The 126,165-nt window shown below is 43.1% G+C and overlaps 3 protein-coding genes and 1 long non-coding RNA gene across 6 annotated transcripts; 2 read left to right on the top strand and 2 right to left on the bottom strand.

The window, feature by feature from the left end:
* Window positions 1–17,780: 17,780 nt before the first annotated feature.
* FERMT1 (FERM domain containing kindlin 1) lies at window positions 17,781–58,253 on the top strand. Of its 2 annotated transcripts, XM_046678730.1 has the most exons (15): window positions 17,781–18,255; window positions 21,183–21,351; window positions 23,561–23,794; window positions 26,660–26,806; window positions 28,266–28,479; window positions 30,203–30,305; window positions 40,710–40,817; window positions 41,240–41,371; window positions 43,208–43,257; window positions 49,666–49,790; window positions 50,570–50,676; window positions 51,865–52,086; window positions 52,954–53,078; window positions 54,360–54,501; window positions 55,933–58,252. In XM_046678730.1, the coding sequence occupies exons 2-15, from the start codon at window positions 21,201–21,203 to the stop codon at window positions 56,104–56,106; spliced, it is 2,034 nt and encodes a 677-aa protein (XP_046534686.1). In that variant the 5' UTR covers window positions 17,781–18,255; window positions 21,183–21,200; the 3' UTR covers window positions 56,107–58,252. The 2 variants fall into 2 exon arrangements, with proteins under 2 accessions (XP_046534686.1, XP_046534685.1); XM_046678729.1 differs by lacking the exon at window positions 17,781–18,255 and having other exon boundaries at window positions 20,706–21,351; window positions 55,933–58,253.
* Window positions 51,238–76,200, bottom strand: LOC124248553 (uncharacterized). 2 transcript variants are annotated; one of them, XR_006891073.1, is made up of 4 exons: window positions 76,122–76,147; window positions 71,421–71,708; window positions 51,550–52,014; window positions 51,238–51,307 (listed from the first exon to the last, which is right to left on the bottom strand). It is a non-coding gene; the product is annotated as an uncharacterized LOC124248553 (long non-coding RNA). The 2 variants fall into 2 exon arrangements; XR_006891072.1 differs by lacking the exon at window positions 71,421–71,708 and having other exon boundaries at window positions 76,122–76,200.
* A 59-nt stretch (window positions 76,201–76,259) lies between these two features.
* LRRN4 (leucine rich repeat neuronal 4) lies at window positions 76,260–91,081 on the top strand. The gene is made up of 5 exons (XM_046678728.1): window positions 76,260–76,514; window positions 77,640–78,300; window positions 79,477–79,681; window positions 86,562–86,699; window positions 88,323–91,081. Exons 2-5 carry the CDS (start codon window positions 77,649–77,651, stop codon window positions 89,563–89,565), a joined length of 2,238 nt encoding a protein of 745 aa, XP_046534684.1. The 5' UTR covers window positions 76,260–76,514; window positions 77,640–77,648; the 3' UTR covers window positions 89,566–91,081.
* Window positions 91,082–93,893: 2,812 nt separating this feature from the next.
* Window positions 93,894–118,634, bottom strand: CRLS1 (cardiolipin synthase 1). Its single transcript, XM_046679993.1, has 7 exons — window positions 118,198–118,634; window positions 115,373–115,510; window positions 110,345–110,474; window positions 98,936–99,021; window positions 97,777–97,845; window positions 96,176–96,267; window positions 93,894–94,214 (listed from the first exon to the last, which is right to left on the bottom strand). Exons 1-7 carry the CDS (start codon window positions 118,492–118,494, stop codon window positions 94,127–94,129), a joined length of 900 nt encoding a protein of 299 aa, XP_046535949.1. The 5' UTR covers window positions 118,495–118,634; the 3' UTR covers window positions 93,894–94,126.
* Window positions 118,635–126,165: the final 7,531 nt, after the last annotated feature.

The raw sequence follows: 126,165 nt of genomic DNA on the forward strand, positions 1-126,165 counted from the left end.
AAATCGAAAGAACGCAAACGAAGATGGGGGAGGGGCAGGAGGAAATGAGGGATAGAAGATTTGCAAACGTGACAATAGTGACATCTAGTGGTCATCATGTGGTAAAGCACCTCACGTACCTACCAAGAAATGCTGGAGATAGAAGCACGTGGGGAGATAGAAGCCCGCGGGGAGAGAGTCACATTCATTGAACATTTATTGAGCACCTATTATAGATTAATATCTCAATGGACATAATTTTTGTCTGCCCAGCACTCCCTTTTTTTGGAGAACCTTTTCACTTCCATTCTGTAGGAATCCTCCTCAGTCCATGTGACTCATTTGAGGCCAGTTCCGCCCTCCCAAGAGTGAGCACGTGCCCCAGGCTAGGCTGGTGGGAAGCCTTGTCAGAACTACTCAGCATGTCCAATCGTGCGGTCATAGTGGGCATGGTGAAGGTCATCCTTCTCACCATGTTGAGTCAGCCTGAGAATGATGCCAACGCAGAGGAAAACAGAGTCAAGAGACGGGAGGAGAGATGCAGGGCTCCGGGGAAACCCTGGGTCCAGCCATGCCTCTAGACTCCTCAGTTACAACTAGAAACTCCTTTTCTCTCTGAGCTAGTCTCCTTGTTACCGAACCAGGTTCATTTTTGCGCGCCACCCAGAAAGCCAAACACAGAGACAAGATTGCAGCAGAGAGAGGGTTTTTTTTTTTTTTTAAAGATTTTATTTTTTCCTTTTCCTCCCCAAAGCCCCCCAGTACATAGTTGTGTATTCTTCGTTGTGGGTTCTTCTACTTGTGGCATGTGGGACGCTGCCTCAGCGTGGTCTGATGAGCAGTGCCATGTCCGCGACCAGGATTCGAACTAACGAAACACTGGGCCGCCTGCAGCGGAGCGCGCGAACTTAACCACTCGGCCACGGGGCCAGCCCCAAGCAGAGAGAGGTTTTAATCACAAGGCAGCCATGCGAGGAAGGGAGAGCATGAGTCTCAAATTCACTTCCCCGAAAATAGGGATTCAGGGATATTTATGGGATGGGGGCAAGGCGGTCTGACATGTGGAGAGAGGTGATTGGAGGCGAGGAGAGGTGAGGTGATTGATGATCTGCGCAAGCATAGTCAGACTCCATGCCTCTTCATAGGACCCACGTTCACAAAATGGTGGAGTTAGCATGATCTGAGGCTGGAGTTTTTAGCTTTTTGACGTCAAGAGGTTGCCTATCGGACATCTCCATGGCATGCCCAGCCGATGAGTCGGTGGTCTCAACTGGCCTGAAGCGGCCAAGGAGTTCTAGTTCCTGAAATACAGCTCTCTCACCCATTACCATGGTGACCCAGCTCCAGGGAGGTGTTATCTAAAGGAGCCTAGTGGGAGTCAGATAGCATGTTGCCTAAGCAGCACAGTTAACAATGGGTGGGTTAAACAGCTAAAAGCTATAATCAGTAATTACAAAAAGGAAAAAACTTTAGTACCTAGATACTTAATCATCAATGGCTAACTCTTTGCCAGTTTCATCCTCTTGCAATGAACGTTCTCCCTGATTTCACTCTTGATGTTAATGAAAGATACAGATAGCAGCTGATTTCCAAATGGAGGCGGTATTGCTTTCATTTGAAGTCCACCTCCCCAGGAGCTCTCCCAACCCCTCCAATCAGCAGGAAGCCTAGGCATTGAAACCCACAGCTTTCCCCACCCGGGGCCTCTCATTTGGAACTTTTCATTTATAGCAGTAACAAATTATTACCCCATTTACAAAGCATTTCCATTTGCAAAGCCTCTTTCAGATACATAGTCAAGACAAGAGGTAAACCACCTGGGTTCAAATCCTACCTTTGCCACTTCTTAGCTGTATGCTGTTGGGCCAGTTACTTAGCTTCTCTGTGCTCCCCTTTCCTCATCTGTAAAATGGGGATAATCACAGTTCCTTACTCAGGAGGCTGCTATGATGTTCTCTTGGTTAATGTATGTCAAATTCTTAGAACAGTGCCCAGCACGTGGTAAGATCCACATAAGTGCTTATTATTACTATTACTATCATTATTGTTAATATTTTATCCCCTAATCAACCTCTCAGAGTAGATATTATCTTTATCCTTATTCCCATCTTGCAGATAAGGAAACTGGAAATGATTGTGCAGCAAACTCATTTAGTGAACAACATTGCTGAGATGAAATGTGGGCTTCTGATCCCATATCCCCATCAACAATCTTCCCCAAACTGTAACATGTGGACTCTTCTAATGCTGTCTTATTTAGCTATTTTATTGCTAGGCCAATTTTAATGTGTATGTCCCTTCATTAGCTAAACTGTAATCTACTTGACGTTAGCAACTCTGATTAATACATCTTTAAAATCCCTCAGCAGGTAGCATGGTAGCTGCAGGTAGTAAACAAATACCCATTGACTAATACTATTTAATGAAATGGAAATATATTTACACTCATCCTTTAAATGGTAGGGGCAGTTTATAGAATACAGTATATACATGAAGCCCTATTCTTGTTAGAAAATATTTCTCTATATATAGACAGGATCAAAATGACTGAAGGAATTTATATCCAAATATTAACAAGATTATCATTTCTGGATAATGGGCTATGGGTAACTTTCTGTGTGTGGGATTTTAATTAAGAGATTTCCAGGGGCTGGCCTGGTAGCACAGCAGTTAAGTTCACACGTTCTGCTTCGGCGTCCCAGGGTTAGCCAGTTCAGATCCTGGGTGCAGACACGGCACCACTTGGCACGCCATGCTATGGTAGGGGTCCCAAGAATAAAGTAGAGGAAGATGGGCATGGATGCTAGCTCAGGGCCAGTCCTTCTCAGCAAAAAGAGGAGGTTTGGCAGCAGTTAGCTCAGGGCTAATCTTCCTCAAAAAAAAAAAAAAAAGAGAGAGAGATTTCCAGAGACTCAGTAGTGGGCAGATGCAAGGTGCTGAGATTCCCTCACTGCCATCCTCCCCAGCGATGCCTGAGAGCTGTCAGGGTGCCAGTAATCACCTCAACTGGAAATGGAATGAGGGCATCTTCCCAAATCCAGAATCTATATTTGTTAACACCCCCTGGTGTGGCCACCCGTCCCAGTGCCTCCCACTGAAGGCCCTAGACTGAAGGTACTAGCTTCCAGTGGTGCCATAAAATTCCCTCTGGTTTCTGCTTGGTGTCTTCTCAATAGAGGATTGTCAGAGGCGCATGGAAACAGGTTGGTATTCACATGAGAGCTCTCCCAAAAAGCGGGTGGAAGAACTCAGGTGGCTTCAAGGAGAAAAGAATGAGGGTCCACACAGGGCTCTCCAGCTGGCCATTCTATATTTTCTACCACCAACAAGCATCTTAGAATAGAGGAAAACATTTTTAAAAGCAAATTACAAGCATTAAAACATATGTTGAACACATACTGCGGGAAGTGTTTTGACTGTCTGAGCCGTGCCAAGCTTCATGGTGTTGAGAATATTCTTTCCCTAGCATTTGTTTTTTCTCTTTGAAGTCCTTAGAATTCAATCAACTCTGAAACATCTATTCTGGATTCTTTAGTCTACACTTCCTCTCAGTTTCCTAGGCTGATTTTCTACCTCTGCTATGGCTGGAATAGAACACCTACAGAAACCTGTAAAAATATTTCTTAAGGTCTTCCCTAATTCCAAAAATATATTTATTTTTTTTCTTTAAACATTTTAATAAGTCAACACTCAGGAAACTACAGAGTAAGTCTGACTTCTCTTTATCATTTAGTACATATTTGTTTCATGCCACTATCTGACAGGCCCTGGTGATAAACTAATGAATTAAAACATACACTCTTGGGCCGGCCCGGTGGCGCAGTGGTTAAGTGCACACATTGCATTTCGGTGGCCCGGGGTTTGCCGGTTCGGATCCCAGGTGCAGACATGGCACCTCTTGGCACACCATGCTGTAGCAGGTGTCCCACGTATAAAGTAGAGGAAGATGGGCACAGACGTTAGCTCAGGGCCAGTCTTCCTCAGCAAAAAGAGGAGAATTGGTGGTAGATGTTAGCTTAGGGCTAATCTTCCCCCACCCAACCCCCCCCAAAAAATACACTCTTCCTGCCCTCCAAGAACTTAGAGTCCAGTGGACTTAAATCCCACTCACCTCTCGAAGTGATGTTCCTTTTGTCCAATCCAGTCACCTTTTATGCTAAATGCTCTTTAAATTTTCCCAAATCAAAGCTTTCCGTGCACATTCAAAAGAGAGAGGTATCAGAGGGAAGGGCCTTAGGACAGGAGAAGTTGCCTCACATTTTGTCTTCCTAAACATTGGTTTAAAATCTGCCTTTATAAATGTATTGCAAACTCCATGAAGGCAGGGACCAGATCTTTTATTCATTGCTTTATCTGCAGTGCCCAGAACAGTGTCTGGCACTTAGGAAGCACTCAACAAACATTGACTGATTAGTTGAATGAATTAATGGGTGAATGAACCTAGAAATGTTGCCTCGCAGATAATAGGTTCTCATTTGTGGCTAGTTAGATGGATGAACAGGTGGTAGAGTAGATGAGTGGATAAGTGTATAGATGAGTTAATGGTGGATGGAGGGGTAGAAAAGTGGATAGGTCAGTGGGTGGATGAATGAGTAGGTGAATGGAGGATGGATAATTGAGCAAGTGAGTGAGTGGATGGATGGTTGGGTTGGTTCATATGTGGGTGGGTGATTAAAAAATGGAAAGTTTCAGTATAGTGACCGGGATCCTTATGATAATGTTCAGTTTGTAAAGAAGTTTGAATTTGCTCCAGTTAGAAAGAAACATCACCAGGGTTTTGAGCAGTCCATGGCCAGGAAATGGGCTGCACATTCCCAAATCATCATCCTAGGTCATGAGGCTCCAGCAGCACACATGGGTCGGTGCCAGGGGCATCTCCTGTTTTTGCTGCCCTCACTCATTCTCCCCACTCCTGCCAATAGCATCTCTTTACCCTTTGAAGAACCACCCACCCCTCCAAATATGATCTCATGGGTGGGCACATGACATAAGCTAGGCTACTCAGATGTTTGTTCCTTGGAATTTGAACCTGGGACAGAGGGACACTATATTAGTTTCCTAGAGCTGCCATAACAAAGTGCCACAAACTGGGTGGTTTAAAACGACAGAAACTATAGTCTCATAGTTGTGGAGGCTAGAATTCCAAAATCAAGGTGTCAGCAGAGCCATCTTCTCTCTGAAGCCTGTACAGAAGAACCCTCCCTTGCTTCTTCTAGCTTCTGGTGTTTGCAGGCAATCCTTGGCATTCCTTGGGTTTCAGGTGTATCACCCCAATCTCTGCCTCCATCGCCACATGACCATCTTCTCCCTGCACGTCTCTGCTTCTTCTCCTCCTATAAAGACACCAGTCATATTGGATTGGTCCACCCTAAGCCAGTATGACTTCATTTTAACTTGAGTGCATCTGCAAAGACCCTACTTTGAAATAAGGTCACATTCACAGGTAGTGGGGGCTAGGACTTCAACATACCCTTTGGAGGGTGGGGGATACAATTCCACCCATAACAGACATGAAGCCTGAAACCACATGGAGCCCATTCACCTGAAGAGAGGAGCCTGAAGCGACTCCCTAGATCCCTGATCTGCCTTGCTTCCTGTACTCTCAAAGTCTAATAGGGAGGTTTTCCTTGATGCTATCAACTATACTTTCATATCCTTACCATAAACTGCTTTTGACTTTGTTTTTTACCCTTTTAAGATAGAGTTGGTTTATGTTTCCTACATGGATCCTAACAGCTGGACCCTGTCCTCCAAGACAAAGGGGTTGAGTGTGGTGTATACACACACACACACACACACAGAGTCATCTCTCCCATCTCCCTTCCCCTTTGACCTTGAAGAGTGAGCTTGGCAAGAAAAGGCTAAGGAGTTCCTTCCCTTTAAATGAAAACAAAAGGCCTTTTCCAGTTACCTTTTATTTAATGAGGGCACCTCTTTCCCTCTGCATTATAGCTAAAGAAGCTTTGATGGTTCACACATTGGATGGTGCTGAATTCTTGCCTAAACTTATCACAGGGGTATCATAAGAATTAAATAGGAGAAAAAGGATTTTAAAGCAAAACATGAGCTGTGAAATGTTATGCAATGGTGAAGGCCATCTCTTTAATTGAGAAGGATCAAGCAGTAAACTTTAGACTCAGAAAACCCCTTCAGTTTATCATCAATCCCTCATCCTGGTTTATTTTTCTTTATAAACATTTTTTGTTGCCTTAAGTTATGTTTTATTTGTATTTATTTATTTACTCTTCTACTGTCAGTCTTCTCGGCTAAAAGACAAGGTCCACAAAAGTAGGGACTTGGTTTCACTCACTGCTGTATCCATGCTCCTGAAGAAATAAATGAGAGAATGCACAAACAAATGAAAGAAATGAGCTCCAGATCAGCTGCATTGTTAGTACTGCAGACAAGTTACTTCACCTGAGTTTTAATTTCCTCATCACTAAAATGGGGATGATAAAACCTGCTGTGTTAGGTTACTACAAGAATTAAGATGAACTAAAGCCTGGCTATTCAGAATGTGGTGAAGTCTAGAAGCATCAGCATCATCTGGGAGTTTGCTAGAATCCACATCCTTGGGCCCCAACCCAGACCCACTGAATGAGAATCTGCATTTTAACAAGATACCCAGATGACTCATATGCACAGTATAGTTTGAGAAGTCTTGAACTAAGGTACACGATAATGTTCGTTTACTAAGGTAAAAGAAACTGTCAAGCAATAAACACATACAGTATCATTATTATATTTTCAGTTGTTTGCCACATGTCCCCTCACTATTTCACTTATGTGACAAAGGCAGGTATCCCTAGGGCCTGGTAGAGCACTTAGCACAGTCCAAAGATTTCAAACAAAAGAGTGCCTAATAATGATGAATAATAATCTTAGAGGAGCTTTGATATGTTACTGGAGAGAATATTAATGGGTACAATCTTTCTAGCAAGAAATTTTATGATCATACCAAAACCCTTTAAATTTTTGTACACGTACACAAAAATTTAAAAAGATGTCCAGCACAGCCTTAAGTTGAGGAAAAATGGAGACAATTCAAAGCAATAGATTTAATGGGTTAAAATAAATTCTGTATATTCAGACAATAGAAAGCTTGCAACCATGTTGAGTATTATGGAAGTCTAAGTATCACCAGTACACTGACCAAGAAAGACTCATGCAGTGTAATTTTTTAAAAAACAACAAAAAAACCTATTTTGTTTCCTCTTCTGCCTGTTGACACAGGAGGAGGGGTACTTATTTTACCCCGCCTTGGATGAAAATCAGGGCAGCTTTCATGAGACATCTGGGCCCTTTTAAATCACGAAAAGTGCTCCAGACACTGCTGGTCATTAAAAAAAGAAAAAAGAAAAATCCAAGTTTGGTAACAGATAGTCCAGTTTGATGTAACAATTTAAATATCAATCTTCATTCAAAGTTACAATTTCTTCTTCCTCCAGCTGTGCTTGCCACAGCCTCGCCATCTGCAACGCTAGTTCTTAAAGAATGGGTAGGAATTTACAGAAGAAAGGATGGGGGGAGGACAGTAGAGAAGAAAGGATCAATCTGAACAAAGGTGGGAGGTAACAAGGAGAATGCCTCCCACAGTGGATGCTGAGTAAACCATCCTGCCTGGAGGAGAGCCCTCATAAATGGCAATAAACTTTCAGAAACTGCGAGAAATTCACCTATCAAAACTAGATAGAATTGGAAATTTGCAAAAAAAAAAATTACATGTGCTTGCCAACAGTATTATGAGCTGTTGAAAGCATTGATTTGAAAGTTAAACAGGTACAAGCTCAAATCCAGAGTTTGCCATTTAGTAGCTATGACCTTGGGCAAATTGCTGAAACTCCCTAAGCTTCAGTTTCCTGACCCGCAAACTCATGTCCCCTTAGGTTGTGAGGATTAAATGAGATAACGCGTACAAAGAACTAGGCACTGTGCCTGGAACACAGACAGTGCTCACCGAAAGGTGTCTGCTCTAAAGGCTACCTGCATGACCCAGGAAACTGCAGCCTTGAGCTCACATCCCCCAGTAGTCAAGGACTGGAAGTAAGTGTGCCATGCTCAATTCCTGCTAAGCAGTTGGGGCTGCCACCCGCCTCCACCCCCTTCCCAGAAACCATCCTCTTCCAAGAAAAATACAAAAGAGGTGCTCATTGTGGCCTTGGGAGCCACAGGGCAAGACCCAGGCCCAAACTGGCCTCAGAAGAAGGAAGACACTTTCTTCAAGTAAGTGCTTGGAGAAGACAGGCTTTCAGACACCAGTGGGACTGGAGTCCGGAGAGCCCTTCCAGAAAGCTCTGCCTTTTCTAAAATAATCTCAGGATCTTCATGAGATGCTAGAGGTCGGGGAAGTGAGACTCAATAATGACAGATTACATTTCCCACCAGCCCAACAGGAGTGGAGGAGGAGGTGTGGAAGAGGAAGTGATTTAAAATATTTTTGAAAAGTTATTCCTTTTAAATTTGTTGACAAATTAAAACTTGTACTTGATTAAAAGCAACAGTTCCATGCCCCTCTCCTTCCCATCCACTTATTCCCCAGAGGTATCCATTTCTAATTCTTTTGGCTCTTTCTTCCAGGTGTTAAACCCATATCTCTATACAGAAAAGCCTCATTACTCACGAATTCTATATTTGCAAATTTACCTGCTAGCTAAAATTTGTTTGTAACTCCAAAATCAATACTCATGGAACTTTTGCATCCGCAGCAAAAAAATTTGAGTCACCTCCAACATGCTCGTGCCCCATCAAGGTGCAACAAGGCAACACTCTGCCGTCTCGTGTCAGCTTTCACACAAAGACAACCAGAGGATGGAGACCCACGGGCAGTGTGCAGTGTGGTGCAACAAGCTCCGGGTCTAGGGCCATTGGGAGGGGTTTGAACCCCAACTCTGGCACCAATTAGTGGGGAGGTCTCAGGTTAGTCACTTAACACTCTGAACCCTGAAAATTTTTAAAAATAGGATCCACTAGGATGAGTTGTTTTTAAGCTTTAAGGATACAATCTAAGTGAGAGGTGTATGTGTGTGTGTACATATTTTTCCTACCAGAAATGGCTCAGTATTGGCTAATTCAGTGTTCATGGCAACTTTATAGAACATAACTCTCATGAATAATGAGAATCGACTGTATATAATATGTTCCTACTGGTAATTCTTAATTTACCAATTTTAGACATCATTTATGGACTCCTACCTATTACAGATGAGTATTCAGTTCTCTTACACGACTCTCACCTCCCGATATAGGTATATCTATATTTATTTTTATTTTAGTCCTTCTCTTGGTTACCTTTGTTACTTCAAGTAATATACTAACACTCTCATTCCTTGTTTATCAGCCTTATCTTTTGGCCTCCCATATTGTAGTATGAAGCTCCTAGCACCTCTAACATCGACCTTCATTTTTCTCCCTTTCTTCCACCCCAAACTTTGATTTTGCATTGTTGAGGTTGACTGAAGAGTTTTTTCCTCCAACTAGTTCTCTGATTCTTTGACACCAATTCTGTGTCCTTCAATTCAATTCAATTCTGGCAGTAACTATCCTGAGTTAGTACTGACCCCACAGGTTTAAAGGCTCAGTCCCACAAGACTGCCCTCACTTCTGACGCTAGTTCTAAGACTTGGGTCCCCAGGTTACCCCCACTTCCATCCAACTTGGCTACAAAGTCAGGGGTTCCCACAACCTCCCCTTTCTCAAGTCTCGATAATTTGCTAGAACAACTCACAGAACTCAGGAAAATGCTACACTTACTACAGCGTCTATCAGTTAGTTATAAAGGATACGAATGAACAGGCAGATGAAGAGGTCCTCAAGGTGAGGTCCAGAGGGGTCCTGAACGCAGGAGCCTCTGTCCCCATGGAGATGGGGTGCACCACCCTCCTGGCATGTGGATATGTTCACCAATTCAGACGTTCTCCAAAACCCATCGTTTAAGGGTTTTTATGGAGTTTTCATTACATAGGCATGACTGTCACCACTAGTGATTAACTCAGTCTCCAGCCTCTCTCCCCTCCCTGGAGAATAGGGAGTGGTGTCAAAAGTTTCAAGATTTTAATCCAGGCCTGGTCTTTCTGGCAGCCAGCCGTCATCCTGAAGCTATCTAGAGGCCTGCCAAGAGGCCACATAAGAAAAAAAGACACTCCTGTCACCCTTATCACTCAGAAAATTCCAAGGGTTTTAGGAGCCCTGTGTCAGGAACTGGATGAAGACCAAACATCTTTTTTATTACACCACATTCACAAAGTTTACATTCTGTTTCATAACCATAATTAAGTCTTATTTGCTTTGTTTACAGATTAATTTTTGAAACTGAAAAAGTCATATTTCCTTTTTTATAGTCATTTGCTTTCCCGAATTTTCTAATTGACTTTATTTTTTCTTGCACCGTTTTCCTTTACCACGTCCCAAATCTTTTTTGATACTTCTCATGACATCAGATGTTCTGTGAGGTTTCCTTCTGTCCCGGAGCCTCCTCCCGAGGGCCCTCAATTCTTCTTCTCGACTTTTTGGATTGGATCTACTGTTTCCTGCACCCTAGGTCTTCTTCTTTCTTGATTCACTCTCTTGCTTTCTAGAGCTCATCTTCAAGAACGTTTCTTTTTTTTTTTTTAAGATTGGCACCTGAGCTAACATCTTCTTTTTTTCCTTCTTCTCCCCAAAGCTGCCCAGTACCTAGTTGTATACTCTAGTTCTAGGTCCTTCTGGTTGTGCTGTGTGGGACACTGCCTCAGCATGGCCTGATGAGCGGTGCTATGTCCACGCCCAGGATCCAAACTGGTGAAACCCTGGGCCGCCAAAGCGGAGCGCATGACTTAACCATTCGGCCATGGGGCCGGCCCCTCAAGAACATTTCTAAGACAGGTTATGTGAGAATTAAATTTCTGAGTTCTAGCATGTCTGAAAAATAGCTTGATTGATAGTCTAGATGGGTATAGAATGTCGATTTTGTTCCTTTGTAAGTAACCTGTTTTTTCTTACTAAAAGCTTTTGGGTTAGTTACATTTCCACAGTGATCTTACATTTCACACTGCTGCACTTTGGTGTGCTATTTCTTATTCATTTTACAGATACCCAGTAGACCTTTAAATAGGAGATTCATGTTCCTCATCTCTGGGTGGTTTCTCATATTATTTCTGTGATAATTTCTTCCACTCTATTTTTGCTCTTCCATTGTATTGATCTTCTAGGTTTCTTATCTTTTCACTCATTTTTTCTTATGTTAAATTTTGTCATGTGAATTATATCTCAATAAAACTGGAAAAAATAAATTAAATTAAATTAAGATTAAGATTAAAAAAAATCTGTCTCTCTCATAGTGGAGGACTTCTTCAAGTGTTTGATAATGTCTGAGAATTAGGAGGGTTTTTTTTGAGGAAGTTTTTTTTTTAAATCTATTTGGGAGCTCAGTGTCCAAAGTTCAACTGATAAGCTTTGCTTTAGGGTAACTGGGGGGGAGTTGGCCTTTATACCAAATAACCTTTCAAAGAAGACATTTAACTTCTACAGAGGAGAACCCTCTGGATTTGGGCCAGCAGAGTGGAGATCTGGCAGCCACACACTCACCCTAATTGTGATAGTGGGGGTTTGACTGTTCTGTGTAAAGACTTTCTAGTCATTCCCTTGTTTTTGGCAACACATCTCACTTACACTGTCTATCTTACCTGGCATTTCCAAGTCCTGAGTTTCTCCGAGAATATTCTGGAAAGTCTCAGTTACAACCCCATTTCCATACACTCCTAGACTATGGATTTCACTGCCCTGTTTCATTACTAACCACTCCTTCTTCAATTTTCTATTGTCTAGAAAATTCTTGAAATTTCGTATTGGCTGATGGCTTTTCTCCTGTTACCTTTGTCACTGTAGGTTTATACCTTTTTATTCTTACACTATTATTTTAGCAGAGACTCAATAGGGAGAAGAGATGAATATGAGTAGCCAGTCAACTATCTTTAACCAAAAATCAATAAATTAAGTAAGATTTAGAAAAAAAGGAATATGACCATTCTCACATTCAGCATTCTGGGTTTTTCAAAATCCTATCTGCTACTATAAGAATAGCTAATGTTTACTGAACATCTATTACTAGGAAGCATCACAGAAATCATTCAATATTTCTCAAGCACCCTACACCTGCATTTGGGTTTAGAAGGAACTCACTGTGACAAGTTCCTTTTTCCTATTAACCTGGGTATAGACCATCACATTTTCCCTGTGATGCAGTCTGAGAAAGTTAATAAATTCCTATGGGTTCGCCTAAGTGATGATTCCTCCACTTCTTTGATCCCTTACCTGTGAGCAAGAAAGGAGGAGAGGTGAGCACAGTCCTACCTCCCTGGGATGAGATGCAACACCCTAGGAGTCTCCGATTCCTCCTCTTTCCCAGAGAACACCACCAATCTTTCCTGCTTTCTTATTACTCTAGCATTTTTTGAACATTTACCATGTTTCAGGCTCTGTGCTCAGCGCTTTATGAACATGCTCTCATTTCACAGCACCTTATGAGGTTGGTATTATTACTTCCATTTTACAGGAGCAGAAACTGAAGCTCACAGAACCAAACTAAAAAATGCCCAAGCCCTCTGATCTATTAAGTGTCACCAGTACCATTGGAGGAACCCAGATTTGTCAGTCTCCAAAACTTGAACCACCACGTTACAAAGTCACTGCCAGTGATAAGAACACTGGACACGGTCCTCAAAACCCTAACGCAGTTTGAAAACTCTGAGTTACAAGAACAAACAATCATCTGTACATGGTCTTCCCTTTCTCTGCTCACTGGAAGGTCATGGCTGCCTCCAGAACCCCCAAGCCCTTACCCTCTAGGTAAGTTGCTTCAGGGTCGGGGCATGCTCCTGTCTTCCTCCTCCTTTTCCTCCTCCTCCTCATTTTAAATAATTCTAGACTTACAGAAAAGTCACAAAAATAGTACACAGAGAAACTTCACCCAGCTTCCTCTTGTTAACATCGTACATAACCACAGTACAATTATGGAAACCGGGAAATTAGTCTTGATACAATACTATTAACTAATCTTCTGCCCTACTCAAATTTCACAGCCTTTCCCACGGATGTCCTTTCTCTGTTCCAGGATTCGATCTGGCATTTAGTTGTCATGCCTCTTTAGTCTCCTCTCATCTGAGACAGTTCCACAATTTTTGTGTCGCTCATGATTTTGACACTTTTGAGGAATATTAGTGATTTGTTTTGTACACTGTTCTCCAGTTTTGGATTGTCTGACATCCTCTCATGATTAAATTGAGGTTAGACATTATGGGCAAGAATACCATGGAAGCGATGCAGTGCCCTTCTCAGTGTATCATATCAGGAGGTGAGTGGGGTCAGTATGCATTGCTACAGAGAATGTTCATTCTGATTACTTGGTTAAAGTGACATCTGCCAATTTTCTCCACTCTAATGTAATTATCTTTCCCGATGCAATTGACAAGTATTTTGCAGGGAGATACTCTGAGACAATAAATATCCTGTTTCTTATCACACTTTTACTCCCTCATTTTAAAATCCATCAATGATTCTTGCCTTAAATGGAAACTCCAAGTACATCCTGTCTCCAAAACCCACTCACTTCCAAATTAAAGTCATGCTCTTATTGACCAAGTGGGGTCATCTCCTTGCGACAAGACATACCAATAATCAGGAGGCAAGGTGGTAGGAGAGAAAGGACTTTATTACAGCTTGCTAGCAGGAAGGAAGACGTCCAAATAATATCCAAAAGAACTATCTTACAGAACAAAGACTACAGGACAGTTATATGTGGGGGTGGTCTCCAGGTGGGGGAGGTTGCTGGTCTCTGGGTGGGGCAGACATCTGGTCCCAGTTCCTGATAGTCCTTTGTTTTACTGGATCTGCATCAGAGAATGGAGCAATGCCCTATACCATGATCTTTCAGTTGTCATTGATGACGGCTGTCAGCATAGGCTGGGGGTCATCACATTCCTAAGGAACTCCAAAGGACAAAGTTACCATCTTAAAGCAGCTGGGAGGGGCTACAAAAATCTACAGAGCATGTCTGCGTTAGTTGATCAGAGGTCATTCAAAGTTACAATGTGCTTTCTGTTCTACAATATGGCTTCCCTTACGTCAACCTAGTGTTTAGCTGATATCAGTGCCTGAGTGTATCCAAGTGACAGAGTCTAGGCTGTAGGCCTGTGTCCTAGCTGCAAGGGAGGCTGGGAATTTGCATTTCTGATTTCTAGACTGGGATAATAACATGAGGATTTCTACAAATATAAAGAGGACTTTCCAAGGATAGTAGGCAGCCATGACTGTGACTAATGGCCCCTACAATCACCAAGATATTTTAAGGTGAGAAAAGCAAAATGCAGTAGAATATGTGTAGAATACTATCACCTGCATAAAAGGCAAAAATAGTTAGTGTACTTGCATAAACTATCTCTGGAAGATTCTAGAGGAAATTGTTAGTTTTCTCCAGGGAAAGTAACTTCATAATCAGGAGAAGAGGAAGAATTAATTATCAGTGTACCCTTTGATTGAGATGGATGCAAAGGAAGGAAAGAGAAAGAGAGAAGGAAGGGGAGGGGAGGGAGGGCAGCCTCACCTTTCTTGCTCCTCTCATTCTCAGTGGGGGGCCCCAGTGCGGCCTCCAGCAAGGCCTTCTTACTTTTCTTTGCTCTTCCTCACCCTTCATCTGGTGCCTGCAGATACATCAGGACACACCCTCTCCACCCTCACAAGGAGAAAAATTACAGAACTTGCCTGGGCATAGAAAGTGCTGGTTATCCATCCAGCTGGAGAGGAAGGTGTAGCAGTAATAGGCACATTCTGCTTCTTTGCACTAAGCAGAACACGGTCTCCACAAACATGAACACAGCTCCTGAGTCCCAGAGAGTGTGTGAAAATGAAAATACACTTTAGGTGTCTGTTGTTGCTTCTTAGTTGCCAGACTTTTAGCATGTTTATAAGCTGAATATTTAAGACAGAAATTTTCATTGGATAGCATCCCATTTGTTTTGTCAAATAAAACCATCAATCAAGACAAAACTCCTCCTCTTTTCTCCTTCCAGGAGCTTTTCCATTCTCTCTAAATTAAGTATATAGCATTTTTAAAACCTTGAGGGCTCATTTAGAGGAAGTGGGAACGTGCTAGAGGAAGAAAGTCGCTTGAGTTTAACAAGTTAAAGTGGCTGGAACTCTCAAAGGGCCTCTCCTCCTTTATTTCCGTTCAGGGAACACGGAACATGGCCACGCCTCTCATCCACCCCAGTCTACTCACATCCCATATGATAAGGCAGATGTGACTAACTCTCCTTTTGAGGGCACTAATTCTCAGGTGAGTTTTTTGGTATATGGGTACCTGATAATGGTTATTGTTTCCATATTTGCACTGTAAACATGGAAGATTTTGAGGTCGGGAGACATAGCGCCTCTTTATCCACCACCCTCTAACTCAAGCACAGTAGCTATCTGCTGACTAAAAGATGCCTTAAGACAGTTTCCTGGAGACTATAGGTTATTATAGACAACTATCAAGCTCTTACCCAGTGCTTCAAATTCCGTCTCAGGGGCCAGCCCCATGGCTGAGCAGCTAAGTTCGCGGGCTCTGCTTCAGCGGTCCAGGGTTTCACCAGTTCGGACCCTGGGTGCAGACATGGCACTGCTCATCAGGCCATGCTGAGGCACGTCCCACATAGCACAACCAGAAGGACCTACAGCTATAATATACAAGTATGTACTGGGGGGCTTTGGGGAGAAGAACAAAAGATTGGCAACAGATGTTAGCTCAGGTGCCAATCTTTAAAAAAAAAATTCCATCTCAAAAATCACCTCCTTTCTGAAACCTTTTCTCATACTCCCCTCCACTCTGCTCACCTGGAAGAACTAGACACCCCTCTTCTTTATCCCTTAGCATCATTGTGAGGATCTGAAGATAAAGTCTGTGCCTAGTTAATCTGCATGTTTTCAGTATGTATTACAGTGTCTAGCTCATAGCAATAGTGGCTGAATGAACAACTAAGCTTCATTAATATATGTGGATTAATTAAATAATTGACTCATAGTGTTGATCCTGCTTGTCTTTTAAGAGGGAGATAGAATGAGTATTGCTTGTTTATATATGTATGAAATTTTGAAGTCCAGAATACACTTTTTTTTTTTTTCTGAGAAAGATTCACCCTGAGCTAATATCTGTGCCAATCTTCCTCTATTTTGTATGTGGGTCACTGCCACGGCATGGCCACGGAGAAGTGGCATAGGTCTGCACCCAGGAACCAAACCTGGGCCACCAAAACAGAGCACACCAAACTTAATCACTAGACCATTGGGCCAGCTACCAGAATACACTTTTTAATCCACTTCTAACCCAGGGCCTTAGGGGATTGGTGAGACCTGTGTCATGAGAATAATAACCAGGTAGGAAAAAAAAAGAAAAAAGGACACAACATGGATGAAACAAAAACATTACGTTGAACAAAAGAAACCAGACACAAAATAGTATATATTGTCCGATTGCATTTACACGTGATACAAAGATCAGCAAAGCCCACCTCAAGAGTTAGGTCAGGAGAGTGGTGACTCTTGGTGGGCATGGTAGTCATTGAAAGGGGGCACTGCGGACTTCTGGGGACTGATATGTCCTGTTTCTTGATCTGGATGCTCATTACACAGGTGTGTTCAGCGCGTGAAACATTCATCAGCTGTGTATTCACGATGTGTGCTCTTGCCTATAAATATAAAGATATAACATTGCAATTAAAAGCTTAAAAAATAACCTGGGCCAAGCAGAAGGCGTGAAATTAGTTAAATTCTTTAGCACAATCCAGATATTTTCAACTAAAATGAGAAACCAATTGGGTGTAAATAAAGCCATTACTACTTCAAGATGACACACGGGATCTTGACAGTCTCTGTTCTCCTCAGCCATGAGCAAGGTCTCAGAAGGTGGGCTTTAGACATCTTCTGCCCAAGATAAGCGCATATTTGCTGGGCTGGTGTTGGGCATGTAGGCAAACGGGCCCAGATGACAGTTGGCTCCATTCCCACAGCTGACAAACTACCAAATCAGGAAATTCAGTTTCAAGTTTTCATTGTTTTAACTATAAAATCCCATATTTGCTGACCGTTGTCCAACTGACCTTTTAAAACTAAATTTAAAATGCTTTCAAAACCATAATAATGGCTGATTGGCAATATTCAAGGAAAAATAAGGATTCCACTTCTAAATTTTATAACATTTTAAATTAATATTTAAGTTATGGCAAGCTTTATGTACTTGATGTAACTCAGAAGCCTGTATTGTACTGCGTTGTAATGGTGCAGTGTAACGGTGACAGATGTTGCATCCCTCTACCCATTTTACGGATGAGGAAACTCTAATTTCCATGTCTGTTTTGTAACCACTGTATCCTCAGAACTCAGCCCCAGGCCTGGAGAATAAACACTCAACCAATGTGTGTCACACGAACAAAGCAGGCTTGGAGAGGTGGAAATTGCCCCAGGTCACCCACCCTTCCGGCGCTCTTTGGAAGTAGATCCGACAGGAAGGTGAGCAGCGCGGCTGGGTGGTGAGTCTGCGGTGAGCCACTCCAGACTTCCGCATGGGGCGTGGCCTGGGGTTGCCCCAGGGTCTTCCATTGTTCGCGTTTCGGGCGCCTCTCCCTTCTCAGGGGTGTACCTCACCTTCTTAGTCAGAGATGCACCGCTTTTGTTTTTTCCAGCAGGCGCTCACAGGTCCTCGGGGCTCTTTAAAGGAGAGAGGTTGTTCTAGCCTGGAGCTTAGAGTCTCGGGCCGGGACGCACCCTGGGCTGTGTGTGAACCTGGAAGGCAGGGGTAGGAGGAGGACTTTAATCACCTGGGCCAGCCCCGGGCGGGCCTCGGGGAGCCGGGAAAACCGGAGGCGGCCTCGGCGGGGGCAGGATGAGAGATCGCAGGAGGGGCAGACGGGGCGAGCGTGCGTCCCAGGCTCTCCCAGCCCTCCCGCTGTGTGGCAGCCTTTGACCCCCCCTTGGCCCTTAAAAAAGGCTGCGGAACGCGCCTCCTCTCGGGGGAGCGAGACCCAGCAGGCCCGGGCTGGACGTGCCCTCGCTTGCCCCGCCGCGCTGGCCTGGGCCTGGCCTGCGGGGACCGTGCACCGGCGCGCAGCCCTCGCCCGCCGCAGCCTAGCCGACCGCCACCGCCACCGGGCGCCCCCGCCGCCAGCGCGCGCCACCAGCTCGGTCTGGGTGGTCCCTGCCCGAGGGTAGGGGCGCAGCCCGCCACGTGCCTGTCTGCGAGGCCGCACGCCACGGGCTCCGGGAACGGAGGTGGGTGCTAAGGGACTAGGGGGCAGGGGGCTGGGAGGGGCACCGCTGACTTCAGAGACCCTTGCCCCGTTCTTTCTTCAGCCCCTTGCGTTTAAATGGCTGTTGAACGGAAAATAATGCCCTCGGCGTGTGACCACCTTCTCTAGCCTTGCGCATCTGGCCGCGGAAAATAAATTCTCCGCCCAGCCGAGGGTGCTGCCTTGATGGGGGTATCCACCCACCATCTATCCAACCCCTTCACCCGCTGCGGGCTCCAGGACCTTGCAGGCCTTTGGACACATTCTCATCTTCCAGGGGGAAGTGTCAGGGGCTATTTCCCCCATCTTTCTGTCTGTCTCTCTCCCTCTTTCTTTCTTTCTTGTATTTTCTATAAAGAACAGGAGGCGGTAGCAGCTGGGCTTCACCCAGGGCAGGCAGGTCTGTCGGAGCGTTTTGCTTCTTGTTCTCGTTTCTAAGATGTGCTTTCCTGGTTAAAGTTTGCTGCTCTCTCAACAAGTAACAGCTTGCTGCGGAGAAATTCACTCCAAAATGAAGGTGCAGAAAGATAAGAGAGGAATGTGGGCAAACCAGTGTGTCAGACTTTAGCCTGAATTTCGTCGTAAGGGGATCTGCATCTATTCCCTAAATGAGAAGTGTTTTGATGGCCCCTGTTAGGAAAAGACTTTATGTCTGATTGCTCATGAAACAAGCAGTAAAAAGTCACCTTAAAACAAAGGTATTTCCTTTATGTACAAAACATTTTTAAATAACTAAGCCTCAAATCAGTATTTTAGAAATTGTACGGATCTTAAAGTCAGACAGTTCAATGCCAGGTTATGAATTTGACTATGAAGGAGACGTCTTTATTATCCCCTCACTGGGAAGGATTATGTTAGTAGAAATGCTTAGTGAAGGCAGCTGAGGGTTTCACCCTGTGGTTTTAAGAGTTTTGTTTCATATTGGCATTGCAACATTGTCCAGGAGGTGTCCCAGCGTGGTGTTTAAGAGTTAGAAGTTAGAAACACTTGGATTTCCATCTAGGCTCAACTATCTAACTTGCTCTGTGACTTCCAACAAGTTGCCTAAGGTCTCTGAGCCTTTTGTCCTCATTTCTAAATGGGGTTGCTGAGAGAATGAAGGAGATAACACAAGAACAGTAATTAAACACAGAGTACATCACCCAGCACGTACTACATAATAAAAGGCCCTGAGGCTGAACACGACGGGGAGATGGGTGGTTAGCCCAATATGATCATGTGTGACACCGCCTATGCATGACATCTCCATGTATGCCTCTGCCTTGGGAGGGACAAGCCTTACATCACTGGGATCCTTCTGGTCATAAAAACATAAGGAGCTATTTCTGAACTCTTGAATTTGATTTGAACAAGTAAAATCTGTCCCGAGCCTGTTCAGATTTGCAGTGTTTACCTATTTTGTGTATTTTGAGGTTCTCATACATTTACAAATGTAAACAGTTTCAAAAGAACACAAAACTAGTATGACACTCGTGGTTTAATTATTGCTTATTATTAAAAATAGTGTTTCTCAGATATCACCATAGTCTTTCCCTTAATGTTGATTTGAGTAGGTTGAAGGGAGGAACTGAGCCCTGGAGCCGATTTTTCACTTGGTCGTTTTACCCTCAAAACTGTGAGCCCCAGACCAGCATCGCATGGAGCTTGTTATGAATGCAGTCTCTCATCTGCCCCACAGACCTGCCTGCCGAATGGAATCTGCGTGTTGGGAAGATCCTCTGGGCATTCATGTGCACTTTCAGCTAGAGAAGACCTTTCTTAGGTGTTTGGGTGCTCTGATGTTTCTCAAAAATAGGCCTAATGAAAACATGGACTTCTCATAAGCTGTCTTTACCTACTAAGGTGAAAAAGATTTGTTATCACTTGAATGACTGATTTTTCTTTTAAATCTTAAAATAGCCAGGAGAGGTAATAGCCTTTGCTTTCTGTTTAAGAGAGATGGCATTTTAGGTTCTGCCAGTTTGGGATTCCAGTGTTCCTATTACCCCCTGAAACATTTCAGTTTTGATCCTTCTTAGCTTCTTTCATTCTGGTCCCTCCAATGAGAGGAACACTGTAGGCTTGAAGTTCTCACCCCTGTCTGTACTTTGAAAAGTGGGCTTTGTATGTCTGTCACTCCTGTTTTAAATCTTTTGCCCAAGGTTTGTCCCAAAACTTAATTGATGCACTTAATTATCACCTTTTATGTGATATAAAACAGTAACTGAAGTAAATCAAACACGTGACAGTAATTATTAGTGACCTATATCTTTATCTGCGTTTAAGGTAAAACTACATATTATGTGACTGAAACAGAAACTATTTTGCTATATTTTTATTTTTTGACTTTTCTGACCAGAAGAGGTCATCAATATTTTAGAAGGAGTGTCATAATACATATGAATGTACATTGGAGGCAGAGAAAGATTTTAATGACATCCTTTTTAAAATCAGCTTTATTGAGATATAATTTGCATACAACAAAACACGTGGAACTGTACATTTAAAATCTGTTTTATTGTATGCAAATTATACGTCAATAAAGTTGATTTTTAAAAAAGCTATCATCGAGGTTTGCCATGATTTGTTTCCTATTGCTGGAATAGTTCAGAGAAGATCAAGAAAAGTCAGTAGAGCGGGAAAATGAAGATGGGTGCGGTGGGCAGGCACAGAAAATAAATAACCATGTGGTCTGGGGGTCATGGAAAGATAAAGAACATAAATTTAGAAGGCTTGAGACCATTTCTATAAGACTTTTTGTCTTTAAAATTAAAATGCTGAATTTAATCTCGGACCCTGGGAACCCTGCACATTTTTTTTAAGAGAACACTAAAATGAAAAAAAAAAACTCCGTTTTGCTCTGCAGGATCTCCTGGCAGGCTCCATTTTCCTTCTCATGTTCTGATCTATGTCTGCCCTTTTATGCTTCAGACACCCGCGTTTGCCACGATGCTCTCGTCCAGTGACTTTGCGTCTGCTTCTTGGGAGCTCGTGGTCCGAGTTGACCATCCTAATGAAGAGGAGCAGAAAGACATCACATTGAGAGTGTCCGGAGATCTGCATGTCGGGGGAGTGATGCTCAAGTTGGTAGAACAGATCAGTAAGTTACTGTCTCTTTATGGTTTCTCTATGTTGATAACCTTGTCTGTTGCCTCACCACTAAATAGCTGATCTAGGTTGTCTGATGGTCTATTTTTCTGATGATCCATCTTGCGATGGCACAGAGAACAGGCCTCTTCCCCCAAGGAAGAAAATAAATAGGGAAGCTGCAAGAGCCACAAACTGAACCCCTGACCACCCTTGTAAGAACTTGAGTCTTTGGTGACAAACAAAAGCTCCCCGTAGGTTTAAAGCCCTATTTCCACAAGGACAGGGCGCATTCCACTGTGACGTCTAGGGTGACTTTAGGTAGCATGGCAATGAACTGCTGCCTCAATGCTCTGTTAGTGCTGGATTGCTCAGTGGTAGAGGCAGCCTGGTGCTAATGTGTCTTTAACACTCATCCATCGTTTGCTCCTCTCCCTATTTATGCAAAGAAAGTGTCCAGGGTCAGAGTCTTCACGACACAAGTCAACAGATTGACCTAGAATTTAAGAAGGTTCTGTTTTCTTTCTAGTTATTTTTATCTCCTATCTAAGGCCATGGATGTTGGCTTTTCATTTACCAAGTGAGATACAGTTTCTTTTTAAAATAAGTCTTTGTTGAAGTATAATGTACATACAGAAAAGTGCACTTATCATAAGTATACAGTTCAATGAATTTTCACAGTCATGTAGAAATACGCCACCCAGATCAAGAAATAGAACATTTCCTGTTCCCCTGCCCAAGTCCTGCACCTGCCCCTCCCAGTCACTGCCCCGACAAGGGTGACCATTATCCTGAATTCTAACGCCATAGGAATAATTTTACTTGTTTTTGAACAATATGTGAGTGGAATTATACAGGATATATGCTTACACATCTGCTTTCTTTCACTCAACTTTATGTCTGTGTAATTTATCCATATTCTTGCATATAGTTTGGGTCCATTTATTCTCATTGCTGTATAATATTCCACTGTATGATGATGCCACATTTATCCATTTACCTTTTGATATGCATTTGGGTTGTTTCCATTTTCGGGTTCTAATGGACAAGGCTACTTTGGTACATGTCTTTTGGTGATGATATATAGGCGTTTTTGTTGGGTATATAGTTCAGAGAGGAATTGCTGAATACTAGGATTTTCTAAAATAATTACCGCAGTTTATACTTCTAGTAACAACATTGAGAGAAAGGTTTGCTAATTTAAAAAGAGAAAGAGAGAAACCTTTCTTTGTGGGGGGTGGGTGGAGATTGGCCTTGAGCTAAAATCTGTTGGCAGTTTTCCTCTTTTTACTTGAAGAAGATTGTTGCTGAGCTACCACCTGTGCCAATCTTCCACCACTTTGTTTGTGGGATGCCACCACAGCATGGCTTGGTGAGCAGTGTGTAGGTCCGCGCCCAGGATCTGAACCCACGAACCCTGGGCCCCCCCAAGCAGAGTGTGTGAACTTAACCACTACGCCACCAGGCCAGCCCCAAGAAACCATTTTTTTAAAATAGAGGAAGATTGGCAACAGATGTTAGTTCAGTGCCAATCTTCCTCACCAAAAAAAAAAAAAAAAAAAAAATAGTGGTGGCTCTTAATTAGCAAAATAAAAGATTGAATATTGACTCCCACATTGACGAAGGGACAAGATCCAACTCTGATGCCCACGCTGAAGGAGGGGAAAGATTCAGTGTTGACGCTGACATTGAGAGAGAGAAAATCTTCACCTCTGATTTCAATGTAGACACTTTGCAAACTGGGATTATGGTGGTACTGATAAAGGAGGTGGACATTACCAAGAGGGAAATACCAGCTTTACAGAACTTCAGTGTGGGCCTAGATTGGGAGCTGTTTATATTCCCATGGAATCCAGTGGTGTAAGGATGCATTTCTATTAGAGAGATAATCTTGATTAAACAAAACCAACAGCTCTGGCCTTCCCAGGCACGGCCACGGCACTAAAGAATTTTAGGAAAGAACTTCAGCATTTCATCATCAACAAAATTTGTACGTTTCTGTTCCTTCCACAGTGTTTAAATGTAGCAGTGGTAAGGTTCAGTGTCTGTTTTCTACCTGCCCCACCTTATGGACTTTGAAGAGAAGCCAAGAATTGTTGGGCCTTGAGTGGTAAAAGGACACGGGAAGCTGAATATCAGTTGTTTGTTTCAGTTTTTACGCATAATGAAATTGACTCTAGAGCACGCACTCATTTTATTTCATTGTATTTTCCATTTTGCAGACATATCCCAAGACTGGTCAGACTTTGCCCTTTGGTGGGAACAGAAACGTTGCTGGCTTCTGAAAACGCACTGGACTCTGGACAAATACGGAGTCCAGGCAGATGCAAAGCTTCTCTTCACCCCTCAGCATAAAATGCTTCGCCTCCGCCTGCCGAATGTGAAGACGGTGAGATTGCGAGTCAGCTTCTCAGCTGTGGTTTTTAAGGCTGTGAGTGACATCTGCAGAGCCCTGAGTGAGTACCCCGGGGGCCCCCGTGCCCTTTGGACCCTTAGCAAAAGAGGGCAGGAGAATTGTGTGTGCTTTCTGTCTACAAGAAGTTGCCTTCCTTATTAGGAAACACACTTTTCAAGCCCAGTTCTGGGGACTTTAGCCATTTAAATGGAGTTAAACCAAATGGAACATTATTGAAATAGACTCATTTCCTCAATGCTTAAAACTGTTTCAGAAGAGATTTGTAAGCAGAAGAGACAAACCCATTAAGATTTCCCCCTGCAAAATTCATTTCTCCAAGCCGGACGAAACTCATCGTTGTATCTAAGACAAACAAAAAGAGTTCCATTAAATCATTATCACCATAGAGCCAAGGTGTCTTTATTGTTTTTGAGATAATGGTGTTGCATTATCTTAATTGCTTCACTGACAGTTGGCTCCAGTAAATAGCTCTGTCCACAAAAATCATTTGTGGAGTTGATTTTAAGCAGAAAGGTATACTTATTTATGGATTGAAATCTAATTTTTAGGGGTTAGTGTCCCATGAGTTTAACAGTCATTAGGGACAGTACTGCCCAAACCATTTCTTTGTGGGACTTTCATAATGAGAGCAAACCCTGCATCATGAAGCTATTGTTATTTTATATTTTTGAAAGTGTGTAGATAGATTCTTCGGTTCCAAGGCTAAGGTCCGGGATTTGAATACAGTGTATACAATATATGAGTGAGTGCTGTATCTTCCCCATGAAACTATAAACGGCTCATTCCTCCTTCAACAAATATGAATGGATTAGGCAGGTATTGTGGTGAACGGTAGGGATATGTTAGCAAAAAAAATAGCCAAAGATCTCTTCCCTCTTTGAGCTTAATTCTAGCATACAGAGACAAAATAAATAATAAATGTGAAAAATAAGATTAAAAGGAGATAGGTAGAGAAAAAAGGAAAAGGTACGGTAATACATATAGGATTGGGGGTGCCAGTGTGGGGCACTGGAGGCTGGGATGGTCTTAAATAGGGTGAAGACAGAAACTGTTTCTTGACACATCTGTGTTCCTAACACATAGCATGATGCCCATCACACTAGCTGCTCAGTAACTGTTGAGTGAACAAATGAGTGAAGCCTTCCATTTAGAACATAAGCTCTGGTAGTGTCCCTGAGGTGTGGTGAGCAAATGGCAAGCACCAGGGCACCTTGTTTTCAGTAAGATTCTGATGAAGATTAGAAAACAAAGTAAATGATTAAATAAAGTCGTACATTCCACCCATCACAGTGGACTGGAAGCACACGTTGTCGCTGGAGCCAAGAACTTGAGGTTTTGAAATAAAGCAGTCATATGTTCTTCTCTTTCCCAGATTGTATCTTCATGGTAGTTTTAGAGCATAGCTTGGCATTCCTAATAATCATGTTTTATATCTGATCCATTGAACCTAAAGCAAATTTAGCAATATAATGGTTTTTCCCTCGAAGAAAAGACACAGATCTTGGGCGTAGAAGCTATAGGGGCTTTTTGTTTTGATTTGTTTCTAATGCTTCCACTGGAAATTTTGCTTCGTCTCCAGGTTTTGTGTGTAAATTATGCATTCAGAATGGTCACAGGTGCATGTTGCAACCTGACAATCAGGCACCCTTGGTTACTAGGGAGAGAATCAAGCTGAACTGCTCACCTCAGTCTCAGCACTAAGCAGTGTGTGAACCCAGAAGTGGGAGGACCTGCAGACTCAGTGCATTTGCCTCCAGGAGAGCTACCCAGAGACTCGGACTGACATCTGCATTCCTTGACTTTTACCTGGGATCATAGCAGCTCCGTGTGATGCATAGTTATCACTTCTGAATGGCAATGACAATTAGAGATATGTTTGATTAATGGAGGAAAATGGGCATGATCTTCTTGGTTTGAGTTATTCAGAAGCAGACCCTGAGATTAGGATTCAAGTACAAATATTTATTTGGGAGGTGATGCAAGGAAACACGGTTTGGGGATGGGGAAGTGGGAGTGGGAAGAGAAGGCCACCAATAGGTGAGTGTCACCAATCATGTCACTGTGGGCAACTGGGGACCTCTGGGAGACAGTGTAGACATGCCTCAGAGCTATCCCATCCAAGGGGTGAGGGAGCTGGAGTGTTAATACACCATTCTCGCCGGTCATTGAGGGCTGCTCTTGGGTGCGTTAATGCTCCAAACTTGTATGGACTGTTGGCATCTGTATCTGGGCAGTGCAGACACTGGCATCCAGAGCAAGCCCTTGGGCAGAGAGATACGTGTCCTAGCCACCACTGGAAGTCAAGTCAGAGTGCACTGAAATGGTGAGGGCCAAGAAGAGATGGGTAGGGCACCAGTGATGCCCACCACATAGATGTAATTAGCTCTTGGGCGTTGTGTAAGAGAAAGGCTCTCAGGATGTTGGTCCATAAAGAAAAAAGGCAGAGTCCTTGGTTGTTGTTTAAAAAACAAAAGAAAGGGAGGGAGGGAGGAGGAAAGAAGGTTGGAGGGAGAGAGTGAGAGAAGAATTGCTAGTAAACAGATGACACAAGAATAGCAAAATGCTGGTAGTGACTGAGCTGGGTGATGAGCACGTGAAGGGGACAATTATACTAGTCCCTTTGTGTTGAGTGTGTTTAAAATATTTTCACAGTAAATGAAAAAATAAACTAGAAATTTTACTAGACTGAATCTCCCTCCACTGTTTGACTCCCACACACACACCCATTTTGGGGCGTCTCTGTTCCCCTTCCGTTTCATCAAAAGGAATTCAGTTTGGGTCCATTTACTTCTCAGGAATTTCCTGAGAAATGGTTTCGGATGCCCACCATGACTGAGTCTTAGAAGGAGTTTTCTCTTTACTTTTTGATTTTCTTCTTTCTTTTTTATGTATATTTATTTATTAGATATTAGAAGATCAGAAGAACTTTCCTTGTTAAAGCCTTCTAGTGACTATTTTAAAAAGAAGAAAAAAAAAGATAAAAATAATAAGGAGCCCATCATTGAAGATATTTTAAACCTGGAGTGTTCACCAACCATTTCAGGTTCACCAGGTAAGATTTGTGACAAGTGTAAAATGTTCACTCTTTTTTTTTTTGCCCAGGAAGATTCGCTCTGAGCTAACATCCATTGCCAATCTTCCTCTTTTTTTCCTTTTTTTCTTCATGTGAGCTGCCACCACAGCATGGCTGCTAACAGATGAGTGTTGTAGGTCCATGCCTGGGAACCAAACCTGGGCTGCTGAAGCGGAGCACATGGAACTTAACCACTAAGGCCACCGGGGCTGGCCATAGTTCATTCTTAAATCCAAGAATTTCTTAAATTCCTAGATCCCAAGAACTCTCCTCCCCTCTGCTCTGCCTTTCCTCTTCCCCCCGCCCCCTCTCCCTCAAACAAAATTGCAGTGATGAGAAAGGATGTCTAATTAATTTTAGAACTGACCATTTTTTTTAACAAGGGATGTGTTACAGCTCATTATTTTAATTGTATGTATTATGTTGCTGATGAATGCAAAACTTTAGTAGAACTGGCCTTGCCTTTAGGGGGAAAGGAGATTGTTTGGGTCACTCAAATATGCTTGTCTTTTCCTGATGCTGTCTTCATGTGACTCTTTCCTGAATTCAATTTAAATTTTGCATTGATCATGTAACAGGAGGGCAGGTAAAATTCTGGAAAAGCATCATCCTTTTCTTTTTACATAAAAATAAATCTCTAATGGCCGGCCCGATGGCGCAGCAGTTAAGTTCGAACGTTCCGCTTCGGCGGCCTGGGGTTCACCGGTTCAGATCCCGGGTGTGGACATGGCACCGCTTGGTGCGCCATGCTGTGGCAGGAGTCCCACATATAAAGTAGAGGAAGATGGGCACGGATGTTAGCTCAGGGCCGGTCTTCCTCAGCAAAAAAGGAGGATTGGCAGCAGATGTTAGCTCAGGGCGGATCTTGCTCAAAAAAAATAAAATAAAATAAATAAAAAATGAATAAATAAAGCTCTAACTTGCTTGCAACATGGAGGATTTTCTTGCATAGTATATCCCAATGCAAAGGATAAGAGGGATTATTTACGCTTTCCTTATGCAAATTAGAGTCAGATGATTTATAAACCATCAATTAGCAGGGTTCTTAAAATTGACAAGTACTGCTATTTTTTAAGGGATTTGCCCCAAAATATAGTATGTACATGCATTCTGTGAGATCTCTGGTTCTCTATTCTTGCCAAAGCTCACTGCTGAAGTAGGAGAATTTTGAATTATTGAGAAAGAAATAGTCCCCAACATTTGTCTGGGTTGATTTTGGAAACTTTGACAGCCTATAAATGCCCAAGCTTTCATGAGCTAAATATTCAGGCAAGAGCTTTACCTGTGTATAACTTCTCTCCCCATCAATCATGTCTCATCTAATTATTTTAAATGGTACAGACATTTAAATTCAAAATCCATTTCAGTATAGGCAATATTAGTACTTATTTTTCCAAAGAATCTCATATCATAGTGCGTGCTCCCCTCTGCCCTGCAGTAAGTCCTGGCTTGTACAGTAAAACCATGACTCCCACGTATGACCCCGTCAACGGAACGCCCGCTTCGTCCACCATGACTTGGTTCAGTGACAGCCCTTTGACCGAACAAAACTGTAGCATCCTCGCCTTCAGCCAACCCCCCCAGTCACCAGAAGCGCTTGCTGATATGTACCAGCCTCGGTCTCTGGTTGATAAAGCGAAGCTTAACGCCGGGTAAGGATGTGGCTCCGTTTTGCTTCTCTGTGAACCGATGTTGATATAGTAAGATGCTATAGAGATAGGGGAGAGGGTTTGTTTAGTTTTGAAGTTAGCACGCCTGGGAGTTATATACTGTGAGCAAAACTCAGTACTGATTTTAACAACAAAAGGGAAAAATGTGGCCTGTGGTCATTTCAGCACTTTTAAAGGGTGATAGCATTTATGTGTTCAGGTAACTCAATGGTTTACCATGTGTAACTGCTAATTCTTTGCCCCTACAGGTGTGCAAAGTGTGTTTTATGGGATGTAGAGCAGTTTATAAGTGAGTTGGCCCCCATGGGTCAGTGGGGGAGACCCCAGGTGGCCCACCTGGCCCACACTGTCTTATAGAACACCACATCTGTCGTCAGGCATTCTAAGGAGTGAGTCCTTCAGCTTTGTCTGAAGTGGTCTCAGAAAATACTCTCGAACTGTTCACTCCCTCTTGTTCACCAAATAAAGTCAAATTTGTTAACAGCATTCTCCTCCCTCTGAGGTCTGGCCCAGCTGATAGCTCCCTATCCTACTGTGCTCTCCTGTACCCCATGCCACCATGGGGCACACTCGCTTTCTGTTGCTACCTCGCCACTATGTTTTGCTCTGCTCCAGGATTCTTCTCCTTTTCTCCTGCTCTGCTGGCCAGTCCTTGCCTCTTTAAGGCCCAGCCACATAGTGTCTCCTTCCCAGATGTCACAACTCAAGATCAGTCACTTCTCTGAGTTCTAACAAACACCTTGCTGCCTCCACTGTCACTTTGTTCTTTTGTTATGAGGCTTGGTCTCCCCCACTGGACTGTCAATTCCTTTAGGATGGGGATCGCATCTCCCTTATCCTTGTTCTCCACAGGGCCTAATGTAATAGACGTTGAAGCCATTTTCAATCAGTGGTGTTGGATGACGCTCATCCCCGCCGCGTTTTGTTGTTACTTTTAATCTCCACCCCTCCCTATCACCCAGTATTTATGTTTCCACTCTAGAAATGTACTTTCCAGTACAGGAGCCACTAGCCACATAAGGATATTTACATTTAAATTTGAATTTAATTAAAATTAAAACATGACCCTAGCCACATTTAAATCTTCGGTAGCCACATGTGGCTAGACGCTACTCTGTTGGACAGGCCAATATAGAATATTTCCATCATTACAGCAAGTTCTAGACAAAAGGATAGAGCTGGCTTTAGGTTGGATCAGCTGGTGTAGAGGAGAGGCCGTGTGGGTAGTCAGCAAGTACAGGTTCTCATTCTGGTTCCACCGCAAGACATGTGACCTTGAACATATCACTTAATGTCACTGAGACTCAGTTTCCTCATCCATAAAATCAAGAAAAATAAGAAAAATAAGAAGTGCCCTGGCTCCTTCACTGAGTTACTTTAAAGTGTCGGTGAGAAAAAATACATATACAAAATGCACTTGGAAAGCTGTAAAAGCTGTGAGGAAAAATGCAGCTATAAGCTTTTGTCAAGTCCTCTTGCTTACTGGTTTTTGGTTATATTACTTACTTGGACTTTGTTCAAGGGGGTATATGTGTCTGTGTGATATATATGTGTATCTGTATATAGACATACATATGTCTATATATACACATATATACACATGTATACATTTACGTGTATATGTATATATAGACATATTGTATAATACTATAATATATATGTGTAAAATTGATTGACTTTTAAAACTTATCCTATTGTTTTCTAGTTGGCTAGACTCCTCGCGTTCTCTTATGGAACAAGGCATCCAGGAGGATGAGCAGCTGCTGTTACGGTTTAAATACTACACTTTCTTTGACTTGAATCCCAAAGTAAGATACTTTTTCTCTATTCTCTTTTTTTTAATGTGAATGCGTGGAAGTGTAAAATTGAATCATTTAGTTATCAAAATTAGAAGTAATTTGTGTAATCTTCTGTTTAGCACTGCAGGGTGAGACCAATAAATGTACACTGGTCTCTGAATTTTCATCTTTTAGTTTCTGGCGAGCGTGGTCAGCTGCCCGTGAGTTAGCGGGAGTCCCTAGGGGTCTTCACACCCAGCATGGTGTGCACTGCCCCTCTCCATTCACAGGAATGAAGGAGCAAGAAGAGAGCGGCTCACAGAGCTGGAGTCCTCAATGCTTAGGACAGAAGGATTTGTCATGGCCCAGGTTAAGAGCAGGTGCTGGTGAGCAGCCAGGACCCCACGATGGCACACACCAGACTCCCCACTGCAGTGCCGAATGAGCCTTTGGTGATGAGAAAGAGGGCTCATCTATATAAATAAAGACACCAGCTGGTCACCAACTCTCATCTTAAGTGCACATCTCCCACCTGAAGGTTCCTAGGATAACTGGTAACATAAGTCCCCTGAACTCCTGCCCCTTCCTTGTGCCTAATTCGCCCTTTAGTGTTGTGAGTCAGCACTTCATTGGCTGGGTGTAGAAAATGTGAACTGCGTCACTGGTCCTCTGAGTGCACAGGGTGATTTCGTCGCATCGTTTCCATCCAGTTTTGTGCTTGTTGCTCTTCTCCATTTCCTGCTGAGCAGTTGTTTGAGGAGCCTGCCTCAGGCCACCTTTCCGTGTAGACCCTTTTGTCATCCACAGCTGTGTCTGCCTCTCGTGGCACTGTCTTCTCCTTGGTCCTGGTTTTAAGTGTGGTCTTCAAAGGCCCATCTCAGCTCCTATTGCTTGCCTAACTGGCATCTTCTTCAGAAGAAGCCCATTCCTGGTCATTTCTGTGGAGTTCCTACTCAGTCCTTGGTTTAGATCCAACTTAATGTCCATGGACCTAGGTTATGTCTGGAGGGTGTAGCTTCCAGTGAATCGTGGCAGAACAGCAAATTTCAGCTCTTCTTTGATAAAATCTTCAGGAGAAATTGCTCCTTCTAAACAATCGTTTTGGCCTTTTTTTTAAGGACACTGAATTATGCAACTGTCCAGGTTTTCTTTTTTGCATTGTCTGTTAGAATCAAATCTATACATTTCTTGCTGTTTTATTTTTAAGCTTCACTCTTGACTCGACTTTACTCTTGCCTTGCTTAATTCCTAGTTAACGTAAGCCATCTTGTTTTATGCTATCTATCCTAATAAACTGCGTTACATTTTTCTGAAACTAGATAATTCATAAATAAAACGTATTCATGCATTTTCTAGTTGCTAAGTCAGTAATTTGGCCCCATCTTATCTATTCAAACTTGTGCCTCTTTTGTTTACTTATACGTTTATTTGTTGGGCAGCAACTGTGTGCCAAGAACTAAGCTAGCAGCTGAGAACCCGAAACTGCTGGACCTGAGAATAAGGTTTTCAAATTACTGAAACAAAATACATAAGATTACAGAATGAAACAATTATATTGAGCTATAGTAACCAAAATGCTTTTCAAAATGGATATGTTAATATATGCTAAGTTTAATTAATTGAGTAAATAATAGGATCTAGTGGCAGGTCTCATAACCAGCATAATTTCAAAGTGGTGATGACGTGTGTGAGCATTACTGGAAAACAGCAACTGTGATACAATAGGAAAAATCTGTGTTTCTGGTGGTTACAAAGTCACAAGTACACTGAAATATACTGGTTTTGTTGCCTGCATTCGTCATGGAAGGAAATGCTAAATTTCCATTAGAAGTTGGTATAAATGGAGATGTAGTTTTTCCTCATTCAACCTCATGGACCACCTGATTCAGACCCCAAAATCTAAGAACCCCTGCCCTGAGACCACATCCAAGTCTTATCCCTTCCAGAAAAGAGTTTTTCTCTACTCTTGGTCACACGGGTCTTTCCCTTCTCTGAGCCACAATTGAGTATAGTTTCAGGACCCACACCTCTAATTGTACCACATTCACGGATTTTTCTCTACGGATAAACTGCAAATTCCTTGGAGATAGGGACCACCTCTGATATTTCCTTTGCCACCCACCCCCATATGCTGCAAGGATGCTGAGAGAGCTAGACTTGCCTAGTCACCTGCTCCATGATGGGATCAGCTGGCCCTTGGGGACCCTCCTGTCACTTTCCTGCCCAAGAGATTCCCCATTAAATCCCTTGCTTTGGCAGTTGAGCCTAATGCTAAGAATAAAGAAACTCAGTCTACCCCTGAAAAAATTGTCAGGAACATGTCAGTGACTTCGCAAAGAATTCACATATGGCAGATCATTGGCATAAATGTCAAACATAGAAGGGCAGTGTTAAATATATGTTTGTCTAAAAAGTGGAAGAAACAGAAGGAATCATCCTCCCAGAAGGGGGCAAGGACACTGAAGGTGGGGGTCACTAGGGCTGTCGTCAGGCTCTTTGGCCTCCAGCTTCTGCTTGCTTAGTTGGTAAGGAGTTCTCTCTACATAGCCCAGGAACAAAACCAACTCAAATCTAACAGCCAAAGAGCTGTCAGCCCAAAGGGGACAGGAAGACTCAGGCTAGCAGGACGTGACTTTGGGGTACAGGCACAGTGATCCCCAGTCACGTTAGGATTGTGGCATTGGCCCCTCTCTCCCCTCCTAAAGTATGGAGTGCTATAAATAAAACCATGTTTTAAGTCTGCTATGATGTGCTGAGTAGACAGAGGGATACAGAAGCTCAAGAGGTAGCTGATGTTTTCACAGAATCTACAATTAAATGAAGAAAAGCAAAGATAGCACCCGTGAAACCATTGCAAACATACAAGGCACCCTACAACTGGGAGCTAAAGTATGATGTTATCTGTCAATTATATCTCAATTCCAAAAAAAATGGAGCTAAGTTGTGTAGTCAGACAAGAAAGCTTCTCTTCTCTGGCTTTCAGAGCGAGATGCAGGCAGGCTGTAGGACCAAGGTAAAGAAGCTGATCAAAACCTCAGATAGGGCCGGCCTCATGGCACAGCGGTTAAGTGCGCATGTTCCACTTTGGCAGCCCGGGGTTCACCGGTTCAGATCCCAGGTGCAGACATGGCACCATTTGGCAAGCCATGCTGGGGTAGGCGTCCCACATATAAAGCAGAGGAAGATGGGCACAGATGTTAGCTCAGGGCCAGTCTTCCTCAGCAAAAAGAGGAGGATTGGCAGCAGATGTTAGCTCAGGGCTAATCTTCCTCAAAAAAAAAAAAAAAAAGAAAAGAAACTACAGTGGCTCTTAGCCTTGTAGTGGCAAAGATCAAAAAGTTTCATATGCTATCTTAGCAAGGATGCGGGGAAACAGGCTTTCTCATGCACTGCTTATAGGTCAAAGTACAAATTAATCTAGCCTCTGTGGAAGGCAATTTGGCAATATCTGTCAGAATTACAATTTTACATAACTTTGACCCAGCAAATCCACCCCTTGGTATTTATACCATAGTTATACTCACATATGTGAATTGATATGTCTGTACACAAGAACAGCTATTATACATTGTTTGTCTTAGGAAAAGTTTGGGAACCACCTAAACATCCATCCACAGAGAACTAGTTAAATACATTATAGTACATCCATATAACATGTTGTTAAGAAGGATGAGTCAGCTTTCTTGTGATGTGGAACATATTCAGGGTCTATTGTTGAATGAAAAGAGCAAGGTACAAAACAGTTCATAGGAAAACTCCCTGAGTGGGGAACAAGGGAGGGAGGCAAAGTTTTTATTGCATAGCCTTTTGTCCCTTCAGAGTTTATTCAAAATGAATTCCTTCATTATATATTCTTTTGCCCCATTTAAATGCATTCAAAATGTGTAAATTTAAAAAAACTTTTCTTTTTTTCTTCTTCCTCCTCTTCTTTTCCCCAAAGCCACCCAGTACATAGTTGTAGATTCTAGTTGTGAGTGCCTCTGGTTGTGCTGTGTGGGACGCTGCCTCAGCATGGCCTGATGCGCGGTGCCATGTCCGCACCCAGGATCCGAACCAATGAAACCCTGGGCTGCCAAAGCAGAGTGTGGGAACTTAAACTCGGCCACGGGGCCGGCCCCCTAAAAAAAACTTTTCTAACTCCAACAGTTCATGGTACTTTTTTAACTGTTCAGTAGAAAAAGGCACATCAGCTTTAATAAGAGGCCGGGAGGATACTGAAAGCTGCTTCCCAGCTAGTAAGGAGTCTTCAGTGATTATGTCCAAATTGTAACCCCTTCTTGAGAGTGTGAAAACTCCAGGAGGTGGGTTTTGTTATTTGTTTGTATTGTTGGTTGGTGGGAGGAGAGAGGCGTTTACGGAATTGTCTGGATGGGGAGAGATGGATTCAAGCAGTGGAGGTGGCCCCGTGTGCTTCCAGCCTAGGGGTTCTATTTTCAATAAACTATGAGACCAAGGAACTCAAGGGCCAAGGGAAAAGTTTGTTTCTAAGTTGCTGACGCCACTGAAAGAGTTCTCAGAGAGAAGACCTATTGGATGCCTGTTGATGAAAGACCTGGGACCTTGTGATGTCCCAGATCGTCAATGGGAGTGTGAAAAGCCTCCAAGAGGAATAGCCAGAGCTCTCCGGGGACAACAGAGAAAGCCTGTGTTCCTCATCCTGTCCTCATGCCATCTTATTCCAGGTCCTGTTCTTCTAATGTCCGTGTGTAAATGCAGGTCACTTCTGTTTACCCAATATTCTTTCAAAGAATTGTTTTATTTGGCTTGGGCGGAGTTAAGTATGTTGAGGTGTGGAAGCTTTTATTACATTTTTTAAATCTTTACTGACTGTATTGGAGAGAAAAGCCTTGCTGGGTGACAACTTACTCTCACTGAAACTCCTACAGCATTAGGATTGTAGACACTGAGTGACTGGCAGACATGTAGACAGACAGCCAAACAGATAGATTGACAGATCAGTCGCTAGATAGATGTGAGAGTTTGTTAGTCTAATTTAAACTTCAGTGGCTGCACATACTATTTAGATTTTGCCTTTCAACCATGAATTCAAGCAGGGTCTTTGGAGGGGGGCGGGTTTCTTGTTTTTCTGATGCGCATGTGGTGGTTTTTTCAGTTGTCTTGTCTTTTGAATGCTGTGTAATCTACATGCCGTGAAATTCACCCACTGCAAGTGTACAATGTGATTTTTAGTAAATTTATATAGTTGTGCAACCATCGCCATGATCCAGTTTTAAAACATTTGCATCACCCAAAAAAGTTTACTCATTTGTGGTCAGTCCCTGCCCCAGCTCCACCACTAATGTGCTTTCTGTCTGGAGTTTTGCCTTTCCTGGAAATTTCATATAGATGGAGTCCTATAGTATGTCCTCTTGTGTGCCTGGACTCTCTCCCTGGGCATGATGAATTTGGGGTTTATCTGTGGTGTTGCACGTGTCAGTCGTGTGTTCATTTTTTTTTTTTTTAAGATTTTATTTTTTCATTTTTCTCCCCAAAGCCCCCCGGTACATAGTTGTGTATTCTTCGTTGTGGGTTCTTCTAGTTGTGGCATGTGGGAGGCTGCCTCAGCGTGGTCTGAGGAGCAGTGCCATGTCCGCGCCCAGGACTCGAACCAACGAAACACTGGGCCGCCTGCAGCGGAGCGCGCAAACTTAACCACTCGGCCACGGGGCCAGCCCCAGTCGTGTGTTCATTTTTACTGCTGAGTAGTGTCCCATTGTGTAGATGGACACATTTTATCCACCCATCACTTGAGGGACATGGGGTTGTTTCCAGTTTGGGGCTCTTGTGAATAATGTTGCTGGGAATATTCTCGTGTGCGTTGCGTTTTGATTTGCTTTTGGAGGATTCTGGGGCTCACTCCTGGAGTTCCATGATACCTGGCAAAGGCTGCAAAACAGACAGACTTTCTGAAGATTCTTATTATTGCAGCCTCCTGAATACCAGGCACTTGGATTTGCACTTGTCTCCCCTTCCCAGCAGCTTTAGAGATGCCGAGGAGCATGCCTGGGCAGCGGGGCACATTTCCCACTTAGCTGATAGCCATGCCGTTTGCTGGGTTTGGCTTCCCTCAGATTTTTACATTCCCTATCACTTTTTTTCTTTGTATGCATAAGGTTAATGCAAAAGGAAAAATAAACTAACACTAATCAGCCATTGATAAGTTTGCTTAGGTACCCTATCTTTCTATTCCTCCTCCGTGTTTTCTTTAATATTTTTATTTTTTTAAGAATAGTGTAAAATGCATACGTACTGTAAAAACAAATCACAAAAGGGGGTATTGTTTAATGGGTACAGAGTTTCAGTTTTGCAAGATGAAGAGTTCTGGAGATGCATGGTGGTGATGGTTGCACAGCAGTATAAATGTTCTTAATGCCACTGAACTATACACTTAAAAATGGTTAAGATGGTAAATTTTGGGGGGCCATCCCAGTGGCATAGTCGTTAAGTTTGTGTGCTCTGCTTCAGCAGCCAGGGGTTAACAGGTTTGGATCCCTGGTGTGGATCTAGCACCACTTGTCAAGCCACACTGTGGCGGCATCCCACATAAAAAAATAGAGGAAGATTGGCACAGACATTAGGTCAGCAACAATCTTCCTCACAAAAAAAAAGTGGTAAATTTTATGTTATGTGTGTTTTACCACAATTAAAAATAATTTTTAAAAATCAGGGGCCCTGTGGCTGAGTGGTTGGGTTGGTGCGCTCCACTTCAGTGGCCCAGAGTTTCGCCGGTTCGGGTCCTGGGCGCAGACGTGGCACCACTCATCAGGCCATGCTGGGGCAGTGTCCCACATGCCACAGCTGGAAGGACCCACAAATAAAAATACACAACTGTGTACTGGGGGGCTTTGGGGAAAAAAAGGAAAAATTTAAAAATCTTGAAAAAAAATCAAACATAAAAAAGAATTATTAAGAGTAAAGATGGAAAATAGTCCTTTGTCATGCCTTTCTCCCAAGAGGCAGCCATAGTTAACACTTTGATGACTAACCATTCTTGTGAATTTTTTCACATACATTTTGTTTTGTCTTGGTTTGGTTTTTTTGTTTGGTTTTTTTTTTTGAGGAATATTAGCCTTGAGCTAACTACTGCCAATCCTCCTCTTTTTGCTGAGGAAGACTGGCCCTGAGCTAACATCCGTGCCCATCCTCCTCTACATTATGTGGGACACCTACCACAGCATGGCTTTTGCCAATCAGTGCCATGTCCGCACCTGGGATCCGAACTGGCGAACCCCAGGCCACCGAGAAGCAGAACATGCGAACTTAACCACTGCACCACCAGGCAGGCCCCTAAACATATTTTTGAACAAACTTTCAGATCTTTTTCCCCAGCATAAATGGAATCATTTATTTGCTCTGTAGCTTACTTCTTTTTACTTCATTATAAATCATGGCCATCTTTTCACATCAGTATATATATGTCTGATTCACTTTTTTTAGCCACTACAAAATTATCAAAGGAAAGGTTAAACCATAGTTTATCGGGACCCATGAGTTGCTTGCAATTTTTGCTCTTTCAAAAAACGTGGTGAGCATTCTTGTACAAGTATCTTTGATGAGTGCTTGTGTTTTTTTTAGAATAGTAACCATAGACGTGCTTATAAAGAGGCAAAAAGATACTAAACCATACCAGCAAATTGCCTTCCTGCAAACTTCATACAAGAAAAGTGCCAGTTTCACCACGTCCTCTCCAACACCAGACATTAGTAATACTTATAATCTGGGCAAGTCTGGTAGGAAAATAGAAATTGCCATCTTGTTTAAATTTGAACTCTGATTATTAGTGAGATTGAGCCTCTTTTCCAATATTTGTATGCCCATTTTGGTTTCCTCTGTGAATTGCCTGTTTATATATTTGTCCCATTTTCTAATGAATTACTTACATTTTTCATATTGATTTATGAGTGCTTTTATAAAACATAATAGATATTATCTTTTATATTTATTGCACGTATTTTCTTTCAGTCTGTATGTTGTCTTATAAATGTATAATCTTCAGGGTATTTTTCACCATTAAGCATGTTTAATTTTAGATTATTAAGTCAGTTTCGTGCGTCGTAACTTTTAGCCTTCCTGTCTTGCTTAGAAAATCCTTCCTCATTCAAAGATTACAAAAAGTTTTCTCTCATTTCCTTCTAATCGTTTTGGTTGTTTAGACTTTTTATAACAGCTTTTTGAGATATAATTCACATACTGTACATTTCGCCCATTTAATATGTACATCTCAATGGCTTTTAGTAGATTCACAGAATTGTACAACCATCACCACTATCTAATTTCACATTTTCATCACCCCAACAAGAAACCCAGTACCCATTTCCTCCAAAACTCCCAGCCTTAGGCAGCCATCAGTCTGCTTTCTGTTTATGGATTAGCCTATTTTGGACATTTCATATAAATGGAGTTATATAACATGTGGTACTTTGTAACTAGTTTCTTTCACTTAGCGTAATGTTTTCAGGGTTCATCCATACTGTAGCGTGTATCAGTACTTCGTCTCTTTTTATTGCCAAATAATATTCCATTATATGTATATACCTCTTTTTTTTAATCTGTTCGTCAGTTGATGGCCATTTGGGTTGTTTCCACTTTTTGGCTATTGTGACTAATGCTGCTGCGAACATTCATGTACAAATTTGGGGGGTTTCTTCCTTTAACTTTTTTATGTGTAGTAAAATATACATAACATTTACCACTTTAACCATTTGTAGGTCTACCATTCAGTGGCATTAAGTACATTCACAGTGTTGTGCAACTGTCACCACTGTCCATTTCGAGAACTTTTTCAGCATCCCATATAGTAACTCCATACCCATTAAACAAAAACCCTCAGCCCACTCCCCCAGTCCTAACCCCTAAGAGCCACCATTCTACTTCCTGTCTCTGTGGTAAATTTGTCTATTCTAGGTGCTTCATATAAGGGGAATCATACAATATTTGTCCTTTTGTGTCTGGCCTATTTCACTTAGCATAATGTCTTCAAGGCTCATATATGTTGTAGCATGTATCAGAATTTCATTCCTTTTTAAGGCTGAATAATATACCATTGTATGTATCTACCACATTTATTTTGTTCATTCATCTGTTGATGGGCATTTGGGTGGTTTCTACCTTTTAGCTATTGTGAATAATGCTGCCGTGAACATCAGTGTACAGATATCTGTTTGAGCCCCTCTTTTCGGTTTAGTGTAGTGCAGACTTACAAGTGGGATTGCTGGATCATAGTCTATGTTTAGCTTTTTGAAGAACTGCTAAACTGTTTCCCACAGTAGCTGTACCATTTTACATTCCCACCAGCAAGGGTTCCAATTTCCCCACATCCTCGTCAACCTTTGTTATCACCTGCCTTTTAGATCAGAGCCATCCTCCTGGGTATGAAGTGGTATCTCCTTGATGGCACTTTATTGTGTATGTTTAGATTCTCTAATCTATCAGTAATTTATATTTTTTGGACGGTATAAGATTGTTTTTTGATTTTAGATTTTTGTTTTCCAAATGGCTAGGCATTTTTAACAGTCTTTATAGTGCTGAATTCTTTCTTCCTCTACTGATATAAAATGCCATTTTTATTTTATATTAAGTTTATATGCATACACACACTTATTTCTAGATATTGCTTTACTGACATTTGTTTATGACTATAACACCACCACACTATTTTAATTACACAGCTTTATAATATATTTTAACGTCTGGAAGAACAAGTGTCTCCCCAACATTGTTCTTCTTTTTTTTTAAAGATTGGCGCCTAAGCTAACAACCATTGACAATCTTTTTTTTTTTTCTGCTTTTGTTTCTCCCCGAATCCCCCCAGTACAGGGTTGTATATTTTAGTTGTGGCATGTGGGACGCCGCCTCAACGTGGCCTGATGAGTGGTGTCATGTCCGCGCCCAGGATCCAAACCAGCGAAACCCAGGGCGGCTGAAGTGGAGTGCGAGAACTTAACCACTCGGCCATGGGGCCGGCCCCCATTGTTCTTTTTCAATTTGAACATCTTCTCTTCCAGCTCAGCTTGAGAATCAGCTTGTATAAAGTCCCGTGAAAAAAATCCCTCTCAAATTCTGGTTAGGATTGCACGGAGTTTGCAGAGCAGGTTAGGGGTCCCCTCTCCTTTATACTTCTTGTCACATAACCCATTTTCCACGACCTGTTTTTCCTGCTAATAGAAGTGTGATAAAAGAAAAGGAAACTAATAGAATCTAAAATGGGCGAGTTTGGCCCATTGAAGCTGCTCTGGAGAATATTTTGAGAAAGAAATTTCTAAATTCAGAAGTAGAATGAGCTGGGGCAGTGGGAAGACAGCTGTGTCTTTCAGTTAGCTGAGCTAAAGTTTATTGCACCTGATTAACAAGGAATGGCCTCAGTTGTCCCAGAACCCCTGTATTGTGGAATGTACCTATGCCCCGTCACACACACACACCTATTTCTTTCTCTAGTATGATGCTGTTCGGATAAACCAACTCTACGAACAAGCCAGGTGGGCCATCCTCTTGGAAGAAATTGACTGCACAGAGGAAGAAATGCTGATCTTTGCAGCACTGCAGGTATGGGAACTTCACGACCTACTCTCTGGAAGGAAACAAAGCAAGTTTGTTTTGTTAAAGGTTCATTTTCTTTCTACTGTTTTTTTCATGGGAAAAAAGAGCTGAAAATGAGGGGAGTAAATTTAAATGTAAAATACTCCTCCTAACCCACACATGTGCAAATCTTAGGTGAGGCGTTAGCCTTGCAGGCCTTCTCTCTTCCCCACTGCACGCTCAACCAGTGATGGAGAAGACCTGAGTTTGAACACAACTAACCATAAATCTCAGAATGATTCAGAGCCATCTCTTGTCTTCCGTTCTTAGGACAGAGTCCTCCTTCCAGGACGTGTTTGGTGTTACAGGGGATTGTCTTCAAAGATGAAGAAATGGCTAATGGATTCGTTTGTGTTTATAACATCTCTAAAACCTCTGTTTCCTTGTAGTATCACATTAGCAAACTGTCATTATCAGCTGAAATACAGGATTTTACAAATGAGTCTGAGGTCGATGAAGTGGAAGCAGCACTTTCTAATTTGGAAGTGACCCTAGAAGGTGGAAAAGTGGACAATGCTTTGGTATGAACTTTTCTGATAACTCAGAATTGTGGTTTTGTTCTGACTGATGGACAAATGTAAATTAACTTTTAAAATTAGAAATAAGAGGATATTCTGTCTGATTTTGAAAAAAGAAAATGTGTTGCCATCTGAGAAGCTTAAACCTATAAGAACTGACTAGCTTTTCTCAGGTCAGCTCTGTAAGGGACTATAGGATATTTTTGTTACTACTAAGGACAATACTTTGTAACATATTTCTTCTTAGGGATAAGTTGGCGTTCTATGAGAGAAAGACTGCTGAGGGCACCATTTCACTAGCGTAGAGCGTGGAATTGGTCCCTTAAGTCTGGAAAGAACCCTCCAGTCTACTGCATGGGGGAGCTGTAAGAACAGAGAAAATGCTTTACAGATCCAAAGCCTTATTATCTATTTACCTAGTCGTACATTTAACTGGGCAAGGTTGACAGAAGTGAGGGCCTTTTGCTGGAACATTGTAGAAAGTTCCTGAACCCTTTTTTTTTTTAAGATTTTATTTTTTCCTTTTTCTCCCCAAAGCCCCCCAGTACATAGTTGTATATTCTTTGTTGTGGGTTCTTCTAGTTGTGGCATGTGGGACGCTGCCTCAGCGTGGTTTGATGAGCAGTGCCATGTCCGCGCCCAGGATTCGAACCAACGAAACACTGGGCCGCCTGCAGCGGAGCGCGCAAACTTAACCACTCGGCCATGGGGCCAGCCCCTTCCTGAACCCTTTTGACTTTAGGAAATTAATCAGCAAAAACCCTCCAGTAAAACATAAAGAAAGAAAACTGTTGTATCATATCTTGCTCCTTATCCATGAAAGGCGGCTGACTGTCAGCTTTATCATTGGAATGCCCTTCCTGTTGAATTCATTCATTGGGTGCCACCTTTTTGTTTAACTCTTCAATCACGGGAGCAGTTATTAGTTTAATCACAGTGAATCAGAGCGGTAGATCCATTGTAACTGGATATAAATAGTAATAGATAAAAATGAGTCACTACATTCTTATGTATTTAATGTATGTTCTCTTATGATTAAATTCCTTAAAGTAGGAAATTGATATCACACAAAAGTAAATACATCATACAAACTAAACGCCAAGACTCTGTAGCAATTCAGGGGCCTGTCTCACATTTACAGGAGATACAAGCCCCATGAAATTGATGTGCCCTTTTGTCTACTTCTTCCACCAAGTAGAAAAGTTATCCTTCTTAGACTAAATGAAAAATTTCCTCCTCCCTCCCTCAGTATTATGTGGTGCCAAGCAATAGGCTTTTCAGTTTGAAAATAGGCACCAACCTACACTGCAGAATGAACCTTGAACCAGATTCCTTTTGAGAGTTTAATCAGTGAACTAGATGTAGCTAGAGTTACTGTGATATAAAAACTGCAAAATATTTTGTTTGTACTTAAAAGTAGTAGTCTCTAACTCAAATTTTGAACTTGAATGGTCATGCTTGGTCAATTTTTTAATCTCTTTTTTCATTCGTGTGATATATGACACATAAAGAAAAGTGAAAGACATGAAAATGTACAGCTTAACAAATTAGTAATAAATTATCACCCAAGTCATGACTGAAATCAAGAAACAGAACTTTGCCAGCCCCCCCAGAAGCTCCTGAATGTGCCCCATCCCACACCCAACCCTCCCCCAACCCTCCCCACAAGGCAACTACTGGACATATGGCTAGTGCGACTGAGGAACTGAGTTTTTCATTTTATTTAATTTTAATTAATTCCAATTTAAATAGCTACATGTGGGACGTGGCCACAGTATTGGACAGTGCTGTGCCTCCTGCCTAATTATTGCTCATGAAATGTTATCTGTTTTTCCTTAGGAGGACATTACTGATATTCCCAAACTTGCAGATAATCTTAAATTATTTAGGTAAGTCACCCTTAAAAAGAAAGGGAATTACTCATAACAAAGCCTTGCAGGTAAAGAGTCTGGGAGTTTAAATTGTACATCCATTGGGCAAGTTCATGGTTCAAAGGTAAGAACATGAGCTTTGGCATCAGACAGACAGTGGGTTGAATCCTAGCTCCGTAGCACGTACTGGCCAGGTGACCTCGGGCATTTTCCTTATGTCTCTGAGCCTCAGTTTCCTGATCTGTAAATTGGGGATATATCTCCTCTTGGGTTTGTTGGGAGGATTAAATAATGCCTATGGAGCATTGAGCATGGTGCCTGACTCATAGTATATCCTCAATAAGTGGTGGGGTCAGCATGGCCGATGTCAACAGGAATGAACATACACGCCAGACTGGAGTTTCTGTTCGGGTCCATCTGGGAGGCTGAGGACTCTAACATCACTTTCACAGCTGAAACATTAATTGTCTCTAGAACTTTGATTCTGGGCTTATATAGTGTAGTCACCTTAGTTATCTTCCTTTGCCTGTTCGAGTATTTCTGATAAACTCCCCAGTCACCTCAGGTCAATCTGAAACGGTTAAAAAGGCAGAGTTTTTTTATTTCATGGAAAGAAAGGACTGCTACGTTTGTGATGGTGCCAAGGTGTGTTAGGATGAAAGCAATAAGGTCCCTTTGAAGTTCTATCACTTATGTCACTTTATGGTTTGTTGACTTTTCTTAGCAAGCACTTCAAAGGGTCAGTTGCCTTGAAAAGAAACATTAGTTGCTTTGTTAATACGCAAAGAAAGACTTAGAAAGAATGAACAATGAATCAGGTATAAATGAGAAACCAGCATCCAAAGGTAACAATATTTGTCACTGAGTTTCTACTGGTTTTTCTTTTTCTAATGTGATCATAGGATGTGGTCTCAAACAATTGAGTCATTAATTTAACTTCTGTGGCATAAATACTCGCAAGCACACGTTGTTATAGTGAGAGCTACAGAAAAAAGTAATAATTTGAATCCACAAAACATTTTCTAAATTATTAATAATTGTCCTAAAAGAAATTAGGTTGCCGTATTCTCTGTATAGAGCAAATTGAGCTCTTCACAAACCAAATGATGACACTTCCCTTCCAATAGATGTTTTTGATGAAGGAAATGATATTCTAGAGTTAAGCCCCATGTCCACATCACTTTGGTGTGACTGTTACGCTAAAACTCACAAAATTGTCGTCATATTTGGCCAGTGGACACTTTATCTACCAAAGTTCTCAAGACATTGAACTTAATATATAATATAGTTCATTGAAGAAAGAAATACAGGAAGGAGAAGAGGAAGGAAAAAGCAAAGAAAAAAGGAGAAGGGAAGGGAGGAAGGAGATTGGAGAATAGAGCTCTGTTCTTAGTGGGTGTGTAACCCTAAAGGCCCTTCACTTCCCTGGGCCTCCTTTTTTTTAATCAGTAGAAGAGCATTGAACTAGCCCTTTGATTTTTTATGTTTTTTTTCTTTAACAGTGAAGCTCTTTTTTTTGCCTAAACAAAATCTATTGAACCCGCTATATAAATAGTGGACTTCCGTTTCCAGCAACATTGTGTCTGATCTAATGCAAATTCCAATCTTGCTATAAATACATATGAGTGCCGGATAAAATGAAAATAAAGGGGTTGTAAATACAAGGTTGATCTTGAAGTGAGACTAGAAAATCCCAAGTTGCAGGAAATAAAGAGGGAAACTAGTTCTACAAATGAAGCCTCAGCTGCACCGAGGGATTTGGGCCATGGACGTGGATTCTCATGGCTTGGAGCTGGAATTTTAATCCCTGTGCAGGGATTGGAGGCGAAGCTTTAAGCTGGGGTGTGCTTCATGGAAGGCAGTGAACCAGGACCAAAGCCCCTGCCTGAAGGTGGAAACTTGCAAGGGCTCCATTCTCTGTTCAACAGGGAGTTGGAAAACTACCAGTCAACCAAAGCAAGCAGTAAGGAAGTTCATCCTTGCATGGGGTTCTATGTGAGGAAATGAGAACTCTCTCAAGAAGTCAGAGCCAAGGTCTGTGCCACACGCAGACGTAGATCTAAATTTAAATGTCTTATATGATAAGAGAATCCTGAAGAAATAAGATAGAAACTGGTGCAGGACCACAAAATCTGTGAAGGCCCAGCAAATGTAACTGCAAAAACACTGGGAGGGAAATAGCCACCATTTAGCATGCGTGGCCCTTCTACAGAAAACAACAACCCCCTTGAAAAAAAACTTCCCAATAAAAATTACTAACCCTGTGAGTTAGTGAACCATCATAAAGGAAAAACAGCAGACCCAAAAAACAAGGATTAGCAGTTTCAGTAATTTTAGGTAATAGAACAATCTGAAGAAACCATAAAATGAGTATGTTTAGAATCATTAAGTAAATTAAAAGGTAAATATTATAATGAAAGAAAACAGGCTATATTGAAAAGGAACCAAATAGAAATTTTAGAAATGAAAAATATAGTCATAGAAATTTAAAATTGAATAGGTGCATTAAACATTGTTTAAAAATAGTTGGGACAACTCAGACAGGTAGAAATGGAAAATATGATATAGATACAATGAGAAAGTTCAGCATACGTCTACTAGGAGTTGCAAAAGAAAGTATGGGGGAGAAGCAGGCATTCAAAAGAGAAGGCTTGATGGGGCCGGCCCCGTGGCCGAGTGGTTAAGTTGGGGCGCTCTACTTTGGTGGCCCAGGGTTTCGCCAGTTTGGATCCTGGACGCGGACATAGCACTGCCCATCAAGCCACGCTGAGGCAGCATCCCACGTAGCACAACCAGAGGCACTCACAACTTGAATATACAATTATGTACTGGGAGGTTTTGGGGAGAAGAAGGAAAAAAAAAAAAACAAAAGAGAAGGCTTGGGAATTTTCCATAATCGTTGAAGACAAAAATCCTTAAATTCAGGACTCACAAATCCCAACAAAATAAATCAGTATAAATGTACATCTTGATACAACCAGCCATTGATAAAAGAGTCTTTAAAATCAGAGGGAAAAGACAGATTTCCTACAAAGGAAAATAATTAGGTGGGCAGAAGACTTCTCGTTAGCTGGAAAATATCTTGAAAGTGCTAAGAGAAGACAATAACCTACAATTTTATGCCCAACCAATCTTTCAAGATTCTACTTATTGCACACCCCTGAATATAAACCAGACAAGATACAATCCTACTAGTAAATTACAAATTTAATAAAAGCAATGATTTATGCCCAAACTATAAGGTGTAACCACTGTTGGAAAAACTGCTTTGGAATAAATAAAATGGCTCCACAACAGGGTGTTTTAGAGAGAGGCCACACATAAAATTCATTTATTGCATCATTAGGCCAGTAGGCAAGTTACTATAGCAAAGAAGTTTCGTTCAGACGTACACAATGTGCCACAGGAAATTATCAGTGAGATTCATTTCATAAATACAAGATTCTTAAAATATAGTGGAATCTTTACAATATAAAGAGATGGAGAGTGGCCATGAAAGTCTTTGGTCTCACTGATTATCATGTGGAAAAGTACCTAACATAGAGTTATACATTTTTGTTTTTTCAAAAAGTGTTCCAAATTTATGACCTTCAATAATAGGCCTCCAGATGCTTTCAAGATAATAAGTGCACATAATCTTAAAGAGAGCATTTGGAAAAAACAGTTATTTGGAAATGTTTCCATTGTCACAATAATAATGATATAATAATCATATAATAATAATGATACTGCCTATTAAAACAATATTGTTTTACACCTTTCACACTTGCAAACAGAATTTTTCTGTGTTAAACATCATCAAGATTAAGAGTTATAGTGTGTTTTAAACCCATGTATTAAAAATATAAAAATGCAACATATTCTGATTACTTTGCATAAGAGAGTGACATCAGGGAAGATGGAAACTAGTACCTTTGTTTCAACAAAAACCTTCACAAATAGGTAGATGGCATTAAACTATGAACCTTGTGATTTAGTAAGCACAGCCAACGGTGTACTTGCTCAACTAGGGTTTATGGAACTGAGTGCTAACTTCCCTTAAAACAAGCTGAACGTTTCATATTCATTCACTTCTAATTTATATGTTTGTGTAAGTTTATAGTGTATATATTACAACATATTACAAATAGACAAATATTACAAATAAACAATTGTAAATATGTTAGGGACTACGTGCTTAAAATATTTTAAAGATGACTATGCCTAGTTTTAGTTTGGAGATTACTGGTCTAGACTAGTGTTTCTCAGACTCTGGGAACCACCTCAGGAAGCTTATTTCAAATGCTTATGCCTGGGCCCTAATTTGCACCTGCTGAATCTGAATCTTTGGGACTGGGGCAATGCCTGGGTATCTCTAACAAGCTCCTTTCTAATTCTGATGCATACTAGAGTTTGAGAACTGTTCTTCTAGAAAATAAAATCAGTTCGTTAGCAGGACATTCAAAGTCCCACCCTGGCCCCAACCTGCCTAACTTTTCTTGTCTCCATCACCCCCCACACATGGAAATGCTGAAGCCACGGAAACTACCCTCTCCCCCATTTGCATTGCTCAGCACAGTGCCAGCGTGAGGTAGGTGTTCAGGAACTGTTTGACCCAACTCTTGTCAACATGGTGCCCAGCTCTGACTCACCTCTGCGTGTTGCATGTGCAGTTGCCACCTTCTAAATTTCTTTTTCCTGTTCCTCCAATCAAATTCTTATTCATCCTTCATTCTGTTTAAATGCTGTTTCCTCTCTAACTCAGCACTCACCAACCACATCCTTGTTGTATGACATGCCATTTTATTGTATTTATTTATTGTGTGCATTCCTCTCTTTAAACTGTGGCTCCGTGAGGACTAGAGAGACTGTCTCATTCTTATGTACGTCACTCCCCACCCAGCCACCGTCTCCACTCCTCTCTCCTACCTTGCCCCCCAGCCTCTGGAACATAGAATAGGAGCAATAATCCTTAGCTTTGGGAATGTATGGAAGCAACCTGGAAGATGAACCAAACTGGAAAAAGATAGTAGAGGGAATATGAGATCTTAAAGTCCAGTTAAAATGGAGAAGCAGGATTTCATTCTTAATTCTGAATAGAAATTTAGATGCCTAGGACTAAACTGAGACCTTGCTGTCTTTTAGTTACAGGCTGTCTTTAGATTCTGTTTTGAAAATACTGTTCATTTTGGATAATATGATTCTTAGAGAAATAATCTTTTAAATATGTTTCTTAGAATTATATTAACTACAACTATCACCATGATAAATACTATTTTAATGCAGTGGTTTCCTAAATCCTGGAAATGTGAACTCCATATAATGTTTTTCAATTTTATTTTATAATTTTTTAGTAATATGCTCCTGTAATACACTGCTGTTTTAGTGAACATCTTCTCCCTTATCCGTGTGTTAAGGATAACGCGTTTTTAGCTAAGGAAAGACTAGTACTAACATGTTAAAAAACTTGTTCAAAATTACACATGAGTGGTGTTAACACCAAGCTTCTTCTCTTCTCCCCAACTTGAATGCAGAAATCCACTCACCTGGCGTGAAATACCCTGATCCACCCCCAAGGCCAGGATTGTTCCACTGAACCACATACCACTCCTATTATCTTCTCTCTGCCCATCTGTACCCCCTTCCTACCCTCCAGCTCTCTCTCACATTTTCTATTTTCAATGACCCAACTGAATCCCGCCTTTGGCACCAACAACCTTGTCTAGCCCAGAGTACAAAGTTTTCTGGCCCCAACAGATATCACTGTTGGAGATCTTCCCCCCCAAATATTTTTGAATAACAGTAGAATCTACATAGATTTTGTAGATTTTGATGATTTCCTTGGCTCACTGGGAATTCTCTAGTGGTTTCTCTTAAGGATCAAGAAAAGGTTGCTATTTTTATGTCTGATTTTTTGTCAGATAACTTGGCAGTTGTGCTGTCCATATGGAGGACAGCTTTTTCAAATCCAAGAAGTATATGGAAATTTCAGATGTCACCAGATTTGTGGATGTCTCTCACATACATAATATAAGTTGTTGGAATACTTCAGTTCTGCCAGGCAGAGTGATGACACTTTTATGGAGATTACCTCTTCCTCATAAAGCCCTGTGAATTGGAGGCTGATACTCTCCCCATCATACAGAGACAGCACACGTGGCCCAGGCAGATGAAATGTTTTTCCCAGGGTCACACACGTAGGCAGTAGCAGAGGCACAGCGTGGCCCTGGGTGGGTCTGACTCCTGAGATTTCGCATTAACTTCAACATCTCATATCAAAACCCCATTTTTAGTTTTTAGAAATGAGGTAGAAATTTGAAAATTATTTTTAAAAATAAAGAATATGTTGTTTGAAAGGGTCTCTAGAGCTTCTTGATCCACTTGAAATTTTTGGTGTCCTACATTTCTGGATGACTGTATAAACACTTACTGTACTTTAATTTGCAGGCCCAAGAAGCTGGTATTGAAAGCTTTCAAACAATATTGGTTCGTCTTTAAAGACACGTCTATAGCCTACTTTAAAAATAAGGAACTTGAACAAGGAGAACCAGTGGAAAAACTAAATCTTAGAGGTAAGAGGGTCCTACACCTTGGTATGGCTTGTCATCACCCAGCAAGCAGATGGCAGTCAAGACTCCTACCGAAGGCAGCAAGGTTTACTTCCAGAGGAACCCGTATGTTGCTGGTTTCAAAATGGCAGCCTGCCTGCAGCTCCTCTTCCCCGTGGAGCATGGACCTGAAATGTGATCTAGTAAATGTGGTTATTTGCATTCTACTGTCCCTTCTTAGTGTCTCTAAGTCTATGAAGTGATGGTAATTGGTGTCATAAGCATAGTACATGACACATTGTAGGATCCTGAAAAGCTTTCTGAATTCCAGAACAGTTATGCTTAATTCAGTATCACTTTAGTGCCTATTCTCATTTCTGAAAGTGGCTGTGAGTATACTGGTGACTCCATTAACAAATATTTAATTAACCAGTGCACTTAATTCCCTTATCATTGTGACAATCAGAGAATTCCCTCTGCTCTGATTTATTTAAAACTTCATATTCATAATCATTCCTATGAGTCACACTAGCCAAGCCAATCTGAAAAATAAATTCAATTGATGATATATTTAAGAAAATCATAAAAGAAAATATTTTTGTTTATCCAGGGTAATCGCTCATAAGTCTCACTTAGTTATCCTTTAATTGATGTTATCTGCTTGCTCCTCAATTTTCCAGAAGAGAACCCAATCTGAGGGGCTTATGTTCAAAGTCTTTTAGATACACATTTTAGATACACATCTGATATTTATAAAAGAGATTTCTTAGAACTCAGTTTTGCCCCTGCCTTTTCTCATTCAGGCTGTGAAGTGGTGCCAGATGTAAACGTAGCAGGGAGAAAATTTGGAATCAAGTTACTAATTCCTGTTGCTGATGGTATGAATGAAGTGTATCTGAGATGTGACCATGTAAGTAAAACCAAGAAAATGTTAAGTCACTTCATCTCTGTTAAGCCTAAGGACAAACCATCTGAGGTGTTTTCTCAAATCAGAGCACTCATCAGTCAGCTATGGCTTGGTAACAAACAAACACAAAATCACAGTGACATATGCCAATAAGCATTTATTTCTGAAACATCTGCAGGTAGGCTGGGGGTTGGATGATCCAGCCCAGTGTCAGCTGGGCAGATCCGCTTCAAGCCAGAGGTCTGGCCAGGCTTGGCTCCGTGCTGCAGGCTGAGCTCATTCTGTGTATTCTGAGTCCCAGGCTGCCTGGAGAGACTCTTTTCCTAGTGATGGCAGAAGGAGGGGAACTGGAAACACGTGAGACCTCCTAAAGCTTAGGCTCACGGTTGGTACGCTGTCATTTCCACCCACATTCTGTTGGCCAAAGCAAGTCCAAGGCTGCGCCCAAAGTCAAGAGGTGGGAAATTACACTCTGGCTCTGGTGGGAGGAACTATAAAATTACATAGCAAAAGGTATGGATACCAGGAGGGTAAAGATCAAGGCCGGTAATTCAGTGTACCTCACCTACTCCTGCTGTGAAGAATGCCATCCTTTAACTGCATCCCCTCCGCTTCTGGGGCCACTCTTTGCTCCCTGAGGTAGAAAATGAGCACAGACATTAAAGCACAATGGAAGCCACCATTTACTGATTCAGATCCCATCAGTGGACCTGAGTCCTACTGTGAGATTAGAATCTTTCCTAAGGATAGGCCACGGTGGAAATAATGTGAAATCAGTTAATGATTTTCTCTCATTTTCTTCTGTCAGAGAGAGAAGACATGATATGAAAATGGAAATATATATCAAGGAAAGCTGTTGAGTGGTTGGGTTTTCACCTGTCTGTGCTCCATGGCGCTCCTTTGTGTCCCTGGTTGATCTTTAAACGCAAAGTTCCCTCCATGGAATTTATCAAAGCTGACATTCCTATTCTCTGGCCCCTTGGCATCTAGAAACTCAACACAGGGCTCAGAATCTTTTGTTGGGTGTTAAATTAGGTGATTGACACCCATCAGAATGTGTGCCACTTCACATCCTTCTTTGCTTGGGAGGTGACGGTTTTGTGTTATGGAGATGAAAGCCCGAGGCCAGCTGTGTTCCCTCAGGTGTCTTTGCACTTGAACTGTTTCTCAGCCCTCTGACATTTGCTGCAGGAGAATCAGTACGCCCAATGGATGGCTGCTTGCATCTTGGCGTCAAAGGGCAAAACCATGGCAGACAGCTCTTACCAGCCGGAGGTCCTCAATATCCTTTCATTTCTGAGGATGAAGAACCGGAACTTGGCATCTCCTGTGGCTTCCAACCTGGAAAACATGGACGTGAACCCGGAATGTTTTGTGTCACCTCGGTGTGCAAAAAAACACAAGTCGAAACAGGTACTGCTGATCTTGTTGGGGCAAGATTGTTCACAGTGAATTCTTTATTTTCTGAAATAAAATGAGGAGTTAAAATGATCAAGGCCATCATCATGAAAAGTCAGCTGACGGGGAAATTTGACTGTGGACGGGGTATTAGATGATATTAAGAGATTATTGTTAATTTTGTTAGGGGTGACTGTCCTGCTGACTGAACGTGACAATTTCCCATATTTAATTTAATTAAAAATAAAATATTTTAGGGGCCACCCCGTGGCCGAGTAGTTAAGTTCATGCCCGGGGTTTTGCTGATTCAGATCCTGGGCGTGGACACGGCATCGCTCATCAGACCATGCTGAGGTGGCGTCCCTTATAGCATAACCAGAAGAACCTACAGCTAGAATATGCAACTATGTACTGGGGGGCTTTGGGGAGAAGAAGGGAAAAAAAAAGAAGATGATGATTGGCAACAGATGTTAGCTCAGGTGCCAATTTTTAAAAACAAACAAAAAGTTTTCATTCCCACAAATTGAGATTTTTAATTATGCTCCCATAAGTGTGGATTAAGTTACACAGATGAACTGATTCAAGTACAACCATTGTCTGTGGACACTCCACAGACCCCAGAAAGAGGGACCCAGAACTCTCCATCTGCATGAACCTTAGAAGCTGGTGTGTTGGCTGGTCTTGTTCCTTCTTCTCCCCAGGGATTTACGTGTCTTATAGAAAAAGAGAGGGGCAGCAAATGAAGGAGTGAATGAATGGTCTTTGTAGAGCTGCAGTTGGGCCTTGCATTTATTTCTCTCCTTGGGAATCTGAGCTAGTGGGACGGTTATACAGTAGTAAGCACATGCTAAGGAGAGTTTGATGTCTCCCGCTTCTGCTTAGCTGGCAGCCCGGATTCTGGAAGCCCACCAGAACGTGGCCCAGATGCCCCTGGTCGAAGCCAAGCTGCGATTCATCCAGGCGTGGCAGTCTCTCCCTGAATTCGGCCTCACCTACTACCTTGTCAGGTGATCACAGTGTTCACTTGCTTCTCTCACTTTCTGTTCGATTATAAGGGCCTTTCCTGGAGGCCAGTTTATTCTCACTTCGTCTAGAACGTAGAACTCTTTATTTTAGAATGCTGTCCTTTCACAAATGGCCCAGGCCCTTCTGGCTGCTCTCATAACCATCTTCCGTCCCTTCTGTTCAGAGTGCCAGGTCTGGCTGCCTCTCCCTTCATCCCCCTGAGTTTTCAGCTTAGCAGGCAGAGGAATCCTTTTAAGATCTACATCAAACCGTGTCAGGACTCTGCTCAAAACCATCAGAAGGCATTCTGTCTGGCTCAGAGTAAAAGCTAGATTCTTACAATGGCCCTACAAGATCTCACCTCTGCAATTTGACATCCTCTTGCCTCCTTCACAGTGCCCAGCCACACTGGCCTCCTGGCAGGTCCTTGAGCATGCAGAAACCAAAAACAAAAATGCCCCGGCCTTTGCACTGGCTGTGCCCTCTGCCTGCAGTCCTCTTTGCCTGGACACCCACATGGCTTGCTCCCTCCTGCACGTCAGTTCTTTGATCAAATGTCTCTTCTCGCTGAGATCTTCCTTGACTCCCTGTTTAAAATCCTAACCACCTCGTTGCCAGTATTCCCTGTCTGACTTTTGTGTTTTATTTTCCTTCTTGATCTTATCTGGCATATATATTTCACTTATTTGTGACCCTCTCCCCTCACTAGAACACAGGCTCCATGCAGTCAGGAATTTTCTATCTATTTAGGTCTCTACTGTGTTGCCAGCACCTAAAAGGGTGCCTGGCATACGCTGTCGGTGCTAATTTTGAACTGACATAAGCTTCTCTTACTTTGCTTTTCTCTGATGTCAGTTTCACTTAATGTCTGGGGGCTGGCCCCATGGTGCCTCAGCGGCCTGGCTTTGCAGGTTCGGATCCCGGCGCAGACCTACTCCACTCATCAGACATGCTCTGGAGGCATCCCACATACAAAAATTGGAGGAAGACTGGCACAGGTGTTAGCTCAGGGCTAATCTTCCTCAAGCAAAAAAAGAGGAAGATTGGCAACAGATGTTAGCCCAGGGTAGATCTTCCTCACCATAAAAAAAAAAAAGAATGTCTGCCTGACAGCCTTAATTCTCCCCATTCTTCCTATTCTGTATAACGCAGTAAAAATGCTCTTCTGTAGAAAGCTACACCCTCATTGTCCATTCTTCAGAAGTGATTTAGAAATGTTGGTATTATCTTGAAGAGGTTGTATGTGAAGCAGTTGCTTTTAACTATTTTTTTTTTTATTTCAGATTTAAAGGAAGCAAGAAAGATGACATTCTGGGAGTTTCATACAATAGGTTGATTAAAATCGATGCAGCCACTGGGATTCCAATTACAACATGGAGATTCACAAATATGAAACAGTGGAACGTAAACTGGGAAATCCGGCAGGTAAAGTGCAAGTTTTCGATATATTCAGGGTTGAGCCCGCAAACGTGTGTTCCCTCAGAATTGCAGGTGGTTCTGATTTTAAAAAGGTGTTCTTACATTTAGAACTCAGAAACCACAAGCTCATGGTAATTGTCTGCTAAAATAATCACACGCAGTTCCAGGCGGTTTCCTAACCAGTGCAGACCAAGTGCTTAGTCTGCAGGGCTGGGTCTCCGGGCAGACTTTCCGCACAGACAGACTCTAAAATTGCTGAGCCGTTCGATTAATTTCCTCCGAGTCAGCACAGCATTATATAAGCTGTAGGCTGATAATTACTTAGCAGAAACTACCTGAGATGTAGTTGTCATACAAAGTAAATACAAAAGAGGCCTCAACTGAATGGCTGCCAAAAGAGCTAACTGGTTGCGGACTCGGAGGCTCGGTTGCCCACCTAGAGAGCATTCCAGTCCCAAAAGGAGGAAACTTCTAGAGAAGCAAGTGAGGTGCACAGGGAAGACTGAGAAAAGCTTAGCTGCTTGATTAGGAGCCCTCGAGCCCTCGGCCTCCCATTGTCTCTACCCTAGGAACTAGGTTCAGGCGAGCCTACATCATAGAAAATTCTAGATGAAGTTAGAGGCAGCTTAGCATCCGGATGATTTAAAACATTCTGCTGTTGCTGATATAGAATCTCTCTTCCCTCCTTCCTTTGGCATTCTCATTTTTCCAGTAGAACGCCTTCAACACAGAGGGATGGTAAGACTCACACTTTTTTTTTTTTTAAGAACCAGAGATTCCTCTCATTGGCCTGTTAACCATCTGGGCACTCATTTCTAGAGTGAACGTCTGAGATTAGATGACTTCTAAGACAGTGGCTCTAAACTCTTGTTGCATATTAGGACCACCTGGGGAGCTTTAAAATGCCACTGCCCAGGCCACACCCAACACCAGTTAAATCCAAATCTCAGAGTGGGAGCTGGTCATCAGTAATTTTTAAAGGTCCGCTGGTGATTCCAATGGGCAGCCAAGGTTGAGAACCAGTGAAGTCTCAGTTTCTTCTAGTGCTTAGAGTTGATGACTTTCATCTGGGAAGGGGTGCGAGGCAGTGGGTGAAGGAAATTCAGGTGGGCCTTTTATTCTGCATTTAAAAAATCTGCAAAGCACCCTGCCCCGTGACACAGAGAGTGCTTAGAAAGTTCTGACAGTTAAATAAGAGACAGAAAATAGCTGTGTGTTTGGAGTTAGGATGTGTTGACACCACAAGAGGGCGCAAAGAGAGCAAAGATGTTTTCTGTAAGTGTTTAATGGAAGTGGTGGTTTTTTGTGGATTTTTTTGGGAAATCCATTTGTAAGCCACCTCAACAGTCCTCAGCTCTGGGGCCATCGCCAGCAAAGCAACTTCTTTCTCATCTTTCCTTGTCAGAGTTTAAGCTTACTTGTGCCTTCCTCTCCCAGGTGGCCATCGAGTTTGACCAGAACGTCTCCATTGCGTTCACCTGCCTGAGTGCGGATTGCAAGATCGTGCACGAGTACATCGGTGGCTACATTTTCTTGTCCACCCGTTCCAAGGACCAGAATGAAACGCTCGACGAGGACCTGTTCCACAAGTTGACTGGCGGTCAGGAATGAAGCAAAGCAGGCCTGCTGGGCCTGCACACAAAGGGCGAGGCAGAGGTGGTCCTCCCTGCTTGGTCCACGGGGTCCACGGCTTGCACAGTGTGTAGATTCCAGACTGACACACAATGTGTATTCACCACCGGTCACCCCGATCCTCGCCTCATTTCAAACACTGCCTAACACATCCCTTTCCTTACTTTGCTCTGTGCGATCAGCCGTGGAAGGGGCCTCCATTGCCTTTTCTGTAAAGTGGCTGGGTGGGAGAGAGCACAGGGCTCTCAGATTGCTCTCAGGCCCAGCATGTAGCTCCAGTTCTTATAGAACCTGCGCAGGGTATGGCTAGAAGTTGTCCATGTGCTTTTCTGCTTTGTAGCTAAGTCAGCGGGGAAGACTGAAAGATTAAAGGCACATGTAGCAAGGACACATCTTAGGCCACAAACTCAGGTATGAAAAGAAATGTGTCTTTCCTTAACAGAACTGCTTTTAGTTCTTATCTTGTGAAAATGGCAACGGGAGTCCACACATACACTTTTTTCCCTGGAGGTCACGGTCTAGGGGTGGTACCAGTTGGTGGCAAGGGGTCAGAGCATTGGCCCTTAATGTCATTAGTCCACAATGACATCTACTGAGGTGACCATTGACCAATGTGATCTTAGACATTGGTCCCCTCAGGTTACTGCTGCCACCTCCAAGTCTCATTCCATTCCTGGGGATCTCTCAGCCACATTTAAGTCCTTCTTGATGACATGGGTGACACAGGGGTACAGGGAAACCCATTCCTCAACTCACTTCCATGTCTCCACTGCTTCTACTCTGGCTTTGGGTTCAGGAAGCCAGTGTTGAGGCTTCCAGTGAGGTCTCCATCCCAGCTGGTCAGGGAGAGGAGGGCAGACCCATTCTCAAAAACCACCATGTTCAAAGTCCTATAGCTTCCCCACTGGCTCCTGTCTATGGGGCCTTTGGCCGGTCAGGGGCTGGGGAAGCCTTGCCCTTATCATTCGTCAGTGTTTTGGATTTGGTGTCTGTTTATATAACTCCTTTAGGGCAAAAGCCTTTCAATTTTGTAAATCAAAAGCCCATAATAGACTTTTTTCCCTCTGCTTTGAGACATGAGTGTGGGCCAATTGGCAGCTGCCTCCATTGTTTTCTGTTTTGGTTTATCAGCATCAGAGGAGCAGTTTTGAAAAGGTAAAAAGCAATAGCAGGGGTAGAGGGAAATCTCAAAGCATTTTATTATGTTTTATAAATGCTCTTCTGTCACACAAGGGGTTCCATTTCCATTTTGAAGTTCTTTAAGGATGAAAACCTCAGGGGGCCTGGCCGGAGGCCAGATGCCCAAAAACATTAGCTGTTGCTTTATTTTCCAACAAAGCCATCTGAGAAGAGAGATCTCCACAATTCCGAGAGCCACATGGAGACAGCCTTGGCTAGGGAGCCCCGGACCCTGAGCCAGAAGTTGTCGCTGGAAATTCCTCTTTCAGCCTCTCCTTAGAGGTGAATGTTGATGAAGACTCCCCAGGCACTAGCTGAACTTCCGAGGCCTAGCTTAAAGCTCGGAGGTGGCTTAGTTACTCGGAAAATCTAGTCTATGTCATAAAGAGCTTAATTTGAAATGTGTTGTATAGAAACTAGGGCAGAGCGTACCATGTTAAACTTGGTGTTGGTCATTCTGCCATAGTCCTGGGCTCTGTTATTTTAGAACCTAGTCAGGTCTTTAGGATTACCTTAGGTCCTACATTAAAATAACGCTCCTTGATGTCACATTTTCCCTGCCTGCTGCCCCGTGCAGCTCTGCATGGTTGACCAAAGCTAGACCTTCAGTTCACCCTCTGCCTCAGCTTTTCAGGGCTGTCTGACATTTCTGTGAAAACGCTCAAAGGAGTCGACTCGTTTTAACCAAATTTTCGGGGGAACATTTCTCCCATGACTACACAGCCGCATCCCAAAGGAGTAAAGTGGGACAAGAAGACCTGAAATGCTGCTATTCCAAAGAGCAACTTAAGGACTTTTTTTTTTACATTGCATACAAAAAGTCTTCTACTTCCTGTGATGGAATTTTAAATTAATATGTGCCTTTCAGCCTCGTTTGCTTTCTTATTACACTAGATTGTAAATCTGTGTTTGTTATTTTATATGACTTTTTTAATTAAAAGGTTTATATGCATTTAAGTACTGTCTACTTGTGTCTTCTCCAGTTGCTGTGTCTAAGAAGTCTAAGAAGGTGCATATTTTCTTTCTTTTTTTTTTTTTGAGGAAGATTAGACCTGAGCTGACATCCGCCGCCAGTCCTCCTCTTTTTGCTGAGGAAGACTGGCCCTGAGCTAACATCCGTGCCCATCTTCCTCTATATGTGGGACGCCCGCCACAGCATGGCTTGATGAGTGGTGCGTAGGTCCGTGCCCAGGATCTGAACCCATGAACCCTGGGCCGCCAAAGTGGAGGGTGCAAACTTAACCGCTATGCCGCCAGGCCAGCCCCAAAGATTTTTTTCATTGTGAAGAAGAAGTGCAACTTTCAGGGTTAACAGGTGCTTCTCAAGATTCCCAGATTCCAGCTCATTCTCCCCACTGGTGCGCAAAGTGGCTGATCACGTCGGGCCTCAGAAACATCAGAAATCAGCTTAGAAACCTCACTTCACTGTTGGTTTCTACCTTTTGGGAAAAGCACCAGAGTAAAGAACTATCCAGAGGCAGAGGAGCAGCAGAGGGCCTCCAGTTTGATGGCTGAATGTCTAGGGCATGTCTCTGGATATTTTCTTTACTCTGGTTCTTTTCCCAAAAGGTCCGTAACACCTCCAGTTTACAGGTATCCCTTCATGCAATTCTCACAGCAACCTATAGGGGGCAGGAATGGCTTGCTTTCTCATCTCACAAAGGCGAAAACAGGCTCAGAAGGTGAAGTAATTTGCCCAAGGTCACACCACCAGTAAGCCGTGGAACCCGGATTCAAAGCCAAGTTAGTCTTACCTCCGGAGATCACTAAACTAAACCCAGCAAACCTTTTCTTTTCCAGCCCTGCTCAGCCTTGAAAGGCCTGCCCTCACCCCTGGCCCCAGTGCAGACGTCCCGTGAGCTCAGTGTCCCCATGTCACTCACACTTGTAGGAGAAGGTGAGGTGAGGTAGGGGATTGGCGGCCCCAGAATTAGCTGGGGGAGGTGGGGTGGGTCAAAAACGTCTGAGAGCCCGAGAAACGAGTTGTCTAGTGAGTGTTTTATTTTTAATTCTGGAAAAGTTTCATTTTCAGTCTCAAGGTCAAAAAAGTAGCCAAATGAGGCTTTCATTTGAAAACTTATCTTTGAGTTGTAGGCACTAGAAGCCAAGACATCTTGCAATAGTTTCTGAAATTGCTAAAAAAAAAAAAGTCTAAAAAATTCACTTACAAGTAAAGATTTCTCTTTTGCTTCAGTACATCCAGCATCTCTATTTGTTTTCATTATTTTCCCACACAGACACGTGATTCTCCTGCCTGCTCCCCGTCCCCCTGGCTGTCACCCTAGAATCTTTCGAGGCTGAGGGGTGGAGGGAGCCTCTTTTTCTTGTATTTCACCCCTTTTTCCCTTTCATGCCCCCTACCTCCAAAGAGCCATTAAGTCCTAGAAATGGTAGATAGAAAAGCTGAAGGTCAGCACTTAGCCGTTTCTTGTGTTCAAGTTTCCCCATCCCCTTTCTCAACACCTTGTACGTCACTGAAGCGGTGTGGAAATACCGAGTGCTAGCAAAAGAGAAAAAAGTCAGCCTGTTCTGGTTCTCTGTCCTCACAAATGCCTGTGCTGGCCCTGAACTCCCGCTGTCCTTGGGATGCCAAGTTCTCGACTTCTTTAAAGCAGAACGCTTGCTAAATGAAAGGTGAGATTCTAGTAACTTAAGCCACCCTTGAGCCCAGAGTGTCATGGAAGACACTGAAAAACAACAGGTTAGATGATTTAGAAAAAGCCTCTGGGAGTCTGCCCACATTTGCCCACACATCCCATGTTGTGTCAAGACTCGGTTACCTGAGAAGAGCCCATGTAAAAAACACATAAAGTGAGAAGAGATTTCTCTTTAGAATCACTAACAACTGGGAAAGATTCTTTCAACTAAATGGATTTGCTTCCTTTCTCTGCCTCACTGTGTGACCTTGAAGAACTGTAATTCCCCTGCGTGCTTCAGTTTACTAACTTTTACAGAGGGAAAATCCTACAGTCACTGCTCCTCAGGAGAGCCCCAACTGACAAATGCTCCCTGGGAACTTTGGATGTTGTTTCTCTTCTTGGGCCAGTGGAGGTTGGGAGGGGAAGCCTTTGGCTGCTCTCTGAGATCCCTGGGATGCAAGAATGTGCCCTGGGGAGAAGGCAGAGCCTTTTGTAAGAGGAGCCCAGAGCCTTGGGGGAGAGGAGGGTCCCAAGCCCCAAGCCTGTCCCCTCTGATTCAAGAGATGTGTTGTCAGAGGCCTTGGCAGCCCCAAACAGGGTCCATGATGGAAGGCAAATGAGGTTCCAGAAAGAAAAAATTTACATATATATAGCTTTGAGACAAGACGAGGGGATTGTGACAGGGCCCCGGGCCAGGGCTCAACACAAAGGCACAAGTGTTGGTGACACAGTGGCTGGTTTGCCCAGTACCCGGCTGATAAAGGAAATCCCCACTTGTGCCCACTATGTCTATTAGAGAGCAAGGACACTCTTGCAGGCAAATTATGGAAGGTTGGGGAGCCAGTGCTGTAATAGTGGGGCCTTCCAGGAACCGAGGAGGGTTGGGGACGGAGGTCTGATATGGTGCTTACAAAGACACCCTGGATCTCTGAGCTACCAATTTACTTCTTAAACTGTTCCCAAAGAACCAATATTGGCAGCCAGGCCAGCCCACATGACCCAGTGTTATCTAAAAAATTATAGCAGAACCAGTGTTTCTTTTCTAGAAGTTACAAAGCCCACACACCCAGCTTCAAAATGGAAAGCACGCTCATTGCTATTGAGGGTCGGATACTGAGTATTAAACCCACATAGACTGCAACTCGAGGCCTTGCTGTTCAAAGCGTGGTTCCGCCCTAAAGCAGCTGAAAACTTCTAATGTGAAATGTGATGCTTCATCTTTTAAGACATTTTCTTTCCTTTTTTTTCCCCACTACCCACCACCTCTGGCAACCATCAATCTATTCTCGGTTTCTACGAGTTTGGTTTTTTAAGATTCCACATGTAGGTGACATCTTACAGTATTTGTCTTTGTCTGACTTATTTCACTTAACATAATGCCCTCGAGGCCCATACATGTTGTCACAAATGGCAGCATTTTCTTCTTTTTTATGGCTGAATAATATTCCATTGTGTGTGTGAGTGTGTGTGTGTATACAAATACTACATTTTCTTTAGCCATTCATCCATTAATGGACACTTAGGTTGTTTCCAGGTCTTGGCTATTGTAAATAATGCTGCAATGAACATGGGGGTGCATATATCTTTTCAAGTTAGTGATTCCAATTCTTTCAGATATATACCCAGAAGTGGAATCACTGGATCATATGGTAGCTCTAATTTAAATTTTTTTTCTTTTTGAGGAAGATTAGCCCTGAGCTAACTGCTGCCAATCCTCCTCTTTTCGCTGAGGAAGACTGGCCCTGAGCCAACATCTGTGCCCATCTTCCTCTACTTTATGTGTGGGACGCCTACCACAGCATGGCGTGCCAAGCGGTGCCATGTCTGCACCCAGGATCCGAACTGGCGAACCCCGGGCCGCCAAAGCGGAACGTGCGCACTTAACTGCTGCAACACCAGGCCGGCCCCTAATTTTCATTTTTGAGGAACCTCCATACTATTTTCTCTACTGGCTGCACCAATTTACATTCCCATTTTAAGATATTTTCTTGCTTGCTTTTCTGATCCCATCCAATAAATTCTCTTACAGTTTCTGAATTTGATCACGTTTTCATCATAACCAAAACCTAAGAGCCTTGGCCTGGTGAAAAAGGAAACTGGAAAACAATAGTAGAGGGAAATCAAGCCTCAGGCTGACAGTGTCTGTCCCCTCATCTGTAAAAGGAGGGTTTTGAAGTGGGTGATTTCCTGTAGCTCTTTGTACTCGAGCATTCTCTGATTATGGTCCATTTGCCCCACAATCAGGTCAAGGTACCTGCCCGTCTCTGATGTAGTAATCCGGGGCCTTGGTACCAAGCCTGTGCTTTTCTTCTGAAATTCTGGCATCACTCTGCCAATACGACCCCATTATCAATGTCAGGCCATATAGTCACATAACTCGAATTTCAGGGTGGGTTGACAGGCTGCCATGGCAGTCACATAGCCCCAGGGGCAAAAGGGATACTAAGAGGGTAAAAGGCTATGCCAACCGATGTTGGAGCCAGTGAAATCAGGCTTCCACCTCCCCAAAGAGTAGTCTCAACAATAACACAGCTAATAGTGTGTGGCTAAAAGAATTAGAATGCTAACATGTACTAAGGGCTATCACTTGTGTTTCCCATGGATTCTCTCAGTTCATCCTCTGGGTGAGGCAAGTATTATCAGCCCATTGTATAGATTAGGAAATGTGCTATCATGTGCTGATGAATGCTTAATAAACCTGTGGGTGGGAAGGAGCCATGATTTACCAATTTCCCTGGTATAAAGGCTCCAACTGCAGCCAACATGACATCACTGAACACAGAATTGAGAAGGGACAAGCCAGCTCAAGCACACACTGGAACTATGTACAGAGAGGTCAAGCAACTTGTCAAGGTCATTTAGCTAGAAGATGGGAAGTGAGGATTTGAACTCAGGCCTTCTGACTTGAGCTGTGTTCTTTAGCAGTACGCTTGATATTCCCCGGTGAATGGCAAGACTTCTTGAGCCAAGAGCCCTAGATTGTCGTTATTTGTGATAATACCCCTGGGGTGATTTTTCCCAGAACATATTTGGGTAAGGACTACCAAAACACCATAGACACTCTTTTCCTCCAATTACTTTATAGTAGATTTCAAATAGCAAAATAGTGAAAATTTCTACTAAAAAATCTTCAGATCTCAACTGGTCTTGTGGACTTGCTGGGCCACTTGTCCAATACATTTTATTGCAAATCTCGGTCAGAGGTGGGGTTTAGGACAGGAGGGAAGGGTTCTGTCTTCTTCCCAACAGAGCAAACACCAAACTATGACCTGAGACAACCCCGTCCACCCCCATCCCCACAATTGGTTGCCCCAGCTCCTGCCATTTCATATAAATGATTAATGCCGATTCCACCAGAGAGAGGTGACTTTTCCTCAGGGACTGAGCTCTGGTTTTAGAGGCTGAGTGAAATGTTCTTATTCTGACCTTTTCCTCCCTTTATAAATGGTTCTGTGAATCAGGTAGACATCAGGAGAGTAAATGGGCAAACACTTGGCAAGACGCTGCTGAATAATCCATTGCTTATGACCTAAGCACAGTTCACTCCAGGATGAGGGGCCACCAGTGCAAATGCATTCAGGGGTATGTAACGTGCATGGGCACAGTCGGGCAGATATGAGACCACATAGATTTGCGAGGCATGCCCTGCCTAGCATTCACATGGCTGAAAAATATGCGAATGTATAGCAATATATCTGAGAACTTAATGCAGCCTGTGGGCCAACAGTTGTCAAGCTATGCTTGGGTCCAGCCAATTGTAATTCAACCAATTCGCTTATATATGTGCATACACACGCGCGCGCACACACACACACACACACACAATTTCTATATATTTCTATCAGTTAGAATTTTTTAGCTACTAGTGACAGAAAATCCAAAATAGCAGTGCCTCAAACAAGAGAGATGTTTTTCTCTCTTTCGCCTACAACTCCCAAGGCACGCCTAGGCCGATAAAGCCTTATATAGCAGGTCAGGGACTCACATCCTTTCATCTTTCACTCTGCCACACACAGCTTCTACTCACATAGTCATGTCATGGTCTAATACCTGCTTTGGCTCCAGGTATTATGTCACATGGCTTCAATTAGCTACAAGGGAGGTTGAAATATTTGGTCTTTATTCAGAGTAAATATGAACTCAAAAATCAGGGTTCTTTTTTTGATAAAGGTGAGAATAGATAGTAGGAAACAAGTAGCTTCCTCTGCCATAAGCACCTGCTATGTGCTAGGCACTATGCTAGCTTCTAAGGATAATACAATGAACAGAGTTCATAATCTAGCAAGAGACAGACATCTGGGCAAATAACTCTGTAACGCTGTATAACAGGTATTATTCCTGACATGTTAAAGAGACAAATGAGAACAAAAAGCAAGGAGTAATTAGTTTTGTTAAAATCAGGAGCAAAGTAGGAAGGATTTCCCAGAGGAGAGGACATTTAGACTTGGCCTTGAAGGATGAGTAAGAGTTTGCCAAGTGGGGAGAAGGACAGGAATTAGGTCAAGCTTGGCAGAGGGGCCATTAGTAGGGAGACAGCCAGTGAATGTTCTTATCCATGAGGTGCCATGATCAGACTTGCATTTTAGAAACATAAGTCTGGCAGCTGATGGAAGATGGATGGAGGGGGGCCACATGGGAAGTTGGAGGGTCAGATCAGAGGCTGCTGTGACAGTTGAGTTAAAAGACACTGAGGACTGGAGCTGAGCCAGTGGAAAGAGAGGTAGGGAGATTTGAAAGCTGTCTCAGAACTAAAATCAGCAGACTTTGAGATTGTGGCCAACACTATTATTTACCTGCCAAAACCATTTTCCCTTCTTCCTTGCTAACAGAACTTGCTTTGGGCTGAGTCAATGTGTCCAACCCCAGTGATGATATTTATTGGTTTATACCAATCATGATTATCCTTTCCCCAGCTTCCTAGTTTTCTTTGCAGGTAGGCATGGTCATGTGGCCCATTGTGACCAATGAGGCCTAAGGAAAAGTATGCTGGGAGATTTCTGGGAAAGCTTTTTCTATCCTGATAAAAAGACGATGCAGCTGGCTTCACCTTCACTCTTCCCTATTCTTCCTGCCTTGAATGTGGATGTGATGACTGGAGGTACAGCAGCCATCTTGCAATCAAAAGGTAATAAGCATGAGAATAAAGGGAATACACTACAGATGGTAGAGCCTAAAAACAGAAGAAGTCTGTGTTATTATGGAGCAGCTGAAGGGACACAAATAGCTGCCTAATTCTGGACTTTTTGTTATGTTCAAAAATCAATAAATGTGTTTAAGCCACTATTAGGTAGGTTTTCTGTAACTTGCAGCTAAATATATTCCTAACTGACTATGAACAGTAAACAAGTGAATTTGTACAGTAATGGAGCAGAGGGTCAAGCTTGACTTACAATTTCTAGTTTGGCTAGTTATGTGGGTAGAAACCCAATTGGTAAATAAATATAAAAGATACCAGCCGGAGGGGAGGTCAGTGGGCATAGACAATAAGTTTGATTTGGGTAACTCTAAGATCTCAGTCACTCCTGACATGAGGTCATTCTGTGAAGTATGCGTGGACCTTTGCAATGGTGCTGCTCAAGGCATCCTGAGAACTCCCCTTTGGAAATTCTCAGCAAAGCCTGATTCACTTATTTGGGATATCCTTACTGTTGATGAATCTTCATTACTTTCATGGGGATTCAAGTTTTTGAAATACCCGAGACTAAATAAGGTGAGTTTTGAGATCGTGATAAGATTGATATTGTGAAATATTTTGGTGAATGATTTAATACGTAAAAGTAACCCTGGTGATTGGGGGGGTACGTGTATGAATCATAAACTCCTTCTGAAAGCAATTCCAGAACAAGAATTACAGATATATTTCAACACAGGAAGCATCATTTGCAAAAGGACATCACCTATAAGAAACATTGCTCAAGACCAACTCTTGCCAGATAATGTTTTTTGATCACTCTCAGGAGGTGGTACCCAAATACCCTGTCAAGTAAATCAAGCAGATATTTTCCATGTTCTCAATACTCCCAAAAAAAGGAATGATCTCAGAGTTCTAATCTTAGGTTCTTTCTCAGACTTACTTACGAAATTAATCCTAGTTCTTCCAGCAATAAATGGAAATAATAGTCCATGCCTCCCATCTAAAAGGAGCATCATGAACAAGAATTGGCTGGCAACTTCCTAGAATTTGGAATATCTCTCATAGGTTCCATAAATACTTGGCATAATTAATAATCACTAATCAAGTGATTTTGTTAATATATTATTGAGGATAAACAGTCATGTACTTACAACCTATATTATTTTCAGTAATGACAGAAAGCCACCACTGTTAAAATCTGCTTCTAAAAAACTACCTACTGTTTGAACTCTCTGAAATTACTATTTCGGACCTTCGTTTCCTCTCCACCCTCCCGGACACCCGCCCTCAGCTGATGAGCTCACCTGTACGCTGTGGAGCAGAGTGACGTCATCAGATGGGAACAGCTTCCTCTTTTCTCTCTGCATCTGTCCTCACGTTGTCTTTCTTCCCTTCTGCCCCAGTGAGAAAAGTGCCCAATCTCCAGCCTTCTGAGTATTGTCCTCCTTGTGACCTCTGAAAGACTCTATTCCTGCAGTTTCCTCTTCTCTCTTCTGCATCTTTCACATCTCCTGGTGCATTCCCGTCCAGTTTGCAAACATGTTCTCTATCTACAGGAGTTTTAAAACACAGCTGCAAATTCTTTGACTGTTCCCATCAAGAGGTGGGGTCTCTGTCCCATACCCTTAAACCTGGGTGGGCTTGTGGCTGGATTGACCAATGGAGTATAGCAGAACAGAGACTATGTGACTTCTTAAACGCAGGTGATGAAAGGCCAAGCAGCTTCTGTCCTGTTCATGGGACACCCTTTCTTGGAGCCCTGAGGCTATCATACTAGAACTTCAATTACCCTGAGGCCAACATGTTAGAGAGGTCCCAACTAGGCACTCCAGTTGACAGTCCCAGCAGTGCCCAGACTTCTAGTCATCCCCGCTAAGATGCCAGACCTATGAGTGAAGCCAGCTTGAACCCTCAAAACCCGCCCATTCAACAGCTGAATACTACCAATGACCCCAGTCGATGCTGTGTGGAGCAAAAGAATCATCTAGCCGAGCTCTGACAAAATTCTGACCCACAAAGTCATGGAATAGAATATAATGACTGTTGCTTTAAGCCACTAAGTTTTTGGGTTCTTATTAGACAGCCATAGATAACTACAACAACACTCCCACCTTAAAAATGTTTTGAGGGGCCAGCCCAGTGGCGTAGTGGTTAAGTTCACGCACTCTGCTTTGGTAGCCCCAGGTTTCCAGGTTCGGATCCCAGATGCAGACCTGGTACAGCTTGCCAAGCCACGCTGTGGCAGGCGTCCCAGATATAAAGCAGAGAAAGATGGGCATGGATGTTAGCTCATGGTCAATCTTCCTCAGCAAAAAGAGGAGAACTGGTGGCAGATGTTAGCTTAGGGCTAATCTTCCTTAAAAAAAAAAGGTTTTAAACTCTACAGTACCCATTTTTCTGCTCCTTCTCACAGCAAAACTTCTCCAAAGAATTAAGAAGGTGAATACTTTTTCATGTCCTTAACTCGCTCCTCTCTGGTTTCTGTCCCTACCCACCACTAAACTCTGCTCTTGTCCAGGTCATAAATGTCCTCCCTTACTCAGTCTCTCGAAACTTGCTTGGCCTCCTCAATAAAAAACAGGTCTAAACTTTCAAGCTGCCAAACTTCCCCAAGTTTTCTCCCATCTCCTGGCTACTCCTTCTCAGCTGGCCAGGCTGATTCCTCCTCCTCTGCTCCACCTTCTAATTTTGGCTCAGTCTCCTTCTCTTCTCTCTCTACACACTTTCCCTAGGTGGTCTCAACCAGTCTATTGGCTTTAAGCATCATCTGTATGGTGATGCCCCCCAAATGTAACTCTTCAGCTCTGACCTCTTCCCAGAATTCCAAAGGGATGTCCAATTATCTCCTCAACATCTCCTTTGGAGGTCTAACAGACATCTCAAACTTAATATGGCCAAAAGAGAGCCTGTGATTTTTCCTGCCCCAAATCTGTTGTTCTCTTGACTTCTCTACCTTAGTCAATGGCATCTCAATCCATCCAGTCCTCTGGCCCAAAAGCCTAGGGATCATGCCTGATACTTTTTTCTTCCTCATCTCTTATGCATTATTTCCCGCGCTACTGTAGCAAATTACCACACACTGGTGGCTTAAGACAACACACACTATTATTCAGCCCTAAAAAGGAATGAAATTTTATTTTCCTTTTTTTTTCTTTTTGAGGAAGATTAGCCCTGAGCTAACTGCTGCCAATCCTCCTCTTTTCGCTGAGGAAGACTGGCCCTGAGCTAACATCCATGCCCATCTTCCTCTACTTTGTATGTGGGATGCCTACCACAGCATGGCGTGCCAAGTGGTGCCATGTCTGCACCCAGGATCCCAGCTGGCGAACCCTGGGCCACCGAAGTAGAACGTGTGCACTAACCGCTGCACCACCGGGCCAGCCCCAGGAAGGAAACTTTGAAATGTACTACAACATGATGGACCTTGAAAGCATTATGCTTCGTGAAATAAGCCAGACACAGAAGGATAAATCTTGTGTGATTCCACTGATAGGAAGCACCTAGAAGAGACAAATTCAGAGACAGAAAGGAGAAGAGAAGTTACCAGGAGTCGGGGGAGCAAGGAGGGGGTGATTACTGAATGGGTACAGAGCTTGTGTTGCAGATGATGACAATGTTTTAGGCATAGATAGTGGTGACTGTTACACAACATTGTGAATGTATTTAATGCCACCGAATAGTACACTTAACAAATGGTTAAAATGATAAATATTATGTTATGGATGTTTTACCACAATAAAAATACAACAATAACATACACATTTATTCTCTTAGAGTTCCTGAGGTGAGGATTCTGAGACCAGTCTCACTGAGCCAAAGTCAAAGTGTGAGCAGGGCCACACTCCCTCCAGAGGGTTTAGGGGACAGTCCACCTCCTTGCCTTTTCCAGCTCCTAAAACTGCATTCCTTGCATTCCGTGGCCCCTTCCTCTGTCTTCAACCCCAGGAGTCTCCACACTGCCTTCTTCTCTCTAGTGAAATCTCCCTCTGCCTCCATTTTACAAGATACTTGTGATTACATTCAGGGCCCATCGGGATAATCCAGGATAATCTCCCCATCTCAAGATCTTTACCTTAATCACATATGCAAAATTTCTTTTGCTATGTAAAGTAACATTTACAGGTTTCAGGGATTAAGCCATGGATATCTTTGGGGGCCATTATTCAGCCTACCATACCTCCAACCCATTAACAAATCCTGTGGATTCTATTTTCAAAACATATTTCGAATGTGTATACTTGTCTCCACTTACATTGTCATCACTCTGAAGCCAACATCGTCATCTCCCCCTTGGACACTTTCAACACCCTCCTGATGTAACCCTCTAGCTTTGCTTGACATAGCAACAATTGACATAGCAACAAAAGTGACCTTTTAACACGTAAAGCAGGGCATGTACAACTTACTCACATGATAGCGTCGCTGCCTACCTCTCTCCTCATCCAGTATCCTCCAGCCACAAAGATCTGCTTTCTGTGACTCAAACACAGCAGGCTCTTGCCTTCCTCCAAATCATTGCACATGCTGTTCTCTGGAACATGATTCCCTTGGCCCTTTGCATGACAGCTCCATCTCATCCTCAGGTCTCAGTTCGAATAAAGCAACCCTTCTCCATGACCATGTCCACTCTCCTCTCCAATTCCTTTATGTTACATCAACCTGTTTATTTCCTTTAAAACTCTTAATGCAATCTCTAATTATATTCATTTATCTGCCTATTGTCTGTATTCACCAACAGAATGAAAGCTCCTTGAGAGGAGGGACTGTATCTGCTCCAACATTTAGCACAGAAGCAATACAAAGCAGACATTCAATGTGTTGAATGAATAAATGAATGTGTGAATGAGTGAATGAACAAATGAACTTCACACCACAATCAAGACCTGTATCAATACAAATAGATAAGGCTATGCTGCAGTAACAAGCAACCTAAAACCACAAGATTTATTTCTCACACTGTATATCCATGTGTTCAGCCTCAGGGGAGCTCTGGTCTTCCTAGGGACCCAGGATGATGGAGTAGCCACCATCCCAAACAGTGTCAATTGCCAGAGGAGAAGAAAGAGCTCTGGAGGGTCTCACACTAGCAATTAAATGCATTGTCTGGAAGTGACACACATCACTTCCTGTTACAACTCATCAGCCAGAACAAAACATAGAAACATGGCCCTACTCAACCGCAAAGGACCAGGAAGAACAATCTTGCCAAGTGGCCAGAAAGGAGAGAACCTGAAATATGTGGCAGATATCACTAATGACTACCACAGGGCCTTTCACAAAATGACCCACATAACATTTCCAATCTCTTCTCCTTACACTCTTCCTCTATGGCCCCTGTTATCCTGCCATTCTGAGCTGCCCATTCCCTCAACACACCATGCCTTGTTATACCTCCATTCCTTTGCACATACTGGGCCCTCTACCTGGGATGCTCTTCAGAGGTAACCAGTATTCTGACCACTGATTAGTTTTGCCTGTTCTTGAACTTCATAGAAATGGAACCATACAGTATGTACACTTGTGCTTAGTTTCTGTTGTTCAACATAACACCTGTGAGATTCATCTGTGTTATTGAGTGGGTCATAGTTCATTCTTTTCCGTGGCTGTGTAGTAGCCTATTGTATAATTATACCATGACTTATGTATCCATTTTCCTATTTATAATTTATGGGTTGTTTCCAGTTTGGCACTTTTATAAATAAAGTTGCTATTAAACATTCTTTTGGTGGATACATGTACTCGTTTCTCTTGAGTATAAACCCAGGAGTGCAATTGCTAAGTCATTAGGTAGATGTATGCTTAGCATTCATCAATATTGTCTGTTTTCCAAGGTAGTTGTACCATTGGACATTCCCAGGCAACAGTGTATGAGAGTTCTAGATGCTCAACATCCTTCCCAAAGTTGGTACTGTCAGTCTTTCTAATTTTGGCCATTCTGGTCGATGGTTAGTAGCATCTCCTTGTGGTTTAAATCTGCATTTTCATGTGAGCAATGATGTTAAGCATATGCTCATATGCTTGTTGGATAGTATGCATTTCTTTACCCAACAAAATTTTTTTGAATATCCACATTGTGTGCGCAAGTTGCTGTAGCAATGGGGACTAAATAACATTCAAGCTCTATGAGATTCCAAATCATTGCCTTGTTTATGCAACTCTAACACTTTTGCTTTTGGAAGAGTTTCTTTAACATATTAAAAACCTAAATAAATATACAGGCAAACCCTGACTGCTTTTCTGTGGAAGATCCCAAATAAGGAAATACAACTAATCAGAAACAGAAAAGGAGGCTACAGTTAACGAGCACTCATTCATTCAGCAAATATTTCGTAAGCACATACCATATGCCGGTACTGCCCGACACTGGGATACAGGGCGGTGAACAAGCTGGATACATTCCCTGGGCTCCCAGAGCTCACGGGTCAGGCCTTGGTGACGTGCTAGTGCCTTCACACTATTCGTGATCGTTGTCTGCCTTTCCCCTCTTCCAGACTGGGAACTACTTGAGGGCAGCGTCCAGGCCTTGTTCGTCTCCAGGTCCCCATTTTATATGCTGAGCACCTGGGGCACGTGCTGGCATGTTCTCAGGATATGTGTGCTGAATTGCTAAGCCTGAACCAATTCATTGACTTTACAGACGGAAAATATGAAACATACAGAAGCTTAAGAACACAGACATTGTACCCAACAAAATAGCAGCAGTGTTAGGACAGGAACCCAGTATCCTGTGTCCCGGTTTCGGGCCTTTTTATTTCATGTGCTGCCTCTGGCTGTGGTAAATTCCAGAATGTAGTTTATAAAAACAGCCTATATACTATCTTGTCCCACTTCCTATACCTACGTGCAAAATAAAGCGACAGATTAGAGTCTGACCTCTCATTGCAGTTTGAATCTTTTTCTCTTCCATCACAGATTTTAACAGGATCTCAAACAGTATTTTTTTTAAATTCTAAGCATTCTACAAATCCTCATGCTGAAATCTTACTGCTATTGAGTGATGCCTCAATAGGAAAATAAACACAAGTCTCAACCCATTGCTATTTTATTCCCTCCTCAAGACCATTTCCTCATAGGCAGGTCGACCACGTCAGTGGAGCCCACTAAGATATCTTGGTCCTCAGCACTGGAAAGCCTCTTTTCTGCATACCATTCTGTGAGAGCTGGCTGCCCGGAGACTTGACAAGCTGGTACCGTCTCCCCCGCAATCACCCTCCCATCCCTCCAGCTTATCTCTGGTGTCAGAGAAGAATGCAGCCTTTAAGCTTGTACATTCTGACTCCAGCATTCGGGGGAAGAACACGCAGCAGAGCCAGCTGGTGTCTGGAGGGCAGGGCTGAGCAGTCACCTGTCCTCTATGCCCACTCCCGCCCCCACACCTCACCCCACCCCAGGCTGCCAGAGCTGTGAACAGAGCTGGACAGGATGACCCTCTTGGAAAACAACAACTCTGGGTCTCTGGGGCAACCTGTAAGAGTTCTGAGGATGGGATGGAGAGAGCAGGTGGTCAGAACCCCTAGAAACTTCTCAGTGAGCTGACACTCACCAAGTGTGTTTACTTAGCCATACCTGTGGGAAAAGGCTCACATTGCTAATGTCATGGCAAGTGGAATCTGGTCGACTGTGCAAATGAGCCCAGAGCCCAGAATAGAATAGTAAGAATTACATTGCCCTTCCTTCTCCCTGGAATGTTGCAACTCACCTATGTGACCTCAGACAAGCCAATTTCCCTCCCTGGGGCTCAGTTTTCTCCCTCTAAAATGGAGAGGGAGGTGTGGAACCAGACAAGTTCTAAAGTTACTTCTAAGGCCAAGGATCCACGACACCTATTTTGACCTAAATCCAAAAAGGAAGTGTGGCCAAGTGTATAACTACTGACTTTTTTTCCTCCCATAGGCTATGAGTTTAGTAACACTCAACAATGTGATCTTCTCCAAGAGACCTTTCCCCCAAGGATCCAGGACTGTGTTGGGAATCTGGATTGGAAACTTCTTTGTGACTCAATTCTTTCCTTCCACCCTCACCTCCACCCACCATGCCCTATCTCAACCCTCACCTGAGCTCTTCTCAAGGCTGGCATGTTGGCAGACCTAGACTGCAAATCTCAGGCACTTGAATTTAATGTTTACTGTTTTGAGTGAGTCCTACCCCATCCACTCCCAGGCACTAAGAAGGACATCGTGACTCCCCACATACTCTTCCCATTCATTTGGTGAACATTTCTCCTGAGTCTCAGACTCCATGCTGGGCACCTGGGCTACCGAGAAGAACTACGTGGCCCAGTTCTCAGGAAGCCTAGTCATGAGGTAGGGAGAAATCACATCAATTCTGAAAGAGAACACCAAGGGAGGACCCACTTGGGTGAAATCTTGAAGGGTGCTATAGCAGATGCTGTCAGTGCCCACCCACATCCCCTTAGCTCTCCCTGGAGTCGCTCAATCTGTGCTCAGGGCAAGCCAGACATTCCAGGGAGTTAAAGCCACAGGGAAAACCCTTGAGCCAACAAGAAGCAGTAGGTGGTGGGTCAATACCCCCACTTCCTCGCCACCTGATGAAGCGATCCTGAGGCACGCTCTGCACAGTCTCTCAGAGGGTCTCAGCAGGATTGAGTGACCTGCTCATGAACATCCCTGCAGAGCCTTCCCTTTTCTGCCTCGCTTCCTTACTCCCTCTCTGTGTTGCTTAAGATCACCTCCCAAATAAACTACCTGCGTCCAAGTCCTTATTTCAGGGGCCATTTTTGAGGGAACCTACAGTAGGTAGGGAAGAGTGAGCTGAAAAAAAGAGAAAGTATTCAAGGGGAGAGCACCCAGGCAGGGGGAGCCTGCTGGATAAAGTGATGGAGTGATTTGGCATGCTGTGCCATTTGAAGGACACATACTTGTTGGCTCCAGGACTTTGCTGTGGGACCTTAGCATCCTTGTCTGGAGGGAAAAAATACTTTAGTCATCTTTTCTTGATCTCCCAGAGGTGCTGGAAGAGGAGAAGGGGCTGGAGAAGATGGCCAGGGCCATTTGAGAGGTGCCTGGTGGCCCTGCCCAGGTGTCTGCCTCAGTCCTGGGCCCACAGGGGCCTAAGAAGTTGGCTCTGTTTCTTTGGAGAATGAGCTGCTCAACTACAAAAGGAAATTTCCCAGGCTTCTCACACGATTTGGGTCTGTCTAAACATTTAGAAAAGGTTCTCTTGGCTTACAGGGAATATTACAGTGTCAAATGCTGAGGCTCATGGAAGGCAATTTGATGCAGTGGTTAAGCCAGATAGACTAAAACTAGCTGTGTGCTCCAGGCCCTAGTCAGCCTCTGTGAGACACAGTTTCCTTATCTACAGCATGGGAATAATAGTACCTGGTGAGCATTCAATGTGATAATGAATACGGCATTAGACGCTGATTATAATTGCTCACCTTAAAAAAGCAGGGGACAAGCAGTTTGCACCCACTGGGGCAACGCAAACCTGCCATCTAGGGGAGACCAGTCAGCAAACTCTGCCATGTAGGGGCTGCCACCAGACTCCCCAGCTCAAAAGCCCCACTGGGCAGCCCGCCAAGGGTGTGTCTGCTTGGGTTCAGTATGACCAGAGCAACAGAGCAGAGGGCGGAGCTCAGACCTCGGGGCAGCCTGCCCAGGCCAGGCTCTGGCCTCCACTGATGAGCTAGGCAGCAAGCAGCAGGGACAAGCAGTTGACTCAGAGGGCCTGAGGCTCTGGGAAAGTGCAGGGAGATGGCCTCAGGGGGGCTCCTCAGCCAGGGCCTCTCCAGACTTCTTGCCCCACTGGTGTACAGATGAGCACCCCAATACGGCTCCCTAGGGTCCTCTTCTATAGACTTCCATGGGGGCCAACTTCCTTCCTCCCCAGGGCCTCTGTTCAAAAGTGGATGTGGTTCCCTCTCATCTGGGCAGCCCTGCCTGAACTCCCCAAAGCCCTGCTGGCCTCGGGTGGTCCATCGCCTCTAGGGTGTACCGGCTGGTTTACTCTGAGAGGAGCTGATACACAATCTGTGCCCGGTGAACCAAGCCAAGGCAGAGGTAAGGGCCTAACCTGAGGACACCCACTGGCCCTCATGCTGGTCCTCTCACTTCCTTACCTTTCCCTCGACTTCTCCCTCCCCCTTAGCTTCCTGTGTCGTCCACAGTACAGTGTTTCTACCTCTGGGGCCTGGGCCTCAGGATCCCTGGGTAGTGACTGCACTGCCCCAGACAGGGCTGCCCAGATGAGACCTCTGCCCCTACCTGGAGCCCATGAAGGGACGCTTTTGTGCAGCAAGGCCCTGGGCTGGCACTTAGGCTGGAAGGATATTTTTGAGGGTTTGAGCAGAGGAGGCCTCAAATGAGATCCCCAGGGACTTGCAATTATCCAATTAACCCAACATGTTAGTTCTGAGGGGTCCTGGAGCTCCTCAGGGCTGCTCAGATAAGGACTGACAGGAGGAAGGATCCATGAGGTTCTGGTCTCAGGGTCTGTGTACACAACACTAGGAATGATTAACCCCTGGCCTGGGTGGAGTGGGGGGGGGGGGGGGGGGGGGGGCGGTGTTTGTGTAGAGATCAAAGGCCCTCAGACTGCCATGACCAGTCTTGGAACTCTGGGGGAGAAAGGTGATGTGTGCTCTAAACAAAGCACAGTCAGCATCCCCTTGGCTTCAGGCAGACCTGGGGCTCTCAGTAACGGGGATCAATCACCCCAGCCATGGGGCAGGAATGTTCTTTCTGTATATCTGCCCTCTTTATTTATTCCCACTCCTTATGAGAGACAAACATCCACGCTGTCACCAAACTGGGTCCAAGAGAAACCAAACCAACTCTTCCTGGGGACTCCTGGATCCGGTTTGAGCCTGCCCCCAACCCTAGACTCCTCTGAGGACCCTCTCTCCTGCCACTTTTTCATGTATGCCTTCCTACGAACTGGGGCACCTTCCTCCTCATGCTCGTTCACCAGTCAGCCTCTAACTGTCCCAGGAAATGGGAGCCACCGGCGGGAGGATCAGATTCCTGGGAAGGGCTGGTGCCACCTCTGCTTCACACTGCCCACTCGCCCTCAGCACTCACCTGGGCCCTGGAGAGCTGACTCCCTCCATTCCTCAGGCCTGGAAAGGTGGTGAAAGGCCAGTGAAGCTGTGGGAGGGCTGGGAGGAGGGGCCAGGCCCAGAAAGGGGCAGGCGCAGGCCCAGAGTGGGAGGAGAAGCCAGGCAGTGAGGGTGCCGGTTAAAGACCACACGGCTCAGTAGGCAAGGAGGGGCCCCAGAGGCTGGGGGATCTCAGGCTCTCTCAGTGGGTGGGGGCTCGGCCAGGCCAGGGCAGCGGCATCTGGGAAACAGAATTCCCTCTGGAATTCAGAGTTGAGTTGCTGTCTAAGTCACTGGCTCCTGGAATCTATAAGACAAGATTGGAGAGTGCAAAGGGTCATCCAGGGGTGCCACGCTCCAAAAGGACATCTTCCGGGTGAGTATGAGATACTGCAGGACAAACGGACTCCGGGCCTTAGTTTCCAGAATCTTTCTCACTGCTTTGACCCCCAACCATGAAGAGGGAGGTCCTTCCCAGGGAAGCTGGGTGATTGTTCAGAGACCTAATGGTCAGCAGAGACAGCCAGGGCAGGAATACACAGCTGCAGAAATGGGGGGGATGTCAAGCAGTGACCTCAAGGCCAGACCTGGTCAAAAATAGTTTTGTTGCTCCCAAACCAGCCCAGAGCTGCTTGATCTACCCCTACCTGATCTCCCAGTTGCCCTGTGCAATCCTGGGTACTCCAGAAACTCCACACCCAGAAGCCCTCAGCCATCCCTTCTGGGCAGGGCTGACCTCAGGAGCCCTAGCTTTTCTTGGGACCAGGAAATGCTTGACTCCAAGTTCCCAAGCCTCACAGCTGTCTGGGGACTCCTTTCTTCCAGAAGGCAACCCTGAGTGTCCTCCCAAGAAAGAGACTCCAGAACTTATTTTTAAATGTGACCTGCAAACCAGGTCACATGCCAACCCGACTCAACTGCGGCTGGGCAGTTCTAAGGGGAAAAACCGGGGAAACTGAGTTTTATTGGGATGGACAAAATCTTCCCGAGGTCCCATGTTTATATCCCAGCAGAGCCTCTTCCAGACTGAGGTCCCTCAGCTGCTCATTATTAACAGGCGTCTATGCAGCAGCGTCTGCGCACCTGGGGAGAGTTCACAGCGATGAAGGGTACATTCCCTTACCTCCAGACGCTCACGGGATGGGGACAAGTAGACAGAGGGAGTTACTGGACGGCTCAGGCCCCCACGGAACAGACGAGGGAGGTCTTCCGCAAGAGGTCACCTGTGGGTTAGCATCCACAGAATTAGAGAGAAGGGCATCGCTGGGAGAAGGAAAGGCAAGGTGCGCCACAGTGTACGTGGGGGAGATGATGTACGTAGGGGAAAGCAGGCAGAGGCAAAGTCACTGCACACCCAATGACACTGGGGAATGTCCCCCGCCATTCAGGAAACGTTCAGGACCTGTGCGCCTCCTCAGAGCCCGGGAGTAGGGGGGTCCATCGGCCCCTTCCTTGGGGTTTCCGCTGGATTTAATGGGCTGTCCCGCTGTTCTCTCCCCAGCCACGCGCCATGTGGGCCCTGCTGCTGCTGCTGCCCACGGTGCTGTGCCTGAGCCCAGCAGGGCCTCCCCAAGAAAGGACCCCTCTTTTCCGACTCACACAGCAGGGTCCCTGGGAGAGCGGGGCCAGTAACGGCACGGCCTCGCCCTGCGAGGGGCTCCCCCTCGCAGGGGCCACGACTTTGACCCTCGTGAACCGCAGCCTGGAGCGCCTCCCCGGCTGCCTGCCTCGCGCGCTGCGCAGCCTCGATGGCAGCCACAACCTGCTGCGCGCCCTGAGCGCGCCGGAGCTCGGCCACCTGCGGCAGCTGGAGGAGCTGACGCTGCGCCACAACCGCATCGCCGCGCTGCGCTGGGGCCCCGGCTGGCCGGCGGGGTTGCGCACGCTGGACCTCAGCTACAACCGGCTGGCCGCTCTGCCACCGTGCGCCGGGCCCGCGCTGCCCAGCCTCCGCGCGCTGGCGCTCGCCGGCAACCCCCTGCAGGCGCTGCAGCCCGGGGCCTTCTCCTGCTTCCCCGCGCTGCGCCTCCTCAACCTCTCCTGCACCGCGCTGGGCCGCGGCCCCCAGGCGGGCATCACCGACGCCGCCTTCGCCGGAGCGGGCGGCGCGCCCCTGGCCGCGCTCGAGGTCCTGGACCTCAGCGGCACGTTCCTGCCGCGGGGTGAGTCCGGGCGTCCCGGGGCTTCAGAGCCGGGTGGGCATGCGCTCCCGGGGCAGGGCTGTGAACTTCCTCGAGGGACTGTACCGCTCCAAGGTAACCCCACCTGGATTTCCTGAGCCAAGCCGACCCTGTTGGAAGCGCCAGGCAGGGATTAACGCCTTGCGTCCTAAGGGGTAGGAATGATCATCTCCGTTTTGCGTATAAGGGAACCAAGGCCCGGAAAGGTGAATGTCTGGCCTGGGTCTCAGAGCTCATGCAGTGGTGCCTCCAAATCCAAAGCCAGGCTTTCTGGGTCCAGAGCCCAAATCTTCAGCCCCTCTGTTCGACGGCTACCCAGCAGAGCTGGGAAAGGCTTGTAGAATGGGGAAGAATCGCTCTGGGGCTGGTTATTGGATGAATTTAGCAGTAAACATGCAGTTAACATGAAGCAATTGATGCGAGGGCCTCATCTGAGGAGGAATTCAGTGATTTTTCTACTCGGTTGGCTAAAATTGTTTCTGTGAATGTTGAATCGTTCAAGACACAGGAGGGAGGTGAGAATACCGGTCTTCCTGTGCTTGGCGTGTTCTGACTCTGATTCACAAGGCTGGTTTTATTATTTTTCAAAAACACTTCGTGTGTCTGGAATCACCTGTTCCACCACAAAGAGAATGTAGAGCCAGAAGAGGAAACAGAGGGCAAGGGGCATGTCCTCCATTTATCAGGAGAGCCACAGAACTAAGTTTCTGGGCCTTCTCCAGCCCTGCTCCTCTTCTCCTTACCGACCTTTCTCAAAAATTTCCCCACTCCCGGTAGCCCTCTGACTGAAGTCTAGGGCATTTCTGTGTGAAGCTAACCAAGAGATTGGGGCAGCAGGAGACCTGGAGACAGTCCTGGGTTCAAGTGCTGTCTCTGACCTTTCCCAGCTGTGTGGCCTTAGGCCAATGGCCAATCATTCTCCTCTCTGGCCTCAGCCATCTCCAGCTAGAAGGAAGGAAGGAAGGACTGGTCATCCCTGAGGGCCCTTCTGGCGGAAATGGCCCATGCTTCTGAGATTCCCAAAGCTGCCAACTGTGCCCAAGCTCAGCAATGACCTTCACGACTCACCTGGTCACTCTCTTTGTTTCCTCAATGCCGTGCCAGCCTGCTGGGTTTGTGCCTTCCTGGGTAGTGGGCAGTTTCCCCTCTGTGTTTCAGTGCACTCAGGGTGGATCCGAGACCTGCCGAAGCTCACATCACTTTACCTGAGGAAGATGCCCCAGCTGACGAGCCTGGAGGGAGACATTTTCAAGATGACCCCGGACCTGCAGCAGCTGGATTGTCAAGATTCCCCAGCTCTTACCTCTGTCCATACACGCATCTTTCAAGATACTCCTCACCTACAGGTCCTTCTACTCCAGAAGTAAGTGTTTCTGAATCACATGGCTGCCTTTCGCCCATTACACTGTTTGTTGAGTGGGTATAACCATTTTGTAGAACAAACCAGACCTTAATTCTCCTCCTACTGCTCCTTCAAATCCTTTCTGGGGTTTTATGCTTCTTCATCCTTTGGGTAATATCTTAGGCAGGTCCCAGATAGTCCACCCAGCCTAAAACCATGCAGTTCAGTCCAGTCTGGAGTAATATTAAAATTCCAAACTCTCATGCATGTGAAGTTTCCTTTAAGTCCAAGCTGGGAAACCTGCAGTGGAAAGAGGGGCTGAGGCATCAGGTTCTTCTCGATTTCTGGATTCACCTGCTTCCCCAGGTGTTTATGCGAGTCAGTCCCTTCCAGGGTTTGAGCGGCTCTAGGAGGAAAGGTGGATGGGTATAAGGGTCCTGCTTGCACTTGGGATCCGGGGTTGGTGCCTTCTGGCCCAGTGAATGTCCAGAGTGTCACTACACCCCCTCTCCTTCCCAAGAGCGACCACTATCCTGACTTCAACTGGAAGGGCAATGTCCCTTTGAAGATGATCCCAGGACACCTCCTTTCCTGGGGGCCCACCTCTGGGCCCTGGGAAGCAGGCACCTTTGCCCCACCATCACTGTCAACATAGCCACTTCTCTCTTTGATCTGCTGGCTCCACACAACCAGAGGACTTCACTTTGGGACTTATCATGAAGAAAAAGAAGACAGAACATGCAGAGCACATAGCTGTGGCACGTGGTGCCTGGCACGTGATGTGTGTTCTGTAACATTAGTGAAGGTAATGGTGGTTGTGATGAGGTGATGGTGATGATGATGGTGATGGTGATGATGTTGATGAGAGTGATATCATCTCCGGCTCAGGCTCCTCCTTGGAGCTTCAGACTGATGCAGCGTTGTGTATAAGCTATCCGATGTGGAGCCAAACTGCCTGGGCTCAAGTCCTGACTCCATCACTTACTAGCTGTGTGAGTTGGGGTAAGTTACTTGACACCTCTGTGACTCAGTTTCCTCATCTGTGAAATGGAGATAATGACCAAGTCATCCCCCACTGGATTGTTGTGAGAGGAAATGCTTGGATATGTGCCTAGAACAATGCCTGGCACAAAACAAGAGGTTTGTGTTATTGTTATTACTGGGCATTTGCACTAGATGTCTCATAGGTCTCTCAGCATCCAGCAGACAGTTAGATACCTGAGCCTGGAGCTCATCGGAAGGCCTGGGCTGGGGATACCTAACTGAGCATCCTCAGCACAGAGATGTTGGAGGAAGCATCAGGTGATGACAGTGATGATGCTGATGGGGATAGTAGTAGAGATACTAGTAACAACAATGATGTTGATGGTGATGATAGTTTAGGTGATGATGGCAGTGGTGGTGATAACAGCATGGCCCCTGCTTTCAGGGAGCTCACAGTTCAGTGTAGGCAGCAGACATCCACCAGTCATCACAATACATTGTGATCAGTGACAGAGGCACACACCACGTACTGTGTTATAAGACGCGTGGGGTTAATGATCAGACTGGAAGAAGAATATAGTTGATCCATATCTTCAGACTCACCAGGTGAATGCCAGCAGAGAAAGGCAACCCAGACCCTGAGAAAAGCAGGCATCCCTGGCTCATAGTGGTGACCACTTCCTCTCACCCCTGCACTTCTTGTTCACTGCAATCTGACCACCCACTTCAGCTCCATGATCGAATGGAACCAGTGGCACTTCAGCTGCTAAGCCCAGTGGATGCTTCTCTGTCCATTGAGCCCCCTGTTGATTCTTCCCTCGTTATTCACCCTCTCTGTCCCCTGGCCTCAGGATGCTGCCATGGGGCTTCTCCAGCCTTCCTGGATAGGCCTTCTTAAGGTCCTTGACTATTTCCACTTCTAACTTTTTTGCATGTCATTTCTCACCCTAACTGCTTACTCCAGCACTGTCCTCACAGCCATGTCTGACGCTTCCTCCACCATTTCTGCACTGAAGATGCTCAGTCAGTTATCTCCAGCCCAGGCCTTCCGATGAGCTCCAGGCTCATGTATCTAACTGTCTGCTGGATGCTGAAAGGCCTGTGAGACATCCAGTGGAAATGTCCAGTAATAATAATAATGTGAACCTCTTGCTCTGTGCCAGATATTGTTCTAGGCACATATCCAAGCATTTCTTCTCACAACAACCTGGTGGGGGAGGATTTGGTCATTACCCCCATTTCACAGATGAGGAAACTGAGTCACAGAGGCATTAGGTAACTTGCCCCAACTCACATAAATATAAAGTGGTGGAATCAGGACTTGAGCCCAGGTAGTTTGGTTCCACATCTGATAACCTTAAACAATGCTGCATCAGTCTAAGCTCTAATGAGGAGTCTGAACCAGAGATATAAATTTGGAAGTAGAAATATGAAATTTGAAGTCATAGAAGTTAATGAGATCACCAGGGAAGGATTTAGAGAAAAGAGGGCCCAGGAATGAGCCTTAAAGAACCCCAGCCTTTAAAATCAGGAAGAGGAAGAACCAGGAAAAGAGAGGAACGAGGTACGACCGGTGAGATAGGAGAAAACCCAGGAGGATGAGATGCCCTGGAGGCCAAGAGAAGAAAGTGTTTCAGGAAGGAGGGAGTGGTTGGCAGAACTGAATGCCATTGGGAGGGCCAGTCAGCTGAGGACAGAGGAGTAACCATAAGATTTAGCATAATGTGGGGTCGGTGACATTCATTCTCAATGGAGTCAGATGGGAGCTGATTGAAGAGTCGCTGCAGGTGTAGATGACTCTTAAGTTTGGCTCCCCAGTCACCAGGTCCTGCCTGGTCTTCATCCTCAACAGCTCCTATGCCGGCCCTTTCCTATCCACCCTTCAGGGCAGCTTTAGGTCAAGTTCTCATCATCTCCTACCCCACTTACCAAGGGCCTTCTAACCAGCGACTCTGCCTTCAGGGGCCCACCCTTTAGTACAGGGGGTCTTAAACTCTTCTGTGCCGTGGACTTCTGTGGCAGTCTGATGAAGCTTACAGATGTTTCTCAGAAGAATATTCTTTTTTTTTTTTTTATTAATGTTATGATAGATTACAACCTTGTGAGATTTCAGTTGTACATTTTTGTTAGTCATGTTGTGGGTACACCACTTCCCCCTTTGTGCCCTCCCCCCACCCCCCCCTTTTCCCTGGTAACCACCGATCAGATCTCCTTGTCAACATATTAACTTCCACCTATGAGTGGAGTCATATAGAGTTCGTCTTTCTCTGACTGGCTTATTTCGCTTAACATAATATTCTCGAGGTCCATCGAGGTTGCTGCGAATGGGCCAATTTTGTCTTTTTTTATGACTGAGTAGTATTCCATTGTGTATATATACCACATCTTCTTTATCCAATCATCAGTTTCTGGGCATGTAGGCTGGTTCCACGTCTTGGCTATTGTAAATAATGCTGCGATGAACATAGGGGTGCAAGGGACTCTTGGGATTTCTGATTTCAGGTTCTTAGGATAGATACCCAGTAATGGGATGGCTGAGTCACAGGGTATTTCTATTTTTAGCTTTTTGAGAAATCTCCATACTGTTTTCCATAGTGGCTGTACCAGTTTGCATTCCCACCAACAGTGTATGAGGGTTCCTCTTTCTCCACAACCTCTCCAACATTTGTCGCTCTTGGTTTTGGATGTTTTTGCCAATCTAACGGGTGTAAGGTGATATCTTAGTGTAGTTTTGATTTGCATTTCCCTGATGATTAGCGATGATGAACATCTTTTCATGTGTCTATTGGCCATATTCATATCTTCTTTTGAGAAATGTCTGTTCATGTCCTCTGCCCATTTTTTGATCTGGTTGTTTGTTTTTTTGTTGTTAAGCCGTGTGAGTTCTTTGTATATTATGGAGATTAACCCTTTGTCGGATAAGTGGCTTGTAAATATTTTTTCCCAATTAGTGAGCTGTTTTCTTGTTTCAATCCTGTTTTCCCTTGCCTTAAAGGAGCTCTTTAGTCTGATGAAGTCCCATTTGTTTATTCTTTCTATTGTTTCCCTCAACTGAGGAGTTATAGTGTCCGAAAAGATTCTTTTGAAACTGATGTCAAAGAGTGTACTGCCTATATTCTCTTCCAGAAGACTTATTGTTTCAGGCCTAATCTTTAGGTCTTTGATCCATTTTGAGTTTATTTTGGTGTGTGGTGAAAAAGAATGGTCAATTTTCAATCTTTTGCATGTGGCTGTCCAGTTTTCCCAGCACCATTTGTTGAAGAGACTTTCTTTTCTCCATTGTAGGCCCTCTGCTTCTTTGTTGAAGATTAGCTGTCCATTCAGAAGAATATTCTTATATGCATAAAATAAAGTACATAGGATTACAAAGAATCCAATTATAGTTATCAACATATTTTTAAATATGTGTTTTAGGACTGTATATCTGTGTACTGTCCTTCTTTATTTAACACCTTACATAACAAAACCCAGTAGCAGGACCAATAACTTCCATAATTTTAATAATTATAAATGACAGGAAATTACTGAAAAGTGATATGGAAATATCTGTGATTCATATTGGTGATTCACCTGTGGTTTGTTGCTTTCATTCATTATTGAAGCCAATAGTAAATTTCAGTTACAAGTTTGTGAAAGTAAAGAAGTAATACCCTCCATCCAGTTTCACAGACCCTGTCTTCACGGATGCCAGGTTAAGAATCCTTGTAATCCAGTCACGACATTCAGCCAAGAGATCTGTCTAAATTGCGGTCTGAGTCTCCTGCGAAATGAAAACCTTTTGGTGCCTTCCATGGCCTGATGGGGAAGGGTTAGTTCCTTAGCTGGCTCATCCAGGCCCCCGCCGCCCCACCCGTGCTCCCGCTGCGGAGTAGGAGCCACTTCCTTTCTTGGTGCTCTCAGACCTCCACAGCTCATTAAATGCCACCTGCTCTGCTAGACCCTCTTTCCCCCTCCTCAGCATAACCTGTCCCTGGCTCTCCTTAGCTCCCCCACAACCTCCCCTGGGAGGCTATCTGTGATAAACACTGGGTGACATTCGGGTGCCCTGGCACAGCCAGCACCCACAGGAGAAGGGGTGGGAGCCTTCCTGACGGCTCTGCCAACCCAGCATGGCCAAACGCCTCCACAGTCCCCTCCGACTGCACTCCATGTAGGAGGAGGAGGCCCTTGGTGATATGTCAACACAGAAGAGAAAAGAGTGTATTGAGGAGAGCAAATGGAAACTTCTTCCATGCTAGGGCTCTGTCAGTTCAGAAGCGGAGAACACCCAAATGTGGACCCACAGGAGGATGTGAGCCAGCCTCTCTGTTCCCCAGCACGTGGATGGTAACGCAGCTTGTCTCTATCACGTGAAGGTTGCATTGGTGGCAGAAAGGGTTGCCAGATAAGGAAAGGATTCATTTTCCTTACCTGGAAGAATGAGTAAAATATTACCTACCTCAAAATATTATATGAGTTGTCATAATGATATCAATGAGATAATATATGTAAAGTGCTCAGCAATGTTACCTGCTCAAAAATATGGGAGTTCTTTTCAGGCAATGAGAAAAATATTTCCTTTGCACCATGACGTGGTAAGTAAACTCCCATTCTAAGATCTCCACTCTAGCTCTGTGAACTTTGCTAAAAACAAACATGCACACATATATACTCATATATGTGGGCGTGGCTTAAATTTCAATATAGATGGCACACACATATATCTGGTGTTCCAGAGGGGACAAATGTCAGGTCCCCACCGGCCAGGAAGGGTGGAGCAGATCTGGGTGGTGGGTCCTTCCTCACCCATCATGTGAGCATCTCCCCCAGAGCAGTAGGAGAAGGCAGATGGTTCCCAGGCAGGTGGAGGAAAGCCAGCGTTTGGAGGGGAGAGACCTGCAGGTGAAGAGCAGCTCCTGTTGCTCATGTTGAATTCTAACTGAATATGTGTAAAACAGGCCGGGAGACTCAGGGAATCGAGGCCAAATGCTCTGTGACACTCTAGGGAAGAAAGAGCAGAGAGTCAAGAGAGGACCTGCCATCGCTAGGGGTGGTAGACTGTCTGCACAAAATGGCCCCAGTAATTCCTCCCATCCTTGTAGACACACCCCCTTGCAATGTGACTTTGCACCTCCTCCCATCAAGAGTTGGAGTCTATTCTCTATCCCTTGAAGCTGGGCTTGGCCATGTGACTTGCTTCGGCCAGTAGGACATTAGCAAATGTGATATAAGCAGAGACTTGAAAGCAGTTGAGGATCGGAATTTTCCCTCCTTTGCTGGTGTACAAGCCTGGGGTAGCCTCCTGGGTGATCAGAGACACATGGAGAGAGGGCCCAGGAAACACAGTTGAGGTTCCAGATAGATGAGGCCATTCTAGATCTGGCCCCAGCTGAGCTGGCCCCACAACCACTGGGCCAATCCACAGAATCATGAGAAAGAACAAATATTCGTTGTTTTAAACTATTAACTTTTGGGGAAACTTAGCAAGAGCTAACTAATACACTTCAGTGAGGCAGCTTCCAAAGGACTGGTGTTGAGTGCCATCAGCTACTCTTCAACTGCAATAGTGTATATTGAAGAGTGTTCTCATTAATTAAGAACTTCTCCCATTTCTTGTGACTGGTGTGTAATAATACCTCACTTTTGTGCAGAGATTTACATTTATAAACACTCTCATCGTCACAGACTCTTTTTGATACAACCAGCAGGCAGGGGAGTATTGTCCCCATTTGATACAAGGGATGATATTGACTGGCTTGGGTTGGTATCTCCACTTTACAGATGAAAAAAATGAAGTCCAAGGTCATGAAGGGTTTGCCCAGAGTAATATCATCAAACCCCCAATGGCATGGTTTTCCCATGACACCACCATGACTCTCTGGGAAGAGTTTTGACCTGATTGTAAAAGCCTGACTTAATTGATTTTTGTGTATTTCAGCTGCAACTTGAGTTCCTTCCCTCCTTGGAGCCTGCATTCCTCCCAGGTCCTCTCCATCAACCTCTTTGGCAACCCCCTGACTTGCAGCTGTGAGTTGTCCTGGCTCCTCATGGATGCAAAGAGGACTGTCTTAAGCAGGTAACACATTCACAAAACAGATGATTGAGGGGTGAGCTGAAGTTCTCGCAGCTTCTCTCTTGCCCATGTAACCATGCTGGGCAGGTTGGCAGTGTTGAGTTGGGTGGCTCCTCCTCCTTGTAGTCACTCTCGGGGACCCCGGCGAAGGAGGCTCTGCCTCCATGTCAACCAGCCAGAGGGGCAGAGAGCATGGAGGAGCAGACATGGGTGGTCTTAATGGGCCAGGCAGGAGGAAATGCTCATCACTTCCACTCACATTTCATTGTCCAGACATCAGTTAGGAGGCCATGCCTACCTGCAAGGGAGGCTGGGAAATGTAGTCTAGCTGTGTGCCCAGTAGGAAAAGGAAATGATTTAAGTGAACAGCTAGCTTGTCTCTGCCAAAGCGGTGTTATCATTGCTCCATTTGACAGATGAGCAGATTGGGGCCCAAAGAAGAGAGGTACTTGCTTAGAATCAGGAGCCTCTGGGTGGAGGAAGCAGGATCTCTCTTTCTCCGAAACTATGCTCTTAATTAACCACTGGGCCCCAGGGAGTCCCCATGACGGAGCCTGGCCTCCTGGGTCATTCAGTCCAAGACCAGTGGGCTTGCAGAACTCTTGTGGGACAGGAGAAGTCCTACGAAGACTTCCCATTGGCTGTTGGCTGCAAGAGCTGTTTTTGCAGTGGGGAGCCACGCCCAGGCTGGCCATCAGGAGAGGATGAGGCCTGGAGACACCTCGGGTCTTGAAAACCCTCAAACCAGCTCCATCAGCTAACCTGGCCTCCTTGCAGCACACTTAGGGAGACAGGCCCCAACCTGTGGGGGTTCTTTTCTCACCTCCCACTCAAGCCCGGCTGTGAAGGGGGGCTCAGTCTGCCCCCTTCTCCCTTCATGATGCCTCCAAAGACAAGCACCCAGACCCTCTGCAGTGAAGGGTCTCACTCTGGTATTAATACAGAGGTCGAGAGGGCAGGCTCTTTTTTTTTTTTTAAAGATTTTATTTTTCCTGTTTCTCCCCAAAGCCCCCCGATACATAGTTGTGTATTTTTAGTTGTGGGTCCTTCTAGTTGTGGCATGTGGGATGCCGCCTCAATGTGGCTTGATGAGCAGTGCCCTGTCCGTGCCCAGGATCCGAACCGGCGAAACCCTGGGCCACTGGGGCAGAGTGCGCAAACTTAACCACTCGGCCATGGGGCCGGCCCCAGGGCAGGCTCTTCACACCACTTGCTACTGTTGATTTTGGCAGTGTTATTTAACCTCTCTGTGCCTCTACCTTCTCATCTGTAAAATGGGGGTGGATAATAGTGCCTACCTCATAAGGTAGTGAAGATTAAATTAGTTGATACAGTAAAGTGCTAACAACTGTCCCTAGTATGTGGCAAGCACTCAGTAAATGTTAGCTAGGATGAGTACTGTTACTAGTACTCACGTTCAGGAAGCAGACAAGTGAGAATAAAATGGCAGACTACGCTTAGACAATCAGGACTGCCCTTCACAGTGCTTGTAGAGTGTGTACCATGTGTACCTGGCAGACATGTCGACAAGTCTTGGCAAGAGGGGCTGTCTGCACTGAGGACTCAAAGCCCAGCACAGAAGCAACTCTGAGCCAAATACCTTCTAACCAGTTGGCCTCCCTCTAGGGCAGCAGACACGGTGTGCACACCAGCTGCAGGATCCGGCGGCATCTTCTCAGCCCCTCTTTTGCTCTCCCAGCTGCCCAGTGTGTGCCATTCAGACCAAAGCACCACGCTCCTTGATTCCAAGCGACCCTCCTCTGTCCTCTCCACCCACGCACCATCTACACAGGGTCCCTCCACCCCAAGGAGCACAACCCCCTCCACTCAACCTGCAGGAGGCCAACAGAGTGTCACCAAGCCCCCCTCTCTCCCTGTGGATTCCCCCACTGGAGCTGCATGGCTGCACAGCAGTGTCAGGGAGGGGACCACCTCCTCCACTGCCCTCTCTACAGTAGGTTTCAGCAACTCCAGAGTTCCCCCCAGGGCCCCAAGCACAGCTGGGACAGAGCACCAAGAACATGCTGCCTGGCTTGTCCCTGAGCCCAGTATCTCAGCTGCCTCCACCGCATCAGCTAGCAAACGCTTCGGTCTCTTCCCCACCTCCGGGAACTCATTGAGCACACCCCAGACGGTCCGGAGGACACAGGCCACCCTGCAGGCTCCCCACGCCAGTCCTTCCGACGACAGCATTCCAGTCTTGCTGTTGGATGACTCCAGTGAGGAGGAGAGGGAGAAGGAGGAGGTCAGAGCGCCTCCCCAGGATGTCCCCTGTGATTACCAGCCCTGCAAGCACCTGCAGACCCCGTGCGCAGAGCTGCAGAGGCGCTCGCGGTGCCGGTGCCCCGGGCTCAGCGGGGAAGACACCATCCCGGACCCTCCCAGGCTGCAGGCGGTGTCGGAGACCACCGACACGTCCGCTCTCGTCCGCTGGTGCGCTCCCAACTCGGTGGTGCGCGGGTACCAGATCCACTATTCTCCCGAGGGCTCGTCGGGGAACCAGTCGGTGGTGGGGGACATCTATGTCACGGCTCGGCAGCACCCTCTGTACGGACTCTCGCCGGGCACCACGTACCGCGTGTGCGTCCTGGCGGCCAACAGGGCGGGCCTGAGCCCCCCGCGGGCCTCGGGCTGGAGGGGGCCGTGCGCCGCCTTCACCACCAAGCCCAGCTTTGTGCTGCTCTTCGCGGGGCTGTGCGCCGCTGGTGGCCTGCTGCTCCTCAGCACCCTGCTGCTGGCCGCATGTCTCTGCAGGCGGGGCCGGACGCCACGCCGGCAGCGCTACGACACGCACCTGGTGGCCTACCAAAACCCAGCCTTTGACTACCCGCTGAAGCTCCAGACCTTCCTGCAATCGAACTTGAGCTGAGAACCGGCAGCCTCCGTGCAGAGAGGAAGATACAGAGGGTCCCAACGGCCCCGTCAGCTCTGAACGCCTCCAGTTCCCTTGAAGCCAGCACTCGTTGGGCACACACGAAACTTGCCACGCTGTTTCTCAGCCCAAGGAACAATGCCTTGCCTTCCTTCTACTTCAGTCTGTTTCCAGAAACTGATGGTTGGTCCACACCAGACCACTCCCACTGCCACCTGGCATTCTTGTGTGCTGTTTTATTTGGGTTTTCAGCAATCAGTGCCCCTCAGCGGCCAGAATAGAATTGTGTGTGGAAGTAGGAAGGGATAAAACAAATCTTTTGCCATATTGGAAGCGACGGTCTCAAGTCATTTGAGGAAGTTCCCTCATGGTCAAGGTCTGGCCAAGGCACGTGTTACTCAAGGAATCAACTCTGGTGGTGTCAGTCTGCAAACTGGGGTTGAGGGAGAACTGCTGGTTATGTTGCCTGAGGCCGTCCGGGTTTATTAGTTGCATTTCAGGGTATGGCATAAAATGTGCTTCTAGCTTTATACTTAAAAACAGTCTTTGAACATTTGTGAAACAGAGGAAAAAGCTGTCCTGTTTAAAGTCAGTGTTTACTGCATTTCATCCAACACTAAGTGGACAAAGGAACCATGAGCTTCAGGAAGTTTTTTCTTAGAAAGAATGAGCAAAAGAGAACCTCAAGACTCTAGTCACAGGCCACAGCATTCCTCTGCTCCCAATGGCATCAGACAATGCCTTTCTGATCTGTATCTGTGTGGGGGATGTCTTACCACATCCTTTTTCACGTTTATACAAACTTAGGGGAAAAGTGATTTTATGAAATTATAATGGCAGTCATATTTCTAGATTTCAATTTTCCACATTAGCCTTTATGTGAGTTTCCTGTGGCTACTGTACCAAATTAGCACAAACTGGATGGCTTACAACAGCAGAAATTTATTCTCTTCCAGTTCAGACCAGAAACCCCCAGTCAAGTGTCAGCAGGGTTGGTTCCTTCTGGAGACTCTGAGGGAGAGTTTCCCAGGCCCCTCTCCGAGCTTCTGGTGGAGGCTGGCAGTCCTTGGGGTTCCTTGACTTGCAGATGCATCACTCCAGTCTATGTCTGTTGTCTCATGGCATTCTCTGTTTGTGTCTCTGTGCCCAAATTTCCCATTTTTAAAAACTGTTTTCCCCCAGATTTGAGACATAATTGACATGTAACATTGTACAAGTTTAAGCTGTACGAGATGATTTGATACATGTATATATTGCGAAATGATTACCATAAGTTTAGTGAACACATCCATCACCTCACATGATTACTTTTTGTGTGTGGTGAAAACTTTTTAAGATCTACTCTCTTAGCAACTTTCAAGTATCCCACACAGTATTGTTAACTATAGTTCAGCATGCTGGCTTCTGGGGATCATTAGAACTGGAAGTTTGTACTTTTGACCACCTTCACCCATCACCCCCCACCCCCACCCCCGGGAACCAATCTACTCTGTTTTTATGAGTTGTTTTTCTTAGATTCCATATAAGTGAGATCATACAGAATTTGTCTTTTTCTGTCTGACTTATTTCACTAAGTGTAATGCCCTCAAGGTCCATCCATGTTGTCACAAATAGCAGGATTTTCTTTTTTTATGGCTGAATAATGTTCCATTACACATATAAAATCTCACATTTTCTTTATCCGTTCATACATCGACAGTTGGGTTGTTGCCATGTCTTGGCTATTATAAATAATGCTGCAGTGAACATGGGAGTGCAGATATTTCTTCGAGAGTGATTTCATTTCCTTCAGATATATACCCACAAGTCAAATTTTCCTCTTCTTATAAGGACACTAGGCATTGGATTAAGGCCCATCAAATCCAGTATGACCTCATCCTAACTTGATTACATCTGCAAAGACCCTATTTCCAAATAAGGTCACGTTCACAGCTACTGGGGGTTAGAACTTGAACCCATCTTTTTGAGACACAATTCAACCCATGACAGCATTTATTTCTACTGTAAGAAAAAAAAAAATCAAGTTTGATTCCCATGTATCTTTTGTTTTCAAAATGTGCTGCAGCACAGAAACCCTGCTGCAGAAACTGAGCATATATCCAAGTTTGACCTGAATAACAGAACCATATTATATATCTCTAGGGGTTTGAACTTTTGAAACAGCCTCTCAAAAGCCTAAGGTAGAGCCCTAGTTTCATCACATATGTAACCAAGAGAATTGGACTAAGTGATTTAAAAGCTACCAGTTCCTGATTAAAAATTGCAAAGCAAATGCCAAAAATTTAACTAATTAAAGCATAAAGTCCTCAGACATGTAATTAAAATATCCCATGCTCTTTTTAGCCTATCAAGATTGAGTCTGTTATGTGGAGGCACCAAAATGTATCTGTCATGCTTTGAGTCAGTATGCATGAATATCCACTCAAACATGCCTAATATGATTCCAATGTTTTGTAAACTAGCAGAATTTACATGTTTTACAACAGCACAATGCCCAAAACCCTGAGGAGACTCGGACCACTTTTGTAAGAGTTGAGGTGGAAAAAAATATATTAACCAGAGCCAGATTAAGATCTTAATACGAGGGCCGGCCAGGTGGCGCAGCGGTTAAGTTCGCATGTTCCGCTTCTTGGCAGCCCAGGGTTTGCCAGTTCGGATCCTGGGTGTGGACATGGCACTGCTTGGCAAGCCATGCTGTGGCAGGCCTCCCACATATAAAGTGGAGGAAGATGGGCACGGATATTAGCTCAGGGCCAGCCTTCCTCAGCAAAAAAAAGAGGAGGATTGGCGGCAGATGTTAGCTCAGGGCTAATCTTCCTCAAAAAAAGATCTTAATACTAAAGAGACTATGTGTCCAACTCATGTCACTCCAAACAGCATCAACACTGAACCACAAATAAGCACAAGGAAATGCAAAATTCTATTTTTTCCCATAACTATTTCAAGTTCTCCCTTTCTTAAACATAATTTTTGTGTGCTCATACTTTACTGCTGAGACATGTTCAATATGCCTTTGAGTGGTCCTTTTGAGTGGTCTAGTGGGACTTCCACCTCCAGCCTCACCACCTCCCAGGCTGAGATCATACAAGAGGTTCTAGAAGGGAGAAGGGCCACCCTACGCCACCCTCCTCTTTGCTCATACCACGCTCCATCCAATTCAGTGGCAGTGTCCCCGGCTGCAGGCTTCAGTATGTTCTAAGCCAAGGGCAGCTCAAGCTAGTCTGGCAACAAGGGAGCCAGGACTAGCAGGCAACAAAGGGGCACACTGACCCAAAGATGCCACTGCCAAGAGGCATAAATTTTGCTTATAACTTCCCATTTTAATTTAACACAGCTCAACAGGCTATGTTTGGATTACCTCACTGCGTGATTCCATAGCACACTTAGGATAACACCTAGGACAGTGGGCGGCACCAGGCCTTCACTGTTAAGAGGAAGCAACCAGCACAGGCCCTTGTCTTCCTCTTCCCTCTCCCTGCATCCTCCACTCTCCTAAACATGATGATTTAGTGAGAATAAGGGCCTTTAAGGTCAGATGGTCCCAAACCAATTATTTTTACAATGTAAGTGCAAGTGATGTATCTGAATGGACTTTATGAATCAGAAAATTTACACAACAGCAGAAGGCCACAGTATGCCATACAGACAACCCAAGTTGAAGTATTTTTTTTTTTCCAGCTCTTTTATTCCTTTAACACCTTAACAAAAGAAGATGTCCCAAAGTTTAAAAAAACCTTTGAAAAATATACAGTTCCATATTATTTACATAACATCCAACATCATACAAACATTGCTATGTTAGAAATACAGTGGGAAGGCATGAGATGACTCACTGTCTCTTGGATGGCATTGGCTAACGGACACGTATTCATGTTCCACCTACCTTTGCTACTTGTTATCCTGATACATAAACTGTTAGGCAGCTGAGAGGTTGGAAGCCTACTGAACACGAACTTCAGTACCTTCCATTTTGATCTTATTTATTATTTCTAAAACTTACTGTATTTTAAATCTCTTTACAAGTTTTTACTTCATCCACAACTAAGCCATCTTTATTGTCATTACCCTAAATGATCAAATATTAACCACATGAACTCTTAATGTGTATGCAGATCTAAAATCAAACAAAATTGTGAAACCAAGTTGTATAGGATAAATATTTAAACTCAGGAAATTCCCTAGTGCTTTGTGAGCAATCTAATTTCTATCAAAGAGAAGTAGCAACTCTTCAGTTTCCGTGCGCTGGACTATTTTTTAAAAAAACATTAAAAAATGACAGACAATACTTGGAATAATTGGTACCTTATAAATTAAGAAACCTAAGATAAAAAAATTCTAAATTATAGTTTTATTTGCATTTAAAAATACATTGGAAATTCTGCATTTGCCCATGATCAAGCTTATTTTCAATGCATATTACTTCAATTTTGATGACATGGTTTGTTCTGACAAGTCCTTTTTCAAGCTGAACACGAAAATGGCGAAACTCCTGTAGATTTCCACTGGCCCTGCTGCCGATGACGTGTATTGCTTCCTTGCTAATAATGATGGATGACTTTCATTTGCCTTTTATCACCTGAACAGTTTTCCGACCATAATGATAATAACTGTAAGCTGATGCAGCTGTGGTAAAAGCTGTAAAACACCTTTTATGGAAGGAAAGAAAGAAAATTTAGTCTAAAAAACAGGAGAGTTATTTAAAAAGTAAAAAAGGCTATGAGGTGTAAATTTTAACCACAAGAATCTAAAGACACTGCTTTTCTTTAAGACCATCTAAATTAGTAATGTCAAACAAAATTAATCTAGTTAATGAGCCTGAAAAAATAATAATAGCAGCAACTGTCATTTGTACCCAGACATCACTCTAGGTGTCTAATGTTCTCCCTGTATTTTCACAACAACCTCATCTTGCAGAGGAGGAACCAGAGCCCCAGAGGACTGGCTCAGGGCACAGAACTGTGTTGGAGCCTGGCCTGGTTTGAACTCTAGAGCACACGTGCTCTCTCCACTGCTCCATGCTGCTTAAAGGATTAGAAGATTTCCTGCAGATTTTGAGAATTCTAATATCTGAGTCATTTTAAATAAATTTCAGCTTGCTTTACTGATTTTTCCTTAAGTGAACTGCCAGATTAACCAGAATTAACTCTTTCAAATTACACAAGTGATGCTCATGGCTTGCCGAATGCTCGCAGCAAACAGGTTTCTTTTTAGGCACCCATGCCCGTCTGCTTCCACCAGGTGAGGTGTAGGATCACCAAGACTCTGTTTTTGTGATCCCAAACCTGTGTATGCCCGTTTCATATTCTAAATACACATATAAACCAATGAAACACACGTGTAGAAAGAGTTGCTATTTCTGAGAACTAAGCTGGATACTTTGGAAAGACTTGACAACAAGGTAAGTTGCTAAAAAATAGTGCCAAAGTAAGTAGGCAAAATGATTGTTAAATACTAGAGAAAAGGGTAAAAATCTATAAAGCTTCTGTACTCAGATTGCTTTGTAAATCTCTTAAATTCTTATATCACTTTAAAGAAGCATAAAATGAAAATCAGAGAGGTTGTATTACGGACAGGATGTAGTTTATCTAAGAAAGAAAAAACTCCCACTGATGGTACTATACTCAAAGAAAAATCATTGGGGACTCGCCCTGTGGCCAAGTGGTTAAGTTCACGTGCTCTGCTTTGGCGGCCCAGGTTTTTGGCAGTTCGAATCCTGGGCATAGACATGGAACCGCTCATCAGGTCATGCTGAGGCGGCGTCTCATGTGCCACAACTAGAAGGACCCATAACTAAAACTACACAATTATGTACTGGGGAGCTTTGGGAAGAAAAAGGAAAAATAAAATATTTTAAAAAAAAGTCTTTAAAAAAAAAGAAAAATCCTTGGTCCTACGTTTATATAATTTAGAAAATGAAATGTTTAGCATGTGTATCATTTTTAAAGCTTCTTTAGCTTAACTGACTTTGGTTAACCATTTTCTAGCTCAGACTACATCAAACAAGAAGGTTTTAATTATAGAGTGAAAAGTGTACTACACAATACAGTGCTTCAAAATCAGTGTGGCACATTTGGACTCAAAGTTTGAACTGGACACATTTTCAAGGCTATAAGTAAGCATAATAAGATAAAATTCAAACTCCTTTCTCCAAGTTTCTCTCCCACTATGCCCCTTTCTCTAGGCCGGATGCAGCTTTCCTTATCCACTCTCACCCCTCTGACTTCGCTCAGGGTCTGTCCTTCAGCTGAACGGTCTCCCGTCAATCTCTCCCTGTATAAAATCCACCTAGACCTCATGGCTCAAATGCCACTTCCTCCCTGAAGCTTTCCCTCTTCTTCCTACCTGGAACTATCTTTCCCTCCTCTGAAACCCCAACGCATTATCTGTACCTCTCAGCTCTTTTAACTTGCAGGAAAGCTCCTGTAATATAACTTCCACATTCCATACTTGATAGTAAGCTTCTTAAGAATGGTATCAACCATAAAATATAGCCTTCAGCTTTACACCGCCAGTGCTCAATAAACACGAAAGAACAAAGTAATTCTAGAATTGTCACAATAAGCCATTCTGTTGACATTCTCAGAAAGTGATTCTAAATTTAGCTTACCACAGTATCTGAAGATAAATGCTGTCAGCATAATTAAAAACCGGAGCTGCCAAAGAAGCTGCCACCAAGATTAACTGGACTGCTGTGTTTACCTAAAAAAAAAAAAAAGCCATAAATGAACAGTGCGAACCAGATCCTGTTTCAAGATTATGAGACAAAGGCATAAGCCACAGTGTAACACAACATACCCTCAGCATGCTTCATGTTGTAATATCCTTGCCAAAGCAGCAGACAGACACAAAAAAGACAGAACTTCACTAACTGGCCCATCTGTCTGCACAGCTGCCCTTTATGGTGAGGGGAAGGGCAACTGTAAGAAAATACCACTATCTTGAACTTCCAGAGAAATTCAATAATATTGCAAAGTTCTGTGCCTTTTTTCAGTTGCCCATTAAAATAGCCCTGTGAATATGGAAATAATTAAGCCACGTCTTCACAGATGAAAAGGCAATGAGTTAAGTGACTTGCCTGCTGTCACAGCGGGTTACAGATCCAAACCCAAAGCTCAGATTTCCCAACACTTCATTCAGTGTTCCCTTTACCTGCCTACCTGTCCAACCTGTAAGGTTAGAAAACTGAAATGCACTCATCTCCCTGAGAGAGGCTCCTTGGAGGAAATGAGTAGGTTTCCCTACCCTAAAAGATAGCATGGAGGAGAAAGGAAGAAAACAGAACCAGAAAGACACCGGAGACCCCTCTACTCATCGTGAGGAATGTTCTGGGGGAAACTGGGTGAAGGAGCAATCAGTGGGTGCTGTGCCTAGAGAAACACCTATGTTCCATCATCCATTCTGCAACCAAATTACAAGGATTCTGCCTCGTTTTAAAAACATAATAAAAATGGTCTGGAGAACTTCTTGCAAGACCAAGGATTTGAGGCATTTGTGCCTGAACCTCTTTAAGCCACTTTCTATGTAGTGCTACACTCAAATCACTGTACTTGATACAAATATAAGTCACTTGAATTAAAAAAACCATCTATGTAGGTAAAAGTGCACCCCAGGGAGTCTCTGGTATGAAAGTAATCAGCCTCTGCCCTAAAGATGACTGGTATCCCTAACCTCTTAAACCTCTGTCACAAGGGATGGGGCAAAACAATGATTGGAGCAAACCTATCAAGGCCACTAAAAAAACAAACGTGCCTTGAGAGGCATTAATAGTGTCCTCTGGGTGTGCAAAGATTGGCATACATCTTCTGTGTGAAGAGGGCTCAGGAAAATAGGATGGATGACACAGTAGCAGTTGTTTATCAGTGAATAAAACTGTCTCCTATCCCCTTCCATGTAACAATCGATCTTAAAAACAAAAGGACCTTATTACATGGTGTTTCCAACCACAGGGAAGGGAGTAGTGAACCCAGAAAGGATGTTCATAATCTTTTTGTGTCTCAATCAAGATGCAATTACATTTCCACTCCCTCTACCTTCCCTAAATGGTGGCCCTAATATACCTCATTCAGAGACTTAAGGACCCCACTCTCTACCTCTGTAGTCAATGCATTTAAATTCGTCTCATTTTCAGCTGCTCCAGACTGAGGTTTACATTCACTATAATAAACATTCACAAGGGACTAACTTAAAAGGATGTTGTGTGTCTCTTACCTTGCTGATGAAGGTTGGTTTTAACCTAGCAGTGGCATAGCAAGGATTGAAATACTTAGAAAGTGTTCGCTGGCAGAGGACAAAAAAGATAAAGTTTATTCAATTTATCCTTCAAGTTCAAAATAAACATTTTGTTATTCGATGTAACAGTTATGGAGTGTTTACCACACGCCTGGCTCTGTGCTAGATGAACCCTTTATCTGCATCCTCTTTCATTATCCTGAATGAACAGTATCTACATTCTTTATACATCATACACAGGCTACTGAAAATAGAGTTTTAAAACTTAAATGGGGGGCTGGCCCCGTGGCCCAGTGGTTAAGTTCATGTGCTCCGCTGCAGGCGGCCCGGTGTTTCGTTGGTTTGAATCCTGGGCGCGGACATGGCACTGCTCATCAAACCACGCTGAGGCAGCGTCCCACATGCCACAACTAGAAGGACCCACAACGAAGAATATACAACTATGTACTGGAGGGCTTTGGGGAGAAAAAGGAAAAAAATAAAATCTTTAAAAAAAAAAAACTTAAATGGATTTATTTCTCCATTCCTATAAAATTCTAACACAATAACTATCATAAAGTCTGCATGACTACACCTTTTTACTAAATGAACTCAATAAAAAACCCTTGTTTTCTTTTATAGATTAAAAAACAAAATGAATAAAATACTCCTATTTTCACTGGATTATGAAGCAAAAGATGGGTATATGCTATGCTTATGTGCTCAAATATTTGCAGAACCAATAAACAAATAAGCAGACAAACCCAATTCTATGTAAGCCACAGCAGGGACCAAGTTAGAGAGGAAAGGGGGCCAGGTTACACACAACACTCCTAAGTGCTGCTAGGGACGGGGTGAGCTGTCTAAATTTTATGTGGTATCAACGTAAAAGATTCTGACTTAAAACAAAAACATGGATTTTTAAAACTGATTTCTGATATTCATATGTTCACTGAACAACTACCTCCATGGGTACTTCAAACAGCAAGATGATAGTTATGTCTGCTGTGTTTTTTTTCCACTCTTGGTTAATGGATCAAAAAAAAATGCCATAAATTATTCCCATAAAGTGAAACTCGGTATACGATAGGGTGATTTTTTTTTTTTTGCCTTAAGTTATAAGTAATAGTAAAAATATATTTTTTTGAAACAAACTCACCGGTGTTGGAAGAGTTCGATATCTGACATAAAAAACAGCAGCAATCAACATTACATCTCTTGAAATTATCATATAAGTAAGTGGAACTGAAAATCAAATATAAAATAATTTTGATTGGGATTTCGAAAATTACTAAGACATTATGCATACAATGAAGCTTCAGTCAGCCTTACCATAAACTGGTGTTTCACACAAGTAAAAATTTTATAATAAACACTTAATGGTTTAGGGTCCTTATAGTGAACCACTGATTTTTATATTCTTCTTTAACCTGCCCTCAAAACAAAGCGAAGGACAGACTATGGCTTTTAAAGTCTATGTGTGCCTTTCAGAATGTTGATCCTCTTGCCTCTTTTTCTTATTTCTTTTCATTGGGTATGTTTTTAAGCTGCAGTCATCAGTGTCAGCTCTACTTAGCTCCCACTATCTCCTTTGTTACTTCTCAGCTTTGTGTGTTTGGAAAAAAGATCACCATGCTCACTATAACGACATGGAATGAGATGATAAAGAGCTTGGAAAGGATGCTGGGACTCAAAGTCCTGACATCAGTCTGGTGTCTCAGGAGCTTTGATTGGTTGTTTCTGGATTCTAGACTATTTTATGAACAGTAAAATTTGCTCTATGTAGCGCTTGTGGAGAAACAAAATATTTTCACTCTAGTCTGGCCAGTTCTTACCCAGGCAATTGCTATTTTTTCTCATGCCCCATTTACTCAAGGAATTCTAATTAAACATGAATTAAACTTTTTGATAGTTTTCTCATTACTCCTAAGATTCTACAGCACAGCCTCAGAGCTAGCAGAAGGATATTTCAGATGGATACCCAAGGAACCCCTACTCTCTTGTGGAATGAGTATAGGAGTGCAGAGGTCTTATTTCACTAAACATCTTTCTGTACTGTAGGAAGTTTTAACCATGAATATATATTTTTCTTAAGAAAAAAAAACCCAACTTTTTTAAAAAAGAAAAAACTCCTGAACACACAGTTCACATTGGTTTAAACTATTAAAATAAAAGGATCATGTACATCCTTTCCGTAAGACTTTCAAACAGCTCTTTTATGAATTACTTTTGAGGTTACACTTATGGTCCTCTGCAGTTTTGACATGCTATTGGTTCTGCAACTTAAGAACAACCTCACTAATTAATTACATATTTAAAATTTAAATCTTTGCTGGTCAAGGCTGTGATCTAAGTGTTGATCCTTGGCCTAGATTTTGATGACAAGACTATTCCAAAGAGAAAATTCTTATCCACTCAAGTCATGGCGTTTGGAGCACGCAGAAGGCATGGCCACATGAGCCAAGTACAAAACAAGTCAGCCATGATTTCCAGGAGGATTTTTGGGCCTGGAAAACAAGCTTTTCTATAATAATCATTTGCTGTCAAAATCTAATAAGAATCAGATTTTAAAATGAAGCAAACATGCAAATTACATATAGTAAAACTCTTAAACACGACTTTAGATAAAAATAAACATCTGCTATTGTATTTCATCACCAAAGGGAAAAAGAATACAATTTAATCCTAAACAAGAACTTTCTGCAGAAGAAGAGATGAGGCAATTCAATACATAGCAAAGACGTGAGTTCTAGTTCAATTAAGTACCAAAATTACCGAGCATCTGGCATTGTTTTAAGCATTTCATACATATTATGTCATTTAATCTACATACCAGCTCCATGAAATATGGACTATCACTATCCCCATTTTACAAATATGGAAAACAAGCCTCAGGCAGATTATATAACCAGGCCAAGGTCACCAGTTAGTAAGTAGTACGGTCATGCATCACTTAACAACGGGGATACATCCCGAGAAATGCGTCGTTAGGTAACTTCACCGTCGTGTGAACATCACAGAGTGTACTTAGACAAACCTAGATGGTACAGCCTACTACACATCTAGGCTATATGGTACTAATCTTATGGGACCACCGTTGTATATGCGGTCCGTCACTGACCAAAACCTCATTATGTGGCACATGACTGCACAGCCAGGAATGGAACCTAGGTCTATGGAATTCACAACCTGTGCTTGGGGCAGGGCATTAGGCTCCAACCCAGCAGCGTGACTAGCAATCAGCAACTCTGGACTCAGTTTACCATCTGTACCAGTCTTGTGATAAAAGCACAGATGAAAGCTCCCTCAGGGATTCACATGCACAACCAGGCTGGGACCCTGCTGCACCATCTGCCACTAAGGCCTCTGCCAACTGACAGCAATAAATACAGGCTCTTACTTTGGTTCTTGGGCAATTTTATCCAGTTCCCTGGCTTTCGAATCTTCTAACTGCTCCTGCTTTCTCTCTCGGCCTTCCCTTCCCTTTCTTCCAGGGCTAAAGCAGCTTTCATTTTGCCTATCAGAGTATGATAGTGTGTTAGTGGGGGCCAGAGGGTATAAAAGTGTCAGGGATTGCTCCAAAGTATTCCTCCCTACTTGCTAACTCTGTCTGAAATATAGTTAACGTCTACAAGAAGGAGGTACATTGTAGGCAAACTTTATTAGTGTTAAAGGGAAATAATAAAATCAAGTCACTTTTATTTATTAAAAGTGGTCATTATCTATATTGCATTGAAAATAAATTTAACAGAATAATTATTCTAGAACTTGATTTAAACCAACAGTAAGTATTTGCTATATACTAAACCAATAACACAATGATATGGAAAGGAATCATTATTTGGTAAATGTGGCAGAACAAATGCACCTAAGCAAGTAGAAATTAACTTAGATTCACATCCACTGTTGTTAACAAATCAAATAATTTGTTTTCACCCTTCTCTTCCCTCCCATAGGAAGAGCAAGAAGAAAAGCAGAATTATTTATTATTCCAGCTGAGGAAGAAAGCAAATTTCTACTCTTGAAGAAACCAGGCTATTCAAATCAAGGTGGATGGAACTTTTAAAAAAATGCAGTATAAAAACAAGATGATGTAAGACTGCGTATATACCTCTCTCTCCAAAACCCTTCTAAAATGACAGTAAAGGAATGAAAAGACACAAAGACAAAGACTATGGGTAAAGGAGACAAATTTTAAAGTTTTAACTAAGTTTATTACGAATAACTACCTCAACAGTGGGGAAAGCCGATACCCAAGTCCTTCAGAAAGGGATGCTCAAAAGCAGCAGGCCAACTCGCACCAGAGAAACCCAGGAAGTCCACAGAAACAGCAGTTAGATCTGTGTCCCCAGAGCCCTCCCTAACACCATTCTGCTGGGTCTCTACACCAATACTGTGGCTCCCTGCAGCTAAGAGTTATTTTTACGTTTTTAAATGGTTGGGGGGAAAAAAGAAATCAAAAGAGTACTATTTCATGATATATGAAAATTATATAAAATTCAATTTCTAGTGCCCAAAAGCAAAGTTTTATTGGAACATAACCACTTTCACTTACGTTTTTTCTATGGCTGTTTTCACACTACAATAGCAGAGTTGAGTAACTGCAACAAAGACCATGTGGCCCACAAAGTCTGAAATATTTACTATCTGGCCCTTTATAGAAAAAGTTTGCCAACCCTTGTTCTACATGTAAACCTCTAAAGCTAGGGGTCACTGGGGTTGAATGGGATCAAGTGAAGGTCAACATACTAAACACTGAGAACCCCCAGCCTTCTCCCACAGCTTAGCTCCCAAAACACGGGTGGCAAGGCCTCTGCAATCCGTAAGGAACACATGGAGAGCCCTTATCTACAGAATAAACCTAAAGGTACTGAGAATTCAGGGCCATGCCTAGTCCCTGCCTGTTCGCCCTCGAGGGAAGCACAAAACCCCAACAAATTCCACCAACGCCCAGAGAGCACCCAATTAACATTTTATGCCTCACTAAAATGGAAGTGAGCAGCCAAGGATCACCAGATATTTTAGTAAGGTCTCCATCATGAAGGAGACAGCAAAATACATAGGAAAAAATGGAATTCAAAAGAAAAAGATGTAACAGAGAGGTAAAAAAAAAAAAAACCCTTTAAAAAATATATATACACAGATAGAAGATATCCTGAATGATGATACTTACCTATGAAATAAGAAAAAGGCACATTTTCTAAAAAGAACACCAGTACAAGAGCTCTTGGAAATTAAAAATGATAGCAATTAAAATGTCAGTGGAATGGGTAAATGACAAAGTTGGGGAAATCTCCCAGGAAGAGAACAAAAAGACAGAGTTAACAAAATGAAATAAGAGAGAAAAGAAGAAAATCAATCCATGAAGCTCAATTCTGATGAGAATTTTAGAATTTAGAACTAGATTAGAATTAAAGAATTTTAGAAAGAAGAGAATGAAGAAAACAGAGGGTAGAAAATTATCAAAGACATAACACAATTTTCAGAATTGAAGCATGAATTTTCAAACGGAGGGGCCTATTTAGTACACAGCACAATGAAAGAAAGCCTCACTACAAATTCTAGAAGGATCTAGAGCATATACCATTGTAAAATTTCAGAACTACAAGGATAATGAAAAGATCCTGGGGTTCAGCTTCCATTAATATCTGACTAGTAATTCTGAACAATCTTCCCGATAAAATAACTAAAGAGAAACATTAAAAAAAAATCTTGAAATCAAAAAGCTTACAAGGTTTTAAGAAACTGTCAGGCTAATACCTATTAAAGAGTGATAACTCAGAAAAACAAGCATAGACACTCAATGCCACTATCCCTGATCCTAAAAAGTAGCCACAAAGCTGAATGGGGTTTTTGGCAGCCTCATGGGGTTGAAGGGATAGTAGTCAAAGCCCAGAGCCCTAACTACCTCCTAGCTTTGAACTGGGATCTGAACCATAGGGTTGGGAGAGGAGATGGCCCAAAGAAAACCAGGCATTACAAGAAAGTCCCACCATCTGGCAGTGCAGGTGGTCCCAGACTGTAAGCATTCTTAGACACCTCGTAGAATTGAACAAAAAATTTTCTCTGGAGAGTGAAGCCATCCTCCTAGCCATCAAAATATTCCTCCAAATTATTTTTCAAATATTAATGCAGTGTCTAAACAGTCAAAAATAACCCATGACACAGGATACCATGAATAAGAACGAATAGAAACAACAGACAAATGAAAGAGACCCTTACAACACTTAAGATTTTGGAATAATCAGTCTATTAAACAACTAAGCTCACTATGTTCAAAGGGATATAAAAACTAAGATTGAAAATTTCAGTGGGAAATTGAAAACTATAAAAGATGATTTAGTAAGTTTGAAGAATAAAATAGAAATGCTGTAACTGAAAAATACAATAGAAGTTAAGAATTATAAGAATTTGGCACAGCTGTAGAGAGAATTATTGAAATGAAACAGTAACTCATTAGTAATCACCCAGAATGGAGCCCAGAAAGAAAAGATGAGGTAACATACAGAAGAAAGGCTGAGGTACTCAAAGGATACAGTGAGAAAGTCTAACATAGGTATGCTGCAGGCCTAAAAGGAGGAGAAAAATAGGCAACAGCAACATCTGACGATTGTGACTCAGGATTTTAATCAGAACTGATTAAAGAAATCAATCCACAGATTAAAGCCAAACAAATCCAAAGTGGGATGAATAAAAAAGAAGGTCATACCAAGAAATATTATTGTGAAGCTGTGGAAAACCAAAGACAGAAGAAATATTAAAAGCAGCAAAAGTAAAAAGATTACCTTCAAAAAAGAAATAGATTAACAGTTGATTTCTTATTACCAACAATGGAAATGAACAATTAAATGATACCGTAAATGTGCTGAAAGAAAATAACTACCAACCCAGAATTCTATACTCAACAGAAATATCCTTCAAGAATAAAGGCAAAAGAAGACAGAAAAAAACAAATACTACATGGTATCACTTATATGTGAAATCTAAAACACAAGTCAAACTCACAGAACTAGAGTAAAAAAGTGTTTGCTAGGGACTGGCCCAGTGGTACGGTGGTTAAGTTCGTGCACTCCGCTTTGGCAGCCCAGAGTTTGTGGGTTTTGATTCCAGGCATGGACCTAGCACCACTCATCAAGCCACACTGTGGTGGCGTCCCACATAAAAAATAGAGGAAGAGTGGCCACAGATGTTAGCTCAGGGCCAATCTTTCTCACAAAAAAGCCACAAAAAAACAGTGTTTGCTTGAGGCTGGAGGGTAGGGGAAATAGGGAGATGATGGTAAAAGAGTAAAAACATTCAATTTTAAGATGAATAAGGTCTGAGGATCTAATGTAAAGCATAGTGACTATATAGTTGCTAACACTGTATTGCATAATTGAAATTTGCTAAGAGTGGAACTTAAATGTTTTCACTTAAAAAAAAGGCAAAATAAAAATATATTCAGAAAAACAAAGACAAGAATGTGCCACAGTAGACCTGATTAAAAGAATTTCTGAAGATATACTTTAGATAAAATGAAAATGATTCCAGATGGAAGGTCTGAAATATATCAAACAATATAAACCAGAAAAAAGTAAATATGAAGATAAATCTAAATGAACACTGACTTTCTAAACAATAATATCATGCAGGTTTAAGAAATACACAAAATTAAAGTACGACAATAACCTAAATTGAGAAAGGTATTAATGGAGTTAAAGTATTCTAAGGGCCTTCCAGTGCCCAGAATGAGTACAGAGTTGTTAACATTAAACTTCAATAAGATAAAGATGAATGTTATAATTTTGAGAATAACTAAATGGAAACAGAGGACAAAACTTTCAAACTGGTACAGGAAAAACAAATATAATGATAAAAAACACACACAAAAGTAGGATAGAACATATGGGCCAAATAAAACATATAAAATAAAATGGAAGACTGCTACACAAATATTAGTAATCACAGTAAATGCTAATGGATTAAATGTTTCAATTGAAATATAAAATATTTTTAGCCTACATAAAATAAAGAAAATCTATCTATCTATATGTTATTTACAAGAGATAAAGATTTGGACAAGTTGAAAGTAAAAGATTTCTCTGTCATGTGAACACTCACCAAAAGTATGCTAGTGTAGCTAGTGTAACAGTCAACAAAACAGACTTTAAAAATTATTACTAGAGATATAGAGATCACTTCATAATAAAACATTCAATTCACCAAAAAGACATAATTCTGATTTATATACACTTCATAGCATGACTTCAAAAGACATAAGCACAAATCAGAACTACAAAGAACAGTAACGGAATCCTAGACAGAGAGGGAAATGTTAATACACTCTCTCCATAACAGAACAAGCAGACCAAACGGAAAAAGAAGTCAGTAAAGAAATAGATGTAAACATCAGGATTAAAAACTGACCAAATGGATACATAGAGAACATCACACCCAATGACTACAGAACACACAATCATTTGAAGCATGCATAAAATGTTAATAAAATTTGACTGTATACTGGGCTGAAGGGCTAAAAATCAGAGCATGTTCTTTGAATACAAAGTAGTAACACTTGAAAGCAGTAACAAAACGATACCTTAGAAATCCCCACAAATTAAGAAATACGTTTTTGTTATCCTCCTAGGTCAAAGAAAAAAATCATAATGGAACTAGGATATTTTGAACTCAATAATGACAAAAATACTAATATCAACATATGAGATGCAGTGAAAGGGATACTTCAAGAAAAATGTATAGCCTTAAACACAACTTTCGAAAAACTGCAAAGAAATGAGTTAAATAGGATCCATCTATAGTTGTGCTGTTCAATACAACAGCCACTAGCTCCATGAGAAGAAAAAGCACTTGAAATGTGGCTGGTCTGAATTGAGAGGTGCTGACTAAGTGCAAACTACACACTGGCTTTTGAAAGCACAGTATGAAAAAAATCTCAATAATTTTTTATTGATTACACATTGAAATGATAACATTTTCGATCTAATGGGTTAAATAAAATGTTATTAAAGTTATTCTTACCTGTTTCTTTAATATAGCTATTAGAAAATTTGAATTTCATCTATGACTCCCATTCTAGACAAAACTGATCTAAAGAATTTAGAAAAAGAACAAAGAAAACCCAAAGAAAGTTGGAGAAGTTTGTCAAAGGCCAAAGTTGCTCTTTGAAAAGATTCATAAAACTGACAAGCCTCTGGCAAAACAATTCAAGGGAAAAAAAAACGTCTCCCAAAAATGGGGGCGGGGGGGAGTAGACTCCCTAACTCATTTTATGAGATTAGCATAAACTTGGTACTAAAACCTAACAAGGATATTTAGAGAAAAAAATTCCAGGCCAATCTTGTGAATGTAGATATGAAATCTTCAACAAAACATTAGCAAACCAAATCCAGCAATACCTTCATATCATGAACAAGCTCAATTTATATCAGGAATTTCAGGTTTGTTTAACATTAGAAAATCAATAATGTAATTCACACATTAATAGCTTAAAGGGAAAAAATATGACTATCATAACATATGAAGAAAAAGAATCTGATAAAATTCAATATCCAATTGTAATAAAAACTGTTAGCAAACTCCTAAAAGAAGTGAACTTCCGTAAAGTGAAAAAAGGGTATCTACATAACAGTACAGGAAATATCGTAATTAATGTGAAATGTTGAAAGAAAGCTTTCCATTTGAGATCGGGAATAAAACAACAGGCACCACTTCTATTCAATACTGTACTGTGACAAAGTAAGACAAGCAAAAGAAAAGGTAAAAGGACTCGAAAAGAAGAAATACGCTGCCATTAATTACAGATAATACATAATTGAGGACGTAGAAAATGCCAGAGAATTTACATTTATATTATTAGAATAAGACTTTACCAAGTTTGCTAGACACAAAAATCAACATTAGAAATAGAATTGATTTTCCTCCTATCAATACTTACTACAAAATGATGCACAAAAGTTACCATTTATAAAAGCACCAAGAACTACCAAGTACCTGGTAATAAATCTGATAAAAAGTCATTTATTACCTCTGGAAAAAACTAACATTCTGACATTTTAGAAAGACCTAAATAGAGTAGATATATCATATTTGTCAAGTGGAAGACTCAATATTGTAAAGATATCAATTCTTTCAAATAAATCTATAAACTGAATGCAATCCCAATTAAAATCCTAACAGGTTTTCTGGGTAACTTGAAAAGCTGATTCTAAAATTTACACATAAATGGAAAAGTGTAAGAATATCAAAGGTGGAAGGACTTGCTCTACCAGATACCAAGACTTTTAGCAAAGCTATAATAATTAAGAATGGTCCTGGGGCCGCCCAGTGGCACAGCGGTTAAGTTCGAACATTCCACTTCAGTGGGTTGGGGTTTGCTGGTTTGGATCCCGGGTGCAGACATGGCACCGCTTGGCAAGCCATGCTGTGGTAGGCGTCCCACGTATAAAGTAGAGGAAGATGAGCACGGATGTTAGCTCAGTGCTAGTCTTCTTCAGCAAAAAGAGGAAGATTGGGGGCTGGCCCCGTGGCCGAGTGGTTAAGTTCGCGCGCTCCGCTGCAGGCGGCCCAGTGTTTCGTTGGTTCGAATCCTGGGCGCGGACATGGCACTGCTCATCAGACCACGCTGAGGCAGCGTCCCACATGCCACAACTAGAAGGACCCACAACGAAGAATATACAAATATGTACGGGGGGCTTTGAGGAGAAAAAGGAAAAAATAAAAAAATCTTTAAAAAAAAAAAAGAGGAAGATTGGCAGCAGATGTTAGCTCAGGGCTGATCTTCCTCAAAAAAAAAAAAAAAAAAGAACAGTCCTGGTGCAAAGATAGACACATCAATGGGGAAAAATCAGATAACTCAGAAATAGACACATGTATATATGGACACTGCAGTGAGTCTGGAAAGTTCAGATTTTCCAATAAAAAGTACTGGGATAATTGGGTATCTATAGAAGCTTTTAGAAAATTAATTTTTAAGAGAGAGAATTTTTTTAAAACATCAACTAGGAATAACCTAAAAAAAAATCTTAAAAGCTTTTCAATACAAAACATAATCACATATAAAGGCAAAGGTATGAGAATGGCATGAGACTTCTCAACAGCAAGACAGAAGCTGGAAGTCTGGAGAACAGTGTTCAAAATTCTGAGTGGAAATAACCTGCAACTGAAAATTACGCCCAGTTCAAACATCAGTTAAGTACGGAGGGCAGAAGAAAGACATTTTAGATGTCTGCAAAATAAAGACATTGTAAACCTCTAAAATTTTGGCTGTTATGGCTGTGTCCTTACACAGGAAACAACTGGAGCCTGCTCTCCACCAAAAGGAAGACCTTCACAAGGAAGCTGTGGCAGCCTGGAAAACAGACCCAACACGTGAGAGGGAAAATGGAAATTCCCAGAATGATAATGAAAGTAAGTATGGGCTCAGAAAGCAACCTATACCAATTATTTAGGTAAAGTTCACAGCAACATAATCCCTAACACCAAAACCTGGAAACAATTTCTATGTTCAATGCGAAAATACCTGGCCAACACTTGTAAAATCCAACATCATACAAAGTAACCCTGAAAAATTGGAGGCATGAAACTATGCACACTCACACACACACACAATCATTTGATTTTTAAATAACGTCAACAGAATGCTCTGTAGGTTCTTTTTCCCTACAAATTACATTAATTAGAATGAGAATACCCTTGCCCCTCAACAACTCAACCATAAACACATATCACAATTCTGACTTTCAAACACATAAATATAAACATTAATCCAATTCATTTTTTAATTTGGTATGGGAATTTAAAAGCCTAAAGGTAGAGGAGAAAAAGAATCTCCAGATTGAGGACACTATACCAGACTGAAACACCACTACACTTTTTCCCATCAAATGTCAATAACATGCTACTGAAAGACCAGTGACAGCTTCTTTCTTCCCAGACTCTATTTCTAACTCTAGGAAACAAAAAGTTTAACCTAAACTGAGGGAGAAAAAGTGGGAAATACAGCTAAGTAGAAAATGAACAAGCAGAAAAGTATATGCAAAATACAAAGCAAGAGATCATAAAATTTTGTCAGAAAGAGTATTCAGATAATATAGAGACTACATGTATGATTTGAAATTGCATAATAGCATCTAACAATGTGAAATTTTATAGACATCTTCAGGATTTCAAAGCTCTCATTTGTTATGATTAAATTGTACTTAAAAAAATAACGCACTTAGGAAAACTTTAAATTGCTTTAAAGGAACTAAGAATATATAATACAGTTTCAAAAGAGTCTAGACTAAAATGAAGTGGCACTGTGAAATAATATTTGCTTAATTTTAACTTTAAATAATCTTACTAAAAAAACAACAGCTTCTACTAGTATAACAAGGACACAAACTCTAAAGTAAAACAAATAGCTTGATAAGCAAAATAGTTCAATAGTTTAAAATTAGGGAAACAGTTTAAAGTTGAAAAATATATTTTTGGAACAAAAATTATTTGTGTCTCAAACAAGAGAAATCCTAAGCTGACTAATGTCATTCTTCCCTATGCTACTTAAAAGCACGCATGACGGCGTTCTTACCTGGAATAAGATCTGCATAGGTCAAGCTAACATATAAGACACTGATAAGTATTTTATCAGCAAGTGGATCAAGAGCACTTCCCAAAGCTGATTTTTGACTGGCCCAGTTTCGAGCAATAAATCCATCCAACTGAAAATAGAAGTTTTTTTTAATAAAGTCATAACAGGTACAGAGTAGATATCTTGAAGGTTAAGAGATACTAAACAACAACTATACTTTCATAAAATGGTAATAAAACCTCTTCTGTTTCTTACCCCCAAACCTTCTCTTTCTTTCACTGGTATACGTTTAGCTTTCAATTACCAACTGGTCTGAAAATAACTTTTCTACGGTACTTTTCTTTCTCAAGGCCTTCTGGTATTTCTCATTGTTTTCACAATGCCCCTTTGGAGGATGAACCCAGACACAAATTTAGAGATGTAAAGAACCCAAATAAAACTCATGGAAAGCATGACTGACAGAGCATGGACCAGGAGCCCCGTCTTTTGAGCCCTGGGCTATTTCACTATGGCTGAAACATCTGCCTTTACTTGCAAGGACCACCCTTTAACTGCGAAACTCTTCTAACTTCACTCCTACCTACTTTTCTACAATATGATCCAACTTTCTAAATTTTAACTGTTATTATTTTTCTTTTTTGTTCAGTTTTGTTTAGTGCCACTGTTAGTTCCACGTCTGACTGTATTTGCATGACATGTTATTTGAAGAAAACACTCCACCTTCTGTACTTGGCCAACTTAAAATTTGTTATGCAAATTACTTCTTCACTATTCTTGGAAACCAACTGTATTTTAAAGCAGAGGTCATGGCTGGTTGCCAGTGGGCCAAATGGGGCCTGCCACTGATTTGTGTGACCATCCCAGAGCTTTTAAAAATATAAATTAGTTGCCAACATTTAAATATTCAAAGTCTTACCACAAAATTCCAGATCTCTAGCCTCACTTGAGAAAAGAAAAGATCTGACCACCCTGGGGCCACAAAATGGATCAAAACCAAGTACTGTCTATCCCTATTACACAAAGCAGATGTTATCTGGTTTTCCAAATCTTTACCTGGCTTTTACTCATTTTATTTAACTTCAAGCTGCAAGAAATGTTTGAATTTCCTAGTCCTATTTCCAAAGAAAAAGACAAATTCATTTAGATGCAATTTAACATGGAACATTTTAAAGGAAAAATAAGTCCTCCACATCTCAAGTACCCCAGTGAGTTAGAGAGACAGCAACAGTACAGGACAATGTGGGGGAACTTGCTCTTTGCAGTGGAACATAACTAGGTGAAGTCCTGTGTCAGCCACTTAGTAACTGTGTGACCTTGGGCAAGATATTCGGCCTCTCTAAACCCCAGTTTCCTCATCTGTAAAAGAGAGATAACATGACCTACCTCAAAGGGTTGTTTGCAGCACATAATGTGATTAATACTTGTGCAGCACTCAGCACTCACTAAATCCTCAAAAAAAGCAATTCCTAGCTATTACTATTGCAACTGAAAGAATCTATTTTCTTCCTAAGTATACTAGAGGTAACAATGTCTAACAGAAAGTGCCTGGAACTGGGAGCTGGGGCCTTGGAAGATTCAGGTTTCAGTTCAGTATCTGATCGCAGGGAACTTAACCTCCCAGTTTTTCTCTGCCCTCACCTTCTGGTCCTCACTGTCCCTCTGCGCACGTTAGATTCCAAGGACATCAACACCACTACTCCTTTGCAAACACCTATAATGCTCTTACCTCACTCTCCCTCAACCCAGCTCACACACAACTATCCATGTACTCGAGGCCTGCACCCAAGCAGCTGAACATTGCTCAAGAAAAACACCTAAATGTGCTGCCTGGTCTCACTTCAAATGCATGACCACAAATCTCCCAAGGGCACTCAATTCTGCCTGGCAGGGGCCAGCCCCGTGACCGAAGGGTTACGTTTGCATGCTTAGCTTCAACGGCCTGGGTTCTCCCTGGTTTGGATCCTGGGCGCGGACATAGCACCGCTCATCAGGCCATGCTGAGGCGGTGTCCCACACAGCACAACCAGAAGGACCAACAACTAGAATATACAACTATGTACTGGGGAGCTTTGGGGAGAAGAAAAAAAAAAAGAAAAGAAGATTGGCAACAGATGTTAGCCCAGGTGCCAATCTTTAAAAAAAAAAAAAAATACTGCCTGGCAATCCCACGCCTGCCTGTTTTACCTTCTCTTTTCACATTGTCTGCTCTCACCTCAAACCTACTCCATCCCTCCCAAAGCCTCTCACTCTAGCTCATGATCATGTCTATATTTTCGCTGAAAAACAGAAACAGATTGTCAGACTCCCTCATGCTCCCACCTCCAAATGCACCACCTACCTGCGTCCATTCACATCCTCTCCGCCTTCCCTGATCCCTGATCCCAGGCCCTCTCACCTTCTGTGATTTGCCTCTCCTCCCCCATCTCTCTCTTCCATTCTATCTGGTCATTTAATTAATCAGTTAATTAACAACAAAAACTTCCCAGTATACATAGCTCCTAAAACTACCCTTCCTTGACGCCATTTGCCTATTCCTCTACAAAGCAAAACTCACTCAAAGCAACGTCGATTGTCATGACTGCCTCATGTTTGCTTACCAACCCACTCTTACTGTCCCCACTCCTCTAGAGATGGGGCTCATAAAGGTCACCAATGAATTCTATTTTTAGCTTACTTGACCTCAACACAATTGAAGCAATTTCTTCACTTAACCTCAGGGACACCTTATTGCCTAATTTTCTTCCTTTCTCACCAGCTATTCCTTCTCAGTGTCCTTCACTGGCTCCTTCTAGATTGCTCCACTTATTGCTCATTTCTCTGACCCCTTCTCCTACCACAGCCTTGATGATTTCATCTAGACTTGACCATCTACAAGCTGACAATTCTCAAATCTATCTCTAACCATGACTTCCTCCAACTCCAAACTACCATATTCAACTACTCAATTGATACCTCTCTCTGGACAGGCATAGCAACTCTTGGTATTTTTCCACAAACCCTGTCCTACTCTGAGTATTGCTCATCACAGAAGGTGTTACCTTCATGTGCCTGGTTGTTGAAAAGAAAAAAAAAGTAACAGCCTGCCAGACATATTTAACCCCTTTCTCTCACCACACACATGCAATCCACCAACATAACAACCCTATCTTCAAAACATATCCCAAACCCATTCACTTCTCAACTCCAAATTCCCACCCCAGTCTAAGCTATCATCACCATTCCCCTAACTATCTATAAGCCTCCTAACCAGCCTCTCTGCTTCCACTCTTGCCTTCCTATAACCTCTCTCCCATAGACAACATAAATCAGGCCTTGTCACGCCCCCGCCTAAACCGCCCATGAGTCCAGTCGTCTGCCCTGCATCCAATCTAGAGGCATCAAAACCTCCACGGTGTAAACGTGAAAAATGGTGCCAGATAACTCAGGTGTCCACACACACTGTCTTATAAATACATAGTTTTAGAAAAATGTAAATAAGCCCTTTCCCATTCAGTGAATATTGCAATCTCATGTGGCACCTAAAAAAACTCTAAAAAAACAAAAAAGAGCGAATCCAGTCACTGAGAAAGATCTTGTCTGTTACGTTAGAAAAAACCTTTCCATTATCAGTACAGTGGCCTTTGACAGAGTTGGAGACCATATTAATAATGAGCGGAGGCCTTCAGCCTTCAGAGGTAAAAGCAGAGACAAAAGACAAAGAGAGAGATTGTGAGAATGGGGAGAAGTGGTGACAAATAGGAGCTAAACTCTTGAAAAGGAGGGAAACCATTTTGAGAGAATATTTTTGATGTATACTTGGAAATGCCACATAGCAATGCAAACGCCGTCCTTTGTTTATCCTGAAGAATCTTCAGTAATTCTCTATTGCTCACCAATGCTACTGGGCAGGTGGAATTTTTTTTCTGTGAACCTCAAATGGAATAGCTGACGTTACAAAGAAAGATGCTATACAACTTTTATTAATAGAAAATTAGTTTCTCTTTATCCCTACTAAATAAATATCAAGCAATGCTTTTCAAACGTAAATCATTTTGACGAGGCACCAAATCATTATTGCCCGTCTGGGTACTCACATGGATCTCAGACCAGCCCAGTACAAGAATATATGGTATCTATTTCTACATGCTGACTTTGCCCTGATTTAAATTTTTTTCCTCTACCTTTTCCTCACTTCCCTCAACTGTGTTTTTGTAGGACATGTATTTTTATAAGCCATTTCAAATCTCTTATGAGATAAGGTGGGTAATAAATACAAATAATGTCATACATGATGATGGCTGCTCAGTCAACAAAAAGCCTATTTAACACATATGCAGCCTTCTATTATAAACTCATTTTCCAAGTTCTAATTTGAGATAACCCAAACAAATCCTTCCCTCTCCCAAAACTGACAGAGTGGTATCGAGGAGCTCTTTTCTCATTTGTCCATCTGCTGGGGGAGTAGAAGGAAGATGCCTAATGCCTGGCCCAGGGCAAGGTCTTCTGCTGGGTGGTCAGAGGGGTGTGGAGCAGGGACCACGAACCAAATCTGTGGGGTGCCTATGGCCTCTTGCCGGCATAAACCTGAGCAGAGCTCCAGCCTCTACAAGTTCCCTGGTCACAACACCGGCCCACTGTTTCCCTCTCCACCAGTAAAACCAACTGTTGTTGTAGATCAGAGTATTTCTACCACATTAAATAGAAAAATAATCTCACAGCTTCTCTCCTTTATTTCTATCCCTAAAGCAAATACTTGGCCCTTGGGGAATTTCTAAGGGTTTTTCTTTTACAAAGAAGTTAAAAACCAAGAGTAAAAAGCTCTCTTTTCTCTGCCTCCCTACAACTTTCTCTTCCTTCCTTAGATCATATAAAAAATAATAGAAACCCACACAGATGCTAAAGACAAGTCCTTACACAAAGTACTAGGTCAGATTTATCTTGAGGATTTCCTTCCATGGGAAAGGAGACTAAGGCCGTGCTATTTCAGTATAGTAGAGACCCTGGGATTTGGAAGGGGAGTAAAACAGGAGGAGTGCATTTACAACTTACCAAATCAGTTAGCCCAGCTAAAGCAAAAACTCCTAGAGCAATATTAAAATCCTCTTCAATAATCAAATAGCCCAAAACTGGGGCCAAGCCAATTCTTGTCATTGACAACATATTTGGGATTGTCCATGGGTTTTCATACTGAAATACAAACACAACAAAATTTAAATTAAATACTGTAAATTCATACTTTAAATAACTATACATATTAGAAAACTATGCTTCCATCAACTTAAGGATCAAAAGCTACATAAACTTTAAATTTAGTACTTTAAATTGAGTTTTTAAATCCATTGTGTTTTCTTACAGATATAGCTCTAAACCTGTCAAGAATATAGAAGATGAAGAGACGTCATGTACCCAAACACAGACTAGTGTCTGCTATACACAGAGCAGGTTTTCTTCCTAAAGAAAGAAGGAACAAACGTGTTATCTACCATATAAGTGAAGCCTCTAATATATGACTTCACCATTACAAGTAAAAACTTACAACACTGCTTTTAAAAGTGGAACTTCAGGAACATCTTATACTTCAAGTAGACAAACAGTCTAGAAAGTGCCAGAAAAAAGTCAAATTAACAACCCTAGGCATTTTGGCTTAAAACATTTATTGCAAATAATGTTCCTCACTTCTCTACACATACCTATCAAAAGAATGCTAAATGCTATACACAGCGTAAGAGATACAAAGAGAGGAAAAAAAATTAATTACATAACTCATCACTAAATTGGAAAATAGATGGAAGAAAACGGAGCTGGGAACAGGGATTGCGATCCTTAGGAAATAAAGACAAATTCCATAAATCTCTTCAAAATAGCCATGGAAATGTTAAAATTCCCAACTAGAAGCTTAGGGCTTTCACAGCTCCCATGTGGGAAGCTTTATAATTCCTTGAAACTTCATTTGGAGCCAAGCAGTCTGAAGTTGGTACTAACAAAAGGACTCCTTGGCAGCTGCTCTGAAGAATATTTCTTCTTTGCCAAACAAAATCTGTTTCATGAGCGACTATTTCAACTTTAAAAAGCCTCAGCCTAGCAGAGCTAAGATAACCCTGCACAACAGGGTACAGAAATAATACCAAGAAAATGTCTTTCCCTAAAGCCTGGATTTTTCTCCAGAGTTAAGGCTGCCAATTCTACCCCACCAGACTATCTCCTCACAAGTCCAACCCTACTTTCTTAATCAGTAACCAATTTGCCTCAACCTTAATTTTGATTTTTTAAAAAAGTGACAGTTTCCATTTCTAAAGACATCGTTCAAAATTCATTGAGCCATCCTGTAAGAAAAGGCAGCTCTCTAAAGATACTAAGTCTGTATTGATAAAGAGAACCCGGCAAGAAAAGTTCACCTTAGCTGTGAGGGTTAATGGGTTATTAGGGTCAGGTGGCAGAATACAGTCATTGAAAGCTACAGAAAAACTTCAAATTCTCCAGGAAACGATCATCAAACAAGACGCAACACAAACCTCTACTCAAGGACCTTTCACTGAAAGTAGACCACATGATATAATTAAATGGGAACATTTTTGGAACAGATTCCAAATTCAAGTTCAGAGGTCAGAGTATTTCAGACTCCAGAGAAAAAAAATAAGTCTGTTGACCACACTGTGGTACAGAATGAGTCAAATACTGATCCAACATTACAGCAACTCAGAGACGGGGAAAAAGAGACAGCTCATGATTGAGAAAAAAGAATAACAAAGCAAAAGGTCAGAGGAAAGAGTTCCAAAATTAATCTTAGATATTCATAGGATTTGCAAACAGTGAGATCATTTCATTTGGTGAATAAACAGGAATGAATATTGTTGGAACAGTGAAAGGGGGTTCTTTTTAGCTCCACTTAAACATTTCAGTTAAAAATAAAATACCTCATTAATTTCTAATCATTAAATTTGTAAAAGTTCCTAAATCAAAATTAAAGAGAGCTAATCTCTGATTACCCAACCAGATAACCTGTGGCATACTCGACCAACTCCTGCCGTTCTGGGAAGGACTTCAGCCAGGATACGGCAACCTCAAAGCATCCAGCATTCAAACCTCGACATGCTTTAGCTATTAGGAGCTGACACCCCTGCCAGGATGTGGCCACCTCAACCCATGCTGGACAACTGATGAAAGCAGCACAGGGGCCCGCTGAAGACATAACAATTGAAGATGTAATAATTGCATGAGTCTTGCTAACATGACATCAAAAGCTCTCCCACACTCGTGCTCTGGTGTCTTCTGCTGGGGCAGTATTTCAACAGGTAAGTGGACAAATACTTCCCTCCGTTACCTCAAGAAGAGAGTTTTGATCTTTTTCTATAATTAGAGGTTAAAGAATCTTTGAATTACGATTTAAATTATTTGATTATCCTTCATCCTACAACATATAAGGTTACCAAAGGACAAACGATAGTGAACCAAACCTGCACAAGCAAACAGAGAGGCCTGTACACCTTTCTGAAGTTTCCCACAGACTTGCCCTAAATACTGGGGACTCGCTTCAGAAAATTAAAAATAGGCTTTTAACAAAACAAGTGAGGCATTTTTATCAATGCAATATCAAGAGGCCAGTCCAGCAAAGCGTGCGAATAGAAGCGCGGGTGGGAGGGATTCTAACTTGACCGCCGAGACGGAAGGTGGATCCGCTCAGTACCCCTCAAATTCATCCCGACCGAATAACCTGCCCTTAACTTCTCTCCAGGGAACGGTTTAAAAGTTCGCAAACGGAAGCGTCCGACTCGGAGCGGCCCGAGCGCGTTACTCTCGTCCAGGACCAAGCCCCCGCAGGGCCGGCGACCCCGGCCCAAGGTTGCCCCTCCTCCTCCTCCGCCTCGGTTACCCACCAGGCTGGCGGCGCTCGCGGGGCCGCCCCGGGCCTCGGCGGCGGCGTCCTCTCCGGGCGCGGACCTGGGGGCCGCCTTCTCCGCGCCCGAGCAGTGGCCCCGCGGGCCGACCCCAGGCAGCCGCAAGCCGAGCGCGGCTGGGCGCAGCCACCAGCGCCCTGCCAGGCAGCCCAGGCAGCTGGGCACGGGCGGCAGCAGGGCCCCGCGAGCTCGCCCCTTGCCCGGCCGCGCCCCCGGCTCCCAGGTGACGCCGCGCAGGGCTCCCCACGAGCCGCGCACCACGCGCGAAGCCAGCATGGCCCTGTAGCCGCGCCGCGGGAACGCAGGCGGCGAGAGCTCAGCAGCCCGGGGCGCCGGCGAGCCGCTTCTCCCTGGAGCCCCCACGATATCGAAACCCCTCGGCCGCCTGCATGCTAGTTTTCAAAGTCCAGCACACTCCGCTTACACAGGTGGCCTGGAGCCGCCAAGGACGGACGCCTTTGCGACGCTTTTGCGACACCGTCGCAGCTGGGCTTGCAGCGGGAGGCGAGTGCCGTTAGGCTGCGTGGGCCTCCGGTAGCGACGCGCTAGCCGGATCCTGGTCTCTCTGTCTACAATCGGGAGCCAAGGTCCGTGGGGAGGGGGAGAGGAACGAGCAGGGCGGGATGACCACGAGGCTGACGTGGCCTGGAGAGCACAGGAGCCGTCTCAGGCCCCGGCCTCAAACCCTCCGAGGCCTGTGGCTGGCAGAACGGCCACGTCCGAGGTGTGTCCAGCGCTCTGGGGCCCCCGTGGGAGGGTTAAATATTACTAAAGGGTCTGGTACAGAAGAAGTAATTAATAAACACTAGCTCCCTGCTCCTTTCCCTCTTTTGAGCGTTGTATATGCCAAAGAATATGGGTATTAGAAAATGTCAATAATAGCAATTACTAATTGTTTACCCGAAAGGAGTGATTTCTTATCCCGGCTGTAGTGCGTTTTCCGTTTCATCCTCCTACAACTCCAGGATAGGTTCCATTATTACCTTTACTTTTAGAGATAAGGAAACTCAGGCTCAGAGAGGTTAAGAAACTTGCTTATTAGAGGAATATCCAAAATAATTAAAAATCAGTTCATCGTTAACTGGTTAATATTATACATTATTAATTTATTAATTATACATCATACTAGTCATTTGATGAGGATTTTAGGCTGGTTAATTTTAAAACTGCAGATGAGAAGCAGGCTCCGAGGAGTGGAATTTGCTTGCCCTTTGATGAGAGATATTTTCATTTGCGAAGGAAATCTCCATGCCTCCCCCTCTGCACCAGGAGGAAGGCAGGATGGCCTTATCTCTGGAAACTCTTAATGGGGAAGGCAAGGACTTAAGTTGGTTACTGTCTAGCAACCTCATGTAACTGATTTAGGGTGGTGGCTTTTGGCCTTTACTTAATCCGATTTGATTCTTATCTAAAAGTTGTGGGACCACCCAATGGGCAGACCCCACCTGCACTGATACCGTTTTAACTTTTTTACATGTTCTTTCCTTTGTCTTGTGAAGAGATAACTCACATACCTATGCCTTAAATTTAGCATTACTCTCCACCCATGTTTGCAGCAGTAGCTGGGGCAGCAGCAGCTCCTCTTGCCCGTGGGTCCTGTCCCCATGCTATTCCACACTATTCTCAAAATAAAAGAGCACTACTGCCAGATCTTGAGAGTCCAAGAAATCGTTCTTTTGACTCCTCGGCTCACTGACCCCGCATCATCATTGATTTCTTATTAATATTCATTAGTATTGCAATGTTACAGAACTGTTTTCTTGTTGTATTCTGTGTCAAATTGAATTTGAATGGTTCTTGCTGCCTTGCCACTATCCTTCCCAGCCCTGTCTGATGACAGACCTCCGGTAAACTTGATCTTAACCTCTCCGTTCGGTTAGTTAGGAAAGGGAAAGACCAATTGAATTTGGACATCATTGTGATCTGGGTATTTATCAAATTTCTCACATATTGAAATTTGTATCGAACAAATTTCTTCACATATTGAAATATTGATATAGAGAGAAAAACTAAAAATTTTGTACTAGCAATGTAAAAAGGATAATTTTTTATTTGGAATCAGACACTTAGAATTCTCATCCATAGACATTCTGGATAACCCTGTGAAGGGAGAGTGAGCAGCATTCCAGTCTCTCCTGTCTTTTCCACTCACTGAATTACCTTTATTCACTCTTTCCACTTCTTCCTAATTTAAGACGGTTTCTCATTGGCTCTTGGGATTTTTCTTCTCTCTGCCCCATAAGCATCCAGTCTGTGCTGCGTCTGCCTCTAATATGTTTGCACTGAGGACACAATCTTACTTACTTTTCTCTTTGTATTTTCCCCATTTGTTTCTCTGATAGGTTTTATTTCTATTCCTTATGGTATTTGTCTAATATTTTCTTAGTTTTTCTAAATTAATTCTAGTTAACTGTGTTTATTTCTTCAACTTCTGTACTGTCAATTTATGGTAATCTAGTTTTATCCAGGGCCATCAAGAATAATTGCCTCTGCTCTTTACTTAGTTAACCTATTGTTTGGAGACAGTCTTTTGCCTATTAAAATTAGTCACAAAAGTCATTAAACCATGAAATATTATTCATGGCTTTCTGTTTAAAATACAATATTAGTCATTTTTTAAAATATTTCTTTGTATGGAATTACATTATACTGAGTTGTAAATTTTTAAAACAGAGCATCCCCCAAATTATCTGTGTAGCAGATTTCATTATATTCTCCTGTTTTTCACTTCAATGTAAAATTACAGAAAAAATTAACCCCAAAGTAAAATAAAACCCACACTTAAAATATAGTAAACTAGGAAACAGGGAGATGTTGATCAGAGGGTACAAACTTCCAGTTATAAGATGAATAAGTTCTGCAGATCTAATGTACAGCACGGTGACTTATAGTTAACAATGCTATAATTATATACAGTCATGCATCACTTAAGGACGGGGATATGTTCTGAGAAATGCGTCGTTAAGTAATTTCATCATTATGTGAACACCATAGAGTGTACTGACAAACCTAGATAGTATAGCCTACTACACACCTAGACTATATGGTACTAATCTTACGAGACCACCGTCATATATGTGGTCCATCATTGACAGAAATGTCATTATGTGGCACATGACTGGATGTTGACGATAAAAATGTCAAGTAGTCCTGAAAGGTTTATAGTGAGTGTTATGAGTTGAATTGTGTGCCCTAAAATGATACGTTGAAGTCCTAACCTCTGGTCCCTGTGAATGTGACCTTTTTTGGAAATAGGGTCTCTGCAGCCACAGTCAAGTTACGATGAGGTCTTTAGGGTGACCTCTTATAAGGACACCAATATGACTGGTATCCTTATAAGAAGAGGGACTTTTGGAGACAGCAACACACAGAGGAGAATGCCATGTGAAGACACAGACGTAGAGTAAATACGGCCACGTGAACACGGTGGCAGAGATTGGAGTTATGCTACCACTAGTCAAGAAACATCTGGGGTCACTGGAAGCTGGAAGAGGCAAGGCAGGATTCTCCCCTCGAACTGTTGTGGGGAGCATGGCCCTGCTGACACCTTAATTTGGGACTTGTGGCCTCCAGAACTGTGAAAGAATGAATTTCTGTTGTTCTAAGCTACCCAGTTTGTGGTGCATGGTTACAGCAGCCCTGGATATCTAACACAGTGTGGAACAAATGGCCTTTGCCGCTCTCCTCCCAAAGCCTTCTGCAGATGCAGCCACCTGTATTTGAGAATCTTTTTCTTATTTGAATACCTTAATTGTCATAGTCTCTAATATTTTATCAAGGAGGAGTTATAGCACAGTGATAGGATGGGAGGGGAGAAAGGGTCCTTTAATTTACATTACAAAATGAAAATACACAACATATCATTGTAAAATATAGTATAATTAGGAATCTCAGGTGCTAAAATAGTTAACTAACTACAATAATTATTACTCTGTAGCTCAGGAACCAGACACTTGGACACGTGACAGGCTGCATTGAGAAAGGGAAGACCTAAAGGAAGTGAGGGTGTGAGCCATATGGACATGTTGGGGAAGGATACTTCAGGCAGAGGGAACAGCAGGTGCAAAGGCCCTGAGACGGGAATGTTGTTGGCATCGTTGAAAAAGAGCAAGGAGGCCTGCATGGGAGACAATCAAAGGAGGTGAGGTGGCAGGGGCCAGATCACACAGGGCTTTGTAGATCCTGGTAAGAATTTTCACTTTGCAATTGGAGAGTTCTCAGCAGAGGACTGACATGATTTGCTCTACATGATAACAACACTCTGGCTGCTGGGTTGAAAGAAGGCTGTAGGAGGTATGAGGGCAGAAACACAAAAGCCAGTAAAGAGGCCACTGCAATAATCCTGGTAGGTTATTTTGATGCCTTGGACCAGGGTGGTGGCACTGGGGATGAAGAGAAGTAATCAAACTCTGGATCTATGTTGGAGACAGAGCTGACAGGTAAGGCTGATGGATTTGGTGTGGCATGAAGGAGAGGAGTCAAGGATGATGCCAAGGTTTCAGGCCTGAGCAACTGGGAAGAACAGGGATGGGTAAGACTGCAGGAGGGACTGGTTGGGAGGGGAGGTCTGGGGAGCTCAGGTTGGGATATGTTAAGTTTGAGATGTGACTAGTCAGCAAGTGGAAGTGTTGAGTATATGGGCCTGGAGCTCAAGGAAAAGGTCTGTGCTAAAGACAGTGTGGGAGTCATCATCATAGAGGTATTTAAAGCCTTAAGACTGGCTAGATCACCTAGTGATATATAAATGAGCCAAAGATGGCCTCTGTGCATTGGTCCCTAGGTGGTTTATTTCTTCACTGTAGGCTGAGAGCTGTTAGCTTAAAAGCCTGCCAGCACCAAACTTAAAATTTTACACATCTATTTATTTTAAACATAGCCCAAATAAGCCAAGTTTTAGGCATCTAGGGCCTGCCTGCTTTGCATATCTTTGCCAAACTAAACCCAGCATCTGCTGGCCATTGGTAAGGTAGAAATTTATGGCTGTAAGACCCCAAGCCTTCTAAGTTATGACTCCTGCCTTGCAGAGCTCTCAGACCCAGCGACTCCCTGCCACGCTGCCAAGTGCTATTACTCAGACACAAGGCCCCCTCCCTGAGAGTTCCCTTGCCCTCCTCCCCTTCTGAGTAGCAACCCTCATGGTGCAGCTTCTGGACAGATTCCTGCTGTGAGGGGACCCCCCCCCCCAACTTGTGAGAGCATCATGTCACCCAATAAAGCATGTGTGTGCTAATGCGACCTCATGGTCATGTCTTTTTGATCTGTCCCCAAATCCCTGGAACACCCTACACCTAGGAGTGAGTGAGGACAAAAAAGGGAAGAGGTGTAACTGCTGAGCCCTGGGACACACCAATGTCGTTCTAAGCATTTGTCTCAGAGATTAAGGGGAACCAGCAGCAGAGGTGGAGGAATAAAGGCCAGATAATGTAGGAGGGAAACCAGGAGAGTGGTGTCCTTGAAGCCAAATGAGGAAAACTGTTATAAGGAGACGGGTCAGCTGTGTCAAACGCTGCCAACAGGTCTAGAGGACTGAGAAGGAGCTCTGGATTTCACATGACATCTTGTGTTGCTGCTCCTCAGAACCAGTTCCCCACTATGCTGTGGCTGCTCCAAAGTGCTTCTCTCCTGTTCTGTTTGCCCCACAGTCCCTCTCATGGCTTCACTAAATCCGTGGTCAGCATGGATTTTCTTAAAGGACCAGAGACCACATATTTTAGGCTTTGAGGGCCAGACGGCATCGGTCACAACTATTCAACGCTGCTACAGTGCAAAAGCAACCATGAACAACAGGTAAACAACTTAGCATGCCTGTGTTCCAATAACACTTCATTTATGGGCACTGCAATTTGAATTTCATGTAGTTTTTACATGTCACAAAATTATTCTTTTGCTTTTCCTCCCAACCATTTAAAAATGGACAAACCATTTTTTTAGCTCACACAGCCATATGAAAAACCGGCAGTGAACCAGATTGGGCCTGTGGGCTGTATGTAGTTTGCTGACCCCTGATTTAAATCAATCAGGTTCTTTCTTATTTTTGCCTCCTGTCTTCCTTGAATCTGTCACCATATGGCTTTAGCTACTTTGTGTAATGGAAAAGAACTTGGACAGGCCACTTTATCCACTTAATTATCTGGGGGAAGTACTCCCAGAGGCAAAGAAGCTTCTGCTCTCATTTCTTCCACCCTCTGGATTAATTTCTCGATGTTTTTAAGTTTGTTGGCTTAGTACGATAACACTAATATGTATGTGGACCAAACATACAACATATTGAGCCCATTCCCCTTTTGAAACAAAGTTTCTTTAATGCCTTGTTATCTTTCTGTCAATGTGAAAAAAATGGAAATGTCAAAAATCTTTCCCATCTTGTTTTAATATCTCAGCTAAATGCCAAAAACCTAGGTTATTAATGGAACTGTACAAGAGCCAAAAATAAAAGGGCTGGGGGGAGGAGGAAGTACATGATATTAATTTCCTATCCTCCAAAAATTTTGAAAAAAACAGTGGGTGCCTAATAAATGTTAATGGGGGTAGTTAACAGATTATCAGTTACTCTTTAAGGAGCTATTCAGGGGCTCACATTTCTTGCCATGTGACCTGTGCTACATAAGTAAGTCCAAGAAAAATCTGTAATCTTTTTTACAAAAGTTAGTACTAGCCTAGAGGTAACATTATATTTCAAGCAAAGATATTAGATACACTCGAGTCCTTTCTAGCAGTGCACTTAAGTACATTCCAAAATCAGGAACATTTAGAGCAATGTGAATCTTAATGATCAGATTTCTAGGACATGCTTTTGAGTATCTAGTATTGCTCTTGCAATTTTTTACATATTAAAAAAATATATTTTTGGCATTTCCATATTACAACCAATAAATGAATGATTGTCCATAGATTTGCTTCATACAAGAAGAGGGGACCAAGATGATGACAGAGGAGTGTCCTGAACTTCCCTCCTTCCACCAATGCACTGAACGTAGAGCTACACACAGAGTACTTCCCTCAGAGAGAAATCCAGAAACTAGCCGAGTGCCTCCTACACGTCAGACAAATGAGAAAATACCCACATCAAAGCAGATAGGAAAGGCTGAGACACACTCCCACATTGAGTCCACCCCTGGCACAGCACCATACAATCAGGAGGGAACCCCCAATCCCAACTCCTAGCTTCTCCCTGAGGAGTGAAGGGTTTGGACCGCACATCTGACACTCCAACTTTAAAGATTCCCACTCAAGGAACAGGCCCCTAAAACACCTAACTCTGTGTCAGCTTTCAAAAATAGAAACCAGTTTAAGAGGCAAAGCATTTATTTGGGATCAAAGATTTGCAATTCAGGGGGCACAGATTCAGGCAGAAACCTAAATAATGCCCCATTGGAGAGTAAAAGTCTGGGCTTTTAGAGGCAAAAAAGGAAGGTTTGTATTACAAAGAATTTTAACTGGAGTTAGAGGTAAAAGCTAGTCTTGGCTAAACATTGTCTATTGATTCTATCTTCAGAAAGTCCACAATCATCAGGCTTTGTGATCAGGATGTCTGTTCTCTGTTCTCCTGCTGATTTGTCAAACAATTGCTTGTAAAACAATTACCCCTTTGACCTCGTACGAAGGTTTGGCTGAGTCCAAGGTCCAAGACAGCAAGGCAGTTTCTCTGGAAAGACAGCTCCAACTCCATTTTAAAATGGCTCCACCAAAGTCAATTTTGACATGTGAAAGCTAATGGGGTTTGGGTCCACGACACCCACAGGACTGTAGCAAACAAAGGAGCAGTTCTTAACAGCACAGGAGCACTTGTGCGGTGGCTATCTGCGGGGCTCAGTGCAGAGGTAGCAGACAAAAACACCCATCCCTGTCTTCCCCTGAGGAGTGTGACTACACACCTTACAAACTGCCGCCAGAGGGTCTAGCTTCTGATTTAGCACACATTTAGGGGCTGGCTGCAGTCCTCCCAGG

The sequence above is a fragment of the Equus quagga genome, chromosome 12 (genome assembly GCF_021613505.1).
Source record: "Equus quagga isolate Etosha38 chromosome 12, UCLA_HA_Equagga_1.0, whole genome shotgun sequence".
Classification (NCBI taxonomy): Eukaryota; Metazoa; Chordata; class Mammalia; order Perissodactyla; family Equidae; genus Equus; species Equus quagga.

Coding starts and splice junctions, on each gene's coding strand:
- CRLS1 (XM_046679993.1), bottom strand. CDS start 118,494: ATGCTGGCTTCGCGCGTGGTGCGCGGCTCGTGGGGAGCCCTGCGCGGC. Junction 115,511..118,197: donor CCGCGAGCGCCGCCAGCCTG/GTGGGTAACCGA, acceptor TTTGTATTTCAG/TATGAAAACCCATGGACAAT. Junction 97,846..98,935: donor ATCGAACTCTTCCAACACCG/GTGAGTTTGTTT, acceptor GTCCTCTGCCAG/CGAACACTTTCTAAGTATTT.
- LRRN4 (XM_046678728.1), top strand. CDS start 77,649: ATGTGGGCCCTGCTGCTGCTGCTGCCCACGGTGCTGTGCCTGAGCCCA. Junction 78,301..79,476: donor CGGCACGTTCCTGCCGCGGG/GTGAGTCCGGGC, acceptor TCTGTGTTTCAG/TGCACTCAGGGTGGATCCGA. Junction 86,700..88,322: donor AAGAGGACTGTCTTAAGCAG/GTAACACATTCA, acceptor GCCTCCCTCTAG/GGCAGCAGACACGGTGTGCA.
- FERMT1 (XM_046678729.1), top strand. CDS start 21,174: ATGCTTCAGACACCCGCGTTTGCCACGATGCTCTCGTCCAGTGACTTT. Junction 26,807..28,265: donor AACCATTTCAGGTTCACCAG/GTAAGATTTGTG, acceptor TCTGCCCTGCAG/TAAGTCCTGGCTTGTACAGT. Junction 50,677..51,864: donor TGTATCTGAGATGTGACCAT/GTAAGTAAAACC, acceptor CATTTGCTGCAG/GAGAATCAGTACGCCCAATG.